The 134,343-nt window shown below is 50.0% G+C and overlaps 37 protein-coding genes across 37 annotated transcripts in view; 20 read left to right on the top strand and 17 right to left on the bottom strand.

The window, feature by feature from the left end:
* The window catches only part of FMAN_04438 (uncharacterized protein), a gene marked incomplete at both ends in the record, with an annotated part of 1,291 nt that extends 1,092 nt beyond the window's left edge, over positions 1-199 (top strand). The window contains one exon of the mRNA XM_041828854.1: positions 62-199. Within this exon, the coding sequence (XP_041679675.1) occupies positions 62-199 (138 nt within the window). The remainder of the gene's footprint in view (positions 1-61) is intronic.
* Positions 200-1,597: 1,398 nt separating this feature from the next.
* On the top strand, positions 1,598-2,945 carry FMAN_04439 (uncharacterized protein; the record flags this gene model as incomplete). Its single annotated transcript, XM_041828852.1, has 3 exons — positions 1,598-1,806; positions 1,866-2,659; positions 2,713-2,945. The coding sequence occupies 3 exons, from the start codon at positions 1,598-1,600 to the stop codon at positions 2,943-2,945; spliced, it is 1,236 nt and encodes a 411-aa protein (XP_041679674.1).
* A 920-nt stretch (positions 2,946-3,865) lies between these two features.
* On the bottom strand, positions 3,866-6,232 carry FMAN_04440 (uncharacterized protein; the record flags this gene model as incomplete). The annotated part of the gene is made up of 1 exon (XM_041828851.1): positions 3,866-6,232. The coding sequence occupies one exon, from the start codon at positions 6,230-6,232 to the stop codon at positions 3,866-3,868; it is 2,367 nt and encodes a 788-aa protein (XP_041679673.1).
* A 9,675-nt stretch (positions 6,233-15,907) lies between these two features.
* Positions 15,908-19,603, top strand: FMAN_04441 (uncharacterized protein; the record flags this gene model as incomplete). The annotated part of the gene is made up of 2 exons (XM_041828850.1): positions 15,908-17,512; positions 17,711-19,603. The coding sequence occupies 2 exons, from the start codon at positions 15,908-15,910 to the stop codon at positions 19,601-19,603; spliced, it is 3,498 nt and encodes a 1,165-aa protein (XP_041679672.1).
* Positions 19,604-20,621: 1,018 nt separating this feature from the next.
* Positions 20,622-21,553, top strand: FMAN_04442 (related to tRNA 2`-phosphotransferase; the record flags this gene model as incomplete). The annotated part of the gene is made up of 2 exons (XM_041828849.1): positions 20,622-20,828; positions 20,897-21,553. 2 exons carry the CDS (start codon positions 20,622-20,624, stop codon positions 21,551-21,553), a joined length of 864 nt encoding a protein of 287 aa, XP_041679671.1.
* Positions 21,554-21,911: 358 nt separating this feature from the next.
* Positions 21,912-22,878, bottom strand: FMAN_04443 (uncharacterized protein; the record flags this gene model as incomplete). Its single annotated transcript, XM_041828848.1, has 2 exons — positions 21,912-22,609; positions 22,677-22,878. 2 exons carry the CDS (start codon positions 22,876-22,878, stop codon positions 21,912-21,914), a joined length of 900 nt encoding a protein of 299 aa, XP_041679670.1.
* A 687-nt stretch (positions 22,879-23,565) lies between these two features.
* On the bottom strand, positions 23,566-24,538 carry FMAN_04444 (uncharacterized protein; the record flags this gene model as incomplete). The annotated part of the gene is made up of 2 exons (XM_041828847.1): positions 23,566-24,170; positions 24,232-24,538. 2 exons carry the CDS (start codon positions 24,536-24,538, stop codon positions 23,566-23,568), a joined length of 912 nt encoding a protein of 303 aa, XP_041679669.1.
* A 624-nt stretch (positions 24,539-25,162) lies between these two features.
* FMAN_04445 (uncharacterized protein) lies at positions 25,163-28,530 on the top strand (the record flags this gene model as incomplete). Its single annotated transcript, XM_041828846.1, has 5 exons — positions 25,163-25,742; positions 25,803-26,423; positions 26,473-27,042; positions 27,092-27,184; positions 27,236-28,530. The coding sequence occupies 5 exons, from the start codon at positions 25,163-25,165 to the stop codon at positions 28,528-28,530; spliced, it is 3,159 nt and encodes a 1,052-aa protein (XP_041679668.1).
* A 555-nt stretch (positions 28,531-29,085) lies between these two features.
* FMAN_04446 (uncharacterized protein) lies at positions 29,086-32,897 on the bottom strand (the record flags this gene model as incomplete). The annotated part of the gene is made up of 4 exons (XM_041828845.1): positions 29,086-29,360; positions 29,411-32,505; positions 32,594-32,789; positions 32,864-32,897. 4 exons carry the CDS (start codon positions 32,895-32,897, stop codon positions 29,086-29,088), a joined length of 3,600 nt encoding a protein of 1,199 aa, XP_041679667.1.
* A 4,572-nt stretch (positions 32,898-37,469) lies between these two features.
* Positions 37,470-39,563, top strand: FMAN_04447 (uncharacterized protein; the record flags this gene model as incomplete). Its single annotated transcript, XM_041828844.1, has 1 exon — positions 37,470-39,563. The coding sequence occupies one exon, from the start codon at positions 37,470-37,472 to the stop codon at positions 39,561-39,563; it is 2,094 nt and encodes a 697-aa protein (XP_041679666.1).
* A 359-nt stretch (positions 39,564-39,922) lies between these two features.
* Positions 39,923-41,079, bottom strand: FMAN_04448 (uncharacterized protein; the record flags this gene model as incomplete). The annotated part of the gene is made up of 2 exons (XM_041828843.1): positions 39,923-40,845; positions 40,932-41,079. The coding sequence occupies 2 exons, from the start codon at positions 41,077-41,079 to the stop codon at positions 39,923-39,925; spliced, it is 1,071 nt and encodes a 356-aa protein (XP_041679665.1).
* Positions 41,080-42,037: 958 nt separating this feature from the next.
* FMAN_04449 (uncharacterized protein) lies at positions 42,038-43,133 on the top strand (the record flags this gene model as incomplete). Its single annotated transcript, XM_041828840.1, has 4 exons — positions 42,038-42,073; positions 42,151-42,817; positions 42,890-42,992; positions 43,061-43,133. 4 exons carry the CDS (start codon positions 42,038-42,040, stop codon positions 43,131-43,133), a joined length of 879 nt encoding a protein of 292 aa, XP_041679664.1.
* Positions 43,134-48,240: 5,107 nt separating this feature from the next.
* FMAN_04450 (uncharacterized protein) lies at positions 48,241-49,401 on the top strand (the record flags this gene model as incomplete). The annotated part of the gene is made up of 3 exons (XM_041828839.1): positions 48,241-48,388; positions 48,453-49,271; positions 49,325-49,401. The coding sequence occupies 3 exons, from the start codon at positions 48,241-48,243 to the stop codon at positions 49,399-49,401; spliced, it is 1,044 nt and encodes a 347-aa protein (XP_041679663.1).
* A 1,383-nt stretch (positions 49,402-50,784) lies between these two features.
* On the bottom strand, positions 50,785-52,215 carry FMAN_04451 (uncharacterized protein; the record flags this gene model as incomplete). Its single annotated transcript, XM_041828838.1, has 3 exons — positions 50,785-51,014; positions 51,092-52,093; positions 52,146-52,215. The coding sequence occupies 3 exons, from the start codon at positions 52,213-52,215 to the stop codon at positions 50,785-50,787; spliced, it is 1,302 nt and encodes a 433-aa protein (XP_041679662.1).
* Positions 52,216-54,404: 2,189 nt separating this feature from the next.
* Positions 54,405-56,082, top strand: FMAN_04452 (uncharacterized protein; the record flags this gene model as incomplete). Its single annotated transcript, XM_041828837.1, has 3 exons — positions 54,405-54,642; positions 54,698-55,961; positions 56,016-56,082. The coding sequence occupies 3 exons, from the start codon at positions 54,405-54,407 to the stop codon at positions 56,080-56,082; spliced, it is 1,569 nt and encodes a 522-aa protein (XP_041679661.1).
* A 482-nt stretch (positions 56,083-56,564) lies between these two features.
* Positions 56,565-58,394, top strand: FMAN_04453 (putative RNA helicase, mitochondrial; the record flags this gene model as incomplete). Its single annotated transcript, XM_041828836.1, has 1 exon — positions 56,565-58,394. One exon carries the CDS (start codon positions 56,565-56,567, stop codon positions 58,392-58,394), a length of 1,830 nt encoding a protein of 609 aa, XP_041679660.1.
* A 641-nt stretch (positions 58,395-59,035) lies between these two features.
* FMAN_04454 (uncharacterized protein) lies at positions 59,036-60,814 on the top strand (the record flags this gene model as incomplete). Its single annotated transcript, XM_041828835.1, has 1 exon — positions 59,036-60,814. One exon carries the CDS (start codon positions 59,036-59,038, stop codon positions 60,812-60,814), a length of 1,779 nt encoding a protein of 592 aa, XP_041679659.1.
* A 422-nt stretch (positions 60,815-61,236) lies between these two features.
* FMAN_04455 (uncharacterized protein) lies at positions 61,237-62,146 on the bottom strand (the record flags this gene model as incomplete). The annotated part of the gene is made up of 2 exons (XM_041828834.1): positions 61,237-61,359; positions 61,430-62,146. The coding sequence occupies 2 exons, from the start codon at positions 62,144-62,146 to the stop codon at positions 61,237-61,239; spliced, it is 840 nt and encodes a 279-aa protein (XP_041679658.1).
* A 1,946-nt stretch (positions 62,147-64,092) lies between these two features.
* FMAN_04456 (uncharacterized protein) lies at positions 64,093-64,680 on the top strand (the record flags this gene model as incomplete). The annotated part of the gene is made up of 1 exon (XM_041828833.1): positions 64,093-64,680. One exon carries the CDS (start codon positions 64,093-64,095, stop codon positions 64,678-64,680), a length of 588 nt encoding a protein of 195 aa, XP_041679657.1.
* An 863-nt stretch (positions 64,681-65,543) lies between these two features.
* On the top strand, positions 65,544-66,169 carry FMAN_04457 (putative NIP7 protein, required for efficient 60S ribosome subunit biogenesis; the record flags this gene model as incomplete). The annotated part of the gene is made up of 2 exons (XM_041828832.1): positions 65,544-65,769; positions 65,829-66,169. 2 exons carry the CDS (start codon positions 65,544-65,546, stop codon positions 66,167-66,169), a joined length of 567 nt encoding a protein of 188 aa, XP_041679656.1.
* A 219-nt stretch (positions 66,170-66,388) lies between these two features.
* FMAN_04458 (uncharacterized protein) lies at positions 66,389-67,960 on the bottom strand (the record flags this gene model as incomplete). The annotated part of the gene is made up of 5 exons (XM_041828831.1): positions 66,389-67,101; positions 67,158-67,428; positions 67,487-67,597; positions 67,659-67,846; positions 67,915-67,960. The coding sequence occupies 5 exons, from the start codon at positions 67,958-67,960 to the stop codon at positions 66,389-66,391; spliced, it is 1,329 nt and encodes a 442-aa protein (XP_041679655.1).
* Positions 67,961-68,799: 839 nt separating this feature from the next.
* Positions 68,800-69,635, top strand: FMAN_04459 (uncharacterized protein; the record flags this gene model as incomplete). Its single annotated transcript, XM_041828829.1, has 2 exons — positions 68,800-69,348; positions 69,408-69,635. The coding sequence occupies 2 exons, from the start codon at positions 68,800-68,802 to the stop codon at positions 69,633-69,635; spliced, it is 777 nt and encodes a 258-aa protein (XP_041679654.1).
* A 309-nt stretch (positions 69,636-69,944) lies between these two features.
* Positions 69,945-71,243, bottom strand: FMAN_04460 (putative protein kinase Eg22; the record flags this gene model as incomplete). The annotated part of the gene is made up of 3 exons (XM_041828828.1): positions 69,945-70,061; positions 70,114-71,085; positions 71,145-71,243. The coding sequence occupies 3 exons, from the start codon at positions 71,241-71,243 to the stop codon at positions 69,945-69,947; spliced, it is 1,188 nt and encodes a 395-aa protein (XP_041679653.1).
* A 1,386-nt stretch (positions 71,244-72,629) lies between these two features.
* FMAN_04461 (putative glycine--tRNA ligase GRS1) lies at positions 72,630-74,893 on the top strand (the record flags this gene model as incomplete). Its single annotated transcript, XM_041828827.1, has 2 exons — positions 72,630-74,447; positions 74,498-74,893. 2 exons carry the CDS (start codon positions 72,630-72,632, stop codon positions 74,891-74,893), a joined length of 2,214 nt encoding a protein of 737 aa, XP_041679652.1.
* Positions 74,894-78,138: 3,245 nt separating this feature from the next.
* Positions 78,139-81,097, top strand: FMAN_04462 (putative protein kinase CHM1; the record flags this gene model as incomplete). Its single annotated transcript, XM_041828826.1, has 4 exons — positions 78,139-78,152; positions 78,437-80,489; positions 80,535-80,634; positions 80,688-81,097. 4 exons carry the CDS (start codon positions 78,139-78,141, stop codon positions 81,095-81,097), a joined length of 2,577 nt encoding a protein of 858 aa, XP_041679651.1.
* A 3,940-nt stretch (positions 81,098-85,037) lies between these two features.
* FMAN_04463 (putative RNA binding protein) lies at positions 85,038-88,660 on the top strand (the record flags this gene model as incomplete). The annotated part of the gene is made up of 2 exons (XM_041828825.1): positions 85,038-85,276; positions 85,408-88,660. The coding sequence occupies 2 exons, from the start codon at positions 85,038-85,040 to the stop codon at positions 88,658-88,660; spliced, it is 3,492 nt and encodes a 1,163-aa protein (XP_041679650.1).
* A 1,649-nt stretch (positions 88,661-90,309) lies between these two features.
* Positions 90,310-94,865, bottom strand: FMAN_04464 (uncharacterized protein; the record flags this gene model as incomplete). Its single annotated transcript, XM_041828824.1, has 7 exons — positions 90,310-90,642; positions 90,714-90,921; positions 90,973-91,419; positions 91,475-91,806; positions 92,240-92,327; positions 92,602-94,541; positions 94,599-94,865. The coding sequence occupies 7 exons, from the start codon at positions 94,863-94,865 to the stop codon at positions 90,310-90,312; spliced, it is 3,615 nt and encodes a 1,204-aa protein (XP_041679649.1).
* Positions 94,866-96,906: 2,041 nt separating this feature from the next.
* Positions 96,907-98,542, bottom strand: FMAN_04465 (related to 442K curved dna-binding protein; the record flags this gene model as incomplete). The annotated part of the gene is made up of 4 exons (XM_041828823.1): positions 96,907-97,097; positions 97,156-97,968; positions 98,037-98,225; positions 98,518-98,542. 4 exons carry the CDS (start codon positions 98,540-98,542, stop codon positions 96,907-96,909), a joined length of 1,218 nt encoding a protein of 405 aa, XP_041679648.1.
* Positions 98,543-100,572: 2,030 nt separating this feature from the next.
* On the top strand, positions 100,573-102,752 carry FMAN_04466 (uncharacterized protein; the record flags this gene model as incomplete). Its single annotated transcript, XM_041828822.1, has 2 exons — positions 100,573-102,378; positions 102,444-102,752. The coding sequence occupies 2 exons, from the start codon at positions 100,573-100,575 to the stop codon at positions 102,750-102,752; spliced, it is 2,115 nt and encodes a 704-aa protein (XP_041679647.1).
* A 752-nt stretch (positions 102,753-103,504) lies between these two features.
* Positions 103,505-108,041, bottom strand: FMAN_04467 (putative SPO76 protein; the record flags this gene model as incomplete). The annotated part of the gene is made up of 3 exons (XM_041828821.1): positions 103,505-104,080; positions 104,131-107,559; positions 107,613-108,041. The coding sequence occupies 3 exons, from the start codon at positions 108,039-108,041 to the stop codon at positions 103,505-103,507; spliced, it is 4,434 nt and encodes a 1,477-aa protein (XP_041679646.1).
* Positions 108,042-110,636: 2,595 nt separating this feature from the next.
* On the top strand, positions 110,637-112,023 carry FMAN_04468 (uncharacterized protein; the record flags this gene model as incomplete). Its single annotated transcript, XM_041828820.1, has 3 exons — positions 110,637-110,793; positions 110,850-110,961; positions 111,024-112,023. 3 exons carry the CDS (start codon positions 110,637-110,639, stop codon positions 112,021-112,023), a joined length of 1,269 nt encoding a protein of 422 aa, XP_041679645.1.
* A 485-nt stretch (positions 112,024-112,508) lies between these two features.
* FMAN_04469 (uncharacterized protein) lies at positions 112,509-113,740 on the bottom strand (the record flags this gene model as incomplete). The annotated part of the gene is made up of 2 exons (XM_041828818.1): positions 112,509-113,496; positions 113,559-113,740. The coding sequence occupies 2 exons, from the start codon at positions 113,738-113,740 to the stop codon at positions 112,509-112,511; spliced, it is 1,170 nt and encodes a 389-aa protein (XP_041679644.1).
* A 712-nt stretch (positions 113,741-114,452) lies between these two features.
* On the bottom strand, positions 114,453-116,569 carry FMAN_04470 (uncharacterized protein; the record flags this gene model as incomplete). Its single annotated transcript, XM_041828817.1, has 5 exons — positions 114,453-114,548; positions 114,594-115,727; positions 115,777-116,043; positions 116,099-116,349; positions 116,470-116,569. 5 exons carry the CDS (start codon positions 116,567-116,569, stop codon positions 114,453-114,455), a joined length of 1,848 nt encoding a protein of 615 aa, XP_041679643.1.
* Positions 116,570-117,446: 877 nt separating this feature from the next.
* On the bottom strand, positions 117,447-121,364 carry FMAN_04471 (putative alpha-aminoadipate reductase large subunit; the record flags this gene model as incomplete). Its single annotated transcript, XM_041828816.1, has 8 exons — positions 117,447-118,992; positions 119,052-119,554; positions 119,606-120,306; positions 120,360-120,484; positions 120,552-120,776; positions 120,837-120,900; positions 120,957-121,168; positions 121,237-121,364. The coding sequence occupies 8 exons, from the start codon at positions 121,362-121,364 to the stop codon at positions 117,447-117,449; spliced, it is 3,504 nt and encodes a 1,167-aa protein (XP_041679642.1).
* Positions 121,365-122,106: 742 nt separating this feature from the next.
* On the bottom strand, positions 122,107-123,527 carry FMAN_04472 (uncharacterized protein; the record flags this gene model as incomplete). The annotated part of the gene is made up of 3 exons (XM_041828815.1): positions 122,107-122,191; positions 122,247-122,366; positions 122,416-123,527. The coding sequence occupies 3 exons, from the start codon at positions 123,525-123,527 to the stop codon at positions 122,107-122,109; spliced, it is 1,317 nt and encodes a 438-aa protein (XP_041679641.1).
* Positions 123,528-124,714: 1,187 nt separating this feature from the next.
* FMAN_04473 (uncharacterized protein) lies at positions 124,715-128,414 on the top strand (the record flags this gene model as incomplete). The annotated part of the gene is made up of 2 exons (XM_041828814.1): positions 124,715-127,315; positions 127,377-128,414. The coding sequence occupies 2 exons, from the start codon at positions 124,715-124,717 to the stop codon at positions 128,412-128,414; spliced, it is 3,639 nt and encodes a 1,212-aa protein (XP_041679640.1).
* Positions 128,415-128,880: 466 nt separating this feature from the next.
* Positions 128,881-129,986, bottom strand: FMAN_04474 (putative cytochrome-b5 reductase; the record flags this gene model as incomplete). Its single annotated transcript, XM_041828813.1, has 4 exons — positions 128,881-129,030; positions 129,084-129,627; positions 129,676-129,757; positions 129,818-129,986. 4 exons carry the CDS (start codon positions 129,984-129,986, stop codon positions 128,881-128,883), a joined length of 945 nt encoding a protein of 314 aa, XP_041679639.1.
* Between the last annotated feature and the right edge of the window lie 4,357 nt (positions 129,987-134,343).

The raw sequence follows: 134,343 nt of genomic DNA, 5'->3' as shown, positions 1-134,343 counted from the left end.
CCCCCCCCTTTTTCCATTCATGTTGAGCACGAATGAACATAGCTGATCACCTGAATCATAGGCACCTCACGATGAGACTGGCGAGCGCATGTTCACCATCATGGGCACCGCCAAGGCCAACGAATCGGCGCTATTCCTTCTGTACGAGAATTTGGAGGCGGAGAAGATGCGCCGAAGTCAGCTCCAGGAGCCCGAGTAGGCGACTGATGTTTCTTTCTAAAAACCCTTTGAGTTTTGCTTTTCTCGTGTTCCTTGCGACTTGCAGAGGTCAGTTCTGGCAAGATGAGCTGGGACACGTCCAGATCTGACTTGCCGCGAGGCTTGTATTTTCATTTTCGGACGATACCAGACGACAGCGTCACGAGCGATCAATCCACTTGTCCAACCATTTGGCCCCTTCCATCCACCCAAAAACGAAACCTTCGTCATCAATCCTCGTCATCAAATTCGTTTTCCTTTCATGATTCTTCCCCCTCTCGTTACCATTGCTATGCTACAACACCACAGCCAGGGGTCAGCTTGGGTTGATCTTGGCTCATACCTTGGTTGCCACCTGGTTCCCTCCTCTGAATCAATCACCCTCTTTGTGGCGCGATACATCGCTATTCAACTCTGTAGCATATCTATCCATCTGTACCAGTTTTTCTCACCGACTTCTTGGCGAAAAGTAATCTGCCTTCTTGGGAGGAAACGGTTTCGTGGTGCGGTGCAGTGCGGTGCAGTGCAGCAACGCATGGCACAGTTTTCTTTTTACGACTGTTAAACCACGTCGGGACAGCCCGACGTGGCTATGGCTTAATGACACAAAACTAGCTCCGAAGAGCGGTTAACGATAGGGATAGCGCAAAATTCCAGGGACCGAGAAGGGCACATCACGGTTCCTCCAAACAATCTCTGCCCACGCTTCGCGTTACCTTCCCCCTCTCTTTCGCCTCGCACAAATGTTTCTATCTCTTACATCCTCGGATCCCGACATCGTCACGCGACCCGCTACTCCCATCTTATCGCTCACATAATTCCCATCACTCATCGCTCTCACAAACCCCCGTAACATCAACTATTATGGCTCACCCATTGTGTATTCTGCTCCTTGCTGGCCTGCTTCCACGACAAGGTGGCTCTTTATTCCATGTGGGATTTCAGAAAGGGCATTCTTAGGTGGAACGTACTTAGCTCGGATTCAAGAGCCATCAAATAAAATCGAAATTATGAGCAAGCCCGTTACTTGAAGTGAAGTCGTATGATTGTGGTGTTAGATGTTGCTCCGCAGAATGTATTTATTTATGGCTTTGCAGGTGTGGCTGAAGAAAGCTGCCGATACCTTGATCCTTAAAATAGTTCCGGTTGATGCAACTGTGGCTGGTTCCATTTGTAGTGGGGCGGGGCATCTTTGTCTCATGGTTAATTGATGAAGCCAACTTGTCAGTTTGGTCCATCATGGCAACTTGTGATTGATTTAATTAACCATTTTCCCGGTTCTCTCTTCGCTCTCTACACTTCTTAATCCTCTCCTTATAAGACTTTCTTTCTGGCTTATTCACAATCTTTTTATTTACTCACGCTTTTTCTATCTTTCCCCCCCTTAACAGTCCTGGGAATGGCACGCTCTAAGCAACCAGCTATCAAGCGCGAGGCATCCTCAGAGTTCTTCAATAAGACGACTGCAACATGGGAGGATACTGATCGATCGCAAAAGAGCCTCTCCAATGGAAACATTACGAACAAGGTCTTGCCTGTTCCCGCGTCTGCGCAAGAAGCTGGGCTCTTGCAGCTTGTCATCGCTGTCGCGGGAATCTATGCTTCATTGTAGGTTCAGCCCCAACAGCTCCTCTGGCCAAATTGCTCATACAGCCTTTCGCGGATAGCCTCACCTGGGCATATCTTCAAGAGAAGCTCACTACCAAGCCATATGGTCCCGCCGACGCCCCGGAAGTCTGGCACTTCCCCGTCTTCCTCAACACCATCCAATCCGTCTTCGCCGCCATCGTAGGCGCTGTCTATCTCTATGCCTCGACGCCCAGCAACGCCGCCGTCCCTCCAATTATCCCCTCACGCCGCATTCTTGGGCCTCTCGCGCTTGTTGCTGTCACGAGCAGCCTCGCGAGCCCCTTTGGCTACGCATCCCTTGCCCATATCGACTACATCACGTTCCTCCTTGCCAAGAGCTGCAAGTTGCTACCTGTCATGTTCCTTCATATCACTGTCTTTCGCCGCCGATATCCGCTGTACAAGTATCTCGTGGTCTCGGCCGTGACTCTCGGCGTGGCTGTCTTCACGCTGCACTCTGGAAAGAAGAAGGGCAGCAAGGTCCGACCTGACGACGCAAGCACAGCATGGGGCCTGCTGTTGCTGGGTATCAATCTCCTCTTTGATGGGTTGACAAACAGCACTCAGGACCATATCTTCCAGACATTCCGACCGTACTCGGGTCCTCAGATGATGTGCGCCAACAACGTCATGAGCACTATTGTCACGGGTGCCTACTTGATCGTCAGCCCTTGGTTGGTCGCTACAGGCCTCGGAGAGTGGTTTGGCATGGACGTCGCTGGCAACGCGGGCGAGCTCAAGGCTGCTTTGGATTTTATGGCTCGGTATCCCGCTATCTGGAAAGATGTTCTCGGTTTCGCTGCGTGCGGTGCCGTCGGCCAGGTCTTTATCTGTAAGTCTCAACCACCGTTCACCAGATCAGTATTCCAGGCTAATCATGGCCAGTCTACACGCTGTCTACGTTCTCGTCCGTTCTTCTCGTCACTGTCACTGTAACACGTAAAATGTTCACCATGATACTGTCTGTTCTCGCTTTCGGCCATCGGCTCACTCAGATGCAGTGGCTTGGTGTCGCGCTTGTGTTTGGCGGCATTGGTGTTGAGGCTGGCATCGCGCGACAAGAGAAGATGGCCAAGGAGGCTGCTAAGGCACAGCAAAATGGCAAAAAGGAGTTGTAAATGCATCTGGTTTATTCTCTTTGTTAGTGGGCGATACAATCCAATATGTGTAATGGCTCGAAGGGACAACCGAAGGGAATGAGGAGTATATCATGTGTGAGGGGCGTTTACGGGAGTTGTAAACCGATCTCAACCACTCCCTCATAGTAATTGCAGACAAAAATGCCCAAGTGCATCTGCTTTGGAAACTCAAACGTCATAATCTGTCACATAGAATAAGCGAGGGTCAATACGATGAATAATCCTTTTGATTAACATCTAGATAAGTACTATGTAAAGCCTTCTTCTTCACACGGTCTTGCTGTACCAAGAACCCTTTTGCTTCCTGGAAAAACGCCGTGGTGCTATAACCCAACACAGTAACTCGTCTTGTCCTTAGCAACACCTGTACATACACAACCCCTTTCCATGACCGGGTATTTGAGCCCTCCCAATGATTCCCTTTGGGTACCTGAAGCCATACGCCACATGCATTTTGTTGTCCAAAATGGACAAAGCGAGAACCAAAAATAAAACTGAAACAAGAGTGACAAGACGGAATGTCTTTGTCTATATTACACTAGGTCATCGTGAACCCATCCGACGCCAGGCGCTGTGTACTGCTGAAAAAGAACGAGAGAAAAGCGAGTGTTTGTTATGAGGATATAACGATTGGAGAAGATCGGTGACAAAGAAGATGTATTTGGTTATTTGCGTATCGTCGTGCGGAAGGTTGAGAGACCATCCGGGATCGAGGGTCGGGTGGAGTGCAGTTATAACTCTGCCCTGTTGCTTAAACGCCTCTGAAATGCTGTGGTTAATATTGTAGAATAGCGAGTAGGATTTATAAAATAAAAACAATAGCGATAGTAATTCGTCGTACTTCTTCCCTTGGAAGTTGATTCGTTCGACTTGACAGCGAAACCCAAGGTTAAGCTTCATCATAAGAGATCATCAATTGATCGAATAATAGGTGCTTCGCCTTTTGTAGGTGGACTCCTGGGATCTGCAACGACCGGTGGTCTTCCGAAGGTTGAGAAAGGGTCTCGAGGGAACATGCCCGCTCGGGGAGAAAACAAGCCTTGGCTTGGGGTTGGTGGGCTCTCGACGAATCGCATCCCAGCAACCTCATGAACATCATGAAGCGGATTGTTAGTCATCGTCTCGGCTCTCGGTGACAATAGAGCATTATCATCCGGGTATGAGCCAGGAAGAGTTATGGTTCTCTCCACTGGCGCATCACTAAATCTCATTTCCGACGGTGCCGGGTTAAATCGTGGAAAAGTCATGGTCTGGAAGCCAAGGCTTGCCTGAGAGGGGAACCCAGGCGAAGGTGGAGGCTTCATAATCGAGTCCATCATGGGAGACGGGGCTAGAGTTGGTGGTGCCTTGCCCTGGCTTGACACGGGCCTCTTGGGCAAGTCGCCAAGTTTGAAAGGATCCAGGTGTTCTGACGAGTGCTGCTCAACCTCGTCTTTCCAAGTGCAAGTTGGGGGCGCTGAAGCAGGGCCGGGTGAGACCGGTCGGGGTCCAGGTGTTGAATTACCGCGAAGTCGATTTTGGCTCGGATTCAAGTGCGAGTCCTTAGACTCGTCGTTCTGTGTTGGAAGGGGAGCAGTCTGTGGCTCCTTGGTTCCAATGTCGATAGCATCAACAGAGAGTGTGATTCTATGCTTTGAAGGGCTACGGCCAGGACGGGGACGGTGTGACGGTAGCGCCGTTCGCTTAGTTGACACCTCCTTTTGGAAATCCTGCAGCGAGTACATGAGTTTCATGTTCGGGCTGATCCATTGGCTCTTTGCTTGAGCTGCGTAGTAAGCATCATTCACAGTGAGATGCGGTTTCTGGAAAAGGCCGTAGGCAATGATCAGACTCGCAGATCGACTAGCGCCCTGCTGACAATGGACAAGCACACGTTTGCCAGCTTTTGTCCGTTTATCAATAACATCACACAACTCCATAAGATCCGGCGAAATGTCGGTATTGTGGTCCCAGGGAATATGGATGTATTCAGGCTCTTTAAACTGGAAGGCCTTTGGTGTGGTAGGTGTGTCAGCTGAATCCTCCTGGGGGTATTCCCAGGCTGTCATGAAGCTGGCTGTGGACACAGCAGTATCGGGGATGGGACTTTCAATTCCAGAAACAGGGCGTCCCATAGACTGGAACGGCGATTGCGATGATTCATAGGCCACTTTGCGAATTTCAAAGGGGTTGCTGACTTCGCGAGCGCAATTGATGACTACGTCAAACCGCGATGCTTCATCAGCCGTGGGTTCGGAGTAGAGGAAAACATTGTCTCCGTAGATCGCAATTGGCCCATCAGGGTAGCCTGGCGTCTTCATATCCTCGTTGTTCTCGTTATCGCGGTAGGGGTCATCATCTCGAATGGCCATCTGGGTACGAATTGGCGAATCTTCCTCAGTAATCGCAGAATGGAAGGCTGGTTTCATACTCGACTTTGTGGGTCGCAATACTTCTGAAAGTCCGGATTCGTTTCTTTCCAATACCTTGGGGAAAGTCATACCGCCAGGTGGACCGAAGGTCGCGGACTTAAGACCGGAAGACATGTGAGGTGAGGAGCAAGAATGCTTAAGAGCTCGACGCTGGAGCATCGGCATGGCTGGTGAGGGTGGGACCTCCAGGGTGGTCTTATGGATCAAGTCAGAAGTATTGGTCTTCAGGCTCAACTGGCTAGGCTTTCTTCTCATAGCAGGAATCGTAGGCTTGATAAATGATGGAGAAGAAGGCTCGGAGACCAGCGAAATGTTTGTCGTTGAAGTCGAGGCAGCGAATGGGGGTTGGATAGAAAGGCCCTTCATATTGCGGCCTCTTCGAGGTGAGGGTGATGTCATTGGTCGCTGCAGCCGAGGAGGCTCACTCAACAGAGTAGTGGTGGCTGTGCTGCTGAGATTGGTGGAGAGGTTGCCGAAGCTCGTGGCAGGATAATTGTTGAGGGGGATAAGATTCAAAGGAGAATCGGGAGAAGACGAGGGAGACGCATCTGAGAGGGGCGAAGAGTCGGTTGTAGACAAGGTCGTTGTAGGTGAAGAGTCTGCCGACTCGGAGGTCTGTGTCGATGTGCTATCGTGATGCTTGTGTGTCGGGTCGACAGGCATCATGCTAGGGCCAAGACCATGTTGAGGAGGAGCACCCATCATGCCAGGTCGCTTTGGTTCCATGTCGACGAATTTGGTGTCCATGAGTGTCACAGTGTCCTGATCTGCCATGGTCTCGGCATCCAGATCAAACACTGTCATAAAAGGCGGTATTTGATCTTCGTACACTCTTCTGTCCGTAACTGAAGGCATGTTTTGGTATCCGCTGGGCGATCTAGTGAGTCAAGTCTGCGCCAGGACGTGGAGTAAAGCGAAGCAGATGCTGAGGGACAATTATAGTCTCTAGTCCGCGTACCGGGTATGATTCGAGTGTTTGATCAGGGCGCTGAAACACCAGTTGGCTTCCACCTGGGACAAATATGGTTGAAATTATGTGAGTACGTGCAAAGGTTTGTAAATTGGCCGGTCAGAAGTAAATAGTCCGGCAAGAGAAACGAATGGCTTCGCAGGTCGCGGTGCGATCGAGAGCAGGTCAAGTCGGTCGTTCGATGTGTCAGCGCAGCTGATCTTGTCGCTGAGCGTACCAGCAGTGGGTAGTGTTCAGTAAACGCACGCAAGTTGCTCGACTTGGTAAATGAGGGAGACAAGCCTCGCAGTGGACAGTGGTCTCTAGAGAGAGAAAAGAAGTTCTTGCTCAAAAATAAATCACAATTTGGGCTTTAGAAACAATCGAGAAAGAAGCTACTGCTACTGTCGAGTCTAGCGGGTAGCAGGGAGAATAGTCCAAGGAACAAGCCCAGAGAACTTATGAGACAAAGAACAGGCGCTTCGGCGATAGGTAGTGGCAGGGCAGGGCAGCGAGTGGCGCTGTCAGAGTCGCGAGATCATTATTTCCCCTTGATGAGGGAGACCGAGCCGTCGTTCGAGAGAAGATGTTATATCAGGCCGGAGCGTAGTGGTCTGAGGTGAAGTAGAGGGTAAAGGGAAGGGCGAAGAGAAGAAGATTGAAATTGAAATTGAAGATCGAAGTGACAAGAGGAAGTGAGAGAAAGATGAGAGGAAGAGTAACGGGTTGGAGGGGGAGTGTGAGACTGAGCGAGAACGTCTTGGGATTGGATTGGATTGAGTTTAGCTCTGGGGGAGAACTGGTTGAGGGGTGTGAGTTGCAAGCAAGCGCTACCTAGTACCTGGGGGCAGTGTCTTTCAAGGATATTTCACACGGTACCGGTTATGGGTGCCTCTCAGGAGCCCAGGCCACCAGGGCAGTCAGCTGCCTGGTGGAGGCTCGGTGCCCTGTAAGAGAAGAAGAACCTGGGCGTGCTGCTGGCGACATAGCAACGGCGGTATCTCAAACAGTCATCGAGGTATCCAGTCCAATCCGATCTGGTAGCAACTAATTCAAGACCTCTAGTTCTTCTAACAGCGCATCGGCGGTAAAAGAAAAAGAAAAACAAGGGTGTTTTGTTTTCGTGCTATGAAACAAGTATCCGCCCGTAGCAAGCGGCAGCACCTACATATGCGCTGTGTCGCTTGTTGGCGGTTGCGGCCATATATGGCAAAAGGCATCTAATGTAATGCAATGTAATGTACTGTCATGTCACGTCAGGCATGCTGCTGGACAAGGCGAGAAGAGACCTGAATTGGAAGCCCCCAGGGAAACGTGACATGGCAAAGCCCAAGCAGTGTCAGCTACATGGACCCTGCAATGGTACAGCAAGCAAGAATGGTATACGAAACATGCACTAGGGTTGACGATGCTTGGAACCAGTTTCGGCAAAGGTCATTGATCATACCTGTGTGTTCAATTTGCCATGTTTGCTTAAAATCTTTCCGTGAGAGTAGTTATTGAGTTGCTCAATAGTGTCATCTTGACTGGCTGAATCCAAGCCCTGCTTCATATGTCACTCCCTTGCCAATATGGCTATGCCTACAATACCCAACCATGAACTACCTACTAAGGTAATGTGTCGAGCGGTGTCCAATGGGAAAGAAATATCCGAATCGCCATAGTCGCCCTAGGACATCGATTCTCAGGTCAAGGCTGCCCGCTGCAAGACCGAACTGAACTGGATTCAATGAGCAATCAATCAATATTACAGATCGATCTCCAACTCTCGCTTCTCATCCTACTACTCCGTAACGTACAGTAGGCTCCTCTCACTTTCACTCAGAAGATGAGCAAAAATGGGGCGAGCACCTCAAGGGCGCTACAATGAACCACTCAGAGCTCCTCTTTTCCGTCTTGAGTTAGCCACGGCCGTAGAGTCTGCTTTGTGAGTGGAGGGTTCGCTGCACGAAACGCGTTCAGGATCCTAAATATAGACCTCGTGCAGCACTCTGCAGCATGGAAGGCGCCTACAGCCAGCCAATAATATCCCCGTGGTCCCATTTGGGGACTAGAGAATTGCAGAGCAGGGGGGGGCGGGGTGCGAGGTTGAAACGCCAGGACAGGGCCGAGGGTTTAAATTTAACCCGCAGGTGGAGAGGTACCTCCTCTCCAGCAGTCGAAGCTACACTGTGCTGACGAGAGCGTTTGGGTTGCTTGTTCATGTGCAAATGCGGTACAGTCGAATGGGTTAGTAATTTGCTAAAGGGCAAATGGGGCTATCTGAGATCTTGACGGGATTAGGAAGCGATGGGCAAGTAAGAAGACAATCGAGCCAGTCGGCGATGCATCTAATATCAGTCAGTCCGTCAGGAGTTGAAGACAAGAACTGACTTTCAAGATTCCAACGTTGAGGTACGGTACACATGCACATCATAAGGTACTAGGTCTACCCTTTCGTCATCCAACCTCCTCAACTCAATTCCAAACAACTTTACCTTGATACCTTACTCCCTTATTAAGCTTCTATCCTCCAACCTCTTGTTATGTAGGGCTGCAGCTCTTCATATCGTCTCATAACTGGCTGGATTATAGTACCAATTAAACTTATTCAGATAAACCATACATATAATTCTTTGGCACTTATCGTCTCAACTCTGCTGCTGGTGCACGCCACTCCGTAACGCCGTCGCCAGTCCGAGCAAAGGCAAAAAAGCGTGGCCTGACCCCGGCCCCGTTGGCCGTGATTCGGCCATCTGTAGGCGGCGTCACAGGCGGGCATGGGGCCTTCTGTAACCTCCAACATCCAGTTAGCTTCTCTGCGACTGTTAGAGATAGGCGGCTCAGTGCAGAGACGGGGGCAAAGGGGTGTCCCCTGTTCCTCCACCGTCAACTAACGTTACTGCGCCTGTTGCCGTACGGGACCGGCCCAGCCTGGCTACCTGGGTTCTGGGTTCTGGGTCCTGGGAAGAAGTGCACTGGCTGCGGTCTGGCTATGGCTACGGTGTTCGCTGGCCGGGCAGCAGAGTGTCATACAAATTGGATACGATATCGATCGAAACGTGACAACCAAGTGCTCGGCTCGCGTGGCCTGTTGTTTATTAGGGTTAAGTGGCCGTCGGAGTTGAGCTGTGTGGTCTCGTGGCTTAGCCTCGGTTGGTTTGCGCCACTGCGGCGTCTCCAGTCTTGGGAGACATTTCTATTCTTGACCAAAACACGTCAAGTCATTGGAGGCCAACTTGAATGGAGAATAGGAATGGATTTTCAGAAGTGAAAGCTGACACATAGTACTAATCCAGGACTATTGGCGTTAAAGTGGTGGAGACTTTTAAAAAAGAGATTAACGACTGACGACTTGGACTCAAGATGTGTTATAATACGAAGGTTTATTTATATCAAGCTGAGAACCACATTACAATCCAATATTGCAATGAGTCAAGTTCCTTTTTGCCACTGTCCTGATCCATTGTCAAAGCACGTAGGTGCCTTAGGTCAAGTTAGGAGTTAGTTAATGAGAATTTGATAACTGTGTCGGAAATATTTCCCATCGGTATGTGAAAGAAGCAGATCCAAGCCAAGCTACCCAAGCTACCAAGCTCTTCGTCCGTCTCCGTCCATCTCCATTCATCCACAACAAATTCAGCCACCAATTAATTCAACCATGTTCAGAAACAGACCGGGCCGCACTTTTCCTCCTTAGCCTCCTCTGACGGCAGATCAAATGGCGCCAAGCCACAACAAGAGTGGCTCACAGTCCGAAACCCCTGGCCTAGGGAATGAAAAAGCGGGAAAATCTTGAGCCCCATCGAGTTTCAGCTTTTTTTCTAACGCTCGCTCACTCACCTACCAGATGCATGCATGCAGTCAAAGGAAGCTCAAGTGCCCAAGGGGAAGAAGGAAAATTCAGACCGCTAGACAGGATTGGCTGCATCGGCTACTGGCTACTGCACGTCAAATTGCCTGGACTATATGGAACCAAACCTCCAATGGCATCCAATATCGAGTTGGGTCCCTTCTTTTTTTAAGCTTGCGCTTGCAGGCTTCTTCTTCCAAAACTCGTGGCTTTCTGCGCTAGATGTTGATCAGCAATCTACTAAGTTAATATATCCCTTATTATTACCCCTGCAGGGTTTGTCAATACAGTCCCATCATCTCCTGCCGTTTAGGAAATCGCCTCTGGGAGACAAAAGAGGATTCCAACCGTTCTTTTGATGAGGCGAGGTGAGGTGTATGGTTCACCTGAATGTTGCAGCACAGGATAAGGAGTACTTTTACTGTGCCTTGGTTACTACACAGGGCTGTCTGGTACTGCTGGCAACCATACCTTAGTCTGCATCCTCGTCGCTAAAATTACACCTTTGCAAGACCCAAAAATAAGACGGGTCTTGATCTGAAACGAGACTCTCCATTACAGGGTCGCCTCGCCCTGGACCGCGCAACTCTCGATCACTATTTCTATCATCATTAATAACATCATCCTGCACATCTCTCTCCTATCCCCTGACTCCTGATATCCAGGCGCTTGGACTTGGACTTGGACTTGGAATGGGCGCTCAATGTTACATTTCATGAGTGTCCTCGAGGTTCAACAAAGTTGCAGAATAGATGTCTCTTTCTGTGTAGCAAGTCTGTGCAATTTCGTCCCAAAGTTGAGCTAACCTTCTCAGTAGTAACTACTTCTAGGATTCAACTCAAGTTTGTTATCAGTCAATTGCATGGTACAAAGTCGTTCTCATCTCATTATACTACCTTGCAGACTGCATAGCCGCAACTGCGCTTGTTTCAAGTCAATGACTGTGCTGTCTTGTGTTGCCGCCGGTTCAATATCTACCCAGTCACAGATTCTTGAAGCTGCAACTCGCTCGCCTGTGAGTCTCGGACACAGCAAATTTGAGACGAAAACCCCATACCTCCAGGGCAACCCTTGACTCTCGTCCTTGTATCACGTATGGCTAAGTAATGACTTGAAACTGAGGCTCCGGTAGCATCAGTAGGGATCTGTGATAGAACTGGCCTGTTTCTCTACTATGTACACCGTGCCTTCTCTTGAAAAGCATACCTCATATAAAAGCAGGTCTCAGTTCGATGCTATTGATGACCTCGGTCCTCCGTCCTCCGTCGTGTCTCGACCGTCTCGCACGTACATAATACTGAATGCCGGTCACTTAATACGTGGGGATCCGACTCTACGCACTGTAGCTGATATATTGAGGTGACTGATTATTTCTTCATAGTGAAACAAGGATATGGTCCCGCGTTTGTTGGGGCATGGAATGGCATCGAAACCTAATCGTCGTCCGCGTGTGAATGGATCACTTACGTGGTATCAAGGAGATATTCCCCAGGATCATATTGCACTGTCAAAAGAAATAAACGCTGATTCTTGGCCGGTCCGTTAGGGAAGTATATCAGGTGCAACGATATTTTTCCGTGCATGGGTATATCGTTGTTTGTTTCAGGTTCAACGTGAGCACGTTACCGAGGAACCCGATCACGTTTGGGACTCGGAGGTGTTCTACTTAATAAGCTTTACTAGGTCTTGTTTGATGAAAATTCTACTACCATGATTTCATGTGATTTGGTTACTTGCTCCTTGTGTGACTATTTTACTAGAGGGTTATTCTACTACTAAGTCAGTAAACAACTATATTAATGTACATAAGCAGATAGGGCCGTTATGTTTCCTTATTGGGTTTAGTCGATACCAATAACTCACACCAGTATAACAACTTCGTGTTAAATTTGGTCTACAGCATTAGTATCATACATGGTTATTGTGAGTTCTGCCATTGCCTTGGAGGTTATGAGTCTCTAAATGCACTTCTGTCTAAGTCTATAAATTCAACGGTCAAGGGGAGACGATGCTAATTGAACGGTACATGGAGCTGGAGTTGTGTTACAGAATTTATCATCTGTTTCTTGGTCACCATAATCATTTGTTTGTTGATTTACGACAGGCTAGGCAATCAAGGCAAATCATGGCAGACACATTATAACACTATATTTTCCCGAGGATGCGTTCGAAATTACCTTGCATAGAATTCTATATATACTATGATTGGTGTGATAGTTAAGACAGATATTTATTGACATTACTCAGTCCTTATATATCTATGATATTCCAATATCATCTGCGTTTAGGGTAAGCTACACAATTTTCTTTTCATTACCCTGTATTTGTTGCCTGGAACACTACAGCTATAACAGATATGCTTTGTCTCGGTATTGTTCTTGCTAAAGAGAGCTGTTTTCTAATTGAGAGGGGTTTTGGAGTTTGTTAATGCGTGCTGGTGCTGTTTAGATAGAAACATCACACCTGTGACAGAAATAACAATTAACCACAATCGGACATTTATACCACTACACAAACCATAAGTGAAGTTAACAGTTCAAGAAGAGCGATCAAGTGACAACCAAGACTGTCGTTAAGCTCTAATCGAGCCTAGTTACCCTATATAGTAGCATTGCATCAAAGAGCACAGCTGTCTGTATAGGTTAGTACTTTCGAAACAACACGGGAAATTGATACTTCGAGGGGTAGAAACTACCATTCTACCTCTATCTGTCTAACATTACGACAAGAGCACCGAAGGATCACTGACATGAATGGATGAAGTAGACCGCCAAATGTCCTTCGGCCATGTATCTCCATGCTATTCCCTGTTCGGGGCACTTGAAGTGCTTAGTCCGTCTTGTTGGATTTCTCCCTCATTGAGTTTATCAACAACACCACCAAACGGACCTAAAATGTAAAAGGAATATCATATGTAGCTAGATGGGCCGAGTATTAGATATAAATAGAGTGGAATGATGCATACTCTGGCCTATGGCATTAATGGAGATCCGTATCCTAGGTCTCTTTGTCTCAGCGTTAGACTTACACTGTAACATGAGGACGCCAGAGGCACCGTGACAAAGTAAAACGACCACAACAAGACGAGCAAGACCTCTTAATAGGTTCTTTACAAGTTAAGAAAGTTACGATAGAGGTGCTGTTGTCCTAATAGCAACTTTCGCTCCTGACACAGTCCTTTCCAATGCAATGGACGAGGGCCTCAATTCTGCGGACAGGAAGAAGCAAAAATACACAGATCTGCACCTTCAGCAAAACAGCTAGCCAGCCTTTATATTGCAGGAATAATAGGCGAGCCGTCGATTACGAGGAGGAAAGCGCTCGTTGAGGGTATTCAGAGGATTGGACAAGGGGACACCCTTGCTCGCCTCAACTACTACATATGGCGGCAACAGAGAGGGAGCAGAAATTGAGCGAGGCGAGAATGGTTCGCGTCAACAGGGACTTGTTCCTTGGCCGTTTGCTAACCATGTGGAACTCCGCGCTACGTGGTACTGAAACCGTTGATCATAGCAGTTCAGTACACACATGTCATGCCAAGAGACGCTTATGCGAAGCGAACGCGCCTTAGAAATTATGGCTCGAGATGAAAACATGACGGCTTATTTAATAATAACCAACCAGCTTATTACATGTTTGCTTTGTGCCCCTTGACACTGCGTCAAAAATGTCAGTATTGAGAGTGGCGCGATGCAACGCAACCCCAGAGAGCCTCTGTTTCAGCACCAGGATGGAGATAAGTTAAGGGCTGTAGTGTTTACGGCTATCCCTCGTTGAGCTGAACCAGCCTCCTCGAGCCACGGGCTGGCCCCTAGTGCATGGGTTTGCTACCATATCCGACATCCGTTTACCGTTAGGTCATCGGGTGGTTGATTTCAACGGTGGTCTATGCTCTACCACTAAATAAATGACGACAAGGGAGGTGAGTTGCATTCCCGAATGGACGATGAGGGAGCCGATATCCGCAAAGGGATTGGGTTTGAGACTCAGACTGAGGATTAGGAGGCATGCTTAGCCGTAATTCGAAATGGTCCAATGACCCAAGGACAAGACGAGACGAAGCTCAGGCCAGTCGCGGGAATGATACATCTGCGGCCCGTAAGGTTAGTAGTATAACCGTTATCTTTAACAGACACTGACACATCACGGACACCATGTCTGGAGAAGTAAAGTAATGTGATATGTATAAACGGAGAGCATATGCTGGGAAAAGGGGCATGAACATTGCTCATAAGGTAGACTCCCGACCTGAGGTACCTTAGTAGGCGACTATGCGTTCTGTACCTGTGCGCGTGGTAGGCTGTACTCCAGAAACTGCCGGGTGTGCCTCACAGCAGCAGATGGTTTGTCGGTTACTGCAACACAGCATCAGATGTCAATGTCAATGAACGACGGCGCCTAGGTTCGCTGCAGGCTCAGGGAGCATGCCCTCAAAGTCTCAATTGCAGATCCAACAAACGAACGTCCCCTTGTCCCCTGCCCCTTGTTCCTTGTCAGAAAAGACCAGGCTTGTTGATGTGCTTGCTGCAAGCCAGAAAGATGGTTCCGGTCTCGTTTGTGCGAGAACTGCATCCACCGATTCCACTCTGCTTGCCAGGGTTCGCAGATTCGAGCGAGTCAATGAAGCACGCACGCAAACGATGATATCGTCGTGTGCTGATATGGATGTTTCAGCAATTGGTGACCATGGCCGCATTTGAAGATGTGATTGAGGCCTTTCCTTCTTAATAGCCCATCATATAAACAAAGTTTCTACCACTCATCGGCAGTGTTTTATATCCATGACAAGGAGGCCAAGAGTTTAACCGTGTGCCTTCATCCTTTAAATCTCTGCTGTTGAGTAGGTCCCCTGTTTAGTTTGCTTGCCATCCATCCATCCATTGCTTGCTGTTGTTGGATCGAAAAAGGGACCGTCCCGTCCATCCTGGATCTTAAAGCCCTTGTCGACGTCTTGCTCCTCTCGTCCCCTTCTCGTCTGGCAAGGTCAAACTACTAACTTAGTAATTATTCAAACATTTTAGAAACTCCTCCTCTTCTTTGTCTCGCCTTTGCCTTGCTCGCTCTACCTACCTTTTCTCCTGGTCTCATTCTCATTCTCAGTCTTTTCCTCAATCCCATTGCTCTTGGACGGACACGTCGTCTGGGTTCCCATCGTCTTCCTCTTTATTGGGCAGCTTGGGCATACTCGTCCCCTCACCTACACCGACTTCATCTTCTTTCTTTCCTTGTGTCTGCCAACATCACTCTCGTACTTAATTCCCGCGGTTTCAGCTCACATCATAATATCGTACAAGCAACCCAAACCCTCGGCTCCTCTCTTTGTTTCAATCTCTGCAAACTTCACTTCCCCAGGTTTCCTCGACGACGTTTCTTTGATCCTTTTCGCTCGTTTCGGAGGAACCCGTTTCGCGCGCTCCAAGGACGCCGCTCTGACAACCAACCGCCAAAATCCAAGGCCTCTCGAGTCATAGGCATTCGAGTGTCTTAGCCCATTGTTCTTTTCTAGGAGACGACCCAAAACTGAGACGACCACTGCCGCATGCAATCATTGTAATAACTAATACGTGACGACTTGGGACATTTTCTCAGTTGAAAAGCCTTCTCAACTCATCAGGATATTCTGTGCGAAACCAGTCCTCCTCAACGAAATTCTCCCGCGGCGAACCTGCGAGACTTTTCGCAGTCCATTGACGTCGTATCTGTCTGCAAGCACTTGCTGGGATGCCCTAATGCTCCGGCGGCCGAGACCATGACTGTAAAAGGCGGTTTCACCAGTGCGGGCCAGCCTGGCCCTGACAGTCAGCATCAGCATCAGGAGCCTGCGTCTGGGAATATGCCTTTCCCTATGGCCACAGCTGATCTCCAATCCAACGCTTCCTCATGTACTGTCATTGCCCACGCAGACTCGCACCGGCAAAGCCACAGTTCTTCCAAGTTGCCCGCTTTCCGCTTCACTGACCGGCGAAGCAGCAGCTGTGGAAGCGTGCCCCTAGCTCATAAGGGTGACCCCCTGTCCCTTAGCAGCAGCAACCAGTACAACCATAACAGAAACCAAAATCTCGATTCGAGAAACAATAACAAGGACGGCCGCACCAGCGATTACCTTGACCACAAACCTACTACATTGGTGTCGGCAACGGCAACGGCAACGGCATCAGCCTCAACACCAACCTCACCACTCGCCAATACTTTGAATAGCGCATCAGCGGCGCTTCCTCTGCAGTCTTCAATTGTGCCGCCGATTGTCTCACCCAATTCAGACCCCAGCACTACTACTCCGACTGTCTCAGTCGCCCCGACCACAGTATCACCTGTATCAGCAGACCCAGGCCCAGTGCCGCCCCCCAGCGCTACTGTTAGTGGACCATTGACAGCGCCCGACCCTGGCACAGCACCAGCAACTCTCGCGACGACCCATTCTCACACTTCTCACCCGACAACGTATCACTGCGACGAAAAACACGCTGTCTCTGCATTAACATCTGCGCCTGCATCTACATCTGCGCCAACAGACCCATCAACGAACACGGCATCTTCATTCTCGAAGCCCAACGAATCCAAGTCATCCTACGAATCCGACACAACGCTGCTCTCACAAACGAATTCCAAGACGTCCTCGGTTCATCCATCGTCATCGGTGATCCAACTCTCGCCTGGGGTTAAGCGTCCCGCATCTTTTGAAGCACATGCACCTGACGCGATCTCCCCGCATCCTGCTCCTCCAACCTCCAAGTCTCGGACTCGGCGACCACTGGTGTCGCGAAGATCGACTGCTGGCACCTCTTCCACTGGCCCACCACCTTCTTTGAACTCTGAGCGCCTCCAAGCCATCGAAGCCGCCCAAGAAGGTCAATCCACTTGGCCCTCCTCAAGTGACAATTCACCTCAGCAATCGCCGCCTGGCCAACGCGAATTAATTTTGCCCAAGACGCTGTCCAGAACCAACTCAGATGAGAGGCGAGCATCTGCCTCCCATCGCCCTCCCGTTTCGTACCGACCGCCTCTCACCTCCAATAGTAGCACTGATTCATCGCCGTCAACTGCTGTTCGTGTTCCCCCAATTCGATCATTCCGATCTTCAGGCTCCCGCAAGAGCCTCACTCTCGATATGAATTCGAGGCCGCGCTTCCACGACTCTGGCGACGAAGTCGAAGACACTAACCATGACCGTACCCTGCGCGCCTTGGAGGGCAGGGGTAATGATGATGCACTTCGGTCAGCTCCTTTAGCCTCAAGCCGCCGTGGCGCCTTCGACAATGAAGATACTGGCGACGTTTTCCTTAAGATTGCCAGGGAAGAAACTTCCCAGCGTCAAACAGACGAGCAATCCCAAGAAGATACCCGCAGCGTAGTGGTAAGTTCACTCCTTCTATCGCATCTTACTGTCTCCCTCGCCATTTTTTATGATGCCGGCTATGCGCCGTGTATGGCGCATGGTCACTCGGGCTGCGCGGACCTGTTTGTGTACCCACCACGTACTCAATTGCTTGCTTCTGGAGATATAACTCGACTTCGACCCTGTCCTAGCTCTGAGGCTAACTTGCATACCTAGTCACGATCAACGCGATTTACGCATCGAAGACCGTTATCCTCCGTAGTCCCTATACATCAGCCTACTTCGCCTCCCAGGGTTCGGCGCCGGCTTTCTGATCAACAAGACACTGCGCGGTCACGATCAAGAGGCTACGAAGACGACCGGGCCACTGAAATTTCTCGCATGTCAACTTATCGCACACTGCCACGAGAAAAAGCAGCATCTGCGCATCCTGGAGAAGATACAGGACGTCTGCGAGGCTCGACCTCAACCATCCGCCCGTCCCCTGTCACACCTCGATCGATAGTTTTTCAGGAACCTAGTTCCGAAAACTCCATGTATTCTCGTCGAAGATCCTCTGTCACAGACAACAATGTAAGTGGGCAAAACCGAGGCTCTGCGTACAAATTCATGGGTCATGGTCACAACAAGACGTATAATTCCTCCCCTCTGGTCCGGTCATTCGATTTCCAACGTCAAGCAAATCAGGAGGCTGGCAACGGGCATGAGGGAACGGAATCGACGTTGTCGAATACAGCCCCCTCTACGGTATGGGACGAACTAGACGACCTCAAATCAAGAATACATCGACTGGAACTGACTGGTAAGCTGCCTTCGACTTCCGGCGCCGCAGTATCGAGATTATCAGACGACCGACCGCCGACGGCGACTACTACAGCTACAACTATGTCTTCTTCTCCCAAGCGAGTTGAGAATGGCCATCAGAACACGAATGCCGACGCCGTTAGCACCACGTCCTCCCACCACCGAGAGTCACATTCCATCCTTCAATCCGCCCTTGCTAAGTCCAAGGCTCTACTCGACACGGAAGTTTACCAGGCCCTAGAGTCTGCTGCTAACGATGCCATGGCACTCGCTTCCATGATGGGAACGCCCGGCCTTCCTGGGCCCATTTCGAGCGGCGCCAGCACGATAGGCTCTAACGCAACTGTTACTGATCGCCAACTGAGACGAAAGGCCGAGAGTGTGTGTCGCAGCTTAACGGAGCTTTGCCTCGCATTGGGTGAGGACGCTACCCAGATACGTATACCGCGGCAGTCAATCGAAGTCCCACCACCTGCTCAGAATGACGCGCCAACTACCCCGACGATCGGTAAAACCTTTAGTGGCTTTTCTCAACGGCGACAGAGTATTGGGAGAAACGATCAGGGTGCCGCCAAGGAACATCTTACCAGTCCCAGGACTCTGTCCAAATTTGAAGAGAGAAGACTCAACATTCTTAACGGTAGTTCTCTACCCACTACATCACGTGTGTCCAACTCGATACCATCGACACCGATCGAGCCGATCTCGAATCGGCGTTCTTCCCTTCTGGTTTCCCGATCTCGCCGTGCTGGTACCGAAGAACCTGATGAAGGCAGGAAGTCATCGCTTCTTCTAAGAACCAGAAGAGCTGGTACTGAGGAGCCTGATGAAGGCCGTAGAACATCTTTATTCGTCCGCAACCGTAGAAACACGGTTGGTGAAGAAGGCGAGGAAGAATCACGGTTTCGAGCGCCTTCTCGAGCACCTACTGAGCTTGGCAGTACGATTCGAGTTGTGACGCAGGATCAAACGCCACAGCAGCAGCAGCAGCAGCAATACTCACCATCAGCTGATACCACATCTGCCATCCCGCGCCGGCGTTTTGTTTCGTCGAATCTCGGTGTGTCTAGACTGGCGACGCCATCAGTTAACACAGCAACACCGCCTCGAAGATACATGGAGAGACCGGCACAGCAAGAACACGGTCATGGGGCTGTCGACAAACTTGCTGAAGAGCGTGCACAACGCTACACCTCTCTTGGGCAAACAACCATGGTCAATCGGACCAGCAGTATGATCAGAAGACCCAAACGGGACAGCATTGCGTCCGCCAATCCTTCTGCAGCTGCTGGCAGCTACAGATGATGCCAATGACCAATGACTTTGATTGATTTAACGACTGTACAACTACCTATACATTACGTTTCGAGCGCCGGACGTTGCTATTTATATACTTTTATGTTTGCACGGGAAACAGCTTGTTTTCCCTGTTCCCTCCATTGATTCTTATCCGGCTCGGCCGAATGATTCATGGTGATTGTTGGGGATGACAAATTACATTATCGTTCTTGTTTGACGTACATACACTGTCCGTAGACAAGCTCATTTTGCTTGAGAGGACAGCATCTTTGCAAGGAGGACAGTGTTATGGTGTCTGGGAGGAGGTTTGCTTTCTGAAAACGGCGCACGAGGAGCGACCACGCAAGAAACAAGACAGCCTGGGCTTTATATCTGTTTTGTATCGGGCTGGCAGTCAAAAAGACATCAGGATATAAGCATGTGGATACCGATTTATTTTAATGTATGATGTGGCTTTGTCGCGTATGACGGCTCTTTGCTACCCTCTCTTTGACTTTGACCTTGGTGATGTCGTTGTAAGGGGTTTGTGAGGTGAAACAAACGGACGCATGCCATTTATTTGGTGGCAGCTCCAAAGTTTAAGCAACAACTTTGTGCTAGAGTGCCTGATGGATCTGAGTCTGTTAAAAGACTCAATTTGTATGTTATTTCTCGCTGCGACTGGTCTGCTTGGCACATGGACACGGATGAAGTCGAGGCAGACTTAGCATCCCCCTACCTACTAAGTTGGTAGGTAACTAGGTACCTTAACATAGAGGCTGAGTCAGGCCGAAACGGGAGATGCAGGTGAGGCATGCCGTCTATAAGATCGGCCCCACTGGATTCTCTCAAGAATTCATATCTTTTGAGTGAGTGAATGGGACTTCGACTCATGTCTTCTATCACAACACCTAAAATATTAAAAAGGAGCATTTTCCCTCTCATCTTTTCGACTTCCACCAAGCCACGCTTTCTACCTCAGAACTGTTTCACTGCACATCAACCACCTCATCACACCTTATTTTCACAACGCAAACACGGCATCATGGCTGACCAGACTCATTTCGATGTTGAGGACAAGATGCAGATCGGGCACCCAAGATCAAGAGGAGATAGGGGACGAGGGAAAGGTGGCGGCGGCCATGGAAGAGAGGTGCAGGTGTCGAAGGCCTTGTCCAAGCTCTTGAGACATCAAGCAGCTAATGCTGGCATTCAACTTGACGATGAAGGTTACGCGCCCTTGGATGCTGTGGTAAGGGGGACCTAAATCCGCCTCGAATATTCATCCTTCGAACAACACTTGCTAATTCTCTCATGCAGCTCGCCTGGGGCCCTTTGCGATCTTTAAAGGTCACGTTCGACGACATCCAGTCCATTGTCACTTCCAACGATAAGCAACGGTTTACACTCAAGCCCAACCCGGTCAAGAACCCTTCCCTAGATACCAAATCTACCACACCAGCCGATTATCTCATCCGTGCCAACCAAGGTCACTCCATTAAGCTTGAGTCAGCAGCTCTTCTGGCGCCCATCACACTAGAGGACGGTAACGTCCCTGAGCGTGTCCTTCACGGATCCTTCTTTTACTTTTGGCCACGAATCGTCGAGTCCGGCGGCCTCAAGCCCATGAGTCGTAATCATGTCCACTGTTCAACTGGAACACCCGAGGAAGGCGTCGTTAGCGGGATGCGTAAGGATGCAGAGCTGATTATCGAGATAGACGTTGAAGCAAGCTTGAACGATGGCGTGAAGTGGTGGCTGAGTGACAATGGAGTGTTGTTGACGGAGGGCGACGAGCAGGGGGTTTTGAGCACCAAGTATTTCAAGTTGGTGACGGGCCGCAAGGTCGATGTTGGGGTATTGTGGCAAGACGGTCAGTGGATTTCTGATCTACCAGCTGGCTTGAAGATAAGTCCTCCGCTTGGAAAGGGGCCTCGACAGGGTGGAGGAAGAGGAGGAAGGGGTGGTAGACGCTGAGGTTCGTAGATATCAGAAATCATCCCAAAAGCGTCTGGTTTATAGAGACAATTTGATGAGGCGGCATACTAGGACTATCTTGATGCACGTAACCGTCACTGGAGACAGAATTATTACAATTACTCAACGACAATCACCTGGTCGAATCTTCATTTTAGTCAACTCGATTCACACTATCGCCAACCTAGGAGCAAAACAACCCATAACAAATCGGCTATCAATATTAGAGTTAGACCAGCCTCGGTGCAGCAAGCCTAATAAACTTGGCTTTTTGAATTCATATCCATTGCGGGTTTCAAGTCTCTTTGAACCCCGAGCCTAAGTGGCGAGATCGTGAAAGTGAGGCATAAAGCACCACTCAGGAGGTCGGATCCATGAGGCTCGAATATTGGTCGCCTCTGTTCTTCTCTTCCTTCTCCAGCCACTCAAGCACCTTCTCCGCGACCAAGATCTCGGCTTTCTGTCTTCCCACGATCCCTTCTACAACACCCATGTCCTCCGGAATCCGCCCATCATGCCTGAAGATAGGACGCCCTTTCCAAGTATCTTCTTTCTCGTTGTCTTGCTCTATATAGTACTGGGGAATACCGAAGCCCATGCGCTCGCCGAGACCAGCGACACGCTCACGAACGGTAGGGCCCTGGGTGGTGGCAGAAGCCAGAAGGGTACTAGTTGGGACGCTGTGATCGCCTGAACGAAGAGGTGTAGCCATGAAGACACCGCCATCCGAGTTGTCTTCCTCTGTCTTGATCCTAGCATGCGCAGGAGACTCTTGTGAACTTGGAGGGGCTCTCTTGCTGCCTCGAGGTGCCGGGTCTTCCATGCGGAGGTATCTGAGTGCATGCATGGCAGCAAAGTTTTTAGCTTTTTGAACCCTTTTGAAAGTCGGAACCTGTTGACCAGTCTCGTAGCCACGGCCTTCCTGGGGAAACTTGGTGTTTTCAGAAGGAAGATTGCAGAAGACACGAGATCGAGGAAAAGGCATCCCGTAGACTTGCTGACTGAAGGTCTCTTGAGTGAACTGAGGAGTTGGGATTTTGTTCTGCTGACAGTACTCTGGCAAATGATCATGGTTAGGAGCTTGATATGAAAGATGACGTTCACGTTTGACGGGGAAACTCACGATTCAAGTCGGCGACCCAGAAGTCTTCCACTTCAATCTCATGAACAAGCTCGATGAGTTGTGAGATGGCGGCGATCTGCTGCTTGTTAAGCTGCGCAGGATGGCCCGTCTTTGCTTCTTCGGCCTTTTTCTCCTCAGCGAACTTTATGAGCTCATCCCAAGGGATACCACCACTGACAGTTAAAGGGCCGTGAAACGCCATTGTGCTTTGGGGGTGTTTTTGTTCGATGCAGTGTTTGGGTGTTGAAGGTGTAGTTAGGCGGAGTGGGATGAAATGAGAAGATGGGGGGAGGTGAGGAGATCGAATTACATGAAGCAAAGGAAGAAAGGTGGAGAGCTGGGCCTGCAATTTATAGCTGTGATTCATGACCTGGCGAAGCCTTGAGGTAGTGAAGAATGGATGCCTTTTGGAATATCGCAAAAGCGAAGTACATACAGTAGGCTCCCAACAAGACAACCAGGCCTCATTGGCAGTACAGCTTAGATTGGCCGGCTTTAACTGCTATTTCCGAATTGATTGGGCTGCTATGCATGTCAAATGCGCATTCAATCCGCATCATTTCAAGAGGGATACGCTCACAATGTGATCATGGAGTTGGTGAGGTGGTGAACGTGGTGACAAGTGGCTGTGAGGGGTCTATTTTTCTGGCCAACTACAGTGGAGGTGCGTCGATCGAAACACACAGAGGGAGGACCTGACCTGACCTGAGACAGAACCAGGCTCTGTAAACCCGAACTTGACAATGCTTGATTGATTGTGTCGGTTATGCTATAGATAGGTCCAACGATGGTCGACCCATCAGCGTCGCAGGGTATCTACCAACACCTGATGCAATATGTAAAAACTCTCTCCAACCAACACCCTTCTAACCTCCTCCCCATGGCGTACTTAATCCTCTTCAAAGAAACCACCCTCGTCGCTATCATCGTCGTCACTCTTGACGACTGGCTGTGCAGCCTGACGCTCTTGTAATCTGCGTTCTCTGCGGTTCTTTGGAGCAGAAGCAGCTTTCCCCTTGACCTTGATGAAAGGTGCAGGTTTTTCCTTCGCGGCCTGTGGTTTTGGCTGCGCCTTGGGAGCACCATCTGTGATCGTTGCATGGGGCTTTTTCTGGCGGCGCTCTGACTGTGCTTCTTGTGTGAGCTCAGTTGGCCGTCTCTCTCTTAAATTTCGCAACGCGTGGGGGCCATCCTTCATCGCCTGTTCAATTTCCGACCAAATTGGGGGTCGCTCTGTATGTAGTAGACCCCTATGCTTGAGTGGTGTGTAGTCAAGCTTGTCGTCATCTCTATCCTCATCTTCCTTCTCTGACTTGGCGCTGGTGTACAGGCTGATGTAGGGCTCAGCATGGGGAAAGTGTTGTGTGTACGCCTCATCTACTTCGGCAACATGCAAGTCACGCTCCAATGCCTCGATCTCGCCCGTTTCTGTAGATTCGGTCTCTTCAATCTTTTTGCGCAGCTGTTTTGCTAATCGCGATGCTTTCTTTCGTTCTGAGTCGCGCCTTGTTAGCATTCTTTACGAGCGGAAAATGACGCCAAGAGAAGGTCTTACCAAAGAACCGGACCATGTGATATTTCGATATCATAGCACTTCGTAGCTTCTGGAAGCTCTTGTCCGAGACTGTCGCCCTGAGAGCGCCCAGCTCTCGCTCGAGATCATTGCGCACGTTGGCAGGAAGTTCTTGGTTCCGGTTCAGAAGTCGCTCGATAGTGCGCGTTCGCTTTTTGGCCCATGTTGAAGTTCCCTCGTTCGGACGATGCTTTGACTTGCTCGACTTGTGCTTCTTCGCAACATTGAATGCTGGACGGTTGTGAGGCTCAGGAGACCCAATCTCCGAGTATTCTCTCTTTTGCCCCATGGCGACTATATAGAGCTCGTACGAGGATTATGAAGCGAAAAGGAGGTGGGATTGCGAAGAGAATGTTCAAAAGATATTCCAGGCAAAGGTTGAATCATAGGCACTAAAGAAGTCCATTCAAGATGGTCAACTTTTTTTTACTCCTACCTTACTTTTCCTAAGCGGGGACTTGCGGCTGTATCTTATCAGGCACGTCTTAATTCGGGGTAGCGTCGGACGCTCGGGCTTGTGGGGGAGGGAAGGTGCTCTGTGTTCCTGAGAGGCGCCTGCCTGGCAGAGAGAGGCTCATCTTCTAAGCTCGACGCCATCGAATCCAATACCAATCACCATCTTCTTTACATATCAAGAACGTTTTCCTTTGATGTCTATAGCATCTAAATATCTAAAGGGAAAGCTCTGATATCAACAAAGTTCTTTGCAAAATTTATTATCAAGCCGTTGCCAAGAGTCTGGCACGGAACTTTGTCTTTCGACTCATCCATCGCCAGAAATCATCTCTGAGCTAGAGTCACCGCCTACCTCTTTTCTTGGAGATTCATTCAAGATAAAATCAATCACCAGGAGACCGAACCACGGATTGATGCCTATGTAAAAAGCCCGCCACTGGGCTAATTCTCCTTCATCATGGATCGCCCTGAACCTGGGCTCGTCAAATGGTCGTCCAACCCTTCATATGATAACTTCATTCATATCAACCTTCAGCACCGCGTTGTTCAGGTCTACGAACCAACTGGTCACGCAAGAGCTGGGAAGTTCGACTATCAGAAACTCGCCCGCCACGATGACTTTCCTCCCCTCACAACCTACGATTGGTCGCCAACCAATCCCGGTCTTCTTGCCGTTGGTACCGGTAGTGGCATCGTGAATTTGCTCAGGATCGACGATGGATCTAATGCGTACGTGGAGCTGGGCCTCAAGATGTCTCGTACTTGTCAAGCTGTCGCTTTCAACACAACCGGATTGTTAGCAGTTGGCCTGGACAGAGTGCGAATGGATCAATGTCTCCATATCTGGGATGTCAGTCGACTGTCTTCAATAGACAAGAACACAACAGGGTTTCCCTCGGATGCAACAAATATTGCTGAACCAAAAACCCGTCTTGAACCTAGTGTCTCTGTGTCAAGCATCAAATTCTTCGAAGACAGCCCTCAAACTCTTGTTGTGGGCATTAAGGCTCAGGGTCTTCGAATACATGACCTTCGAGGTAGGTTTCGGAGATGAAAAGGATTTCTTGCGCAAACTGACACATATTTCTTCTCATCAGACCCTTCAAGCATTGTCACATTTCAAACAAAGTGCAACAACAATCTTACAATCGACTATGCTGATCAGAACTACTTTGCTTCGTCTGCCCTGGACCACCCTGGAGTAATGATCTGGGATCGTCGAGCGACATCTCGACCTGTGGCTTCCCATGCATACATGCAAGCAATTGAGGAGGATGAACTCCCGTGGGGTGGAGCATTGCGCCTTGACCGAGTCATAGAGACCGATTCTGACCCTTTCTTGGCCGAGGGAAAGTATTCCCTTGTTCGATCACTTCGATATTGTCGTGATCACCGTGGTTTGCTTGCTGTGCTATCTCGTACAGGACAACTCAAGGTCTTAAACACCAATAAAGAGGCTCCATCTTCTGGGTCTAGCAACCCGGAACTTCTCCAAGTCCAAAAGTCTTATGAGATGGACGTTTCATATGTCGAAACATCAAGGAAGAATGATCGAATTGTTGCTTTTGACTGGGTAACATTGAGCTCGCCCGTCCTTCGTCCACGGCTCCTCGTTCTACGAGCCAATGGAAACTTTGAAATCCTCGAACAACCATCGCAAACATCAGATCATGTTTACAAACTTGTACCATGGAAAGCACCGCATCGCGGTCTCGAAGGTAATTCAAGCTGATCCCCAATGGTTTGGACATGTCTAACCCCATGCAGAGGGCGCCCCATACCACAGCATGATGCAGTTTGAACCATCCCAAGCTCCTGACATGTTAGGACCTCTTCTTATCGAAGAAGCTTTGTCAGAAGTGCCATTATTCGGACCAGAGAGTGCAAATGTCCGGGCAGATACGGAGACCTTACTGAAGACAAATAACATGACTTCAGTGGTTATAGAGGACATTGGGGCAACCACGAGGCCACTGCCTGAGGCCTTTCACAAAGCTTCTACCGTCGCAGCTAAGATAAGAGTCCTGCGCGCCTTCGTAAGAGACGAGTTCCAAGCTCCAAAGGGCATAAAGCCACGTGCTGGTGACACAAAGATCGTCGAAAGCGAGACCAGTGAGATGTCCCTAGCTTCCGATAGCTTGGGCTCATGCCGGGAAATCCACGATGCATTGTTGGCTTCATTAGCTGAGGCTGAAGGTCTCCCCCGAGAAGCACAGAACGTACTTGATCACAATATGTTGTTACGTGCCAAAGAGAAATACCTATTCGACGCAGTAGCAAACAGAGACATTGTGGCAGACGATCCGTGGGTAAAATATATATGGGACTGGGTGGCGAGTAAGTATCAGGACATTACTCTCTCTCACGGCATACTAACATCTTTAAGCTGCCGAGGATAATGCTGATGACGGAGGCATGGTACTCTCAAATATTGACCTCAGCTACGTTGGCGTTCACTCAATATGGACAAATAATCTTGGTGAATAGCTGGAAGCGGAAATAGCGCAGACCCCAGCTGACCTTGCCATAGGCCGTGACCCTTCTACTCGACTACCTCCTGGCGCAACGCCTCCTGATCGCGCAACATGGGAACGTACCATTGCAAGTTTCTGCAAAAAGAATCATCTTCCCAAGTTCAACGGAGCAGCTACCAAGTGGCCAGCGCATCGTCAGCTATGCCTCGAAATCTGCGGCTGGGGTGATTCTGAAAAGCATGACCCAAAAGGTCGCAATCGAAAGGCAGATCCTGAGTACCCCACCACCATTCATACCATGGCCGCTGCTCGTGCTTTATTTACAGGCGATCATAAGGAAGCCATACAGATCCTTAAGAAAGCCAGCACTGCACACCCTGAACTCTTGTTTGTGTCTTTGGCCCTACAGCTTATGGGTAGCGGCGACAGCACGCCCGCCAAGAACAAGGAACAGCTTGATTTTGATGAAGCTGTAGCTTCCAAAACCGACCCTTACCTCCGAGCCATATCGTCACTGATTGCTACAGGTGACTGGACGGCTATAGCCAGCCAGCTATCCCTTCCCCTTTCTGACCGAGTTTACGTTGCAATCCGGAATTTTGACGATGACCAGCTCACACAGTGGCTCAACGAGCAGATCACCTTGGCAATAGCAGACGGAGATATAGAAGGCATCGTCCTCACAGGTATCACGGAACCCATGGTTGATATTTTTTCCCGCTACATACAAAAGTTTCATGACGTTCAGACAGCGACCCTAGTGCTGTCCATTTGTGCACCGAGATACATAGACGACATTCGCTGTCGAGCCTGGCGCAACACTTACCGGGCCCATCTTCAGCGCCATAAACTCTTCTTCCAGCGCACAAAGTTTGATGTCGAGTCGACGAAGCGATCGAAACGGGACGGCATCCCCAAATTGAAACCACCATCCCGCCAAGTTGCCCTCCGCTGTGTTTTCTGCGACGCTGAGACATCACTCGCGAACAATGCCAACCAGACACCGCATATCGGAGGCGCCTCTTCTGCGCCAGCAGCATCGGCTCTCGAGTCTCGAAATCCACTTCTCGCGACGAGCATCAATGCGGGTGTGAGTTGTCCCAACTGCGGTCGACACCTCCCGCGTTGTGTAGTCTGTCTCGAGATTGTGGGCGTCCCTCGTTCTGACAAGCCAGAAGAGAAGAGCGAGTCTAAGATGGCTGGTCAGTTTCCTACATTTTGTCTCCGGTGCGAACACGTCTTGCATCTGGACCACGCCCGCCAGTGGTTTGCCAGACACGTCGAGTGCCCTGTACCCGAATGCCGATGTCGCTGCAACTTCAGAGCGAACCCCGAGTTGAGTTATCGTTAGGATGCTCATGATCTAGACATTTAGAGTCAAAGGAGGTTTGCCAGTTGGTCGGGCCAACTGAACTAGGAATTATCACCAAACAACTCATTTCCTGGATGATATCTGCGACATATATACAGTTGGATATGAAGAGTGTGTCTAACTTGGATTGCTTATGGAGTTGAGGACAAAATATATCCTTTATCTTTCGCTTCTATCCGCAGGTTTCGCAAAATCAACAGCCAAAGAACAACTCCGTGTCCTATTTACTCCGCTCTTCAAGGATCCGGCCATTATATCCTTCACGCCGGAGGTTCCAAAAAAGAATTCGCCTGTCCTTCCCAGCATTGCACCTAGTATCCAACTAGGTATCGTGTGTTTCTTCTATCTTCGTTGAGTCGCTCCGTGTCAATCATCTCTAACGCATAAAACAAGGGGAAATGAGAAGGCTCTGACTTTCCAAAAGGGGTATTGTAACCAAATGAGGCACCAGGCGACGGGTGAAAGGTTTCCTTTCCCGTTGACCAGGCTTGATAACGATGTATTGTTTGTATGGGGCCCGAATGATATCAGGTTTCATTCTTCAACAGCAGCCTGGCACCAAGGATGCTCCAGCACCTGGTTGATATCGTATCGTTTAGCGACATCTCGATCCAGCATGCATCGAATGAGGTCGATACTCTCCTCGCTCAGAATATAAGGTATTCGCAGGTCACGATCCATGATCTCGTCAATACTGTAGAATGGATTCTCCTTGTAGATAATGGTGTAGAGGAGAATACCCAGTGCCCAAACGTCTTGCTCTGTGCCCCGATAAGGCTTGCCAGCGAGAACTTCAGGAGCGGCGTAATCTGGTAGCAAGTTAGCAAATGATGACATGTCTCTAGGCGGAGTTACTAACCGATTGTTCCTACGAAGACATCGAATGGACCGCTCTTGATGTATGCAGCACTCCCAAAGTCGATAAGTTTGATGTTGCCTTCTCCATCAAGGATTACATTTTCATCCTTGATGTCGCGATGTACCACACGAGCCTTGGTGTGGAGGTGGTGAATCGCATTGGCTACTTGCACGAAAATGCTGCGGCATTCAGACTCGTCCATGTTGGTTCGGAGTTCGATGTAGTCAAAGAGATCCATGCCTGGCAGACCATGAGGAATCATCTCGATATAGTAGTTCACGTCATCCTCAAAGAATCCTTGCATCTCGACGATGTTGGGATGAAGTAGCTCAGGTTTGCGAAGGTACTCCAAGACATGAACTTCCAGGGGCACAGTGCCCAGCTTTCGGTCTCTAGTCCACGTATCGACAAGAATACGTCGCTTGGTAACGTACTTGAGCACAATCTTCTTGCCGGTTTGTTTGTGCCTGGCTAGCTTCACTTGGCCATACGCACCCTGGCCCATTTCCTCCAATATCACATAGTCGTTGATCGTTTTCTTATGGGGAGGCTCGACGACCTTGGGAACTGGGGTGGCCTCTTCAGGCTTGGGCTTTGGTTGCTGCCCCGTGATCTTAGCAGCAGCATTCATGGCAGCATCCTTTAAATGCTTGGACAGTGAACTTGCAGCAATCAGCACATTCTTTCGAGGCCCCTCGTCATCTGAAGCAATCTCAAGAGGCGTATGTGCAGGGGTCTGTCCAGGTGATGGCTGGTGGAGAGGAGTTAAAGCTCCAGCCCGGGTAGGGGTTTCGAGCCCGAGATGAGGCTGAGTGCCGTGGAGATGGCGAGAGTAAGTAATCCACAAAGCATACACTATCTCTGAATGTGTCACTTCGAAGGCTTCGTCTCCGGTTGCGTTGTCCTCATCGCTGCCTTCGAAAACAGTCTCGTTCATCACAACGGTCTTCTTTTCACTCTTGACTACGCGCATCTGGACGTCAACCTTCAGATCGGATCCGTCACGATGTTTGGCGCTTAATCCAGCGGGATGGAGGAAAGCAGATGCAGCGTCAGGCCTGTGCTCTTTCAAGGCCAGGAAAGCCGAAGCTTTCCTGAAACGATGTTCAGGAACAACCATACCGTCGAGGAGTTGAATACCATCCTCTTCTATCAGTGACCTCAGGATGTTGTCGAATTCTGGAATTAGTGCATTTATCGACATGCCATCAGCCTTTTCGAATCCGAAGAGTGCACCGCAAAAGGCTGCGTTTGAGCTTCGAATCTTAAGGGTTTCTGGCTCTACCACGACAATTCCAGCCATGTGAGGGAACGTCGAGACACGAAGCTCTAGCTTGCCACGGGTTTGCTCAACTGTGCAAGGCACGTTGACTTGGGGAGAATGAGGACAGGTGAAGTATCTCCGCCTCGAAACCTGAGCAAAGTCGATTTCTCCTGTGTTGGGGTCAATCCCTTGACGGGGAATCCGTGGAACGAGTCTCGCTATATCAAATCCAGTAGGGACTGACTCGAACCCCCAGATGGGAGCAGTAGATCCAGTGACCTGTTGAACGATGCCATCCTCGTCCAATGTAATGTAGGCGACGTCCTCATGAATCTCTTCCAAAACCCAGATCAACCCGACCTTCTTCTCTTTGACCCACAGACTAGCAGAACCGGTCGCACCGTTGCGTTTCTGAATGGGGACCACGTCTCCGCATAACAGCACTCCTCTAGAGGAATTCGTCTGATTATGCCCGCCGCCCCGGGTTTTGGGGGGACTTGGGTCGCCGCTGTGAACTGTCTGCGCACGTCTTTGTGTGTAACTTCGTGGCTGAGTCCTCGAATTTGGCTTGCTTAGGAGCTGGGCTGTTATTCCAGATCTCCCATTGAGCAGCGCCGAAGCTGCTGAAGCGGCAGGTGTTGTTTGGCCCGAGGGCGTTTGGCTTTCATTAAGCTCATCATCTGCTTGTTTCAAGAGTTTTCGTTCCAGCCATGACCTTCTCTCCTCCTGTACAACTTCCAAGATGCCCATCTTGCGCACCTCAGCTTTTGTAACGCCAAACACCAGGCAGGCGAGATCGTTTGCTGCAATAATGGTCCATGGAGGCTTAACTTCTGTTGTAAAGATCGCCTGAGCAGCGGGTACCCAGCGGTTCGTGTGTCCATGTACAGAAGGGCCTAACTGGGTGGGAAAACTGCTCGCTGTGGCGCTGGGGAGTTGAGTCAAGGATGGGGAGTTTAATGGTTCTTGATATATGGGCTGGCCAGTTAAGAAAGGCTGCGAAACTGTATCTATAAGCTTATCTTGAGCCGACACGGCCGTTATATCTGTCATTGTTCGCTTTAGGCTCAGCGTCGGACGGACTGGGGCAGGTTTCGAGCCCGAAGTGCCACCTCCACTAGCAGAAGCTGTAGTAGATTGATCCTGAACGTGGGTAGTCTCATGGGCTCCTGGCTCGAGTGGAATGGATCTTCTTGTAGTCCCAACTCTTGACCGTCGAGGTGGTGGCGATGTCTGGCGAGGACTGATAAGATCTGTACTGGATGCTCGAGGATCAAAATTCTTGTCGAAGACATTTTCCTGGACCTCAGCGGGGCCGGTCAGAGGAGCCGGGGCGTAAGAATCGTCGGGGTTTGGCAAGTTTGGAGCTCTAATTAGCTGTGCCTGCGCGAGTAGGTCAAGCATGTTCTGTGTCTCGACATCACCACTCACTCTTGCCTGGGCACTTGCAAGAGCAGCCTGCGACGAGTTCATAGGAAGACCCATGTGGTCCTTCATGAACTCAACGGACCGTTTGAGGGCATTTTGTCGGTTGTGCAAAAAGTCCTCGGACTGATTGGCGAACGAGAAAGAATGCAAAGACTCGGAGGGGAAGCGAGAAAGGTCGTCGGAGAAGCTGGGATTTGATGGACCACCTGTGAGCGACAAGTTGCCGGTGCTGGCGGCCATCGCACTCATCGAAGTGGAACGAGACAGGGCGGCAACGGATGGGCTTCGCGAAGATGCTCGGGATCCTGGTAGAGTAGGGTTCCTGGATGGTGGGCGTGTTTGTCTAATTCGTCGGAGGCCGGACAGGCCTAGGCCATGCTCGTGATCGGTCATGATGGGAGACCTGGAGTTGATATGGTGGTCAGCAAGGAAGCAGGCCGAGGGTGGGCGCCACAGCTGGGCTCCGTGGCGCATGATTTCACTCGACATACCTGGCGATAGCTTCAAGGTCAGCGGCAGCCGCCGCGGCCGCGGACGCATCCAGGGACATGCGTGCTCTGCTTCGATCTTGCGTTGACGAGTTCCTTGCGGCAGCCAAATTTCCCGTACTACGGTTCTTTGGCAACGAGAGGGGCATTGGCAGCTTCTCTCGTCCACGTTCATCATCCCCAGTGTGATTTTCGGCTCCTGTGTCAAGAAACCCTGGTTAGCTGACAGGAGGCCACAGACCAAGAGTAGTGGCAGGTTGCAGGTGGTGGTACCATGATCATTTTGTCCCCCATGCATCTGTAGCATAGTTGGAGTCGGCCAAGGAGAGGCCGAAACCACAGGTCAAGTCGTGATGGAAGGGTTACGAGGTCTGCTCTCAGGATGGCGGGGTTGAGGAGGAAATCTCGGTTGGCTCGATTGCCTGGAAATCGAATGAAAACTTGAAACCAGCCGTCAGATAGGAGAGGGATTCGTTTATCCAAAAGAAGAAGAAAAGAATGGATAAATGATAGACCAAGATGCGTATGGGTATAATTTGAATTATCGATATTCCAAGATTGGGCCTTGAAGGGTGACGACGGACGAGACCGGGGATGGGGCCGTATTGTCAGGGCTATGTCTTGGCTTGTGACCCAAAACACAAAGAAAGGAGCCCGGTCAGCGTGAGTCGAAGGAAATGCCGAGAGGGCGAATTGAGCGTGTACCGCAGGGGATAGAAAATTATAGGTAAGGAAATAGGTTAACGTTGGTGGTGCACGTTTAAAAACTTGTTACCACTAAGAGAAAGTTTTGACTGTCGAGATAGGAGCTTTCAGACGAGCCTGAGAGATTGATGTTGAGGAGCATGAAGGGGACGGGATTTGCGTCGTTATCATAGGCTGCTCCCAAGACAAGACTTGTGAAGTCATCAGACAATCTGATTGGCAGCCCAGCGGTTGCTGGTAGACACTTAGTGCTTGCTTGACCCTGGAAGACCCCCAGGATACAGGCAGCATCCATTGGATGGAGGAATGGATGGCAGTCATATATAGGCAGTACATAACAAGCTCAAGCTTTCTAACCGTTGTGACATTGGCTGTACAGTATTGAGCTACATTTACTACCAGGCAAATGACGCCAGCATCCTTTATCCTATTTCTTTGGCTTCAACACAATCTGAATGTCAGATGAGATCGTATTTCTAGATGCACGAACGCGTTGAGTGTTGGACTGTAAACAAACCAGACTATGGACTTGTAATTGGAGTTGTTTTCATATGAGACAATCAGTTCGTTCGCCACAATCTTGCTTGCAGGTTTATTCCCATCGGGGATCCAATACAGCAGATCTTCAATCTCTCACTGAAGCCATCAACCATACCTTGGAGCTTAGTTACTCCTAGCAACGAAGAAGGAATCGAGACGCGGGGAAAATAGAGATGAAATTTGGCTCTGCTGCGCACCAAGGGCCAAGTCAATGCAAGAGGCATTTGAATCAAGGGACCAGCACCTTATAACCAAGAATACCACCCCTTGTTACCCAGGGTGACTGAGAACCAAGATTCCATGCTTTCACAAACCTTAATTCACATTGGATCCATGCCGATTGACAGATAGATGTTGTTCGTAGGTCTGCCACCTTCAAGACAGCGAAGATGCCACTTGATTTACGCATCAACCAAGCAGCTCTCTCCAAGCCACACCACAGTAAAGCGGCAGAGGCGAAAAAGCAAATAAATAATCCCAGAACCTTATGGTTTCCTTTGTTTTTGAGGTCCCCGTGGAGAGGAGCTCTTATATAGAGAGATGAGATATTCCCCGCCAATGGACGTGTCCAAATATCATGCCAAGCATCCGTGAGCCTCTTGAACGGAATCATGTTCACGACGGCAGCTCCCCCTAGACAAATGTGCGATGGGGGGAAAAAACAGTTATATTTTTTTTTTGCACAGAGTTCACAATGGCTACTAAGGGTGCCAAACTTAAGCTAATTGCCTATCTGATGTTTTTGCTTGGATTGGTTGCGATGTAAAACGGGTGAAACTGTTTCAGCGGTACTGGGTATTATATGGCTTCGATAATCCGAGGTAATCTGGCTCACCAGAAAAAGGGTTGTTTCTGTGTCTCGCTGCAAATGTTGGCCGTCGTTAGAACAACTTGCTTGACTTCCATACCTACACCATCGGCATTTTTCATGTATGACCGAGTCAGGCGATCAGCTCAAGAGGTCAGGCCAACAACAGTCATGTCTTATATGGCACGGCGCACACAATACCGGGGTCTGCAACCACGCGACACTGACTGGCAAGACGCCGCGCATGACGAATACTGCATCGATTGCCATGTCTTTGATAGACGACCTCGAGATCCTATCACGACAACAGATGATCACCGTAGTGTTATCTCTCCACCTGAGACGGACGGGCAGAAATGACACCCGGTGACCTCAATGGTGCATTGCCAGCCCTACCAAGAGGCACATGGGCGATCTAAGATACTGCGCATTTTGACACAACCGCAGTAAACCCTCGTTTAGAACAAGGTCCCAAAGTGCATCGTGACGAGACACCCACCCTATAAGGTAGAGTAAATTCTGAACCTGATGCCTCCAAATCGTACCGATAAGAAATCGGGCGATAACAGCCCGAACAGCGCGGGGTCAGCTGTAAGAAGTCTTGGAAGATGAGGGGCAGAGCATTCTTCCTGGGGTCTTCCCTAGGCTTCCAGACGAAGCTGAAAGAGGAAGGAAACAAGACAGAGACGTTGAATCCATCAGTACATAAAGTACCTAGGTAGTTACCTAGGTACTTAGTATGCGTACCTAGGTTAGTAGAGGTAGTCTAGATGAGAAAGATGTATAACTATTGGGAAAATGTACAGGCTAATCTATGTAAGTATGTATTTTGTTGAGACTGCCTTTAGTAACTCGTGTACCTGCAAATATTCCCTCAGTTGCCATCCATTTGTTCTGACCGCCTTCCAGAACCAACCTAGGGACATGCGGAGAAAGTTGACTCCTCATGGTTGGGTCCGGGGCAAGCAGTCAGCTCAAAGAGGCTGGACCCTTGAGTCAGGGACGTTTTGGCATCGTGGGCTCGACGTGCAGTAGTCAGAGGCAAGGTACATACATACATACATACATACATACATAAATGTGGTGAGAAACGGCGGGTAACCCTTCGGAGTAATGATGGGTCTTTTGTGCCTCTGCTCTACTCTATGTACTGCTAAAAGTTGATCAAGTTCACACCTGGTACATAGAACAGCTCGCCCCAGGGTTATGACTGATACGAAAGTCAATCGATCAAATCATATCAGAGCCACACTCAAAGTCTTATCATGAGAAGTCAACGGGCCTCAGTGTCATTGAAAAATAAACGTCTCAATGAGAGATAAAATGTGCCACGCGGACACACGAGAGAAACTGACTTGTTTCTCGTCCCCGGGTTTGGTTTGGCTCGGGTGAGATGCCTAGGATGCATAAAGGATGGGCGAGAGGGTGGGGAGAGCTGCACGCCAACAAGACCCTCAAAAAGCCCCTGAAGACAGCGACAGGGAAGAGAATAGTGTGTATATAGGTAGTGATAGTGATTGGCTTGTGTTCCGGATCACCGTCCCGTTGGGTCTCTGGCACTCAGAATCCGGGCTTGTCTAACTGGGTACCTCAGTACGTACTGCTCAAGAGGACTTGGCTCCTTTTGCCTTTGCTTATGTTTGTGCTTTTGCTCTGAGTAAGGTAGCTTTGTGTTTGCCCGCGACGTAGGTCTCAGGGTCTCATTCCAACCAGGATTCGCCGAAAGGCTACAACGCTGACTACCACATCGATACAAGATATGGCGCCCAGAATTCCGCCATCCGAGCCACCCCACCAGAAAGAGTCGCGTAAAGCCGATCGCCTCGCCGCAGCCCGCACGATAAGAAGAGAATAGTGGGGGGGTTTAGCGTGGCATAGCATGGCCCAGAGCCCGGGAACGAAGGGTCCTCAACCGACCAACTGCACCTATATACATAGGTGGTAGGTGGGTACCTAGTGTGTCGTGGTACTATACTGTAAGGTACTGAGTGTATGGACTGTAGAGGTTGGGTCGAGTTGGTACTCCAAAACTCTATGGGATCTAGACAGTATGTGGATGTAACTATTGAACTGACGGGTAATGTTCTAGAGCATCCATCTCTGGACAAAAGCCTCAACTGCCTACGACGTGCCTGGTTGCTTTCTTTTCTTATTTTGTGCTCTCATCCCTCTCCTCTCCTCTCCTCTCCCTTCTTTCTTTGTCTCTCTCTCTCAACCCTCTCTCCTCTGGTGATCACCTCATACCCACGGTCATGTTCATCTCCTCACGGGCATGTGCCCTGTTCTCCAACTTCAACTAGAAAACAAGACTCGATTCTATTGGAAAACTTCCTCGCTTCAAGTAGAAGCCCAGTACGACGAAACGGCCCCGCTGACCACCCCCCACCACCCTCTCCGAATCCCCCGTTCGTCTGCTGATCCCCTCGGTTTCCCAGCAGAACATTGGACCCTGCTTATTTCTTCTGCCGTCCTTCTTCGCGACATTTTTTTCCCCCTCTTACTTTGAAACCTATTTCTTTTCTTATTTCACAATTTCTCCTACTCTCGTCCATCAGTTTTACTCCCGGCTCCTATCGATATACATCCTTCCTCCGCCAGCGATGAAATAAAGGACCCTGCATTAGCTGTAAGCGACCAGCGAGCAAGGCTCCAAGCCGCCCCCACTATCGACCGACCGACTTGAATCAGACAATTATCTTCAATTGTTCGCAGCAGGTGTTATTCCGTCTGTCTCTTTCATACCACCTCTGTGATAGTAGACGTCTCGCGCTCTATACAGTACAAGAACATACAAGCACGTCTCCAACACAATTGGAATTTCTTGTCATGGAGGTCCACGAGATAACACCGTCCGGCGCTCCGAGCCCGAGCCCGAGCCCGAGCCCGGGCCCAGAAGGCGTATCCACTGCGCCAGCGCCGGACATGCCGGTCAAGGGCAAGAGCCGACACCGTCTGATCCAGCGAATCCAGCGAATATCTTCAACGCCTTCATTGAGTGGTCTGCGTCGCTCCAGGTCGGTTGGAAGCCGTGGGAGTCCTTACAGCACTCGAAGCACTCTCTCGTGTGTCAGTCTTGCGGCTACTGGTCCACCTCAGACCCCCTACAGCGCCCGCTCATCGACCCCACAGCCCTCGCCTCTTGGTCTACCCAGCGCTTTGAGCTCAACCCCCCAATCTTCAGGGGAGTTTCCATTCGACACTCCTGATGGTTATTTGGCCATTCGTAGGGTCGAAAATGCGACTCCAACCACCACTCCTGGGACCGCCCCTCTCCCATCCGAGTTTCGGTCTAAGCAGGACGTACAGATTCGAACCCGACCTGGTGTAAAGCCTATTCAGAAGCAACCATTCCGTTTTTGGGACAAGATGCCCAATGAGCTTCAGATTCACATCTTCTCTTTCTTCCAGCCAAGAGAACTCGTCCAGGCATCTCGAGTATCCAAGGCCTTCTACAAGGCCTGCTTTGACGGTCAGCTGTGGACGTCCCTTGATGCTTCGGAATTTTATCGCGAGATTCCAGCCGAATCTCTCGCCAGGATTATTGTTGCGGCTGGTCCCTTCATCAAGGATCTCAACCTACGAGGCTGCGTGCAGGTCGAACACTATAAACGCACCGAGGTCATTGTAAAGGCATGCAAGAACCTCATGAACGCAACCCTGGAAGGTTGCCAAAATTTCCAAAAGAGCACGCTCCATAGCTTGCTACGAAACAACGAGAAGCTTGTTAGCCTCAATCTCACGGGGCTGACTGCGGTCTCAAACACATCCTGCAAGATCATTGCCGAGTCCTGCCCTCAGCTTGAGACCTTCAATATTTCCTGGTGCGGCAGGGTAGATGCTCGAGGTGTCAAGGCAGTTGTAGAGGCTTGCCCGAGATTGAGAGATCTTCGGGCCGGTGAAGTTGGAGGATTCGACAATGTGGCGACTGCCGAGGCTATTTTCAACACAAACAACCTGGAGAGGTTGGTTCTGAGCGGGTGCGCCGAACTCAATGACGACGCCCTCCAGATCATGATGCACGGTGTCGAGCCTGAAATCGATATCCTGTCTGAACGGCCCATTGTGCCAGCCCGCAAACTTCGTCACCTCGACTTGAGCCGCTGTGTCCGACTCACAGATGCAGGCGTGAAGGCGATCGGTCATCTTGTGCCTGACCTTGAGGGTCTGCAGCTCTCAGGCTGCAAGCTGTTGAATGACGACGCTCTCGAGTCCATTCTCGCTTCCACACCTCGGTTGACACACCTCGAACTCGAGGACCTCGAAAACCTCACCAATTCTATCCTGTCAGAGCATCTTGCCAAAGCTCCTTGTGCATCTTCGATAGAGCATCTCTCTCTTAGCTACTGCGAAAACTTGGGCGACACCGGGATGATTCCGGTTATGCAAACCTGCACGAACCTTCAGAACGTCGACCTTGACAACACTCGAGTCAGCGACCTTGTCCTCGCCGAAGCAGCCGCAATGGTCATGAAACGCTCTGAACGATCTATCGAAACGGGAAAACGACCGAGACTGTCCCTCCAAATGGTCGTTTACGATTGTCAAAACGTGACCTGGACAGGTGTCCGTGAGGTCCTCTTCCGCAACACACAAGTCAAAGCTGTATCAGGCCAACCTGGCCGAGTGAGCTACCCAACCGAGATGATAGGGCTTAAGTGCTTCTATGGCTTCCAGATGACCGTTGATGAGCATCAGAAGCGAGTCCTGCGTGGTGATCTTGCGTCCGCTGGTCGCCTGGAGAGGAAATGGGCAGACTACATGCAGGCCACAGAAGAAGCAGGCATGACAGGTGCAGGCTACCGAAGACGCAGGCGTCGAGCCAGAGAAGCCCAGGCCCTCCATTTAGACGAAGAGGATGGTGGTTTTGGTCCTACCGGCCGTCGGAGGGCACGCACCCTGGGCTCATGCACTGTCATGTAGGCCCTGAATACGGTATATTAAGTGAATGCGCGACAATATACAGCAGAATGTTTTACGAATATGTTGGGACTTTTTTTATATTGTTCTTTTCCTCAAGGCGTCTTGGGGTTTGGCTAAACGGATAGGTGTTTATTTTGAGGGGGCTGCTCACCTTCTTGTTCTTAATGGCGTCATGGTAGATCACGGCGTTCTCTTCACCGTGGCGGTCCTTTTGCCACGATGGTAGCATGCATTTCAGCGCATCAAGCATATTGAACGACGTTGTGCATATATGTCTAGACAGTCAAATACAATGAGCGTAGATTCGAAACCAACATCTGCAGACACCTTGATACGCTTCTCGAAATCTCGCGTCGAGGTTAGAACATTTCGGTCACTATCCGTTCACCACGATGTGATCTCCACCACCGTGAGTTCCTCGCCAATTCGCCTTCGTCACCCCCTACGATGTCCGACCACTTGAGTATGAACTCTTCCGTTGCCTCCCAACTCCTTGAGTCCCAGGGGGTTCCAGTATGTGCGCCTGCAATGCCTCCCCAACAAGTCAAGTGATTAAGTGAATCATGGAAGAACTCATCCTCGTCCATGTCGTTCATCTTCTCGATGATGTTGTCCCTGATATCCTTGAAGGGAATCACATCGATGAATGGATGGTGGTTAACAACAACCTGCTTTCGTGTAGGGCGGAGATCGAAATGCAGGGTACGGGATCCACGCTGGACAGATGTGATGATGGCTTCAGGATCAGGATCCGAATCCACCTGGGCCCTGTAGAATGGTGAGATGGCATCGTCAGAACAGTACATCGATCTCGTTATCCCAAGTGAGAGACAGTTCTCTAGCATAGCGCTGATAATACATATGATGTCGATCTGAAGATTGTTTTTGTATGGATCTGGGATAACAGGAAGAAGGACTTCTCTGGAATGGTTGGGAATGTGAAGTGTAGGACAACCACAGTTGAAGAACAGCACCGGTGTTGTGTACTCATCGTATATGGGGTTTTCGGAAATCCATTGGTCGAAGTCTTCAAATATGAGGCTGGCACACCACGTGCCTACGTCCGTCGTCGACTGTGATAGCGAGTTTCCGGGATCAGGATGGAGTGTTGAAGGATTGATGGTTTCAGCGTCTGCGAGTATTTCACTGACAGGTGCTGAAGTAAGTCCTGCTACGGGATTCTCCACGTGAACGAGGGACCTGTCATTGGTTTCTTGTAATGCAGCTCCCTGCTCAGCTGCACGGCGTTCTAGCTCCTGTATGCGCTTCCGCTGCTTTTCCCCTGAAATGGATCATGTCAGCCACAAGCAGCAAAGTACCCAGGCGGCTTATTTAAGAGAAATTGTTTCCCATCCTGGTTCAACTCACGGTATGCCTGCTGAGCTAAGCGGTTCTGTAGTCGCCTCTTCTCGGGATCGCGGCGGGTGACCTTCTTCTTGATGGCTGAGGGCCCCTTTTGAGTAGATAGGCTGGGATTCGTTGAGCACTGAGAGGCTCCGGAACGTTCTTGTCCCATTATTTTCCGATTGAAAATTATATATCACAAGACTTTTGATTGCGAAAAACTGTTGAAAGAGTTGATCACTTCGAGTGAAGTGAAGGCATCGCGAGGATTCATGTAAGCCACTGGTATGCCTGATGGCTGACGTGAGCCACTTGGGCCATATCAATGTAATCTTAATGTCACAAGCTGACTTACCCTATACCTTTTTCTGATCCAATTGCTTCTTCAAGGCGGTTTCTGACCGTCAACTGTGGATTGTATGGTAATTGCATACTACTGCCAATCCCCAACACAGACCTATGGGTGTGTTGATATCCGATTTGACTGGGATAAAACTCTTTCGCTACATTTCGCGAATAATGTCGTCAGAGTCCAGTCACGACAGACCTTTGCCTAACCTCTTCTTCTTTGCTAACTAGTCCGTCAATAATTTGACGGAGCTAGCCCACCAGTCGTGTCCTTCTTCTGGCTAATAAAGGCGCCAAAAGAAAGGTTCGACCGGCAAGAATATCGGAAATTCTTCAACAAATAGACAGTATCATGCATCTATGCATCATTCGAAGCTAGCAATAATCAATAGCTTGCTCCGGGATTGGGCCGGACGAAATGCAGCGGTATTAGCCTGACGCTAAATTGCTCGTCCCCTCTAAGTCGCTGAAGAATCGGATTCAAACTCTCCGACATGTGGACTTTTGGACGGCTTATTATAAATTTTCCCGTCCCTACCATCACAGGCTCTCATCCCACCGAGAACTGGTTGTTCCGTGGTGTCAACGGCTCCGACATCTCGGCCGGCCGGTCTTGGATGGCTGAACGGGAATGTGGGGCCGGGCATGTGGCCTACCGAGCGCCGAGGTCCCGAGGTCATCATCTATAGCTCGAACTTCACAACTTCGTGACGGAGGACTCACAACGACGCCTAACACCACCCGATACCTCAAATAACATAGGAAAGGTATTAACAAGGAAAATGCCACTCGAGGTCATATACGTCACTCGTCACGGAGTAAGTTCTGATCAGCCTCGACTGTCCCGGCCATAGATTTCTCCGTTCTGGTATTGATGAACTGGCCCCGAGTATAGTTCCGTTCTGGATGGAGTGTCGATCCTCTCACTGGCGTGTACACTGGGTTCATACGATCGCCAACAGGCATCCCCGCGGACCCGGCCTTGACGTCTCACGGGGTCTCACAATCAAAAGAGATGGGTAAACATCTCATGACCCTGGATCCTCCCATCGATGCTGTATACTCAAGCCCGTATTATCGATGCCTGCAGACGATAACACCATTCATTGAGCTCAAGCAGCAGCAACTCAACGACCAACCAGGTATCCGAGGCTCTGCGGCCGCCAGAATACGCCCAGAACATGGAATAGGCGAGTTCTTTGGGGCAGCACCTTTCGACCATCCAATCCCCGCCCCTTCCAAGCGTCTCAAGGAGCTATTTCCAGCATTCGACGGGGACTATTCGTCTGCAATAACGCCCTCTAGAAAAGGCGAAACGATCAATGACCTATATGGGCGAGTTGCAGCAGCTGTACGGGCCATCATCGAGCGCTGCGACGCAGAGGGACACCGTGCTGTGGTGTTATGCACACATGCTGCAGTCGTCATTACCCTGGGCCGCATCCTTACAGGACGTATCCCCAAGGCTGTCGAGGAAGAGGATTTCCACGCCTTTACATGTGGATTGAGCACGTACCGCCGGCGAGGCCCAGGCCCGAAGAGAATTACGACGTTGGGCCCCAGTAAGTTTGCCCGGTAGTGGATATCAAGTGACCAAGATTGGCGGCGGGATATTGACAAACACATAAACATAGACGAATCTCGCCCACCCATAAGCGACCTCAGCCCAGTAGGGGAGTGGCAGTGCGAAATCGATAGCGATTGTGGTTTCTTGACGTCTGGAGAGGAGCGAGGCTGGTGAGTAAACAATACCCTCCATTCTCGCGACAAATACCGAATTAGTTATAGGCTGACCCAGAACGCAGGAAATTCTCTGGCGATGAATCGTTCCCAGGAACCGGCACGATGTCACAAGGTGGCATTGGGACCAAATTATAGTGTCGCTCATACGAGGAGCGTATCACGATATTGTCGAGTAATGAGAGCTCTATGACCTCGGGTCGTGAACTGGTAGATAGCAGCTATGTTCCCCAGTCTACAGTTCCAATAATGTACTCCGTACCAGCTGCAGAACTCCGGAACAAAAGAAAAATTATAAAAGAATTGTGACACTATTTGAATCGTTTCAATTGCTCATAACGTACAAAGTCAGGGCCCCAGTGCTAAACCCAAATAGTTGATTTCTACCGAATACACCCTCGGAAACAAGCAATGACCAGAGCATGTCCGATGCAACAGCACGTGTTCAATTTGAATTGTGTTGGTTGTGTTCCCGTTGAGGAGGCATATGAACGAGCCTACAAGGCTTCTTTATGCCTGGACCCCTGGTACTAAGTTCAACGTGCCTGCATCGCATCTGCGTGCAGTAGCCAGCTGGGCTTGGATTGTGTGACAGCACAACGGGGAGGGCGGTTCATCCTGTGGCTAGATACTTTGGGTCTCGTTGCAGTGACACACGGGACTGTTAAGTGCTTTGTGACTCGGTGACGACAAGTCGGCAACTAGGAAGAAACAACGAGTCAATCAAAATTGAGTCAATCGTAAAACTCCCTTACATTAAGGACAAGAAAAATCTGAACATGGTATCAAGATGCGGGCCAGACCCAAAATAAGAGGTGATAGCACACCCATAACGGATCATCCGACCCTTGCTCTGCTGAGCCCTTAGGTCAATCATCTTCGGAGACGAACATGCTAGGTAATAATGAGTTGCGTCACTGGAGAATACCTCGGCACTGTCGTAGCAGCAGTACAAGGATCATCATCTGAGCGATTGTTCCTTTCAAGAATGGAGCTAGGAACACTGATCCTCAGCTCACATCGTCTCGATTAGCGTTTTGACTATAAACAACTGACAAGATCACTTCGGCAAATAAGAAGCTGGTGTTGACGAATTGTACTGTAAACATTCAATGGCCCGTGTCATCCGTGTATCGCTCACATGCGAACTTGTGGAGAAGAGCAAGGATAGACTGGAGGCAGACTGACAAGGGCTCCAGTCCGGAAACACGAAGTAGCGATATACGTGATGCATGTTTTATTAGGAGGTTCACAGCAATAACATGCCTTGCATGTTGTGAGATTTTCTCCATCTTACACAGGGCAAGCAAGGAGGGTGGTGAGAAGCTCGCGTATAAGATCCGTGAGACGACGTTGCAAATGTACCCAATAATAAGTGCAGATATCCTTCCCATAACAGTTCAACATAGCGAGGGAGTCAGGTGGTTAGGAGTCAAGAGCCAGGAGACAGACCCGGAACATGAATCAAATGAATGAGCAAAATAACACTAAAAATTTAATAATACAATCTCCCAGTATGGTCGACTAAACCCACACAGATTCCATACCCAAACCTCCTTTCATTACCTGCTACCACCAATTGGCAGACAATATGTAGGCACCTAATAAGGATATAAAGGTGGAGAGAGTGGAGGTGGGGCTTAAGGAGAAAAGAGGGAAGATGATACATAATTCAACTGATCGGTTCAATTATGGAATAAGGATATTTTCACAATAGATTTCGAGGCGTCCGATCGCCTCCAGCCTGTGGGTCTTATAGGAGATGAGACGCTTAATAAGTTGGTTAAGGACCTCGTTAATCTGACAGCCGAGAGGCAGATACTACTAAGCTACCTTAGGTAGGTAGGTAGGTATAGGTACCTGCTAAGTAGTAGGCACTTGACGTTAGGTACTAGGTAGTACCTAGTAGTATGTTGGTAGCGCGGCAAACGCTAGACGCTTGGGTCATGTGCTTGATCTTTAGACTCAACACACCTCAAGGCAAAGTGCTTTCCATGTGGTACCTTTAAGGTACCTACCTAATGAATGAGGCTCAAGTCAACTTCACCTGACTGATATAGAATGGAAGGAATGGAAGTCACGACTGCCCACGAAGGCGATGCCTCAGGTTTCAGCTGAAACAGAGTCCATCTTGTCTTGGCAAGTTGACCGATATTTCTCGTCAACCTCATACCCTCATCATCCTTGTTTCTCATCTGTCAGCTCTCACTTTCTTCAGCTCGCGACTGCAACAAAGTCTCGACACCGCCCCAAAGCAACGAGAATCTTTCTGCAGCGTTTGCCGTATCGGGTTTGGACAGGTGTGGCTGGCCACCCAGTGCGCAACCCCCATTCGATGTGTTGGCCATGACATTAGCAGCAAAAAAGCAAATCCGTCATCTGTTGGTTACACAGCACATCCCCTTAAGCATCTCGTCTTAATGAGGAGCCGATGACGAACGCTTGCATGGTATTACAGACTTGCTGGGGACTATCACAGTAGCATAACGGGTACCTCAGACGCTATTGCGCGCCTATACTGAGTTCAGCCCGACCTTATGGGAAGAAGCTGTCGATCTGAAAATGCTGCCAGCTGCAAGGATCCAATTCGGATACTGAAGAAACGATAATTGATACAACAGATAGATCATCTGTCAACTTTCGAAAAGCGAGAAAACGGTACATGTCTACGTGATCCAAACAGCGATCAACAATACATATTCTATCGCCACGATCAAGATCAACAATGACGACCAGCAACAACTAACAGTGCTACAAAGAGTAACCAAGATTCATCTACAGCACCATGGGTCCTCTGTTCCAGGCTTGCTTCCTCAACGCGACGGTCGCTCCCACGTGCCGCCAGCCCGCGAGATGATCCTGTATCGTCATCGCCAATACAAGACACAACAAACAGTCGTCGCATACCTTGAGATTGGACCTGCGTTGGCTGCGTAGTCTGCTGGTAATGAGTCCACTGCACCCAGGCGGAGCATGAGCTCCCACACACAAGATACTCGTCAAATATGACAGAATACCCTGCAGACTTTGTGGCGTTCTAACCTTTGCTTCTCTCTTCTCATTAGAAAATGTACTCAATTGGATGTACACCGCTGCCTGTAATGTAATCAGACTCGGACGCCTCTCCTGCACCCTTTCACCCTTTCATCTTGCCCGCAGCATGTAAGTTTCTGGATAGCTAACGGTGCAGAATGCACCTTATTCTTCCCGTACGAATAAAAACGGGAACTTTTTCTTATTGGCCCTGTTTCTCACAGAAGCTCCCGCTGGCCCCAGGACACATCAATTGATTTCCCCGCTACGGCCAGATACTCGTTCTTGCCTCCACCAAGTCGCTGAGCCTGTTGCGATTAGCGGCAGTCAATGGACACATTCGGTTTTCATCTGAGTCAGAAGACTATCACTGACTTCCACGTGCAAGAGAGTGCATGCTGGTAACCGACACTCAATCCTGGTCAGAAGGGTGTTGCTTTCATCATAGTTGTCAACAAGGGAACTATTGGCGTCAAGTTTTATTAACGACACCCTCAGCTCGACCAGAAAACAGTTGACCCACGGCTACGGTCCCAGCAGAACGGTTGAGGCGTACGCTACTGGCTTTAACATCCAACCAGCACTTTACATATTAAGTTATTGAGCAAACATTTTTTTCTCAGTAAGTTGGTCTTGAATAGCCTGGCGCCGGGTACAGTCAAAGTGGCAGCAGATTGGCCTAGATCGGAAGCACCAACATAATGGCGACCCCCTGGCCAATGTCATTCGCACATCTCGAGTGAGATCTTGCTAGGATCTGGACGACAGGGTTTGCCCCGGACAGTGCAAATTCGGCTTAACGCGATCTCAGAGGCTGCGTTAAATAGACCACTCCCCAGTCTAGCGAGCCAGATGGGCTAGGGTACCTTGACCATGGCCTAGCCTATTATCCACAATACGGCCAATGTTCACCTGGGAAAATAAAAACCCACCCAGAACATATGGTTTGATTATCGGAAGCGAAAAGTTTCGCGTTGGATTATTAAGATAGATTCTGGCTAGCACGTCTCTTCTTGGATATCCCGCATCAGCTATGGAGTAGTACTCCGTGCTCGAACTCGATCAGAGTGTGTGCCTCTTTTTAGGGATAGGTCACTCCGCTCAACTATCCGCCCCTTGCTTCTACGCGATGCGGGTCTCCCCGGATAGGATGAGCTATCTAGGTACTGCTCTTTCTCCCTCTTTACTGTAATCTTCCGTCAAAAGGCCCATGAGCTATTCTTGTGAATTCAACTTGTAGTTGGGGAATGTATTGGTGACTGCACACCCTAAGGAGGGAGTTGTTTGCCAAGCCGATTAGCCCTACGGAACCGTGGTGGGTTGGATGCATCATACATACGATACGCAGGCTTTGTTGCTCCACCAAGGATGGCAGTAGAAGCAACTGTAGTAAAAGGCATGGTAAAGCAGGACGATCATCCTAGTCGGCGGCGAGTTCTGCACGTGCTGACAGGCTGCTCTGATGAAGCGACGCCCTCGCTCATAGCAACGTAGCCGCACGAAACTATCCTTATAACCCTGCGGTAGGTACGGATAGGGTCCCGGTTGATGCTTTTGCTTCTTCGCTCCACCTTATCTCCTCTTAGGCGGGGAGGGTCTTGGAGAGGGTGTCCCCCAGAAAAGAAAAGCGTTGTGTCTGACGCCAAGTCCAACTGTTGGTAGCGTCTATCGCCTCGGACAGGGGTGGCACACAGACCCCTTCATAAGTCGAGACAATCACTTAATAACGTCTCGTCCTTTGATGTTGGGTTATTACCGGTGCCCAGGTACCAGACAAAAGAACGCGAGAGTTTGCATCGGCTGAAATCAAGCGTGCCTTGGCCCTACAGACAATAAGACCTTCAACACATCGCGAATCGAATACAAGAGAGTCGACCCCCCTCCCATTACGCTGTCTACATTCGAAAAGATATCGGCATTTTCAGTAGCTATTCCCGGCTCCAACTCTCCCTTCTTTCTTATAGTCCCTTTACTCTCCCTTCGCCCCTTGCTTAGGTCTTGCAAACCAAGACGTATCTAGTTTCCACTTGCCTTTGCCCTCAGCCAGCCGCGAAGTTTTCAACTACCGTCAGACGCCTCCCTGATAATTCTTCAAGAGGGGACCCATTTCCACCTGAATCATAACAAACAACTCTGGATCAAAACAAAAAACCAGAACCATTTACATCGGCTCGTCTGCTTGCTGTGTGACAGTTGCCAGACGCCCATCAAAATGAGTATTCATCCATTCCTCAAGATGGAGGGGGCCTCGAGGAGGCATTCGGCAGAAGACCCGAGCCAGACACACACCTATCAATGTTCGGCTCAACCCCAAACCCCACCATGTTCAACCTCAGGAAGCCCTAGGGTCAAATTTGAGGGTAAGTTCTGGTTTATCAGAGATTCAGCTCCTCAGCGTGGAAACTCGAGACTAACAACACTAAGAGTTCACAAGCCTCCCCAGATTACATGACGCCGTATCACCTCAAGGGAGCAATACTGTGAAGCTCCCTAGTTTAGGAGAATTTGACGAAGGGGTTGAGGCCCTCATTCGAACACATGGACCAGTGAAGACCTGGACTCCATTATCTCCGCTCCCTGGACTCTCTCGCAACCCCATGGTCCTTCAGCCTATGAGATACATTACACAATCACAACCGCCTTGGTCTTTCCAAACAGATGACCTTCTTAACGACTACCGGATCTCGAGAAGAGAGACCATCAGCGGCCATAATCGAGACTCGCTTGCAGTTGATCATCCACAACAATCTTTGCAGGAAAACCACCGAAACCCAGACACTTACTATGGCTATGGTGCTGGCCGCCCATCTATTCAAATACCATTGAACACGCATTGCTATCCAAGTCCACCACCAGACGGCGAGGGTCGGCACATTAACCAAAAGTACACAACAGAGGAAGGTGACTACATCATCTACGCCTGGCATGACAAGAAGATGAAGTGGCAGCGTATCAAGCAAGAATTCGCAGCTCGGTTCGGAACTACTCCCGAGCGCACGATTCAAGGTCTGCAAGCGTGGTATTACCGTATGAACCAACGCATACCTGTTTGGGATCAGGAGGGCTGGCTCTGCTTCGATAACGAAGATGACCTTGAACCTCAGCATGTCAGCATTAAGGTTCGTGAACGGGATAGCCAGGACAAACCCACGGAGCCACTGGGTATAGCTCAGCGATACCCCGAACGTGCTATTCACTATTCGTGGGTCGACGCTGAGACTAAGTTCAAGGCCCAAGACTGGGGTACGTATTTATTACTCATTGAGACATGGTAATGAAACTAACACTGCTTATAGCTGCCAAAAGAGCTTTGCAATACCGCGACAGGCGAGAGAGACGTAGAAGAAAGGAGCAGCGACGATTGAAGCTATGAGGAATGAAGCATGCTGTCCCCTGCGACCAAGCTTGCAGCCTGAATCAACAATCGGCGGAGATACTGACGAAGGCAAAGTGATTTCGACCACCATTGCCACTGATGAAGCGAATTGTTTCCTTTTCCTACTTGGTTTGGACTCGAAGAGTTCAATATCACGCTATTCAACGACCGAATTTCTGACGACACGATGATCATGTTCCTACCATACCCCGAAGCATGTCTCTAAATCTCCTTTGTCACATACGCACATTTTGTTTCGTGTTCGCTTTTCCAACCCTCGAGTTTCTTACAGACCACTCTTGGACATGAAGTAACAGCACCATGAAAAGTACCGCCGGGGAAGGATAACACTGGGGGCGGGCAAAAGAGATAGCTGGTTGACATGTTGAGTTGGTGTGTTTTTCATATGTTTGTACGATTAGACGAATCACGATTGATTCCCCCAAAATAATGAGACCAATGGATATAGCAGAGGCATTACTATGGTACAATCGGCCTGCAAAACACTTCAGTTGCCAACACCACGCCAAGTGTATTGTATTTTTCATGTCTTGGCACAAAGCTTCTGTATCTGAAATCTGTTTTGATTCACTTGGCATTTGACTATAATAAGCTTAAGCTCAGATGTAGATGCCATGCTCTGCAAGCTTATAATCCTAAAGCCACTGCCTCCGCCCCTTTCCCCGACAAGCGATTGCCAAGAATCTAAGTAAATTCATTCGGCATTTCGCGTCTGCTTTGATAAAGCGAAGGCAAACATGTAGATCCCCACGGGGTAACAAAGTTCAGGCCGCTAGTCCAGGGCTGAAAGTTCCTGGATACCATCTCGGACATGGCACGTATCTCGAGGACGGTGTATCTAGACGATGTGCAGATGCCAGATCCCTTCTCTAAGCAAGATTAGATGCCAGATCCTTCGTCGCCAACATGGGCTTCAACACGAACTCAGGCGTACAAACCAGTTATTGTCTCGATACCGGTGCATTTCATAATCAAACACCCTCCTCCCCCTCAGCGCGGGCAAAGAATGGACAACTTCCACCGTGTGACGGATTCTCCGAGCCCATTCGGTGGACAAAAGAGGATTGGCCATGCCAGATCGGGATCTTTGCATCTATTGTTGAATGCTGAAGGTGTCACGCCTCAGGGGTACAACGTTGTGGCTTACACAATCAAGGGTCCTCAGGATAAGAATGCGAGGTAGAGAAGTCGGGGGTGGGGGACGACTATCCTACACTGCCCGTTGGTTGTTGACGGCGAGGGCGTGTAAGATATGCTTGTGGTGGTTGACATGTTGGGACATGTCGATTTGTTGCTGCTAGGCTGAAAGTCTAACGCCTCAAAATCTTTAGACTAGTTTGTTGCTCTATCTATGTGCTTCTATTGAAAGGCTTTGCTGTGCCTCATATAGGTCCTGATACGAGCCATGGTGGCATCGTCGTCACCGTCGCCGTCGAGGACCATGTCATTGTCGCTTTCGTCATAGTACATGTTGTCAAACTCTTCGTCGTCGGATGCATTTCCATTCCGATAGCCATAAGGATGGCGTCCGTATTCATCATCTGACTCTACCTCGTCTTCTGGATAGTCAGCCGTGTAGTAGTTCTCGGCTAACAAGTTTGCTTTGTTAGTCTTTGTTCTCAGTTCTCCACGCCGGGTGTTGCCCGAGACTAGCCGGTAGACTCACCATTCTCATCCTCGTCATCTTCGTCCAGGTCCTCGTCTTCATCACGCTCAGGGCCGTAGAATAGGTTGCTCTCCTCTTTTCCATCAAGAACCAACACGCCAACGTCGGTCGGTGCCACATCGACAGTCATGGCGTGTGCAGGGATGCGGACGTATTCCTCAATGATCCAATCGTCGTCGTCCTCTGCCTCGCTCTCACCCATATTCATGCTGACATCGTTTGGCTCGGATGTGCTTGTAGCCACTTCTGGGTGACGCTCCTGATATCTCTTAGCTGGAGCTTTGGGCTTGAATCTGGCGACTCTTTGCTTTTCCTGTTCCATATCCTCGAGATTAGCCCCAATCTCTTTCATAACCCAGTCGTTCATGTCAGCAGTTATCTTTGATAAATATTGGTTGTGAGGACTCATAACGGAAGTTGGAAGAGGAGACCGCGTATTGGGGCCAGGAAGAGGAGAGTTCTGTCTGCTCCTCGCTGCTGGCTTTTTAAGTCGTCGCTCCTGGTGTGGTGGCTCCTCTGACGGCCGCAATTCGGACGAGGCATCTGAAGACATCGTTATGTCTTGACTTTGTTGCACTTTTGGTACTGCTATAGATGCCTGGATGGTCTTCATAACCTGAGAGGCTCGTTGACTGGCTTTTACACGGCTTCGTTCGACGAAGACAGCAGGTCCGTAGCGCGCTCGCTTATTTAGGCCAGCACCTGATGGTTGCGCCGCATTGGAGGCCATCATCATCTTCCTCGATATGTGAAAGCGTCGTGGCTCGGTGCCCTTGGAGGGTTCGGCTGATTTGGTGTCCAGTATAGAGGCGACATCATCAGGGTCGACTCTCTTCTTTATTGGTGGTGTTTCATCGATCGGTCCCGAGACATGAATGACTGGCTTGGCATCACGAAGAGACGGTGATGGGCGCTCTATCGTCGGGGACTGAGGGCCGGGGTGCCTCCTTTGATAGACCCATTTGCTGTCACTTCGATGACGTTTTGCGCCTTCGTCAAACTCTGGGTCGAGTTAGATTCTGCTATAGTAAGCGCGCAGTAGAATAAGGCGTACGTAGAAAGGTCACAGGAGACTCATCGTCACGCTTGCGCTTTACGCGGATGAGTTGAGGTGGAATCGACATATTGCTAGGTATCTGTTTCGAGCGATTCGACGAGATGAAGTGCGAAGCAAGGAAAAAAGCAAGTCCGCCGCTGATGATGCAGTCTAGATGTACGACCGATGGAGCAGAAAAGATAAGCTTGAGTGGTTCTTAGGTACGCGACTGAAACTACGATGGTTTAAGAGAAGGGTTCTTTGAATTGCGACGGTTGCGTGAGTAGGTACGCATGCGAGGTTGTGTTTTCGCCGTGAACGATGAGGTCAGAAGCTGGCAACGGTATTTTCTTCCCTTCTCAATTTTTCATCCACTTGCTGTAAGGTAGGTAGGTCAAAGGTGGGGCCACTCAGTGGGAAGAGCCGCCGAAAGAGCCTCCTGAGAAGTGGGGCCACCCTGATTTTAGTGTCAGCGTTAGCGGACAGAGTTATCCTGGCATCCAATCGGTGGGGGTCGGCGGTCAGTGGTTGAGCTTCATCCATTAACTGAAGTGAAGTGAACCGACTTGAGCTGTGAAATGCATAAAGATATTGAAACCAGGAACGAATATATCAGTGCCCAAGTAATACAATTGGTGATGAGTTAGGTAGAGACGACATCATATCACATTCCCCGTCTTGTCTCTAAAATGAAATTGGCTGGTGCTCTTGAATTGGCTTTCGACGGTGCAAGGTTGAGCTGGGTAGTGGGGTTAGCGGACTAAGGATCTCCTGATACTCTCTCTACTCGGGCAGGCAGGCAAGCAACACACGAATATCTTCCGAGCTGGAGGTCCAGACCAGCTTGATGGTTTCAAGTCCTGAACGCCAATAACTTAGGTTGCTTACAGCAGGGAAAGACAGCTGGAGCATGCCCAATATTTGATCCAAACCAAGCGAGAGGACGCAGAGATATGCTCATAACTCGCTTCGACACCTTGAAAACGGTTGGAATGCGGGGGCGCACGGTTCACCGTAGTTCCACCCACAAGTTGCCCCTAGTCTCACAAGTGCTGGGCCATCGTATTCATAACCCACGGGTAGTTGCTGATTTCTTCCCTGCTCCCGTAGATTGACGTGCATGAACTCAAATGGATCTTGTTGCTGAGGATATAGCGGGAACGGGTCAAAATGGATCAAGAGGTCAACTGCGAGATTAACAATTGCCAAGGAGCGCATAGATCGCCGGCTATAAAACAAGGCACCAAAGCTAATTGGTAAACTCCAAGGCCAGTCAAGACCCGTCCGCCGTCACTGCAGATCGTGATCAACCCCGGATTACGGCGTAGTAGCCTTCAACACTAAGATTGGTACTGAGTTGGGCCTAGGATTGTCCATGGATTGCTGAACGCCTTTTAGGTATGGTAGGTCATACAAGAGTTCCTTATATACATGTACATGGATGTGATCTAGTCACTTCTCCGATCACGAATTACAGTTCTCTGCCCCCTCTCTCTAGTCCATTGAGCTCAATGACGTCTATCCAACACTTCCATGTTCTAGGGGGTATGTACCTAATAAGAATCCTTGGCGTAGGTACCTTACCTAGGTACTGCTGAAATACCTTAACTAAAAGTGACTTGAGAAAGTCAATGCAAACTCACGTGTTTAGGCCCCAACGGCAGACTCCAACGTCTTATTCCGTTATTCTCCCTTGTCTTCTTGTCCTTGAGATTCGTCCTCGACTGTCAATTGTGAGGTGCCTTGCTCCTCACAAAGACCAAAGGCATCGATCGGCTGCAAGATTCAAGCTCCAGCTCCAGCTCCAGCTCCAGGTTGGTGTTGCATTGACCTTCAGCTGTCGTCATCCCGCCTCCTCCCTCCGTTCTCCTCCTCACCCATATCTTCACCCAACTTCCATCATTAGCCTTTCTCACTTTCTTTCTTTCGTCATTCTACACCTCCCCTTTACCTAGTTTTCCCTCAATTTCTTTACGTGTCGCGCTTTTTCGACCTGTTGTCAATGCGTTGTGGTCCTGTTATATTGATCTCTCGATCATCACCCTGTGTCGATAGAGGTACGAACATCCATCCCTGTCTGTCTGTCGTTCGATTCTCGCGCGCTCCGAAATCAGAGCATCGATGCCAACTCAGTAACCTTTTTTTATTTATTTACAGAAACCTGCGATCTCCTGTAATCACGCCTTTGCCTCATCGTTTAACTGTTCATTCGCGTATGCATTTTGACCACGCTTCTGTCTCGGCTCCGAGTTATATTTTCGGCTCAATCCACCCACCATGTCCTCCAAAATGCCATGTACAATTGCCTACAAGAAGCCTGGTGCCTCACCTCCTGTCTTTCTTGCAGGCTCCTTCACTGATCCACAATGGCAACTTCAAGAGATGGAATACACTACTGACCAAAACGGAGACCACGTTTTTCAGTCCGAGGTTATGCTGGAACCTGATCAGGATTACCAGTTCAAGCTCCGCATAGGTCATGACAATTGGACTCTAGCTGAGAACTATCCTACTGGTGAGTTCAGAGCCGTTCCCTATCTCGAGCTGCTTCCTGATGTTTTGTCACAAAGCAACCGATGATTCCGGAAATCAGAACAATGTTATACGTGCACCTGAAAAGCCAGCTGAAGAGCAGATCGCACCAGCGGGCGTCGATACGCCAGCGATCAGTTTGAACCCTGCCAGTCAGCTCCCGTCGACATCTACAGAAGCAGAATCCGTCGGCGAGAATGCGGAAGATTTCAAGGTTCCATTATTTGCCCACGAGTCGCCAGGTAAAGACGATGAAAAAGAAACCCATGACAACGAGATACCATTGTTGGCGCATGAGACCTTGGGCGATGAGTCCAGGGAGGAAGCCGAAGTAGAGGCCTTCAAGGCACCTCTTCTGGCGCACGAAACGCTCGCAAACGATGCGAAGGAGGACTCCGAGGAAATGAAAATGCCACTGTTTGCACACGAGTGCCTTGGTGCTTATGATTTTGGAGAAGAGCCAGACTCAGCTCCGATCGCAGTCAATAGTCCAGGTCAAAGTTCAAGAGCCAAATCGAAGCACAGCGAATCTTCCGACATCGACGTCAACGACCCTACACTCGAGACCTTCCCTTCCGATCGCGGCTCGATCCTTGATGCCATTCGGACCATTCAGACTCACCTTGGAGAAGACCAGACCCATCTCGAGGACATTCCTCTGTCACCTCGTGTAATCTCATCTAGAAGGACTAGTCTGGACTCTAACGATGACTTGTGTCTGTCACCCGCGTCTTTGAGTCCTACCGTCACTAGGAGACGAGACAGCAGACCTTCTTATAGTTTCGGGCGAACTCGTTCCTTAGTATCTCTAGGCTCGATCGAAGAGGAGCCCAAGCCTGCTTCAAGCAAGCAATCAGCAGGCCCTGCCGTTGTATCTCTACCGAATCCCAACTCCAAGAGCAAGCCGGTCGGGCAAAAGTCACCCCCCAGTGAGGAAGACGAAGCCGTCGTAATGAAGACCCCAGAGGTAAACCCCAGTACAAAGACCAATGGCGAGTCAGCATCTCAAATTGAAAGTTATGAGGCCCAGAATACCCAACACGATAAGGCCTCCAGCGCCACCACGGCTGCAGACACCCCAGCGGTTGCAATCTCCCAAGCGGTCGACAGCCCATCCAGCGATACGCCATCGATCGGTAAATCTGTGCAGAATGAATCGTCCAGAATCCCCGAGTCCGAAGCAGTTCAATCCTCAAAAGAGTCACAACCAACAGCAGATCCAATTATTGGCAAAGACATCAAGAAAACGGCGGCTTCAGGGGATCCTTCTCGAGCACCACCGCATGGCAGTGTTGTGCCTTTGTGAGTACCTACTTGACATGTCGAAGAGAATGCTTCTTAACAAGGATGCTTCAGAATCGTTACAACGGGAGCCCTCGCTGTCGCCATTGGGATAGGGTGGTGGCAGGCGGCCGACCACTAAGAGCAGTAACCTTCTAACGTTGATACAGGCTTTGGGCTGGATTGGGTAGTTTTCATAATAACGGATAGGAAGGACATCGACGATGCAGGGATAAACGGCGACTGTACGTGTACGAACGGAGGAGGATAGATAACAAAACAGGGCCGTGAGCAATGGAAAGTAGAAACCTATACGAGTCCTAGGAGCCACTAGGAAGCATGTTTATTTTGTTGATGCGAATACTAAACCGATGAGCACGATTTATCACGTACTTTTATTAAACCTTTGGTCTTCTTATTGTGTCCGTAACATGAGGTGAGATAACTACATCATATCTGGACCTTTCAGGGAGCATGTGGGGTAGATATGGTGTCTGCGTCGGCGAAAAAGACTCCGAGGCCCGACTTCAGCTTAAAAAAAAACTCCACCATTGATCAGTATCATATTATCACCAAGAATATTTCTGCAACACAGTTGTTTTCATCGCATGAAGCCCGACAATTATGCAGCGCATAGCAACGAGATCCGTTTGCTCGGTTTGTATTCGTTCATCTCGGCCGACCACAGTTGCACGTTCATCCCTACAAACATGCATTAGCCAACGCCTGGTTTCACAACATTTCAAACCTCGCCCCTCGCGTATGGTTCTCTCAGATCGAGTTGATCGACCACCTCCGTCTCGCGATGACCGGCGCCAACGGCGTGAAACCCCAGGTCCTTTTGGAGGAATGAACAAGAAATATGCCAATATTGATTCTACCCGGAGAGTCGGTCCGCATCGTGCGATCGGGGGGAAAGATGGCAACGGAGGAAATACAAGAGAGAGGGAAAACAGGAGAGGAGGGCCAAGAGACGGAGACGATCGAAAGGCGCTCAAGATGCAGAGAGCCCTGGCTACAGTCTCGTACGGAAAGCGAACAGTGATGAAAGAAAGCATGACCGACTACGAAACGTTCGACAACTTTGATCTCATCCCCGCCCTTCAAGTGGCCGTCAACGAAGAGCTTTTTAAGGGCATGACAGATATCAAGCCAACCCCTGTGCAGCGACTAGCAATACCAGCTTTGCTGGGACAAAGAAGTCCAGACGACTTGAAAAGACCAACAGAAGAGATGAGGTCATTCTTATTAGCGGCAGAGACTGGCTCCGGGAAGACTTTGGCCTATCTGTTGCCGGCTATCGATGCTCTCAAGACTGCCGAAGCAGAGGACCTTGAGCTAAAGGCCTACCGTGAACGATGGGAACTCGAGAAGCAACGACAACTGGAGGGCCATTCCAAGGGCAAGCCATTCGACGAGCCGCATCCTACCATGGCTCGCCCCAAGGTTGTCGTCCTTGTGCCCACAGCGGAGCTTGCGCACCAGGTCACAAAAGTATCCAAAGCTCTGTCACACGTGGCCAAGTTCAAGACAGAACTCCTCTCTTCGGATTTGAAACCCCAGCAGATCCAGCGTAACCTCTACGGACCTAGGGGAGTTGATGTCATCGTTTCAACCCCTCATCTTCTCGCATCGATTGCCGATTCGGATCCCAATATCCTCTCCCGCGTATCTCATCTAATCGTCGACGAGGCGGACTCTCTTTTCGACCGAAGTTTTGCTCCAGTCACCACCAGTATTGTCGAACGAGCGCTACCCTCCATGAAACAGTTTGTCTGCTGTTCAGCCACGATTCCCCGAAAGCTCAACAACTTCCTCGCCACCAACTACCCCAAGATGGTCCGAATCACCACACCCAACCTCCACGCCATCCCTCGACGTGTCCAGTTAGGCGTCGTTGACGTTTCCAGAGAGCCGTACCGCAACAGGAAGGATCTCGCCTGTGCCGATGCTATCTACTCCATCGGCCGCGAGTCTGCCAGTCACGAAGGACCAGTAAAGGGCGAAGTTGATGTTCGCCGCATAATGGTTTTCGTCAACGAGCGGGAAAAGACCGAGGAACTGGCGAACTACCTCAGAGAGAAGGGAATCAATGCCGAGGCTCTCCACAGAGATACACCTGAGAAGCGCCACGGCGAAGTTCTGGAGACTTTTACTTCTCCGGCGCCTCTTAGAATCCCAACCCCGTCGATTGCCTCCAAGGCTCGATCACTGGCCAACGTGAGAGTCCTGGTCGTTACAGATTTGGCCTCAAGGGGTATTGACACCCTTGCAGTCCGCCATGTGATTCTATATGATGTCCCCCACACGACCATTGACTTTATCCACCGACTTGGTCGTGCCGGACGAATGGGTCGACGTGGTCGTGGCATTGTGCTTGTTGGTAACGACGATAGAAAGGACGTTGTCGCAGAGGTCAAGAACAGTATGTTCAGAGGACAGGCCCTGATTTAAAAATCGCTATACTGTTTTCATTTTATGCATCATGTACAGTGAATGGAGTAATTGGATGAATATGTAAGAATACGACATTACTGGGCTGGACTGAGTGTATGTGCATAGATGGGTAAAGATTCTTATGAATATCTCCATAGAGGAAATGTACAATATCTAAGCATTTTATGATTTACATGCATACCTATCTAATAAGATTCACCAAAACCTCAAATTTGTCGTATATGATCTGAATAATGGTGTTCAAATTAAGAAGTAAGCGGCTCTGACTGCTAACCTAACTACCCGTATGCTGATCGTCAAGCTTCTGTGGGTCAAAGCGCTTGGTGTTTGGTGGGGCCATCGAACCTCGATGAGGCCGCAAGGTAAGGTACCTAGGTAAGTAGGTACTAACTCAATCCCGCTAGGTAGTTTAGTGGGTACGTACCTTCAATGTCGCGTCGCGTTTCTTTGGCGTGTTTCTCTCCCACATTCGCACAATATCATCATCATCATAGGTTAATCGCATATTCTCATCCCACCCAAAACCCACCCCCCGGACTTTGTCTCGAGAAGCTCTTCTCCAAAGTCGCAAAGAGTATCTCGATTACCGCTTCTATAAACTACTTCCTTGCGACACATATTCCAGATCTGTTACCTCAATGCCTCGAGCTAAACGTGCGCGTCGTGCAGCCGCACAATCTGCCAAGTCTCATGCACGATCACCTTCGCCCGATGCAAGTGACAACCAAGTTCCCCGACCGACTCAGTCTCCCGAGAGAGGCCGTAGGCGGACGACACGATCTTCAGGTGCTTATTCAAGTGCCGTCAACGAGCAAGATGTTCTCGCGGCGAATCGGCGTCGCGACGCAGCGCTAGACAAACTAGCCAACGAGGATCCTACTTCCACAGCCAGTAAGAATGTTGAGGATGGAGATTCTGGAAGCTCAATTGAAGGTGGACGACGAGCGACAGCTACACCGACCCGAAGAAGGGACACGACTGGACTAGATTTAGCGGATAGCGTGTTTGGCGATCTCGACGATAGTTTTGGGCTCGAGGACGACGATACCCGACCAGGATTGCGCTCAGCTGATGCATCCTCTCTCAACTTGAGCAACTTCAGGCGCAGGCCACGCCAATCCAGCATTATTGGACGCAACGACCCTCCCATTAGGCCCAGTAGCCGCGGCGGCAATACACCCAGTATCAGCTCGACACTTCACTTTGGTGCCTTCAAGCGGCGCGCCCGAGAGCCGAGCATTTTGGGAACTGCGCGAAAGCCTCGACCGGAAGAAAATGCCGCAGGGCAGGAACCGGATTCAGCGAGCGAGGACGAGGACGATTTTGTGCCTGAAGCTGAGTCGACACCTCTCAACAACCGACGGCGGACAAAGCCCGAGACCGAGCTGGAGATCGAGGTGCCTGCCTCCCCGGAAGTCTCTGCAGGACCACAGCACAGGAAAAGAAAGAGTGAAGATGCTTTACCAAGTAGTGGTAGGCCTGATAAGATATCGCGAATTGAGAGGGACGCGGGTGAGGAATCAGAGGAAGAAGCTGGACCTACACCCCAGGTAATTTCTGATGATGCAAGCGATTCTTCACTGTCAGATCTCGATTCTCCCCTAGGACCATCTCCGGTACTTCTGGACAGGCCTGTTACTCCCATCAATAACGAGGAGCTCATGGCCCTACCTGCAAGTAGTGATTCAGAGGACGTGAACTGGCCTGATATTCATACCTTGGCTAAGCGGCGCCGAAGGCCTTCTGCCACAACACCTATTGGCGCCGATAACTTTTCAGATGTCTCTTCACCTCCTTCTCTGACACACTCTCCCAATTATGCAGAGGCATCGAAGTCTCGGGGTCGGGGTCGGGCTACAACTCGACGTCAGCAACCATCGCCAAAGATAACAACTGCCGACTTGACGAGTCTACTTCCGAAGCGCCATTACAAGAAGCAGCGGGATCCACTAGGACTGGAAAGCGACGAGGAGCATGACACATCCGGTATCGGGGAGGACGAGGATGAGCTATCGTATCTTGACGGTCGGGCTGCGCGCCGAAGACGAGGCGGACGATCGACCAGCCGCGGAGGCGCAAGGCGACCAGGATCACGAGGCGGGCGCCCAACGCAGGCTCTTAGGCCCAGACAGCCAACCTCTGACAGGCAAACGGGTCGCAATGCACAGACTTACTCGCGTCGGTCATCGGACAAGGAGAATGAAAATGATGCTGGCAGCGATGAAGACGAGGATGAGCACGAAGCCAGCCGTTTCCAGCCACTCCCAGACGATACTTTTGAGAACGGAAGTGGTGAGAATGCAAGCACTCCATCAGCTGATGAGCTTAAGCAAGCAGCAAGAAAGTTCAAAGAGGTTGACCGGTGGGAACTTGACTTTGAGGAGGTTACGCAGAGTTCGTCTCCACTTGCACGATGAAGCACAAACGGAGCAAAGCAAAGCACAAAGAATGAGATGAGAGCGCTAAGTAATATGCAAGGAAAAGGGCCAGGGCGTTTAGCGGGTTGGAGCAACTGTTTTCGAGAAAAACCTCGGGAGTTACATGAAGGGAGTATGCCAGGCCAGGGTATTTTATGAAGGTTTCTGAATGATGTCTGTTTCGGGCTCATACTTGCATTGAACATTGGGGAGGGCAAGAATGGATCCCGTCTTATAGTTGGGTCAAAACGTGAAGTCTACGGCGCGTGTCCAAAGAGGACTCTGATGGCTTATTGTAATCAGACAACTAAATCATTGATTTGCGAGTTTCATCCCGCCTTACACATTGAGCAATGTGTGATATGCCTCAACTCCAGAAACGCCGTTACTTGGTGTTCATCTTTTCCTGTCCTGATTTCTTCTCATGCACTTGGGTTGAGAGCTTCTGCCCGATGCTCTACAAGCGGCAGTAGTGGAGCTAGGACGTTGGGATCTCTCAGTGCGATTGTAATGTCGTCTGGCAGTCTCCCAGACATGAGAAGTTTCTGCAGCGCCAAAGTCAGCATTGCATCATGGAAGACTGGGTCAAAAACATTTTCACAAATCCACACTCACCCTCTTGACGTTCTCGTAGGTCTCTTCTTGCGCCGAGTATTCGCGAATAACCTTATCAGTCTCAAAATCGACATAGACCCTGGTGTCACGTATCCGCAGGACAACATTATCCAGGCGCATAAACAACCGACACAGCAAAAGCATGCGCTTCTCGTGCACACGGACTTTGACGCTAAAGATGGATATGCCGTTGTCGTCCAGCTCACTCTCGTAGAGCATAACTTCGTCAAAGAACAGGATGGGGTCTCGACGCTTCAGGAGCTCAATGGGTATCACCTTGTCGGTAGGCGCAAACTGCAAAGCCGAGGCTTCGATGCTACCAGTATATGTCGTCGAGTAGCTCCAGTCATAGGGCTTCACAACCTCCTTTATACCCTGTGTGGTGCCTTCTCGGGTGCTCTCCCAGTCTCGGGCATATGCAACCTTGAGCATATGGCGATCTGTCTTGTCCACGGCGTCAAGCGCATCTGGAGCGTTGAAATACAGGGACCAGCCTGAAGGCACATGTTCAATCCCGACGACATTTTCACCAAAAATCATCTCCGGCATCGGAATGCCAATCTTTTCGGTGAGTGCATCGATGGTACCGGCTTTGGAGATGGGTAGCTTGCGGGTCGAGATGCGGAATCTGCTTTGCGAGTGTGTCGTTGTGGCGGAGGCGAGAGCCTGTGGCTTAGGGAACGGTTCATTCGGATCTGAGATATGGTTACGCTGCATTTTCTTTTGGGTGTGAGTCTTGATGTTTTCAATATGGAGAAGACGAAAGTGAAGATGTCGGAATCAAGAGCTGGAGCAGCTGAGTTACGGATTGGAAGCTATTATGTGTTATTCAAGGCCGAGTGGGTGGGGTAGTTAGGAGCTAGGACAAGCTACATTGGGCCTCACCTATTTAGGTACTAGAGGTAGGTACTACCTACAAGGTAGGTGGTACTAGGTTAGTACTTACTACCATCGCGGGAGAGGGGTGTTTTTGGACATCGGTTAGTGGACAGAAAAAGCTGTCCCGGTTATTTTCGGCTGATAATATCATGTCAGCCTTATCCAGCAGAGTGTTGAGGGTGATAAAATAACTTAGACACTCTTTCCTCCCTCTGACAGATGTCCAAAAACGCCCCCCTCCCGCGATGGTAGATAAGGTAGATTAGTAGTAGGTATCTCTACTACCTATGGATGCACCAGGTCCCTGAAGCTTGGTACTCGAGGTTCAGATAAAGAGTAGAGTCCAATTGATCAAAGCAATAGGATCTTGGTAATTCTTCCAGCTCCGGGCATACTTGTTTGTTTCGTTCATCTCGAAGGTTTGTACCCTAAGCATCTATTTTCTTTCTGTTTATGTTGTCAACACTTTTACAGGCGCCTTGACAAGTCATAGTATATAGTAAGTACATGTTAACTAAGTTAGTAGCTAAATTAGAGTCTCCTCCACTCTGAGCTGCACTTCGCTTTATCAATCAGATATCCATAGATCCAATACCAATACCATCGGAGTTTGGTTACTAGCTGACCAATCACGTTAGCAGCCATGACTCCCAATCCCTCCCTACAGAGTAATATGTTCAGTGAAACCACTCTTTGGAGACATTTAGACAGTTCTCTACGTTGAACAGCTGGAGTCTTGTCAGCATATTCAAGTCTCGAATAGACACATAATTTCCCATAATCGAGTCTTCCGTGATACGCTGGGTGGCAGGTATGAGAGGTTCTCATGATACCTTGTCATTTTAACTCAGACCGATAAAGGATATTCAAATCCTACTGCCACCACTGCCTTGGTTATGATTTACAATGGGAAGAATTGATTTATCAAGTAGCACACGTAAACATCTGAATTGCCTCGAAGTTGGCGAAGAACACCCAGTAACGTACATCATGACACGCACATCAAATTCTGTAATTCTTCTTAACACAAGCAGTCTGTTGTCCTTTGCAACCAGTGATCTTCTGCAAGCAACACTCATCAGACAACTATCGAGAATTGCCTCCTTCACATTCAACTGATGACAACCACAGATTTACAGAACCCGAGCCAAGGACAAGCCGGCCACTGATAGACTTACACGCCACGAAACCAGTTCACAAACCCCCTCCTCACTATATCCTTCGCCGGACGTTTACCTGTGCACCCTTTCATCAAAGTTCTATTCATTTACCAAATACCTTCTCCGATCATATATACAACACAAAATTGAAGCACTGGTGACAAGATGGTATTCACCACCATTTACTGGAACCTTGCTTCTTCAGATCACTCTTCCTCGTCGACCTCTTCCATCCGTTGGCCCGTCACTACAATCACAGGAGTCCCGTGTTCGACTTTCTCTCCCAGCGCTTCCGAGCTCCTCCGGGCTAGATCCCACTCCCAGTGGCTGTCGTTTATCAGAGATGTCGGCTTCAACGAGGATAGAAACAATCTAGTCCAGAGCTTGAAAGACAACAAAGCTCGCATGCAATAATTTGAAGTTCATGCTATCGATGCTCGCCTGCGATCTTGGGCTTCCGAAGTCCATAACCAGTGTCTAAATACCAACGAGTGCTACAGCGTCAGTTGCAAATCTTGCATGCTAAGGTATCTGGATGAGCACGCGTCTCAGGCGGGCATAGATGATCTAACGGACCCAACGACAAAAGTTAAAGATGTGGCTAAAAGACCAGACAACACTGATATGGGCACATCTACCAGCCTGCCACACAATGCAATTACTGAAGACCGAATACAACATGTAAAGCATCAATGCCCACGAAACTTTATGAAGGTATTCTCAACCTATCCACCCTACCTCATCGTGGGTCTAGTGTTTGAGCATCCCTCGAAACATGGATACGATGAGCTTCAGAAGGGTTACCTCGCTTGGCGCATGACCTGGCACACATTCAAAGTCAATGCAAACCCTAGGCCTCTTGAAGGCACAAAGCCTATCTTGAGAAATATTGCTTTCGGGAGCTCACCACAGCTGAAGATGTGGGGAGACATTACAAACGATTATATCCTCTCATGTCGTGGACATTTGACCAAAGAGGATCTCATGAACCTCTATAACCTTGAGGACCAGGCCATTAAGTACTTGATATCTCACCGTCTCGATTGGAGCAAGGAGATCGATGTTATACAAGATTTTGCTGGTCCGAAACTGTCTGTCCTTGGTCAAGAATCCATCTCGGAATTGAGGGACATCATTCATACTGTCAACGCCGACCTCATGGCTTGGTCACGGCTGAACTCGAGCCTAAAGAAGCTCCCAAGATTTGGATAGAGATGAATCGAAGAACACTGTATTACTGTGCTAAACAGGATTTCAAGACGCTTAGGCAAGTCCTTTGCGACAAGTATCGGCTAGACACTAAACAACATTTAGCCGGAGGACTATGAGACATATTGGTTGGTGAGTATCTGTTTGGGTGCTAAGTTGTATGGAAACAGCAAATCTTCTTTTTTTTTCCCTTCTTCTTCTTCTCTTTTTTTGCTTCTTCTTTGATTCGAACCGCTAAATGGGTACCTAACCAGGCGTCATAAATCTCTTTTTACAATGATAAATCGTTCCGGGGACTCGGCTGACGTTAGGTCTGAGAAACGCCGTCCGAAGAGTAAACACATTTATAGGGCTATAATTAGATCTGTGGGCTTCACTGTCAGTCTTGATACTACCATTCTGGTGTATATGTTTTACCTGTTTATGATATAAATCGTCCCAGACCTGGTTTATCAGAGCGAGTAATTGAACGTTATAAGTTGCTTTTTGTGAATGTCCTAGGACCACCTGAATTTCTCTACATCCATCTTAAGAGAAACTAACACAATACTAACTACTAGGCTGCTACTCAAGATACGGACTCTCTATATATCCTAATGCATTATTTTCTATTGCTATTTGAATGACGCTGCAATGAAATTTAGGTATCTTCATTAGCCATTTTCTAAGGTATCCTACCTTGGTAGGTAAGTAGGTAGACGAGGGTCCCCACCTACCCATTTAAACCTCCGCTCCACCTTCAGCCGCCGACTGATAAGAATCCTTATCTGTTCGGCTCCATCAACTTTTTTTCCTCTGCGAAGCCAAGTCATCCCGCCATTGAACAACATCACCAACACCATCAATCACCATTTCCTAACGATACAATGCGCCCTCTCACAGAAAAGGAGACCCAGACTCTGTTCGAGAAACTGGCAAATTACACCGGTGGCTCCCTCAAGAACCTGATCGCACCCCTCGACGACTCCCCCAACCCTGATCGCTATGTCTTCCGCCTAGTTCGCGATCGTGTCTTTTACGTTCGTCTCTCGATCGCCAACCTGGCGACCTCTATTGCTCGTGATAAGCTTCTCTCTCTAGGAACCTGTCTTGGTATGTCTCTCCCTTGATAAATGCCACAATGTTCTCTAGCTAACCTTCAAATTTCACAGGCAAGTTCACAAAGTCTGGCAAGTTTCGCCTGCACATCACAGCCCTTCCCATCATTGCCGAGCACGCCCGCTACAAGATTTGGGTCAAGGAGAACGGAACTATGCCCTTCCTATACGGCAGCAACATCGTCAAGGCGCATGTCGGTCGCTGGTCAGAGGACTGCCCCGAACACCAGGGAGTTGTTGTCTACAGCATGAACGATACACCGCTCGGATTTGGCGTCACTGCCCGCAGCACTGCCGAGGCCCGAAGATTGGATCCTACCGGTGTCACTTGTTTCAGACAGGCCGACTGTGGAGAGTACCTCCGTGACGAAGACAACTTGTTTGCGACGGGGTAGAGGGCAGTGTGGTTTGCTTCGTCAGGCGTTGGGGCTATTTTAATCATTCATTCATTGGCGTTGAGAGTGAGGGGGGAAAAGAAACTTGTGGCCAAGTCAATCATGCTTGGGTTATTTGGTAGATTGGTAGATATCATCGTCGTCATCAAAGCGCTGTATATGTTGAAATGTATTCGCTTGCCCCATTTTGCCCATTTTCGAAGCCCTTTCTTTGCCTGCCTATTCCATTACCGCACCGTTTATCTCTCGAGCTGGACTCACTGGCCTGCTGTCCCTCTTAAAGAAACCGACATGCTGTCGGTGAGCGACATACTCACTATCAGCATAGCCAAGAATCTTCTCAATCTCGACGCTCTGCTTGCCCTTGATTCGCGCGATCTCGGCGGCGGCATAGTTGACCAGAGCTCGGCCGACTTCTTCAGGAGTGCCCTCCCACATTTTGCCATCAGGCCCAGGGGTTGATCGCCGCTTGACTGCTACGAGACGCACCACCTCCTGTTGGGCAAAATTACCCTCGACATCAATGACGCCAACCGGAAGCAGACCCGCCTTGCCAACAAGAGCCTTATAAGCGCCTGAGTCGATGTAGAGGGTGCCGTGAGGGTGAGGAGTGTGAAGCAGCCAAAAGTGACGGTCCCTGATGGGATCGTTGGCGGGAATGAAGCGAGTGTGTAAGGGGGGCCAAGGGGCGCCATTTAAGTTGGAGAGCGTCAGAGCCGATGCCGATCGTGACAAGCCTTCAGCACGCTCGTCTGGACTGGGGGGAGTGTTCCCTTTTTGTATTGACTGTAGATACTGCACAATGTTGAGCACGTTTCCCGGGTTAGAAGACCTAGTAATGACAGTCGTGACTCCAGCGGAAGTGCCCAGCCTAGCAGCAATGATCTTGGTGCTCATGCCTCCCGTTCCAAGGGACGAACCAGCACTGGATACTGCCTTGAGAGTTAGTTTTCGGGGAGACACGCCCGCGATTGAATATAGACTTTACCGTCAGCCTGTAGTGCAGCGATGTCTTCGACCACCTCGATAGGCTTAGCATCTGGGTTGGTCCTGGGATTCTTGTCATAGAGACAATCAACATCCGTCATCAAGAACAGCATATCAGCGTGTATCATAGCGGCAGTGATGGCAGAGAGAGTATCATTGTCGCCAAACTTGATTTCGGAAACGGCAAGAGTATCGTTTTCGTTAACAATGGGAATTACACCTTGTTCCAAAAGGGCATGGAAGGTGTTTTGAGCGTTGAAGTATCTCGTTCGCTGCAACATGTATTTTTAGTTCACTGTTGAAGATTCAAGACGGAAGAGTTGTACACACGTCTGCAATGTCGTTTCGTGTAAGGAGGATCTGAGCAATTGGCTGCCTGAGGTGGGTGAACAGGCTATCCCAGAGACTCATGAGGCGGCATTGGCCGATCGCTGCAAGAGCCTGTAGATGCTAACGTTAGTCACTTGATTATAGATGACCAACAGAGACATTCGGTTCCAACCTGTAGCTGCGCGAGATGCTTAGGTCGCTTCTCCACGTCCATACGCCGGAGACCGACACCGATGGCGCCGGACGAAACAATGACCACCCTGTGACCATCTTTGCGAAGCTTCACGGCCGTATCAACAATGAGAGTCAGAATCGGAAGAAGTGGTTCGTGAGTCTTCTCATCGACAATGGAGCTTGTTCCTGTGATGAAGGCCGAGTGTTAGTGGGGGATGAGTCAAGCATGGTGTTGAGCCGTAAAGTAAACTCACCAAGCTTGATGACGATGGTCAGAGACTTTGTCCCGTTGCCTCTCATGACTGCGAGGTTGAAGAAAAAGGGAAACAAGTCAGTTTAATGCCGCTTTTGGGGTATGATGCAACGCCTGAAGGAAAGACTGGCACTTTCACATGGGTGTCTCCATACACTACACATGTGAAGAGGCGCATATATACAAGGTAAGGTAGGGAGGTGATATATATATATATATATAGGAACAAGTTCAACGACACAGACAGACTTGCTTGACTCTTCTGCCACAACACAAAATCAAAGAAAGACGGGTCGAGAGAAATGCTTACATTGAAACATGCTTTCACTCGTCATTTTTCTCATGCGCCCTTGTCGCTCTCTCTGAGTGTGGAACCGAGGGTTGAACAGGATAGGTAGGACAGGATGGTATAAGATGGGATGTGAGTGGGAGTGTCAGGATGTTTGGAGCTGGAGCTGGGCAAACGTTGGGCGATAGTCGAATTGATTGGACTGTGCTCCTGCGCCCTTGCTGAAGAGTTCCCCAGACCCCGATGTCGCCCGGGAAAACAGCACGAATAGGGTCCCTTATTCGGAAAACTGGTCCAATCAGCCTCTTCACCGCCTGGCCGAATCGGGCTATCGGGTGCGTGGCAGAATACCTAGACACTTGCGGTACAGGCCCCTCCAGGGGGGGGAGAGGCTACCTACTAATTGAGTGAGGTAAGCTAAGAAAGCCAACTAAATTAAAGCCTCCACTGCCTTGGGAGAAGAAGCCCAGGTCAAGGGAGATCAATCACCTTGAGATTCTGAGTCTTACGCCGAATACCGAATTCACTCGCCGAAGCCACAACACCCTAATTTGGACTCAATTGGCATTTGGAATTACATACACGCGCCTTTGCAGAATGTCATCTGACTCTACACCTCCTCCAGGTGTCCCCGCTAGAACGCCAAGTGCTTCAAGTGCAGAAATCAAGAACGACCCTGCAAAAACAGGGTTTTCTCCAGAGATCTCATGGTGGATGAACTACTTCAAAATGCTCTCGGGCCAAATGACACCCGAGGGCAAATTCTTCTTCCGAGAGTACACAACCGAAATCGAGGAAGAAAAAGACTGCAAAGCTTGTGAGAGAGACCGCGACTGGCTCTTTACCTATTCGCCCGTCGTTCGCTTCATGTCCGACAAGATTCAGGCTCTCAATGGACGAATAGACCCTTCCAATGTTCACTGCCGTCGCTGTCCCTCCTCTCTGAGGGCTGACGGCACTGTCAACTGGCAATCTGGTGGTTTCAGCCCCAATCATGGCATCCTCATATGTGCCAACCACATCAAGAACCGAAAGCATCTCGAGGATACGCTGGCGCATGAGATGGTGCATGCCTGGGACTATGTTCGGTGGAAGAATGTCGACTTCATGGGTCAAAAGGACTTGAAGCACGCCGCATGCACAGAGGTCGGTTAAGGAAGCAAGCCAATGAATTTCCTTACAAACAGGGATGCTAACTTATCAAGATCCGAGCTTCAATGCTCAGTGGCGAGTGCAGGTGGACAAAAGAGGCCTTTGTTAGAGGGAATTGGAGACTGACCCAGCAATTCCAAGATTGCGTCCGCAGACGAGCCATCGATTCCGTCACGGCCAGATCCACGTGCAAGGACGATGTGCAAGCAACAAAGGTTGTCAACCAGGTTTGGGATTCTTGCTTTGCAGACACGCGGCCATTCGATGAGGTTTATCGATAATTGCTAGCAGTCTGTCCTCCATATACGAAAATGTGTACGATATCCAAGACAGGCGAGAAGCGCCTTTAATGAAATGTATGATGCCTTTTCTGCTGTGTACCACAATACTATCAATGATACCCTTCAACACGCTGAAGCAATTCTTGTATTCGTTTTAATGATTGTTGGAATGATGCCACAAAAGAAAATCCCGTACTCCAACTGATGCAAACGGCCAGATTCCGTCCTTGATTATTAGAAAATCAGTCAATCAACTGCCGATGAACGCCTTTCAACCGTTATCCATTCATGTTACTTGTCGTTATATCATTATTGCCCCTTCTCTCGGTTAGAAGCACGCTCACCCTTGACGCAGTGCTTGATGATCCAGGGATGCTGCTGAATCTGCTCAAGAGGAATTCGCTTCTCTGGGTCCAACACCAGGAGCTTCATCAATGTCAGTATGGCGATACAGAAATCTTTGGGGCTGGCTGCATACCTTCTTGATGAGGTCAGTAGCCTCAGGACTGACCCATGAAGGAATCGACATGTCAGCACGAGCAATCCTTCGTTGAGTCATCACTGGCGTATCCTCGAAGGGCGCTTCACCCACGAGGAACTCATACGTCAGGACGCCCAAACTCCACAGGTCGACCTTCTCGTTGTAAAAGTTGTCAGAGGTACCGGGCTTGATCATCTCTGGAGGGAGGTAGTCAAGAGTACCACACATGGTCTTCCTTCGGTTGTTGGGAGCGTGCACACTCCATCCGAAATCCGAGATTTTGATCTCACCATGGATGCCAACCAATATATTCTCAGGCTTGATATCTCGATGGATGACATGCTTCCGATGCAGGTAGCGCAATGCCGATGCCATCTGGGCGATATACTGGGCTGCCTTCCACTCGGGGAACCGGCTCTCTTTTCGGAGGTGTTTGTACAGTTCACCCTTGCCAGCGAATTCGAGAATCAAGAATACTCGCTTACTATCGTGGAAGTGGCCGTAGAGCTGAAGAATGTTGGGGTGTCGCAGGTTGCTTTGAATCTCGATCTCTCGGCGAACCTGCTTCTCAACACGGCCTGCTTGCAATTCATTCTTGTGGAGGACCTTGAGGGCGCAGATGAAGCCTGTTGTTCTCTCTCGAGCAAGGTACACTCGTCCAAACTTGCCCTTGCCCAGAGGCCGACCGATCTCGAACATGCCGAGGTGAAACTGCTTAGGGACGCTGATTTGCTCTGGCAGTGTAACTGATTTTCGTTCATCTTGAGCTTCATCCGACGTCCTGGAGGAAGATGGAAGTGCTTTTCTTGTAGGGGATGGAGGCGCGTTATTGACTTTTCGTTGAGCGGCCTGGGATGGCAACATCACAGCGGCGTTGGTATTGCTGCTTTGCGACTGGAGAGCGACTTTGAAGAGGTTGGGTCGAGATGCTCCATGTATACTTTGTGATGTGGCAGATGAGACCATAGTCTACCCATGTCAGTGATCAAGCTATGATGGAGCGGTCGCAGCAAAACACACACACACACCTTTGTCTTGCCGTAGAGCTTAGAGCCGTCGCCAAGGGGATCATTCTCATCGTTGACGGACATGCGCTCGAAGCGCGCCTCAATTGTACGGGTAGCCATTATTGGGGGCAAGGCGGGATGGGCTGTTAATGTTAGTGAAAGACGAACGAAGAGATGAAGAAAGACGAACGAAGTTTGCCTTTTTGAACGGTTCCGATGCGGTCAGTCAGGTCGCTGGCTGGGGTCAGAAACCAGCTAGTATAAACATATGGTTGCCGAGCAACTACGCCGGGGGCGGCTTGAGATCTGGGGCGAGCTTGAGATCGGACCACCACAGACGTTGAAGGTTGTTGCACAACTGCCTATCTTACCTTATGAATTATTCAGATCGTGCAGTTACTGAGATGTATTGAGATAAGACGTTGACGGGGCTGGTCATTGCTGGTCATTGCTGGTCATTGGTTTTAAGGACCGACTTCAACAGCCCGACAGTGGCATCTCTCTTGTCCCCCTCCAGATTCCAGAACGATTATTGCCATTTCGATCACTTTTACGGAGTAGTTCTTGCATACGTGCAAGAATTACCCTACGTGAGTCACGAGGTAGGCACCTAGGTAATAGGTATAGTAGTCAAGGTTTCTTCAGACATTGTCTCGCTCGTCGTCAATGCAACCTAGGTAGTAGATACCTATGGCTGAGCTCACAAGTCTGAAGTGAAGATAGAGTCAGTGCTATCTTTGTCTTCCATTTACGCAAACATTTAACGAAAATTTAAATAGACAGACGCTTTCTTCTTCTTCGTTCATACATAGATAATAAATGTAAAAAAATCGGCCTACAAGGAGATACCCGCGAGTCCGTCTTGGGAGATTGAGACGACCTGTAAGGGGTATATCACCAGATACTCAACAAGCAGCACAACTCGTTGGCATGATTGGTTTCTGTTATCAGAGCCAATCGCTTCATCAAGTACCAAGGCGGTTGATTATTTCAATTAATTTCATTAAAAAGATACTTCAATGCAAAATTCAGCCAACGTCATGATTATCATGATCAAGCCGTGTCCCGGCACGACAAACCGTAGGTACCTTATGGGAGGGGAGGTACTTATACTCCGTGAATGGTAGAAACCTAATGGTACGCGGATGTGGTGGGGTCAAAGAAAACGATGTCTGCCAGACTTGTTACTTATCCTCCCAAACCTGCTGCTTTAGTTAGTAGATACACCCACGATAGCAAAACTCCCTCTTTAGGGTCTTTAACCGCCAAATTGTCGAATCAGCGCCCAGCAGATGCCAGAGAAACTCACAAATTCCCCCACCACCCACAGCCAGGTACTAATCTAAGTTATCCATAGGTAGATACCACACACCGAGACCCAGTTCCAAGTCTCGAGTCTCTCTGGTCTGACCTAATAGCAGCCATTTTAGGCCACCTACGGAGTTGCCTTTTGTGACTCACGCCCTCCTCTGTCTCTTTACCTGACGACTTTTATAATCAGGGTGGATGAAGCCAATTCGTCCCGTATCACTATCTCCAGCCTCACTGCCAACAACAGTAAAGAAAAGCTTTTCCCCAGCTTTCCCTTTGTCAAGGCAACTTTGTCTGTCACGTCCTGGTTCCAGGTTCCGGTTTGCGGCCTGTGCAAAACCACCCCGCACTTTTGCGACTTCACGACCCCTCAACGCTTTTCAACTGCAAACGTCGCAAAAGCGCAGAAAGGACAAGATGACTTCCGCCGCGACGACTCTTAAGGGTCAGCCCCTTGACAAAGCTGTCCTCGAATCCATCCTCCGGCGTCGCATGTTCTACACCCCGTCCTTCGAAATCTACGGCGGTGTTGGTGGTTTGTTCGACTATGGCCCCCCTGGCTGCGCACTGCAGGCCGGTGTCATTGATATCTGGCGCAAGCATTTCATCCTCGAGGAGGATATGCTCGAGGTTGACTGCACTGTCTTGACCCCGCACGAGGTCCTCAAGACCAGTGGCCATGTCGACAAGTTCGCCGACTGGATGTGCAAGGACCCCAAGAATGGCGAGATTCTTCGAGCCGATCACTTTGTCGAGGCCATCCTTGAGGCCCGGCTCAACGGCGACAAGGAGGCCCGTGGCCAGAAGGTGGAGGACAAGGAGGAGGATCCCAAGAAGAAGAAGAAAAAGACAAAGACTGAAGCTGTGAAACTCGATGACGCCGTCGTCAAGGAGTATGAGGAGGTTCTCGCCAGAATCGACAACTACGGTGGTCCAGAGCTTGGCGAGCTCATTAAGAAGTATGATCTCAGAAACCCTGCCACTGGTGTCCAGCCCGCGGAGCCTGTCTCCTTCAACCTCATGTTCCAAACCTCCATTGGTCCCAGCAGCAACTATCCTGGCTACCTCCGCCCCGAGACTGCCCAGGGCCAGTTCCTGAACTTTGCCAAGCTCCTCGAGTTCAACCAATCTCAGATGCCTTTCGCCTCTGCCTCTATTGGAAAGTCATACCGTAACGAGATCTCTCCTCGTGCCGGCCTTCTACGAGTACGTGAGTTCCTTATGGCCGAGATTGAGCATTTCGTCGATCCCGAGGGTGGAAAGAAGCATCACCGATTCCATGAGGTTGAAGATGTCGAGCTTGTTCTCCTTGACCGTGATACACAGCTGAGTGGCAAGACTACGACCAGAACTCTCAAGATCGGCCAGGCTGTCAAGGATGGTCTTGTCGACAACGAGACTCTGGGCTACTTCCTTGCCCGAATTCACTTGTTCTTGGAAAAGATTGGCGTGGATCTGACCAAGCTGCGATTCCGCCAGCACATGGCCAACGAGATGGCTCATTATGCCACCGACTGCTGGGATGCTGAACTCTTCACCAGCTCTGGCTGGATCGAGTGTGTCGGCTGTGCTGACCGAAGTGCCTACGACCTGAGTGTCCATGCCAAAAAGACTGGTGCCCCTCTGGTTGTCCGCGAGCAGCGCGAGACTCCTCTTGTCATTGAGGAGTGGCAAATCGACATCGAAAGGAAGAAGTTTGGTCCCCAGTTCAAGAAGGATGCCAAGACTGTAGAGACTGCTCTCTTGGCTACAACGCAAGAACAGCGAGAAAAGCTGGCCAAGGAGTTGAGCGACAACGGCAGCATCACTCTTGAAGTCGCTGGTGTTGGCGACGGCAAGGTCCAGGTTAACAAGGACTCCATTGCCATCGAGTTCCGCAAGAGGGTCGAGAACACGCGCGAGTTTGTGCCCAATGTTATCGAGCCCTCGTTCGGTATTGGTCGCATTCTCTACTCCTTGATGGAGCACAGCTTCTGGACTCGTGGCACCGAAGGTGGCGACGAAGCCCGTGGTGTAAGAACAAACCCCTTAAACGTGCATGATGAAATATTAATACTTAAAAGGTTCTATCTTTCCCTCCAACTGTGGCCCCTACCAAGGTTTTGCTTGTTCCCCTCTCCTCCAACACCCAGTTCAAGCCTCTCCTGAAGCGGCTGTCCCAACGTCTCCGCAGTGCCGGTATCTCCAGCCGTGTGGACGACTCTTCTGCCAGCATCGGTAAGCGATACAGCCGAAACGATGAGCTCGGCACTCCTCTCGGCATTACCATCGATTTCCAGACAGTACAAGACGGTACTGTTACCTTGCGAGATCGTGACAGCACCAACCAAGTCCGAGCGGAGCAGGAGAAGATCATCGATGCTATCAAGTCGCTTGTGAACGGCAGTAAGACTTGGTCTCAGATTGAGAGTGAGCTCCCCAAGTTTGAGGGCCAGGAGGTTGAGGTTGCTCAACGATAGAGTAGAAAGGGTCAGAAGAAATGTAATATAGATGCCGCAGTGACCAAAAACTTATCAAAATGGTGAATTTAAGGGCAGGGGTTGGAATTCGTCAAGTTCGAGTCTAGGAATCACGAGACAAAACACTGTAATCGGGTTTCAAGAGTAAAAGCAAAGTTGTATTTTATGGGCCTTTTAAATTTCAGCTGATTCCTGGATCATCCCCTCACCAATGGTTCTGTGGTTCTCGATGGTCAACAGCAGGCCAAAGGAGTTCCGAGGTCTCCTGGATGTACATGATGCCAGTTACCAGGTATCCAGGGTTCGGATTGGAAGTCAGGCTCCCAGTGATCGGTAAGCGACGTGCAAAGGCGAGCAGCTGTTACTCATCTACTTGGAATTCAGTCATCTTACTTCAATTGAATTGACACTAAGTCGAAGTGCTCAGACATGAGTGTCTTGAGGCTGTGAAACAACTGGTATTTGACGAGACCGCTGTTGGCTGAGTATACGAGTTCTCCCTTGGCTTGTTTTAAAGAAGTGAAAGTTGAAGAAGAAAAAAGTGCTAACTACAGCATTTGATTTTGATCCTGAATTTAAAACTGGAGAAGCCGAGATTGGGTTGCAATGGCAGACTTTGGTTGCTGAGGAAAAGGATGATAATCTCCAATTTTTAATTGTGAAGTTGGACAGGGTTCAATCATGAGAAGGGGTTTACCGGGTTTTACTGGAGACATGATATGATGTTAACATTGTAATCAAGTTAAGCACCGCGACTACTACGACTTGATAATTGACAGGGTTTACTGGGTAGGTAGCAAAGACCTGAACAGTTGGATGAGGGTTTCAAAAGGAGTGTCATTTGATATCTCTAGGCTCTGAGCAAGCATCGCGGCTATTTCGCGCCACGCATAGCGGAAACTTTATATCGATAGTCTGAGGACATGTTCTTGGCATCCATCATCATCATCATCATCATCATACAGTAAGCTTGTGCGACTGGGAGCTTCGGAGATTGGTATATGACACATGATATAGGCCAAGCAGACCGAGTGTTTTGGTCTCATCTTCTAGGTGCGATCTACCTAGGAAAGCCACAACTGATTATTGCGTTCCTTCTGCATTGCCTAGACAGGACCATTTTATGGGACTTTAGAAGAGTTTCTCAAGGGATCTGACAACATCAAAGATCCAGATGCCGATGGCCGCTAGATGAGGAATGGTGGTGCGTGGCAAATGGGCGCTTACAACGCAACAGGCGACCTTGACACCAATAACCATGAGACAAGCAAGCCAACAGTGTTCAGAACGCTAACAAAGCTTGATAAAGACTGGGATGAGGGGCAATCGTTGTGTATCATGGATTGGTCAGGAGTTTTGATTTTTATGAACAATGTGATAAATCTTCCAAGCTGATAGCTATCTACTAGGTAGTTGCTGAGATTATTCATTGCCTAGGTACCCTCACCTAGATAGAGAGCAAGAAAACACCAGACCTTTATATCGGGTGTTAAAATAAACTTAGCAAAAGATATCATAAACTGATACTAAGTTACCTAAGTCTTTTTGTCATTTAGGATCAAGGCCCTGAGTTTTCTTTCCTCCTCTAGCCTACCTACCCAGACGATACTGCTAGATGGGGCAGCTGGAGACTTCACTTTGGCCAACAGCGGCCCGTGCCATGACCGCCGCTGGTACTTATGTATGTACTGTACCGTACCTACTCCGTATTGACTCAACCTATAAAGATTCCATGGGTTAGACTTAAAATCAGCACAAAGAAAGGTGGGGCCTTATGGGAGCTTTTCAATTCTTGAGTTTAGGTACTAATCTTGTTGTCTTAGGTAGTACGTCACTATGTAGTTAAGGTAGTACTTAAGGCAGTCGTCCCCCGTACCTACCTAGGTAGGCGTTCCATATTACGTACTACAGGTATGGAGAGACTCTCGATCAGAACCTCACCACATGCACGTTGAAAAGTCCCCCAGGTTCACCATCTTATCCAATGCAAGTAATTGGACCCTTTCAACTTCAAGAAGCAACGGGCATGCATTGGCAACCCGGAATCCAGGGGTCAAGTTCCACTAGACGGAAGTCTTAGGTGCCTTACCTGAGGAAGAATTGGAGCCCAGAGCCCAGCCTAGGGGAGGAAAGAAAGCTCAGGACTTTGATCATGAATGATAAAAAAACTTAGGCAATTTAGTCTAAATTTAGTATGAACTTGGTATACCGTTTGCTGAGTTTATTCTTACACCTTATATCAGGGTCTGATGTTTTCTTGCTTCTCTAGACTAAGGTACCTTACCTTATCCATTCCATTGATCCTAGGTCAGTATTTATCGACAGTACCAGAGGCACTGACCACACTGCCCGCCACCATCAATTATAGGTACCTACCTAAAGTACAACGAGGAGCTGGCTGTGGGCATGTGCAACTGGAACGCCACTGGAAGTTCCCCGTCCCTCTTCATCTGACACTTCTGCGGCGGGAGAATATCTCAGCGCTGGGGAACTAGGGGTCATTTAATCCTCCTTCCCCACCTTTCTTCGTTTCCTCCTTCTCCTGTTCATTCTCTGCAGGTGGTCTAAACTTGGAAGGCCGCTCCCTCCCCCAAACCCACCTGGCTTTTCGTTCTTACTTACCTACTAACTTACCTACCTGCCTACCTACCTTTGTAGGTACCTTATTCATCCAGTATTTCTTGTTCTCCCTCATAACGTCAGACTCGCCTGTGCTTTTTACGGCTTCTGGTACTTCACCACCAGCTGCCAACAAAGTTAAACTTGCTTCTCGTCGCCGTCTTCCTCTCCGTTTTGCGGCTACGTGCGATATCTTATCCCAGCACAGTCCCGCTCGCCCACCTCCACTCCAATCTACCTAACCCCCGTGCTTGTCACTGACGAGCTTCCTTGTCTACCTACCTTTACTCTCAGTCTAACCCTGACCGCTGCTCCGACTCGATTTTCGAATACATGACCTCTCCATCCTGTCGCTGAGAAGGCCTTTTTTTCTGTGCCCAAGATCAATCTTTGTTTGATCTCTGTTTGGGTACCCTCCAACATTGCCGAAACCAGACCGCCCAGAACCACCCCTGTGAGCGCTCCTGAGTTGGTTCCCTCCCGTCCACCGCTCGCTATTACATCTGGGAGCCAGCAAGCGTACGACCCGCCATATAACCTACTTATATATCGATTTCAGACGGTCTTATTCTTTTTAGTCACCATCAGATAAATCTTACTGCGCTTCGCAGTTCAAGTAATTCAAGATGGCTCAAAACAGGTACGTTACTTCTCCTTGGGTCTGTGACATGAGGGCGCGCCTCATGGCAAAGAGGCGGGGTGAAAGTTCTCCCTTCTTTGAGCGACAAACACATACTCCTCCGTAAGCCATTATGTCAGCCTGATAGATTGATGCCGTGCCAATCTTTCTATCATATTTCTTGACGCTGCTGGGATCTACTTTTGAAATCTGTGGTGGCGTTCTGGAAGACGGGGTTCCTCACTGTCAGCAACCAACAATACGAATAAGATTGCTTCTCAAGTTCAGCAACTAACGATTCGTAGTATGTACTCGTCCGGCCAGTTCATGAACCCGGGCCCTGCGCCTCGGCCTCCCACCGATCGACCGCGTTTGAACCTAACGCCCAATGCCAACCTTCCAGGAAGCATGGCCAACATGGCTATTTCCCCCATCCGAAGTACTGCAACCTCGACGTACACCGGCTCAACCATCTCGCTTCCGATCGCCCGCCAACAGTCCAACAATACCGATGGTCTGGGCGGGGTCGCTGTCAAGAAGGAGGGTTGGGCGTCGGTCAAGGAGAGCAAGAATTTTATCCAACCCTGGAAGCAGAAGTACCTAATTCTCCGTAAAGAGTCGCTCGATTTTCACAAGACCGAGGGTGGTAAGGTTTCGTACACACTTTACCTCAGGGATGTAGTCAACGTCGGACGAGTCGAAGCCGCCGGTACTATCTTCGAGATCAAGCGCAAACCAGATGGTTCGTCTAACAGCCCCGGCGACGACGACGGTCAAACCAAAACCCTACAAATCAAGGTAAAGAGTGATGATGACTTATATGAGTGGATCGACTTTATCTACGGCGCTTGCCCAGGCATGGGCGGAGTCAGCAACCCTACTAACTTTTCTCACGCCGTGCATGTTGGTTTTGATCCAAAGACTGGTGAATTCGTCGGTTTGCCACCAGAGTGGTCGAAGCTCCTCAACTCATCAGCCATCACTAAAGAAGATTATGAGCGCAACCCTCAAGCCGTCTTCGAGGTTTTGGACTTTTATACCGATCTTGCCAAAAGGGCTGAAAATCCCAATCAATATCCCAGCTTGACGCCAACTCCTCCTGCCCAGGGCCAGGCCAACAAACAGCTGGGATATGGCAGTGGTGCTTCTGTGGCGCCTCCTCGACCTGCGCCGCCAGCCGCTTCTCAGCGCCCAGGTTACAACCCTTCTCCTGTTCAACCCAACCCCAATGCTCCGCGTCGCCCTGCCCGCCCTGATGAGCGCCCTGCTCAGCAGGACCAGCAGCAACAGTACCAGCAGCGCCAGCAGATGCAACAGATGTCCCCTAATTACGTCTCTCAGGATGCCTTGAGAGAGGAGCAGCGTAAGAAGCAATTGGAGGCTCAGAGACAGCGGGAGCGCGAAATTGAGGAGCAGAACAGACGCGACCTTGAAGCCTACAACGCTTCTCTTCCCAAAACCAAGGTTCCGCTTGCCCAGCAGGAAATTGGTGGTGGTTACAGCTCATCACCTTCTCCCCAGCCCAACCGCTACAATCCAACACGAGCAGCTCCACCTGCACCAAAGGCCTCGCAACAGCAGAGCAACCTCCAGGCTCAGCGGCCTGCTCCTTCACCTCCTACGACCTCTCAGCGACCACCATTAGCCTCTCAGCCTAGCTCCAGTACTCTAAGGGATCCTAGCCAGGCTCAGCGAACTCCTCGCGCCGATAACGCCGCACCTCGTTATGCCAATGGAAACCAAGCTTCACAACCTCGACAGCCGCAGCAACAGACTCAAGCATCGCGCTTACCAGCTCCCGTCAAGCCCCTAAATGTTGCACCCAAGCCCAGTCCACCACAGCAGCAGGCTGATGGCGTTAAGGCCGCCGAAGCTGCTCTAACTGCCAAGCCATCGCCTTCGGAGCGTAAGCAGGATGTCAGAATGTCTACTATGTCCGAGAGTGAGGTTATGGCCAAGCTTAAGGAAGCCGTTTCGAAGGACGACCCAAACATTTCCTATTCCAAGCAGAAGAAGATCGGACAGGGTGCATCAGGGTCTGTCTACGTTGCTAAGATTAAGGAGACAGCTGTGGGCATTGCCCGCGATATTCTGCGTGCCCAGGGCCCTCGGGCCCAGGTTGCCATCAAACAAATGGACCTCGCTCACCAACCTAGGAAGGAGCTCATCGTGAACGAAATCATGGTTATGAAAGACAGCCGGCACCGCAACATTGTTAACTTCTTGGATGCTTTTCTGCGTAATAACAACGCAGAGCTCTGGGTCGTTATGGAATTCATGGAGGGAGGTGCCCTCACTGACGTGATTGACAACAACCCGTCCATCTCCGAGGAGCAAATCTCTACTATTTGCCACGAGGTATGCGCATTGGCTCTTTCACATTGTAACTGCTGACACCCATAGACTTGCCGCGGACTGCAGCACTTGCATTCACAGAATATCATTCACCGTGATATCAAGAGTGATAATGTTCTACTCGACGCTCGTGGTAACGTGAAAATCAGTAAGCCGATCGCCAGTAACATGAACAAGTCCACGATGCTGACATATGTCCAGCCGATTTTGGTTTCTGCGCCAAGCTCACGGAGACAAAGTCCAAGCGAGCCACCATGGTGGGAACCCCCTATTGGATGGCCCCCGAGGTTGTCAAGCAGAAGGAATACGGTCCCAAGGTCGATATCTGGTCTTTGGGTATTATGGCGATTGAGATGATAGAGTCCGAGCCGCCATATCTTAACGAGGAACCTCTCAAAGCTCTCTACCTCATCGCAACAAATGGAACTCCTCGGCTCAAGAAGCCTGAGAAACTGAGCAAAGAACTGAAGGCATTCTTGTCTGTCTGCCTGTGTGTGGACGTCAAGAGCCGTGCCTCTGCTGATGAGCTCCTGGCTCATGACTTTTTGCGTCATGGCTGCCCATTGGCTAGCTTGGCAGATCTTCTTGCCTTCAAGAAGCACGCCAAATAAGAGGACGCACACGAGACATACGTGAGGAGCGGGCGCTCATGTTGCAGCCCGACATTTTGAATGAGGTACAGAAGCAAGGTGATGCATATATTCCCCCACAGATGGTGTTTTTCTCTCTTGGCGTTTACGGGCGAAAGTTCTTTGGCACCTCGCACTTGGCAAAAACATTGCGTATGTCTCTACACCTACTTGGCGGCATTTAGCCACATTGTTCAAGAAGTCTCCCTCTGCGGTATCAATGATGATGATATGCGATGAAAGCTAGGACAAATACCCAATGTACTATGAGTCGGGTGACATGAGGGACTGGATGAAACCCTTTCTTTTTTCCCTTGAAGAAAAGAATGGACATGGGAAGACTGTCTGCCCCAGCGCTGACACAACAGTGACATTTTGAGCGCAATTGGGAACTATCAGGCGCGGAAGAGTCACTTTGAAAGAGCATAATCAAAGGGCCACGTATATAGAGAAAACATGAAATCGGGTGACAGCAATACATATCCTGGATGTCTCTGAACGAGTTTCCATCTGATGTAGTTGTTGAATCTGTTCTTTGTACAGAAATCTGGATATTTTCCCGGAGGGATGATCCTTACAACATATGGATATTTCTAACGCATCCAGATCAACTGCTCCCTTTCACCTGAAATCGTGACTCCTGACGGCGCCGTGTATCAAATCTTGAGTCGAAGAAGACAGGACTACACCGAGGCTGGACAGCTTCTAAAATAGTGTCCGGGGATTGCGGGCCGCTATCTGAGACATGGCCCAGAATCAGCAACGAAATTTGAACAGGGAGTGTTGGTGAGAGCTCTGGAAACACCACTGATATGTAAAAGGGGGAGGGATGGTAAGAGCTATGTTTCGAGATACTCATGATGACCCCTAAGCTCCCACTTTGTGGGTGTTATGTACGGGTAAGGAGTCGAAAAGACAGGGGGCTATAGTAAGGCTTGTTTCATCAAGAAGCTAATAGATCCCCCGACGACAAGGTGCAGAGTCACGATTGGCTCTGCTGCTAACAGGGGGCTGAACGGGAGATGGAGAGGTGTCATCAGTGCAACCAATCGGAGTGTGCTTCTGTAAGAGCATGAAAATGGAGAATAAGAAAAACTGTCGAATGACAAGAATGCCGAGTAGTGACTCTAGAGTTGAGATAGAGGGCGGCTGGCAGATCACATTAGGAAGGCAATATTCGAGTCGGTGCTGAATGCTACGAACGAGCTGAGAGCACAAAGTCTTGGAATCCGAGTGAAAGTAGCAGAGTAACAACCCTTCAAGTATTGAAGAAGCATTTGTTTGCTGGTCGTAAAAGGTTGTAAGGCGGAATAGGGGATACCTTATTTGATACCACATACCATGTATGACCCATGTGGTACCCTTGTAGGTATTGTCAAGTATACCTAGTACAAGTTAACGGGAGTGACAGGATTGACCTACAAACTACTCAGATAACCTTACCTAGCTAGGTATCTACAGTATAGAGAGAGCGCGCAAGAGAGAAATGGCTTGCTTGGTAGCCAACCCCTTATGCCCCTCGCTATACTTCATTGACTTCCAAGACGACACTGGAGGAAGCCCATTTCAGCTCTTCAGCGGTATAACTTCGACCAGAGGATGTATTTGGCAGAGTTCCCGATGCACAATGCCGTAAATGCTCGGATGCTTGCCGACTTCTGGATATGGATATCCATGGAGTATGGATGTGGAGAAACAAAGCGAGTCTTGTCTGTGCACAAACTGAACAGAACGTATTTCATAAACAGAACAAAGTAGAGCTGGGGACAGCAGTTGAGAGGCGGATACGGATACAAATTTGAAGATATCCTGGAAAGCTTAGGTAGCTTCAACCTGAAGGCTTACAGGTCACGTATTGGTATAGGAGTCTCAAACTGAGTCCCGACGAAACATCCATTGATAGATGTTCTAAAAATGATCGTTGCGGGGGCCGTGTTAGAATTTACCGCCAACTACGGAGGTAATATGGTCCTCACCTGGAGGAGACAAAAGCTTAAGGCTTCAGTCCTAGGTAAGTGATAAAAAAGACTTGGGCAAGTTTAGCATGCCTTACACATGGGTAGCTCAATAGATCTTTGGACCACCTAGTAGCAGTTATTTCTGGCACCTTGGCAGAAAGCCGGACGTTTTTGCTGCCCCGTGTGACCGTGTCTGCGACGAGTATCTGGAAAAGAGATTAGGAATAGTTGCAGCTCATGCCTCGGATTGTTTATTATAGCTCAGAGTCAATGGGTAGGTGATCAACCAACCCGTCAGAAACAAATAGGAGATGGCATTGGGTTTCATACCTGGACCCGTTTATGCGGGTAGCCCTCCGGCATCTCGAACTATCATATCTTTGCTGAATCGATGGGCATGCTCATCAACCAACAGACACCGCTGGGTATCGAATGCAAGGGCCTTGGACAGTGGGCGAGTGTGTATTCATAGGTGGCAATTGAGTGAACGAACAGCCCCGGAATTGACCCAAAATCATTGCAATGCCTAGGGTAGGTACTAACATATGACGAAGCTGGACGCGTATACAGTCCTCAGGCTGACAATAATGCCACAGCCTGACTGTAAGAAACTTTGTTTCTGTAACTCCCTAGGGAGGTACCTAGGTAATAATGATCGGAACACATCGTTTTCCGTTTCTTTGGGGGCGCCTCGCTTGAGCTTCCAGCCCATTATAAAAAGTGTCTTCTAAAGCAAAATCTGACGGAACGTTGGCTTCTCCCGCCCCCTCCCCTAACGTTCCTGCCTGACTAACTACTAGGAGGTGAAGGACGATATAAGTACCTAAGGTAGATACTAATTGCAGGTGACAGAAATCCTTGGCCAGTTACGGCGCGATAGAGGTAGGCTTCGGATTGTCTATTTTTGTATCCTCATTCCAGGCCTCAAGTCGTTTACAACCCAGCTAGTAGTTGGCAGGGCAGGGCAAGAAGTAGCCTTGTTGGTCAGGTAGTACCTACCTACCTACCTTAGTAGTTTACCCAGGTACCTTAGGTAGTGGAGGTAGGTAGGTACGGACAGGTACCGGTACAGTGGAGTGCTCTGTACTCCCGTCCCGTCCGCAGGTACCTTAGTACCTATGGAGGGATAGCATCTTCCAAGGCCTTTCCAGGTTCCTTCCGCTCACCTCCTCGCACATCGCACATCACATATCACACATCCGTCCTTCCTTGACTCCTCCTCCTTCTTCCTTCCTCACCCCCCGTTTGTGCCCCATTCCCCATAATCGCGCGCTCGTCTCGTCTGCTTCTCCAGGCCCAGTCAAAAAAATCTTCCTTTTTTTGTACTTCTTCAATGAGGCCTGTATATTGATCATATCTTTGTTTGTGCACTCCTGCCCTCCGCCCGAAGTAGTCTCCTTATTACATTCCCTTGTCTTTTTTTTTGCGCCCTCTCTCAAGCCGCGGGCTCGGACGACGCTGGACGACCTTTGTCCAAATCCACATCCACACCTAAATCCACCTCAATTGCATCTTCGTCCGAGCAGCAGTTTGCTTTGCTTGCCCTAGTCCCCTCGGTCTCTTCAGCTATAGAATAACGACCCTGCTCTCGGCTCAGACAGGCCTCTTCCAATTCGCACGAGCATCCTTTGTAATATCGGCGGTTCCTGGATTTTCTCTTGTTCGCATCGCGCTCCTTAAATCCAGCCCCCCGTTTCTGTCGAATACGCTCGAACATCCTCCGACGCTTCCACGTTGTCGTCTCCCTCGTCCATCGTTCCGAGGTCGTCGAAAACACAGCTGATAGACTGTTCTCGCCCGGTGACTTTCTACTTTAGGGATTGTCCTTTTTTTGCCGTTAGAAACGTCTAAACGTTGATTCCTTCGGCGATTTCTCAATTATCGCCGCTGAGAAATAATAATCAACTATCCGGCCCGACACTTGCTTGTGTCACCGTCTCATGAGGTCGGCTAGATAATCGATAATGTCAACTTCTAGATCCGAACACTTGGCTCTCGGCTACGCCTCTCAGTCTGGCAGTCAACCTCGTTCTGGTTCCCCATCCGCCAGCAATTCCCCTATCGATCCTCTTCCGCCTTCTCGTTCCCCATTCGGCTTGTCTGGTGGTCTCAACCCTTCAAGTAAGATGGCGGGCATCTCGCGATCTGGGGCTGGCTCTCCGTCGCACGAACTCCCTGGTTCAAGCCGTCTATTCTCCAAGAGGTTCGTCTGTCCCCAAACCGTGTTTCCTTACTCTTCCCCACCCTGGGATACCGACCTTCCCTAGGTTTCAACCCAATGCTCTTCCTACTCATTTGTTGATGGCGCCGACACTGACTGGTCCCACCCTGTAGAGCTCGCGAGATCCAGGCCCAAGAAGGAGTACCTGGTATGCCGGGAAGCCTTTGGGGCGGCCCCCCTACGAGCGGCAATTCCACGCCACTACGTGAGAACATTCCCGAGTCCCCAACCGATGGCTTCCCGGACTTTGCCCAGCTTCCTACGCCGGATTCAATGCCTCAGACAAGGCGCGCTCGAGCCGGAACGGTGCCGTCTCGATTCTCTCCTGGGGGTGCAGGTAATGGCATGATCGGTATTCCTGGCCTAGCTGCCAAGACAAACAGGCCCACGCCAACCCAGAGCCCTTTCAAGTCGCCCTCTCCCAATCCTGATGCACCGGAGAATAGTTCCAGTAGCTCAACCTTGCTCTCCCGGCTTCGTGCCGGTTCCATGCCTCAGAGGAGTCAGTTTGCACCAATTCCTGGAACCAGCTCGCCATTCGGTCCCTCTATCTTCAGCAGCTGGAATCCTACAGGTGTGGGACGCGAGCGAGCGTCCACTTTGGCTAGCATTGCCAGTGTCGGCTCTAACGGCCCTAGCTCGCCAGCTCAATCTCAATTCTCAAAAGAAGGAGGTGGGGAGTCCGATGTTCATATGAGAACCTTGGACTATCTTGGCCTTGCAGAGACCCCACAGCCTCCCCGAGCACAGCTTGCTACTCCTTACCTTGCCAATCTAGACTTCACGAAGCAAGCAAGCCGTTTCCGATCTTACTCAGTCAACAACAAGGACAAGTATGCCGATGACGAAGATGATTACGATACTGAAATGCCCCTCGACCCCCAGTATGTTGCAGCTCTGCAAGATCAGCTGGCTGCTACCAACGCTGCGATTCATAGCCACAATCTCGCGGTACAGGCTTTTGCCAACCAGGCCAATCGCCCTCGTGCGCGTACCGCCGGCGTGTTGGACACTCCTGGAAGTCGACTTATGAGAACATACATGTCTGGCAACTCCAACCTGTCTAACCCTGTTGCCTCTGCTGAGATTCGACTGCAAGACGAGAAGGATTACGAGGATCTTCCTCAGGCCGTTGCTGGAATTAACCTCGGCAGATCCAGCAGCCGTAACGCTGGCCTCCTCAGTGCTGACGAGCAAGGTCTTGAGGGTCCTACCAGCGCACTCTGGCTCGGTAGCATTCCCACTTCCACGACCACTTCCACATTGATTGAGATGTTCAAGTCTCATGGCCCCATCTTGTCAGCTCGTGTCCTCACTCACAAGAATTGCGGATTCGTCAATTTTGAGAGGGTGGAAAGCGCCATCTCTGCCAAGGCAAGCATGAACAGCAAGGAAATCTTTCCCGGTGCTGGTCCCATACGCATCAACTTCGCTAAGCCTCCATCTGCTTCCAACACTCCCGGTCACGACGGAGTCTTCCCCTCCCCTAGCCCTGACCCATTTGCCAAGGGACAAGATAACGTCCAGGGAACGAACGCCAGTACACCTGCGGGCGATACTACCCCTGCCATTCCCACCACAAACGCAACCCCTAAGGCTCCTGCCCTCCGTGATATGACCGCTGACATTCTCGATATTGTCAAACAATTTGGTGCGTCTGAAGAGGATAGATTCAGAATCTCTCGTAACCTGCAGTCGGCCATTCAGTTCAACTCATTTGTTGAAGAAATCCCTCCTATCCGCGAGCCTGCTCACACTCGTGTTCACGATGCACCCAAGCTTCGGGATATCCGCAAGCGGATCGATAACCAAAGCTTGTCTCAAGCTGAAATTGAGAATATCGCTGTGGACATGCTTCCGGAGATTGCCGAGCTCTCGTCCGACTATCTTGGTAACACCGTGGTACAGAAGCTTTTTGAGCACTGTTCCGATCAACTCCGTGATGCCATGCTGTCCGAGATTGCGCCTCACATGGCCGAGATCGGGGTGCACAAAAACGGTACCTGGGCGGCCCAGAAGATCATTGATGTTTGCAAGACCCCTGCGCAGATGTCATTGATTGTTGAACACATCCGCCCCTACACTATCCCTCTTTTCCTGGACCAATATGGCAACTATGTTCTCCAAGGCTGTCTCAAGTTTGGTGCTCCCTACAATGATTTCATCTTTGAGACTATGCTTGCCCGCATGTGGGAGATTTCACAGGGCCGGTACGGTGCTCGTGCCATGAGAGCTTGCCTCGAGAGCCATCACTCCACCAAGGACCAACAGCGAATGCTCGCTGCTACCATTGCCCTGAACAGCGTGCAGTTGGCAACCAACGCTAATGGTGCACTACTCTTGACTTGGTTCCTTGACACTTGCACTTTTCCCCAACGGCGCACAGTTCTCTCGCCCCAGCTAGTGCCTTACCTGGTTCATCTCTGCACCCACAAGGTTGCCTATCTCACAGTGCTCAAGGTCATCAACCAGAAGGCAGAGGCGGATGCACGCGATGCCATCCTTCAAGCTTTGTTCTTCACGCCTAATGACCAAGTACTTGAAGCCATTCTTAAGGACCACCAATGCGGTGCCACACTGATCTTCAAGGTTCTTACTACGCCCTTTTTCGACGAGTCTATCCGCAACCAGGTGGTTGAAAATGTTAAGAATGTTCTTCTGCGAATCAAGGCCCAGCCCAACCAAGGTTACAAGCGCCTGATGGACGAGGTCGGCCTGTCGACTCGCAGCACCGGTAACAACCGTGATGCTAGTACACATGCTGAGCAACGTCAACGTCCATCCTCGCGACAGGCAAACTCGAATGGCCATCATGCCAACTCTGCGCACTCCAATAAGCCTTTCTATAACCCCATGAACCAGTCAACTAACCCTCCTGGATTTGATATGCCCTATGGCGGCCAGAGAAACGAGCCTGCTGATGGCGGCGTTTCCGCATTCCCTCAGTTCAACCAGAGCATGATGTATAACTCACCCGGAGGTCCAATGCCTGCCAACTTGCAACAAATGCAGTACCAGCAGATGATGAATCGAGGGCCGCCACCCATGAATTTCAACTATCCTCCTATGCAGGCTGGTTATGGTGGCTTCAATGGTCCCAACCCATCTGTCGACCAGTATCGTCAACAGAACATTCCGAATGGAAGTCCTATCCAACCGCCTGTTTCACAGATGCCCCAGATGCCCGCTGGCCAGACTCCATTCGCACCCCCAGGATTTGGTATGGGAATGAGTAACTATGGTTATGGTAACATGGGAGGCATGCCCAACATGGGATACATGCAGCAACAGGAGCAGGGTAACCCTCGACGAGGCCGCGTAAGACAACCTCAGTCACGCAATGGGCAACAAAGAAGAGGGGGCTAATCCACTATTTTCAGAGATGATCAAGTCAATCGCGGTTCGCGCGCCGCCCCGGGTGGCCGACACCATTTTCGATGGATTTTTGGGTTTTGTTCTCGTTTTTCAAATCATTTCTAGCATGCAGCCATTGGGGAGCTGGAGCGGCGTTTGAGGAATGGTTACGGATGCACATTTCAAAGACGACCGTGTTTGTCATAGTGACTTGGCCAAGGCTGATGTTTTTCGCCCGTCACTTGGATGTCTTGTCCTCTTGTTTCGATGCCTACCTACCTACCTTCTACTTCTTGCGGAGCTCGTCTCAGGCCGGTCTTGGAAGTTTTGCAAGAGATAGAGAAGAGGCATGGTTACTTCTAACGACTGAACGAATCTGGAAAACCTGAAAAACGCCAAACAGACTAAAACACTACGATTCTTGTTCAAAACGGCATTTGGGCCTAGGTCTGTGATGAGTCCTTTTTATAGGTCTGGCCCAGCCCAACGTCAGCGTTTGATGATAGACACGATGGCAGGCTTGGAGAGGGGGATTGTTTGAGGCATTAAGGACGATGCCAGGATTTCATCTTGCAACCCTTGGGTGGGAGTGGCTAACCTTGCAAGACATACCTCCTAGAGGTTTGTTGTATATTAAAACTAAAAGATTTGCGAGAGCCTCCTGACGTATCTACGTCTTTGAGCTTTTTACGACTTAGCAATTGATGTTTTATGGAGTTTCTGTGGTGCACAACTGGGGTCAAAGTGTCTAGATTTGCAGCACACAATGATATTGGCATCGGGTGTACCCCGAAAATATAAGCAGACTTGAGGGACAGACTTTTCTGACATTCTGTACCATATCACCTTTCGTCGGGGATGTTGGCCAGTCTTGAGATGATGAAGAATCAAATATCTTGTCTTCAGTTTCATGTTTCTCTCATATTGACAAATACTTCTATCGCACCAGCCTCTGAATCATCCCGGGTGGCTGAACCGATCAATATCGCTTTCTCTCCTCGTCAACTCTCAACTATGATACAAACAAAGAGTAGTTAGCGCAGCACTAGTTCACCTCGATCTCGAAACACCCTGTGTCTACTAGCTGCAACTAATGTCATGTCCACCATCAACTGGGTAATCAAGGGTGGTTTCGTGCATAATATAGAAATCGGAAAGAAAGAAACAAAGGTGGGGGTGAGGTAATGAAGTGATGGCACCGCTCAGACGATGGATGCCTGGGCTTTTTGTGCTGCTCAGAGGTGGGGTGGTTGTGTGTATTTTGGTTGCCTTTGGGTTACGGTCTCCTTCAGACGAGACGGAGATAACAAACGCGAAATTGATGGAGACAAAGAGCATCTAGATCGTCTCTGTAACCATGGTTCGTGATTCAAATAGCGAAACCCTCCAAAGTCCGGCGATCCATAATCAAGAAGGTCGCGGGAAAAGAAAGCGCTTCAGATAGTGGTTGCGTAATGCTACGCTGGGCGCTTGCATAGATAAATGCAGAGGTTGAAGAGATCCGTACAAAGGTCCTGTTTGATTCCTCCAATAATGAATTAGGATAAGGGAAAAGACTATGGTAAATTCGAGCAGAGAACCGATATTATCGCAATTACTCTTTGTGAATGTTGGGTGGAAACTCAAGAGTGAGAGAGTGAGAGAGTGAGAGCTGTGATTGTTCAGTCGAGATCCATAGAGCCTTCAGCGTGGTCAATGGTAGAAGGGGGCGTGGGCTCCGTGACAGGATGTGTCATAACCTTGTCGAGTGGCTCAGCAATGGCTGAGTCTTGAGGGGAAAGGATGCTCCGTATGACATCCTGGTCGTGCATGGTGGCGGAAATATTCACAGGCTCTGGCTCGCCAAGCATATGTCTAATGCGAGCCCCCATGGAATCCATCTGATTTAGAAGGACACGCAGACTAAGCTTGTCGCTCTCTGTCAAATGACCAGTAGATAAATTACTGGCATCTGCCTTAGCCATGAGTGACAAAACACCGGCATCAGCTGTCTCCTGTTGATTGATTGATCGTCAGTAAGGTGACACGTGTGGTGAGGTGAGGGAATATCGTTGCGACGACTTACTACCAGAGCCGTGATCAGTTGGTCAACGCCGTCCGACTTGCGCTCTTTGAGACTGGTCAGGGTCAATGCTAACTGCATTTCATTGACAGTCCGCTGTAACTCAGAGCCCGCAAGAGGTCGACTTCGGCCGTTTCCAGTTGTTGGAATGTACGACACACATCTGGATTCTTCATGACGAGGGCCATAGCCAGCGTGTTGACGACGTAGCCTGGACGGACATTAGAAAGTTGATTATGCAAAAGACAAGCAATGGACTTACTGCTCGATAAAATCAAGGACGATCCCCTTTGCTGGTAGTTTGTAAGCTCGACCGAACGAGTCAGGATCCGGCCAGCCAGAGTTGTTGGCGGGCTCGGGCTCATCTTCCCAGTCGATTTCAATGTACCCATTGTTCTTGGTACCTCGTGTGAGAGATGGTACGATGGTCTGCGATCCTTTGATCTTGCGAAAACGGTGAGCAGGTGCCAATGAGCGGACCTCTGCCATTATTTCCTCTGGATGTAGAGGGCATCGCCAGGTCTTGAGGACAGGCGGGACAGCGAGGGGAGGGTCTAGGCAGTCAATGTGCCAGTAGAAGGGACAAATGCTACAAGGAATGATGGCTCGAACATCTGTGGCAGGCTTCTGACAGCCGTGGCAGATCACAGCCTGTCCTTCATCGCGCTGCTTAAAAAAGTCGGGCAACTCTTCGTAGCCATTCTTCCTCCTGAGCCATTGTCAGCATGTCTAGAATTAAAGTTGCTATTGGGAATACCACTCACTTGGTCGTTTTGGCGGTGGTGACTTCTTCGTACTCGCCATAGGCACCGGCCTTGACGCCTTCAAAGCGGGTCTGCAATTTCTTGGGGAGGCTGAATGCGCGAGGAATGCTCTTCTCCAGGTTGACGAGGGCAGCAGCAAACACACCCTTGTACGGGGGCATCCGCGATGGGTATCGCTTGTATAGGCACTCATTGCAAAACCACTCGTCGGGAAGATGGTCCGAGGGTATCATGCCCACACATTCAAAGTGAAATGACCGTGGGCATCCATCGCAGCAGACAACGTCACCAGCGGCGCCGCAGGCAGAGCAATCTTCGTCGTTGTCCGACACCTGGAGAAAGGGGGTAGAGTTAGCCAAACGCGAGCCATGCTAAGTATACTCAATTCAGCCTGTGCAATTCGATACGACATGCTACGCTGCGCTACGCGTTTCAACACGTCCCTGGCTCTCTCTCTGGTCACCGGCTCCTAGTTGCTGATTCAACTGCTGGGGCTGGCTCGAAAAAGCGGACCTTCGGGGGCCACCAGAAATTACCCCGTACAGTAGTGAGTGGTAGGCCATCTTGGCCTTGGCCCGGCAAGACAAGGCACAAGGTCTGTACAGAGTCGCAAAATTGGCCACCATCTGGTGAATTTCCCAGCAAAACCCATGATGTTGACAACCCAATCTTGGTGGTCAAGTATAGGGCGGATGTCGCGAATTTGCACAGCATGAATGAATGAGCGCAAGAGAAAATAAAACAAAAACAAAAAAAAGTACACACCTGATCTTTGGCTACGCCGTTGGTTGCTAGGGCTTCTCCTTGTGGCCGGGGCACGCCAGCAGCTGTTCCTCCTCTCTTCTTGACAGGGCTAGAAATCATACATAGTTAGCATGATCCGACCAGAGCAGAATGATGATGAAATGAACGAGTCACGGCGCAGTCATCCCAGGCAAAAGCCTTGAGGCTGATAATAAGACAAGCCAAGAGTCAAAGATATGGCATGAATGATCTCACATGCACATCCATGAGTCTCTTCCAAAGGTGGAAGCAGATAAAGCGATATGCATATGACAATAGTCGTGAATTTTGTGATGCACGCCAAATCGCTGGTGATGAAGATGATGATTGAGATATAAACTTACGATGACTTGATACGAAGACCAGTTCTCGGCTTCTTTGGGGGGCGTAGCGTGGGCGTCGCAGCCCGTGATCCTCCGACTGAGCTGTCCTCGCGCTGGAAAGACCACGCAACAGGGGACACGGCAGAGTCAATCTCGTCGTGAGGTCTCTTGCTCGCCGAGCGTGTGGATCTCGTCGTTCCCGCTGAAGCAGAGCCTGCGGCGGCGATGGATTGACGCGTCTTCCTCGACGATTTTGCGGGGGTTGTGAAGGGGTCCTCGTCCTCGTCTCCCCCTCGGATAGAACTCTCAGTCGCCGTGACACTGTTGGCAAACTTTTGCGCATCGCGTCTCCGATCCCAGAAGGAGTCGTCGTTACCATGGCCAGCGTCATCAGCCGTGAATGGAGCTGGGGTCAGGGCAGATGATGATCCCTTGTTCTTTGCTGTCTTTGATTTTGTAGGCAGGTTTGGGAAGATTTGGCCGGCAGAAACCCTTCCTGGCATACTGGCGTCGGCGCTCACGCTGATGGTCGCACTTGCGGGTGCATCAGTGGGTTTGAGTTTGATGCCCTTGGTGATGTCTGGGGTGGACAGTGTGAGAGCTGAGGGTGATGGCTGCTTAGTAGCAGCAGGCTTGGTGGTCTTGGGCTTGGCCTTGCTGCTGGCACCTCCCTTGGAGGCGAGTGATTTGCGGCGGGKGGTGATTGGCCGAGATTTTGGCGCATCACTGGAGTCGGGCCCAGCTGGCCCAGGGCGACTGGTGCCCGTGCCTGTTCTACGGACAGGGCTTGGGCTTCCCATTATGGCCTCAGGCGACGAGAGACTGAGGGCCGATGAGAGAGAGGAATCACTCGATGCTGAGTCTCGTCTGTTTCGCTTGCGCGAGGGTGTTTGGGGTAGGTTACTTGAAGACATTTTCCGTGGCGTGTTGCGGGTCGAGTGAGAGTGGGCGTGGGCGTGAGTCTGAGTATGGGGATGGGTGTTGCTATGATGGGAAGAAGAGTGAGCGCGAGAGTGAGATGTCTTTGCCCTCTTGGTAGCTCGAGCTGGATGTCGATGAGCGTTTTTCACTTGCTCTGCTTCCTCCGAGTCGAGAATATGCACCTCTGACTCGTCTTCAGTCTCGACCTCTACAACCTCGACCACCTCTTCCACCTGATTGTGATGCAGGAGTTTGCCGTACGGCGCGGCCTTGGGTTTGTGAGGAGTGAATCGGCTGTTGGTTGTTGGAGGGATGAAATAGTAGCAGCCTTGGTTGTCCTTCTTGCCCTCTCGCTTCTTCTTCTGCATCTCTCTGGAAAACCTTTGCATCGTAGCCTCATCTGCCGTTTGCGTGAAAACCTCCTCGATCATGGCAACGAACCGCGGGTCGCTTGATTTTTCGTCGTAGAGGGTCCGCAGAGCCCACGCAGTCGGATATCGATAGTGCTTTAGGGCCTCGTCCACTGCAGCCTCGACGACCTTGTCCGTGAATTCTTTGTCTTCAGGTTCTACAGGTTCAGCTGCGTGAATCGTCGCCTCTGTTGTGATTGCCCCTGCTGCCTCCGGCTCCTCATCCTCCTCGAGCTCCTTGAATGACTTGGCTCGTTCCGCTGACTTCGCAGTCTTCTTCGGCTCCCTCTCCGGCTCTCTGCGCTCCTTTGCCTCCTTTGCTGTGGGCTTAGTCACGATGGAGCTTCTGCGACCGGCAGAGGACCGTCGCGACCGTCTTCCTAGAGATGTGCGCCCCGATTGTCGTCTCTTTGGTCGACTCGGGTCGTAGTCTTCGTCGTTCTCATCGTCGGCAGCAGCTGCTGCGTCCTTGAGAACGATAGATACTCTCCGTGGCGGTGTAGGGGGTAGAGCCACAGGTGGAGGGGAAGAGCCTGCCGCTCTCGCCGTAATCGCAACATCCGCCTCCGCATCTGCATCCGCATCCCCGTCCACATCCACGACATCCACCACTGGGTCGCTGGAGCCCATCTGCGCTACATTTTTGGCAGCACTCCCCCCTGAGGGCCGCAATATAATCCTCTTTACTCCTGAATTGGTCTCCGGTCCCGTCTTCTTGGGTTTGGGCAGACTTCCCAGGGGCGCCATATTCTCAACAACCCCGTATCGAACCAACCCATCGTCCTCGAAGCTCGCTTTGCTCTGCACGGTCGGCTCTAGCCAGCGCTGCATGAAAGCTCTTGAACCCTCTGTTGCCCCTTTAGACGCGTCGAGTACTCCGTTCCATTTGGTATTCTGTGACTGCGCGGGACTAGAGTAACGAGATCGCGTAGTTCTGGTATTTGACGAGATCATTGTGCCGGCCTTTGGCATGCCTGACCTGGTGATGGTGGTGGTGGTGTGTTGCGTGTGTGCCTCTCTGCGTGTGCCAGTTGCCGCGGGACGGGGCAGCGCACCTCTCTAGGCCAGCTAAAAGGTTGCTCAGTTAGCAGTGTTCTTGAAATAAAATGCACAAAAGGGGCGGGGTCCAGGTTTTTAATACTTTTATCTTGGGAAGCAGCATGAATTACTGCAACTCTATCGCGTTTTTCCAAGGTCGTGAACGCGGAATGATGATGTTGAAGAGAGAGTGGGTGGGTAGCAGGTTGAGACTCGGCTTTTGCTGTGCTATGGTCAACGCCCTGCCTGCCTCTTCGCCTCGACAGGTCAGTCCTTGAAAAAAAAGACCCCAGACCCAGTGTCAGTCAGTGTCAGTGCATGCATGCACCGGAGCTGACGGCGCGGGTCGGACAGACAAGGGACCAGGGGGGGAAGGTGGCTCAGGGATAACGGGGAGAAAGAGAGTCGATTTTTTCTTATCTGTTTCCCTTGTCACTTTCACCCTCTTATTCACTAACTTATAAGCGACAGCTAAAGTAAAAACCGCGGAATAGGTGCTAATAAGTTTGCTCCCTTGGGTACATACTTTCGTGAACCAGGAAGGGACTGTATGGGATGGAAGTGGCTCTGCATGCTTCATGTATCTAGGTACTAACCTAGGTCCTCCACTACCTAAGATAGGATAGTTTTCAGTGGCTCCTGAAGCACTGAAGCTTCTAAAACACCCTCCCTGGCTTTAGGTACTCAGTTACATTGGATGTGCTCACCTTTCCGAGTTCGCCTCCTTTCCTACTTCTACATAGTATGTACTTTGTTTTGTTTTGTTTTGATTTGCTTTGCTTTACTTCTTTTCTTTTTTTTCTTCCCTTTCATCCTTTCCATTGGACTGATGTTCATTTCTCTACGCAGTTCCACAAAGAGCTCTGTGTCTTAGCCGTGGTAAAATAGCTTGAGCTTCCAGGTAATAAAGCCCAGGTTAATAGAGCTCTCCTCCCTCACCCCCAGCAACCAGCCACCCACACTCACCCCCCAACCCATCCACAAAGGTAGCTCAAGCTTAATATGCTACAGAGTGCAGCTGGAGCCTGATGGCTCATACATACATTGGATTTCATTTCATGCCCAACTCTTGTTTTGGTATGTGTAATGATACTCGAGAGTAGCGTCTCATCATGTCGTTTGTATGAATGGATAAATAGGGGCTGGCTTGGCTCACCTCGATATCTGCAGCTAACAGTGCGACGGGCATATGATGCCCTACGCCGACAGCAATAGACATCAAACTGGCATGGCACTGTTGGTACTGTACTGTGTTTCAACAACGACTCAACATGGTCATCCTTTATCTGCAAGTCCCGGCACTCAAGGCAGCCACATCACCAATAACTGGACGACTGTCTGGCCTCTGCTCTCCGCACTTTGCTACCATGTATCGTCATAAACCATATGCTGCCAGGGGGTCTGCTCCATCAATGGGCATGGCAAAGAGTGGCTCACGCTCACTCGGTACTTTGGTATTCAGCACCTGTGCAAAAACTCGCAGTATCGTGTGTTCTCCCTAAGGTAATTTGCGTTCTCGGTCATATTGCCTCTCGCTCGCTAACCATCTTTGTCAGTCTCATCGCTACTGTGCCCAGCCTGCCTTGGTATGCCTCAACGACTCAGTCAGTTCGGTTGAACTCTTGCAAGCATGCATCACATAAGACAGAATTCCATGGTTGATCAGTATCAGGTTGTGTTAGGCTTATATATATCTTTGTGGTCATGCCAGACCATCTGGCAAACACGGTGGGTTTCGCTTTTCGAGATTCCAATCATGCATATTGACCATCCAGCTGCCCACTCTGTTCGATGGAAGTATTTTTATCCACACAACTCGTCCAACGGTAGAGATGCTTGTGAGCCTGAATGTTGGGTTTGCATCCTGTTTGACTTGATTCTTGTTTGCATATCCTCGGGTTCTTTCATCAATTGTTCAGCAACTCTCCAGCTTGTCCGCTTATCTTGTCGTTTTCTTTTACTCTTCATCGTCCTCCTTCTTGGCGGTCTTCTTCTTAGGCTTGCTCTTCTTCTTGCCGGTGTTTCTGGCTAGGGGCTGCTCCAGGATCTTGAGAACCTCCTCATCCTCAATCTTCTTGTCGGACTCATACTTCTCGAGGTCCAGAGGAGGTGGGCCACCAAGCTTGGTGATACCGTTCTTGGTAATGGCTGCATGTCGTGTCAGTATCAACTATCGAACTGGTCAACCTCTCGATGTGCGACTTACCAAGGGTTGTGAGATATCGAGCAACAGGGGAGTTGTCCTTGTCACCAACTAGCTCATATTGGCGGAATACGTTGCCTCGGACACACTCGACGACACCAGACTTGGCATCACGCTCGTCCTCGAGCTGTCGCAAGCTGAAGGGGAAGATGCCGAACTTCTTCTGGACCTCGTTGAGGATCTTTCGCGAGGTGGGTCGCTTAAGACCGTAGGTCTGGTTGGTGCGGCGGTGGAGGGTAGCACGCTGGTCAAGACCCTTCACCTTGCCCGAGCCCAGGCTGACACCGGTCTCGACACCCCATACCTCACCAACCTCAGGAACGCCCTCGCCCTTGGTGCCCTCGGCGGGGGCAAGGACAATCTTCTTGCTACCCTCAATCTCGTTGTGGTCGAACAACCAAGAGGTGGTGCTCTCGACGAGGTTAACTTCGTAGGCCTTGGTGACCTTTTCCAGGAGGCTGGTGATCTTGGCCTGTGTAGGGGCCTTCTGAGAGGCAGCCTTGGCCTTCTCCTCCTCGCTCCCCTGGCTGAGGAGACCGGGGGGGATCATCAGTCGCAGGAGAAGCTCGTTGACATAGTAGTTGGCGAGAACCAGGTCAGCGGTGCGACCAGTGATCTTGTCGCCTGCCTTGTCCTCTGGGGTGGCAATCACGGTGTCACAGACAATGGAACCGAAGCCATCGATCTGGGCACCTAGTTGGATCTTGATAGCCTCACCATCCTTGATCTCGGTGTTGGCCTCAGCCTCGTCGGAGGTGAGAGGAGTATAGGGAGTGACGTAGGACGAGGGGGAGACGGTAGTGGGGTGGGAGAAACCTTTCAGGTGGTGTCAGCTTCAGCGATGTCCACAGACCAAGTCTTGCGTGTGTGTGACGAAGACGAACCCTTGTTGATCTTCTTTCCTCGGTAAACCTTGGCAACCTCTTCTTCGATCAGCTTGTCACCCTGCTGGCAGATGTCGACGATCTTGGCGCCAGGGACGACGAGCTTTGAGACCTCAGCAAGGACCTTCTCGGAGATCTGAGCGGCGGTCTTGTACTTGGTAAGGGTATCTGGGTTAGCCAGAGAGTAGTCTGCGTGGTTATGTCAGCACAGTAGAGCTCAATGCGACAAAATTGGTGTGCCTGTGTGAGGCCATCGCGGGGTACTGATGACGAGGGCATTCGCAGTAAATGCTGTTGTGTGGTGGCGGGGCAGTGAGGAGCAACGAGGGGCAGCAACAGTCAGTCGTGTGCCTCCGACGGGACAGCCGCCCACGCCCAGTGCACGGCAGAGCTACAGAGGAGCTTTGAGATCCTACATGGCATGGAAGGGAAGGGATTGGATGGGAGAGCTAATTGGGGCTTTTTCCGGGGGGGAACTCACCGATTTCCTTGGTCTCGGACGACATGATGGGCAATACTTGTTGACTCGTTGGGTTTAAAAAGGTGAAAGAAGAACTGCAAATGCAAATGCCGGGGAAGAGTGGATGAAGGCTTGAGCAAGTCAAGTCAGGTCGGGTCAGTCGCACGCGCGCACACAAGAATCAGAATCCAATCCAATCCAATACGAATAGCGCCCAGTGTGGAATGGGGACTTGGAAGTGGGGTTTGATGAGCAGCGAGGGTTTCGACAACAGGGTTTGGTTTGTTCTACTTTACCCAAGGTATTTGGTGGAGGATGGAGCGTGAAGCAGCAGTATTTATTTATTCATTTTTATTCATTTTTATTCATTTTTATTTACTAGGGACCTACTACACCTACTATCCACCAGATTCGGCATCAGGTATTTATTTGCCTACTAACCTACCTGTATATTGTCGTGGTTTGTTGTGACTCTCCCCAGCGAGTCGTTGTATACATAGGTCTTTTGACCTGTTGTTGGCCCAGCTCATGCCATTCCTCGATGACTCGACTGTTAGGTAGACAAATAAATATCCGTGCAGTGTGGGCGTGTTTGTGTGCGCAAGCAGCCGCCACATGCATGCATGCATGCTTGCAGCCAGACAGACATGGACGTCCGTGAGGAGTCCTTGATGGTCCAAGCCGACGATATTCACTCGGCAAACGGTTTCTCTGATATCCATGGGAGCCTGGCTGCCTGGGCATGCTGTATTTCTCCACTTGTTCACTTTCTCACGTTATTCTCTTAGGGGGGTAGCCACCTTTTTTGGCAACACAGTTCATTTATTTAACAACCCAGGCAGTTTTGGTAATGAGGGGCAGTGTACACATCCATCCATGCCACAAATCATCCATGACTTCATCTAGCCCTGGACTATTTCCATATTAGGTACCTTAGGCTGCGGCTACACCCATCCATCATCGTCAGCCTCTGTTGGCTGCATACCCTACAGTTCCCAGGTCCCGCGCCCAGCATGTAACAATTCTGTAATTTGGTTTGCTGCTCCAGGGCGATTTATTAGGAGCATCTGGGCAGCATAACTTATTGACTTATTAGATTCGATGTAATTGCGTTTTACTTGCAAGCTGTTTGGCCTCGGCCGTTGCAAGGCGTACATCATCAGCATCAACATCACAACCTTGAGGTTACAAGCTTGTCGGCGACTTTATGTGACGAGGTTCACATTCAGCCAAGAAAATAAAGATCATCGGTAATTATAAGCCTTCCCAGTCTACTAAAATCCAAGCTTATTCACATAGCTCAGTAGTTACCGTAATATGCTGCAGGTAATTTAGTACGGTCATTCAGTAGAATATTCAGGACTACCTAGGTACCTATTAAGTCATTCTTTGAAGCTCCAGACTGCGAACTCTATAGTAACACAAGGTATCCCAAGACATATCAAATATAAAGAAAAACAAGGCAGACTATGCATAGTAGGAATAAAGAGTAAGGTAATAAGTACTATGTACCTAGGTTAGCACACAGAAGACATCATCTCAATGACGAGCAACTCCATGTCAGGTACCCTCAACTTACCGAATTACAAGCCACATCTAAATGCTCCGTACCTAGGTAGATACTAAGGTACCTAGTGCATATGTACCTGTACAGACACAGGTGGCGCAGCCGAGTCGAGATACATCAGTCGGCACGGGAAATATACGTCGATGTAACGTACAGCTACATCCAGCCACAGGACGCCCTGGCTGATCAAACTCACGTCCCGGTCGCAGCGTGGCCCGGCAGAAATCCTCACGTCCCCCAGCCTGCACCAGCATTGGCAGGCAACCTTAGTAACTTAACTGAACTTAATAAATCGTCGAGCCTTGCCGCCTCGCGGTTTTTAACCTTTAGCCTTTCATCCAACAACGCCGATTCCACCGGCCAAGATCAACGTTCAGATAAGACATCCAACTATCCGCCGCGTGCTGAACACAAAAAGTTGTAAACTCTCGCTTGCTTCCTTTCTAACGCGGCAGTTCCGCTGCGCCGCGACCCGCGACCGCGATCCACGCCCCCGTTACCGTCTGAACATGACCGCCCAGCCCTCCGCGTCAACGTCTTCGGCGCTGGCCACGGGCTCGGCTGCCACAGGCGCAGATAAGGATGTGTCCTCCTCGAAATCCCCCAGTAACATGCCGGTGCGCACGAAGGAGTCCTTCGATAAACTCATGGTCGAGCGGTACATCACCCGCGATGCCATCGCCGCCGCGGCGCTCGGCGGTCAGCTCGACCAGACACGCAGGATAATGAGCGACACGCGCGAAAAGATCCAAGAATACCGCCAGGTCCGCACCGAGTATCGTCAATGGTTCCCCCCGTCGAGGCTCTACGGTGAGGGCTACAATGGCTTCGCCAATGGATACACAGAGAACCAAGGACCATCACGAATCATCTATCCCTCCCAGAAGCCCCGACCTGGCCAACGAACGACGCCACCCCTCAAGTACAAGCGCAAGGATATGCTGAAGCAGGCCGAGCAGCACGAGGAGTTGGTCCCGTTGCGTTTAGAGGTCGAATGGGACAAGATCAAGCTGCGTGATACCTTTACCTGGAATTTGCACGAGAGGCTTCTCCAGGTTGAATTGTTCGCCGCCCAGCTCGTTGAAGACATGGGCCTAAAGCCCCCCGCGTCTCAACCGGTATACGAGCAGGTTGTTCATCAAATGCGAGAGCAGCTCAATGATTTTTACCCGCTGGTATACTCGGAAGATGATGCGCTTGACCCCGAGCTCCCCTATTCAGCATACAAAAACGACGAGATGCGAATCCTCGTCAAGCTGAATATTACGATTGGCCAGCATACCCTTGTTGACCAGTTCGAATGGGAAATCAACAACCCGTCAAACTCGCCAGAGGACTTTGCTGCCAACATGGCTCGGGATCTGTCCCTATCTGGGGAGTTTACAACCGCCATCGCACACTGTATTCGAGAGCAGACACAACTCTTTACCAGGAGTCTATACAGCGTTGGCCACCCGTTCGATGGTCGGCCAGTCGAAGACCCTGATCTCGTCGGCGCATTCCTTCAGACACCTCTCCCTACTGTCTTCAGACCGCAGCAGCAGGCCAAGGAATACGCACCATATCTCTACGAACTCAGCGAAGCAGATCTGGAGCGGAACGAGACGATATTCTCTCGTGAGCAGCGTCGCCAGAAGCGATCGATCAACAGAAGAGGAGGTCCCCAGCTGCCCGATCTCAGAGAACGGCAAAGAACCATTCGAACATTGGTCGTCTCTTCTGTTTTGCCTGGGGCTGCGGCTACCATCGACGAGAGTAGACTCTACAAACGGGCTGCTGGCCCTAGGGCGAAGCGCGTTGTACGTGATGGAGAGATCTCAGATTCAGATGATAGCGACGATTCAGCCCCTGACTCACCCGCCCCGTCACAAATCACGGGCGGTACTGCTCGAACACGAGGTATGCGCGGTGCTGCATCTGCAGCTCAACAAAGAATGGCGAACATCGGCCGGTCTGAAACCCCTGAATCGAGTGCCATTACACATCACCACGAGACTAGGACCTCCCGCCGGTTCAGAGAGGAAACAGAGGAGCCGTTGCAGTTGATCGTGACGCTCAAGCTGTCCTGCGACAAGCTGAGGCGGTTGATGAACCGCGACTACTCAGACTTGAGGCCGCCATCTCAGACACCAGTGTCCTTCCCACGAGCACCCAGCGCGTCCACTCCATCACGATCCATGCCACCGCCACCTTCGACCCCGTCCAGCGCTATGCCTCACGCTTCAGCAACTCCATCCTCGTCCCTTCCGCCAGGTCAACTTGGCCGGCTACCGGCACCCCCAACGGTTCCTGGACAGTCTTCTCACATGCCATCAGTAGGTCACCAAGCCTTTGAATAACACGCACATCGACAGTGGTACTGACTGCAATTCTCCTCCAGCCCCCGGCCCCGGAATGGCTTGTCAATGCCCTCAAGGATTTAGAGAAGACCTATAACCGTGGCGACAGGTTCGAGGCCACGATGAAGTACTCCTTTCTGCACCCCGTGACAGAGCTGCCTATCCAAGGCCAGCCTCTGCCCGAAGGTGTTAAATATGCCTGGCTGCCGCGTATCCGCTGCCTGGACTGTACAACCAAGCTCTATACACCTGGCCCAGATATGACGGTCAAGAAGTTTGAGACCCATCTCGATTTTTCAGGGCACAAGAATGCTGTTGCGAAGCGCGTGGCGAGGGAGGCCAATCCCTGAATTTCCGATTTATTATGTGGGCGCTTCTCAAGCAGCATGTGAAACAGAGGTTTCGCCACTGTAACATATACCTTACTGCCTGGCCTTGTTGTCTTGGGCTGCATCTTGCTTGATGACCGAATGGGCGTTCTTGGTTCTTTGCAAATATACTTGGCCTCGGGATTTTCAGTTTCAAAGACAGAGTTTGTGACTGGTGGATTTTCATCATCGTTTTGTACATAAAGCCTCGAGTTATGTGAGCACAGAAGGGAATGACGGGGTCACGAGGAACCGACGAAACGAACAGCACGAACAGCTGTCTCCCCTTCTTCAGGTTGGTCTATTATTCATTTTGGAGTCTACGGGAGAACTGGGTGCTGTACAACCGAGCTAGGACATGAAGTTAAATATCAATATTAGAGCGTTTGCTTGCATGTTTCTCATGCTTGATATGTATAGCCATGACTGGCCTTTTGGGTACATACAACATGAAAGGTCACTCATGACTTGTAAATCGAGAATGAGATGTCATGAAATCGAAATGCTATTGCTTGAGTCCCGTATGAGAGGGTATACGACAAGACAATTACCCACAAACCAAAGACTGCCTTCGCTGTATGACAGAAGTCGAACCGACTCCCCGAATCTCATCAGCTTTGTCGCCACTCTTGTATCTATATAAGAGAGAAGATCAGACCCAACAATAATAGAAGAGGCATGATTTCAAAATATTGGCATCCTGTAATCCCAACCATGATACTTGGGCCCCTTGGTTACTCGTCAGCATCAACTTCCATATCGTCTGTGCCCTTGCCTCGTCGTGGCCTCGTCGACCTTGTTGGTCGTTTTACCTCTGCAAGAACACTGGCCTTGACAGCTGGCTTAGATGCAACCCTGCCCTTCAGTGATGGAGCGGCGTTTCTTCCGTTGAATCGGGCTTCTTCGGCCTTATCCGCTTTCGGTTCTGGAGGCTCGTCGTTATCCGATGCCTTGTTACTATCGTCATTTTCGTCTTCCTCTGGGGGAGCGTCCGAAAGCTCTGATTCATCGTCTTCTGAACTGGCCTCGCCACCTTCACTATCATTTTCTGGGTATTCCCAGTCGGCCACGCCCTCCAGCATCTCCTCCTCGTCCTCATCGTCTTCTCGCTCTGTATAGACAGACACCTTATGAGCTCTACCACTGCGACGACGTTCCGAAGGCGGTGGTGTGTCTTTGACTGGCCTGGATTTCCTAGGTTTCGAGACCTTTTTGGGCCTGCTATCACGCTTCTCTCGGATGACTGTCTTGATTTGAGTTCTCGCCCTCTTTGCTGGAGGATCCTGCTTTTCTCCTGTTGATTTTCGTTTCTATGATCAATCATTAGAAGTGGTCTTCGTAGTGACTAAGGAGCACAAACCTTCTTGCGATCGGCAGCTTTGAGCAGTTCGTCCAACTTCTCGTCTAGCTCTTCTGGCATATATTGCTTCTGCGCAATCTCATGGGCAACGCTACTCGACGGCAAGCTTTGCACAAGACCGCTTGGCAGGCCGACATTGCCGGAATAAGCCTGGAAAACCCAGTTCTTCCTCTCTTGCCACTTGCGTGTGACGGCCATTGCGATATCAGCCAGCACGTATATCCGCTCGCTAGCCTCGGGGTTCAGTGCATCGCGCGTTTGCTTGACACGCTCAGCGTACTTGTAGATCAATGAAATGTTCTCTTCTGTCGCACAGGTATTTAGATAAAAAACGAAATAGTTGGCAAAATCAGCCAGGTCATCAACGTCAGAGCTGTAGTCAGGATGGTGAGCCAGGAGAGGAATGAAACGGCTAATCATGGCCTCGAGTACGTGAGTCTTGTTTTGAGCAAAGAGTCGGGCTCTGGACCTCAGCCACGTTTCTACCCGGCTTTTGAGTTCTACTGCTGGCTCGAAAGCAGCCAAAAAGAGCATTGTGTAAAATCTTGCCCGCAATCTTCCCTGAGTGATGTAACTTTGTAATTTCTCCATGAAATGACGACGAACCTCAAGTTCTGTGTCTTGCACGAGCTCTGCAAGTTTGTTGAAGCTTGCGGGATCAAACTCGTTGTCGTACTTTTTGACAGTACATAATTTCAGGATTAGAAGTCCAGCAAGAAGTCTCAGTCGTTTTTTGTGAGCCAATGGAGTATCCTTAACTTTGCAAAACTCTCCTTCTTGTACCACAAATTCTTTCAGGAGTTTAAAGACCAGTTTCACTCGAGTCAGAGAGTCATCGTCGTCCTGGTTGGCGAGCGCTTGATTGACCAGCGTCTTCATAGAGAGACATTTCGCTTGTAGTTCCTCATTCATGTCCTCATCCTCGACCCAGGAAACCTCAGAGTTCTTGTCATCGGTACGTACTTGACGCAGAATCTGCTTGATCGTTAGGTCGTTGATTGTCCCATCAAAGTCTAGAGTGACTGTTGGTGCTAGGCGTTCAAGCTGGCTGACGGCAGCTAATCTCGTCAAGAAATGCGGCGAGCCATACTTGAAGTCCTTCATGATTCTTTGCAGAAGAGCAGTGGCAGTAACTTTGCTCTTGTCATCGTTCTTAGCAAGCAGAATATTGACTGCATACTTGGCACTCCTGGCAGGAACACCACATAAGGCGTAATCCATAAGAACCTGGATGAACTTCTTGTCGTAGGTAATTTCCTGGGGGTATCTTTTAGAATAGGACGAGTATGCCTTGAGAATATCTACCACCGCGGGCTCGTTAGGCTGACTGCCCGACGGTGCTTGGCTGATGATCTCCTTTCTGAGATTGTCCGAATGAGCCTTGAAAAGCGCAGGATTCCGCTGTGATATATCATTTAAGATCTCATGGGCGACTGTAGAGAATCCAGCTTTGTCATTCTTGGAGTAGTCCATAATCGTAGCCAAGTGACTCCGATTGTACATCAAAGAGCCGGCCCGGTAAATTAGAGGAATGAGGGTATCCAAACAGCTCGCTGACCCCGGGTTACTTTGGACCTTGGCAATCAACTCCTTAATGGCTCTTCGAACATGGAGATATTCGGTATCGGATGCAATAATGAACTTGAGAAGCTGGTAACAACGGCGGTCGTTGAGTTTGGCAAACTTCTGGAGATCGCTACGGACCTTGAGCGGATCCGGGAAAAACGCACCGAACCACTGGAAGGTCTTGCTCAAGGCGGCTTTGACCTTTTCCTCGTTCGCATTGATCACCCCCCCGTTATAGGCTTCACATTGTTGAATGAACACTTCAACTCCCTTGGCAACCTGGGGCTGACGGGCCTGCATGATGAAAAAAGCCCTCTTGGCTGACGCATCCAGTGACTTAAGCAACAGTAGGATCCTCTCTGCGCGAGTCTTGTCCTGATCCGCCTGGCTATTGGCCGTCTGCAACTGAGAGGCCACCTTTGATTTTGCGCCCTTTATGAAGGGATACTTCAAAGGGACCAAACACTCGAACATGACCCTTTCAAGAAGAATGATGAGATCCTCATCGCCGATATACCACACACTGAGGATACGCGAAGGCACACCACCTAAGCAGGATATGACAGCCTCTTGCCCATCAGCAATCTCCCCAGCACCAACTGACCACAACTTTGCCAGTAGAACCATGGCTTCAACACGCACGGCAGGCTTCTTATCACGAGATCGATCCGCCAAACTGGCAAATATTGAGCCAGTCTTCTCTACACCCCCGAGTGCTCCAAGTTTCAGAACGATGTCGCGGAAATCGAACAGCTCGACTGCCTGCACCGCAGCCAGCCGAACTTTCTCTTCGCTGTCATTGAGCTTTTCGTAGAGTGCCTTGATGAGCTCATTCTCCTCCTCACGGCTAAGACCAATGCCCCCTGCAGACGTGGCCAATATATAACCGGCAGCAGAGATCCAGGCCGCCCGAATGATGGCGGCCTTGTCGTTCTTTCTCCCGACGAAGTTGCGATAGGCGGCATGATGTGTTTGAGCAAAAGACTGAGGAGAGTAAGGTTTTGTCAAGACGTTCTCGACTGCTGGAGTTGGAGTATCGTCCAGTAATTTTATGGGAGGATAAGCCGCTGGTTCCAACGAAGGAGGAGGAGGTGGCCCCGCTGCACCAATGCCTGAAACCATATCGCCAATCGTCTCTGTGGCGATTTGACGAAGATGCACATTGTCTGCTGAAAGCTCCGCATCGAGCTGCGGTACCACGTTCGAAAGAACTGTCGGGGCGGCTCGCCATAATTCGCGAATGAGGAGATGGGCTTGACGGAGACTCCTCAGATCTGCCTCTGATGGGCCAAGAGTCCCGTCTTCATCATCAGAATCATCCGGATGTCGCTGCACATTGGATTTCGTAGCGAAGCCGGAAGCGTTGAGAATAACGTCACTGAAGTATTGACTGACGTAACGTGCCATTTTGTCAGAGCATCCATTGCATATATTTTTCGCCATGACATATGCTGGTGGTTCTTCTTTGAGAAGAAGAGTGGATTGATTCCCGTTCTGTCCTCTATGTCGATTTCCACCGGGAGGAGCAGCTCTCAGAAACTGACTGATAATCGCGTCGACAACAGAAGCTGACACACTCTCGGCCTCGTCAATCAACTGCATTAGCATTTCTGTCAGGTGAATCTCAACATCTTTAGCGACCTGTTCCTCAGACGCTGATTTAGAACCAGATGCCGACACTCCGTCAAATGTGCTGTTGAAGAGTCTCAACAATAGATCGTCAGCATTTGAGATTTGGTGGAGGAGCAAAATACTCTTGACTTCCGTAAGAGATGCCAAAACGTATTTGTGCTGGCTGTCATATGGATTTGTGGGATCGTGCAGAGCTGGCAGGATATCCTTGATGAACAAGGTGAATATCATCTGGAGCATGTTAGCATGGTACAGATACAGAAGGAGAATCGTGCCGAACACACTTTGATCTGGTCGTCGGTAAAAGGAGCATCGGGAACGAAGAGCCGAAGAATGTCGACTAGGCAGCATGCTGTGTATGCCTTGACACCGCCATCCTTGTGCTGAAGTAGGTTACGGTGTCCTAATTGTTTGGCCACATGCCTGATGGAGTCCAGGTCGGCGGCGCCTTGATCGAGATCGGAGAGCTCCTTGGATAATTTATCCAGTCGTTTTATCAGAGTGCTCGTAGGAATTGGCTTGGCGGGTTTCCAGGAAATTTCTTCGTCAAAAGTCAAGCTGCGCTGCTCGCCCTCCTCCTCATTCTCCGAGTCATGGTCGGGCTCTTCGTGCTGTTGTTCTTCTTGGTCTTGTTCGTCTTCCCGCTCAACGACTTCCTCCTCCTCCTCCTCCTCCACTTGAGCAGGCTTCTCGACGCGCCGACGACGCGCCATCATGCGCTATACAAAAACCGCCGATTGAATGCTTCTCTTGAAGGAGCTGGAGGGTCTAGGAGAGAACCCTACAATAATGCTTCGGCAGACGGTGTGTTGTGACTATTTGGGCTGGGATACGAAATTTGGGGGGCGTAGTGGTCCTAACACCGAATCGCATGCGCTTGCTATAGCAAAGACCTGAACGCTGCAATACCAGCACCGTTAGAGGTAGCGCCAGTATGGTAATCAGAGCGATGGGGTTAGTTAACGTAAAGACAGCAAGGTTTCAAGGGCGACGATAAATTAAAGGTCAGACACGTAGTAGGAGAGATGTTCTTGTGATAAGCGGAGGCGTGTTCCGTGCGCGCGACGCGACCTTACTTTTGGTTTTGGACGTTAGCCACTCCACTTCCACTTCCACTTCCACTTCCACTTCGACAGGGGATGGATGCTGGGTGGGTGGGTAGGTCAGTAGCCAAGCAGCATGAACAGGAGCTTCCTTGACCAAGCTACCACCGTGAGTAGGAAAGCTACTACGTAAGATAGCACCCGACCAGAAAGCCAACCTAGCTACTAGGTACCTATACCTAATTGAGTCACGGCCTGAGCAGCCCGGGAAGTTGCCCCACTAATAGGATATGCCCTTGATGTTTATGCTTCTACTGAGTTCATCATGCTTACTTACCGGGCAGGTACACAAAACTCCAACCTCAAATCTCTCTCTCTCTCTCTCTTTTGAACACAATTGCACGACTATTGAACCCCCTTTCGATAATATGGCACGACATTGTTGGTTTGTGTATTGACTGAATAGGGGAATTTGGCTCCGATCTGGAACTTTACACTGAGACACTAATTTGTTCCTCTCATGATCGCCCTATTCATGTCCTTTGCTAGAAGGCTCTGTCTTGGAGATAGATATAGGTCAAAGTAACCAACCAAAACCTCCGTTGTCAGCTACCACGGTTTCGTCATCTGGTCGTGGCTCTTCATCGGGGATTGTGTGGCCCACGGCGTCTGACAGTCAAGCGTCGTTCGGGAATCGTGAGGGATGCCATATTCTTCTAGATATATGTACCTTTAACTGCCTCCCTACCCATCACAGGTAGGTAGTCGAACTCTACCTTGGTAATTGAAGTCAATGCGGATGTTCCATGGACACAGAGATGCCAAGGTTCCAAGTGAATGGCTCCCAAGTGAGAGTTGACAGAAAGCAACATCACGAGCACTACCTTTTCTGTATTACCTTGTCATCACATATTTATCTCATATCTAGAAGCTCATCGATTAACCGATAATTGAACTCGGCTGGCTCTGCTGGTACGTACATGCACGGCATTGGATACAAGTGTTGCGAATACGGTGATACCTCGAATCGTTGCAACAGAGCCGTTTATGTACGACCATTGTATGTTTGCTTCATTTCACCGTGAGGCGAATCTGACACACAGAGCCTCCATTGTGAGGTTTCATGCTAGAAAGTTCCCTTGCGGTTTCGGCCTGGAGCAATTGGGGATAGATGTCTGTTGCACAAGTTTGACCGCATCGTTTGCCGTATGTCGAATCATTTTGCTGCACTGTAAGTGGCAGCCCACGGGATAATTAACTTGTACTCGCCTATGAAAGGGGACCTTCCGTGGATGAGAATGGAAGATAGTGTTGCGTGGGTTATCTCCACTGCCTGTGGTGCTATGGTGGCAAGTTGTTGAGTACAAGTTGAGCTGTTGCCCCTTTAGAAGAAAACGCGATGTCCTTTTCTTTCCTCTTATTTCATGCCTCTTCTCTCTTTAAAACAGGCTGGTCTTTTTAGTCACCTTTCCATTGGAAGATCTATTCAACTCCCATCTGACACTCGACTAACGAGGCAACTGAAATCGCCGTAGTTCAATGTAAGCCAATATTCTCCGTTCTTCGAGATTCATGATCGCTGCTTCACTTTGGAACTCCATTGTCCCAAATTAGGTGCTAGTAGACAGGGTCGGGTGTTGAGAGCTGTTGCAAGCGTTAAGTCTGCCACTGGCTGCCAGCTGCCAGCTACCAGCTACCAGCCAGTCAACAGAGCAATATGCGGCCCTGCTCTTGCTTGGTGCCATGATGAATCACTCTGCCTCTCCTGCTCTGTTTATTGAATTTGCCTTCTCTCGCCGCTAAGGAACCTCCTTCCACCTCTACTTCTTTCCTTGAATCATTCAACAGGCCGTCCGCTCCTTTCCCTATCCCACCCTTACTACATCTTCCTCTTCCCGTCCCTCTTTTCTACTCTCCTCTTCCATCTTCCAAACTTCGTTACTCCAACGTCGTCTAACATAATTTGTCTTTCCAACCAGAAAAGCCTTATTCTATCCATTCGATCGGTATGTATCTGTTGTTTCATTTTCTATATTTTTACTGCTTATAGCACTGTCCTTCATTTGGTCTCGGGTGTCTGGTACTGCATCGCCCTCATCACGAACTGCGCTCGTGTCCTCTTGTTTACCTGGCGAACAGCTTGTTAATCTCACTAGTAGTCTCTTTGATTATCCAGTATTAATCACTATCAATTTTGATCCAAGTACGTCCACATCTGCTTTCCATCACTTCCCAAGGCTGATTCCATCTCTAGTGGCGGACTTGATGGATTCCGAGAAGGGCTCTGCCAAAACTCCTCAAATGTCCCGGGTTGGCAAGCAGAAGAGATCCCGATTCTTTGTAATGATGTGTGTTGGTTTTCTGGCTATCACATGTGCAATTCCCGTCATGTTTGGCATGGGTGTTGTTGGCGCAGTCTATGGTATGTTTTTGCAACTTGCTGTTTCCACGGCTTGCGACAAACTGACCAAGTAATAGCCAACCTCCATTTCCTGCATCGGCTCAACGAGACTGCCGGTTTTCGTTCAAGTGATCAGGTGCACAACATTGCTCGCCATCTCGAGAGCACCGGTGGTTCATACCCAATCTCGTATGTCCCCAACTCCTAGGTACTTTTATGATGCCCGAGAAGCCACTGACCCCTGGAAATAGGACTAAGACGGCTCTATCTACAATTTACGGTGTCGGCTACACCTCGAATGCTGATGTGGTCACCGAGGTTGCAACCGTTACTGGAACCCGCTATGTCACTGTGCCTGGTGAAGCCCCGTCTGTTTCTGTCACCACACGGGAGAGCACTATCGAGTACTGCGAGGTTCAGGTCGTTACCATGACCGAGAGCTACACGGTCACTGTACCTAACGACAAGGTCTTCCAGGGCTCCTCGGGTGATGCTGTTGGAGCCACCGTGACCGGCAACCCAGAGACTGTGACTGAGAACAAGACTGATTTCTCTCTCACCAGTGGTCCATCCGATGCAGTCGTTACCGGTAACCCAGAGACTGTGACCGAGAATGAAACTGATTTCTCTCTCACCAGTGGTCCATCCGATGCAATCATCACCGGTAACCCACAGACCGTGACTGAGAGCAAAACCGACTTTTCTCTCACTGTTGGTTCATCCGATGTCCTCACCAGCTCCAGCCCTGATACCACCACGAATACTTTCGAGGTCTCCTCACCCGTCCCCAAACCGCACACAACTATTACCATTCAAAGTCTCTATCCACCTCGGGAAGGTCTGAGCACTGTCACCCAGTACACCACTGTTGAGAAGACAATCACAGCTCCCGACTCATTCATCACTGTCACTTTGACTAGCAAATGCCCAGAATGTTCACCCACCGTGTCCGTTTCTCCTACCAGTAGTACCACAACGACTGTTTACGAAACTGCTGGTGTGCCCCCAACCTCTACAACAACTATCATGGTTCCGCCTCCTGCTTACCCACCCTACCCAACCGCCAACAATACCTTACTGCCAGGTCCATCCGGTAGCGTTACTGTTGTGCCTACTGTGCCTACTCCAACTCCTGTTGTCGTCTCAGGAGGCACCAAGAAGCCCGAGCCTCGTGGGTGGGGAGGTACCAGCGGCACCACCAATCTTAGCTGCACCGTTATGTTGGTGGCCATTATCATGTTTGCATTCTGAGCTTTGACGGGGTAATCGGAAAGGAACAGTAAGAAAGCACTTGCAAGACGAGCAAGGGCCACTTTAGGAGAATTGGAGTTTCTGCGGTCAGAACTGGCATTGGACTTGGTATCCAAACTGGAAATGGAATTGAGATGATCTGCAAATCTGCTCTTGGCTTGCGCTATGCTGCGTACCTAGGTAATGAATAAGGGGACGCCGGGGACTAGGTATAGATAAAAAAGTTCAATATCGCAGCATGGGTACTTGTAATTTCGGCTCCGAATTCTTGATGTTGATGTTGCTTGAGGTTTGCTAAATCTCCTAATTTCATGTAGGCTATGGCTGTATTTAAGAAGATGTGTCTGTTCAAATCAAACTTGCGAGATGGTATGCGGTGCAGTGGTGAAATATGAGAATCTCCTATCCATAAATACTTTCCCAACGCCTTGCCCCATCGATACAGAACCAATATCCCCGGACGCCGTTTTTGCCTGTCGTTTAATCTATCTTGCAGGGCCCCTGCTCGCCCGAGCCTTCCAGGCATTCTTGATTTCCCCAGCTGCTCTGTACAGGTCCTTTTCCGAAACCCGGTCCTCGATGCTTTGAAGCACACTCTTAGTCGTGCTGATGTGGTTGGCCTCGTTCTTATCGTCACGGAAGCGCACAATACGCCACCGACCCTGCTCATCGATGTTACATTCAACGACTCGCCAGTTGAGCGGATCGTTGAGCGACTTGAGAGTCTCCCACTCCTCCTCGGAGATGAACACGCTGTTGAAATACTCGTACTTTTCGGGGCCGCTACCCCCTGCGTAGACGTACAGATCAGCCTTGGGGACGCTGTCATAATCAATGAATGGCTCAGTGATGCCTTCGCGGCGCTCCTCGTCGCTGGGCTCGACTTCCACAAAATCCAGGGACAGGCGGCAATCTACGGTGTTCTCTTCTGGCGGTTTCCATTTCAAGATGTGGTTGTCAGTGCCGTGTTTGTAAGCAGTGGTGCGACAGGTGAAGATGAGGCCGTCGTTGCCGTGCTTTAGCTTGGGAAGGATATCTCTGAACATCATATCAATGGCGTAGGCAAACTGGGGCTTCTTCATCTCCACGTAGAAGGGCTGGAACTCTAGTTCCTGAGGGTATTCCTGATAAAGCTTCTTGTAGGGGCGATAGAATCGTTGGTCAAAATATGCGAGCCGCTTGTCGAGCGTTCGTTCCATGAGCAGGGCACCATCCAGTACCAGACAGTCAAAGACCAGAAACATGGGGACGCGCTTCCCGTCGGAGCCTGTGTCCCAAACCAGTTCGCCGTCGATCAACGTGTTCGTGTGGAATGCTTCCGGGGAGTTCTCGAGAGGAAAGTGTAGGCTCCTGTTCGTGATGAACCAAAAGTCGTTTTTGCGATCGATTAGGTAGTGGGCCTCGTTTCCATTCTCGTCTGTTGTCGAGTAGAGGAGATATCTGATACCGTCGGACTTTTCGACTACGTAGTAACTACAAGGTCACCGTCAGCTATTGGTTCTAGGTCGCGAAATAGCGTCCCATGTCAATCTTACTCGTGCTGAGCGAGCTCCTCGAGATGCTGACGGGCGAAGCTCACGGGCTGCGCACCGGGAAAGCCAGTAGCAGACCTGTTGAGAAGGTTTGCGACCTCCTTGCGCATTTCGTGGAGTAGTTGTCCTTGAGCCTTGATGCCTGGCTCCGCAATAGAGGCGATGGGCCCATCTTGTTGGGCCATCGCGATGACTGTGGTGAGGATGCACCAGCAAAGGTTTGATTGTTGTTGCGACAATGAAGCTACTGTCCTTTATAATAAATGCTTATCGATAAGGACCACTTACAGGATCGCATACTATGGAGCATAGGTATTGTTTGGGAGATATGAACTCTTTGAGGGTATTTGAGAATTTTCATTTTTATTCTCATCATCACTTTTTATTATCTTTATTGTTATTGTTTATTTATTTATTTATTTATTTATTTATTTATTATTGCTAAAAAAAAAGGATTTTTGCTCTTTTCCGTTATGTAGCATCCCTGTAAGAGGGAGGATAACAAATCGAAGCAGGCAGCCATTCGGGCTGGACGGGCCTAAACATACTCCATATATACATTAGATTTCATTAAAGCTCATTTTCTTCTTCTTCAGAGCCAGCTTACAACGTCTGTTTGTAAGGTCTACATTCGTGTGACACCTGTACGGCCTTTAGTGCCAGACTTCTGGCTCTCCTGGCGAGACCAATAATTCATGGGAAAAAGAGAAAAAGACCACACGAAATTCGCAGAGAAGCACAACTTCACGATATGTTATAAGGAATACAAGCATCGGTGCAGAGACCGAAGCAGAGAAGTAGCCATCGAATTATATGGGAATATCATTCCTCTCTTCTTATCATCTACGGCTTTCAAACCATCCCATCAGGCACGCAAAACAACAGGATACAACATGTTTAGGACTCGTCAATCTTCTCTACCTCTGCTCGAGCTTCCTCCCATTGTTGCTTACTTTTCTTGGCCCACTCGATCTGGCTCTGGGCATAGGCGAGCTAGTGGATGTTAGCGATTAGTCAAGACTGAGCTTATAAACTTACCATGTAGCGTCGCAAGTCGTCCTCTTTGTCCTTTTGGAATCGCTTCATATCCTTTAGGACACTCGCGCTGGCTTCTTTGACATCGCGCTCCGAGACAACCTGAGCTTGTTCTAACTGACCGATGCTCTCTCTCGTCTTTCCAATCAAATCGCGGCGTGTTCTCTCTGGATCGACGTCAACGACCCCTTGTACTGCATGCCGGATGGGTCCAAAGATCTTGTTCGTTATCGAGTTCCCACTGGGCATCTTCTTATGCGACGGCGCACTGGTACTCCTTTCGGGTAGCCCCTGACTGGCCGAAGGTGTGTGCGAGGAAAAGTCTCCGTGGGCCCCAGGAAAGTCAGAGTCGATGGACTCGGTGTCGTCCTGGCCACCATCACGCCGTTGATGAGAGGGCGGCTCCTTAAGGCTCGCGGATCGCTTCGGCGGTGGTGATATTTGCTGACTGCCCGAGAGGTAATTCTCGATCCTTCGAGCTTCGGCTTCACTCTGTTCTAGTTGGTCGAGCAGCGCTCGCTTCTTGTTCAGCTCTTCGCTAGTCAAGTCTTGCTGCACACGCTTGAGCACACGATACTTTAGTACACTTCGAACAACACCCGCAAATTGCGCATGCTCACGCATGGGTTCGGCAAAGCTAGCACCCAAAGAACCTGAGAGCTCCTCTGTGGCGATATATGAGAGATCAGCTGCCTGGCCTATTCGCTCAATGGCCGGTCCGAGCGACGGTGCCTGCTCTGAAACCGCAAAGGCGTTGTAGACGGACCCTAGCTCACAGAGATCGGCCGCCAATGAGGAGAGATGACTGAGTGTTCGTCTGTTCACCTTTTCCATTGGGCCAGTAAGAAGCTGTTCGAGTTCCTTGATCGAGGACTCGTATGAGATGAAATAAGGGTCCAGCTCCTGTTCGCCCAAATTGTGACCCTCAGGTGGAAACCGGCCAAAGGCGTGAGGTCCTGCCTGTATATGGCCCGAGCTATTATCGTGATTGGTACCGGCCACCGTCTTGAGCTTTGCCGATGCTGCCGGGATTGGCAAGTAGCTGTGCGCGGGAGTTGGGTTTGCGGGGTCGAGCGGAGGCGCCTTCAAGATCGACTTGGGAATTGACGACACGGGATGAGAGTGCAAGACCTCGCTCTATTATGCAGTTAGTAGTGACATCTGCGCGTTCAGAGACACGACATACCCAGCTAGCATTAGGGTCCAGAAACCGCCACCAAACTCCATCAGTTCGGATTTCGTCCATTCGGCGGCAGCGATTTAAAAAGACTGCCAGCATGCGCTTTCGAAGATCAATGATTTGCTGGTCCTGCTTCGCATTCGTGGGGTTCGCAGCATAATCAGCCATCGTGTGCTTCTCGGGGATGGGAGGAACAATTAAGGTAGGGTGAAGGCGAGTAAGGGCATCGCGCAGAGAAGCAAACTCTGAATATCGGCGGCGCACTTCAAGATCCTGTCACGTAGCCGTCAGTGAAATACCTCGGAGGACTAGCAGTAGATGGACGTACGCCAGTCTTAATAGTGTACACGATATATCTGCCGCCGCTCTCTAGACTCTTGCCAGCATCCGTGATGACGATAGATAATTTGGGGTTCTCATATAGGATCTGCTCGATGCGACTGTCGTAACCTCCCGGCTTGCGCTTGGGGCCGGGATCTTGCGCTGAGTCCCCATCGTCGTCATCACCGCCGTGGCCAAACTGCCCATGCTCATCATCGCTACCGGAGGTGGGTGTTTGAGGTGGCTCGAACGATTGGTCTGAGAGAAAATCGTAAGTATTATTGATCTCTTCCTCGTCCTCTGACAGAATTGAATCAACCATCTCAGCGACGGTTTGGGAATGATGTCTAGTGAAATGGTATTGGGTAATCGACATACAATTACGAGTTGACGGGGACGTCGGGTTGACAGACGACGACTGCGAGTCCCGCCTATCAAAGCTGGTGCCGTACGGGTTATTGTCCTCGTCATTCCACATTCTGACGACTTGCTGAGGGCAATCGCGACAGGTGTTGCGGAAAGAGGTACTCAATACAACTCAAGGTGGTCTATTTCGCGCGTTTAAGCCGGGAGCCTGGACAGAAAGAAGCTGGTAGGCTGCGGGTGAAGGACGAGAGCTTCGAGCGCAAGGTAGATCGTGGCTAGCGGGGGAGGGGCAAGCATGGGTCGAATGAAGCGATACGATACGATGGTTCATGCGCTGAAGCTGACTACCTTGGGTGCATTCAGGCCTATTGTTCCCGGTCGTGGAGTCGAAATAAGCAGAGCAGGTATGAGAAGAAGTCCACCTAGGTGAAGATAGAAGTCACGGTCGTCGGTCGGCGGTGGAAGTAAGGTTAGTGCCTACTATACCTAGGCAAGGTAATGAAGGGAAGGGGATGACGTTGAATGGGGCTGGGCCAAGTTGGCTATGGCTGAAGTTGGTCTAAGTTATCAATTCCTCTGTGCCGCAAGTGTCTTAGTTAGTACCTAGGGTAGGTAGGTTACCCACTGTTCGCTGTCGAGATGGACAACAGGTGACAAGGGGGTCTCGAGCTTTGTTCTACCTGTTGTGGAACCTTTCTAGGTAATGGCCACCCGAGTCAAAAGGGTACCTATTGACATGAGCCCCATCAGTCAACCTCGAGTACCTAAATACCTACATAGGTGCTTTATATAGGTAACCAAATATCAATTTTCTACTCTGATCTTCTACTAGACAAGTCACGCTCAAAGGTGACAAAACGTTGTCTCATGCTCGCGTCTTTGGCGTGAGCGCACCCTTGATTTTCTTACTCCCAAGTCACTCCGCGTTGAGTGTCTACCTATCTACGGTAAGTATCCTTCCTTGTCTTCATGCCTCCAACAGAGCCTTCTTATGAGGTACCTCCGCGACCACCGACTCCCCACTGTGCTTGCGCCTCGGCGATCGAGGTGTCAATCTCGGGCAGCTTACGTCCTCTACCCGTGGGTGCGGCCATGAACTTGATCTCAACAAGGTAACGAAGGTACCTGCCGATGTCCTCACGAGAAATGCCGTCTCCTGCGCTATCGTCAATGTCTGTCCAGCGGTCTGCATCGGCCCTGAGAACAGCCACAGCGTTCCTATCATCTAGCTCAGGAGCACGAGTGGTGCTTGGGAGATTTGCAGTAGCCATATGGAATAGCGGCATCAATGCGTTTTGTTCCTGGTCCTTCTCCACGGCTCCGGCCGACACAAACTCCTCCAGCTGCGACTTCCAGATGTCATAGTCAACCTCGGGTACTTCGTAACCGTAGTAACTTAGTGCAGAGAGGAGCTCGTTCATCCGCAGACGGGGGTGAGCAGTAACGTGCACCACATTCATGCCAGGGAGAGGGTTCAGCGTCGAAGCGACAACAACACGTGCGACGTGATCGACAGGGACAGCATTGACCGAGTTGATGATGCGAGGACGAGCACCAAGCTGGCAACAGCCCTTCAAGAGGCGTACGATCCAATCGTCGGTGTTCGAGACACCGCTGCTGCGGCTGCCAAGGATGTAGCCTGGTCGGACAATTGCGCCGCGGAGACCACGGCGGCCGGCCTCGCGGACGAGTTGCTCAGACACCCACTTGGTTTGCCCGTAGCCGGTTCCTAGACCGGTGCGGTTGGGGAGCAAGTCATCGGACTCGAGGACGGCGCCCCGGCCTGTGGCTGTCTGGGCGTCGGACAGGTTGATATAGTAGTCGGTGTCGAGGGTCGAAGTAGAGGAAACGAATGAGAAGAGCTTGGGCTTGCCCTCATTACAGAGCTTCATAGCGTCGATAGTAGAGAGAACATTCGGCCCCATCATCTGTTCGTAACGAGCGATCCAGTGAACGTACGCAGCGTTGTGGATAAATGCATCAGCTGTATCAGCGACATGCTTCCAGCTAGCATCATCAAGGCCAAGGCGAGGCTTAGAGAGATCACCAATAACGCAGGAGATCCTATCAGTCCAAGAGTCTTGCCAGAGACCGTAGCCCTTGAGAGATCTTACAAGACGCTCCTTTGCAAACCTAAGGTCCTTGGCTCCCCGGATACAAGCGATCAGCTTGGTGTTCTTTCTGTCGAGGATATCCTTGGCTAGGTATGCGCCGAGAAAGCCAGTAGCCCCGGTAAGAAAGAAAGTGGCGCCGTTAGAAGGGCCCAGAGCATCGGGGTTCGCGCTTTGGTACTTCGCGTCTAGAGTATTGGTGAGCTCATCGAGGGAGTCAGAGTAAACATTATCGTTGGAATGGTCGACTGTGACAGCCTGGCCGCTGCGAAGACTGTCGACTGCGCTGCCCAGGCCGCGAATAGTGGGATTTGCATAGAGAACACCGATGGTGACATCAACACGCAGTTCCTTGCGAATGTTGAGTAACAGTTGCTGTGCAAGAAGACTGTGGCCACCGCAGTCGAAGAAACTTGAGTCCGGCCTGGAAACCGAGTGTCAGTATTTAAATGGTAGATGTGTGAACTATCAGTGGAATCATACCTGACCATCTTGGCGTTCAAACCCGGGATTAGGGTTGACCATTGTGTCGCAATAGTCTTTTCAGTCTCAGATAGGCTCTCCCAGCTCTTCAGATCCTCTTCCGAAGCATCCTCTGTCATGAGAGAGGCATCGGGGAAAGGAAGATTTGGAGAGTCAACCTTTCCGTTCGGGTTCAGAGGCAGCTTCTGCAACACAATGTAGATCGAAGGAACGGAGTGCGCCGGTAAGCGAGACTTGAGATGGTCTCGCACCTCGGCTTGGATACGGCGAAACCTCTTGAGGTAGACAGTACAGGGTCCCATTTCTACACCCTCCTCGTCGATATCGTGGAGGCTCTGAGTCTCAAGCCAACGCTTCCATTCCGCGATCTCAGGGACGATGTAGCTGACAAGTGTCGGCTCCTCATTACGATCTCTTCGAACCAGTGTTTTGCAGTCTCTGATCAGAGGACTGCCACCAAGGTTCGCATCAATCTCGTTGAGTTCAATGCGGAATCCACGGATCTGTCAGAGTTAGCTGTGTGAAAACGTACGATGGAATCAATCGTTGGCCACCTTAACTTGTGAGTCCATACGGCCCAGGACACGCACAGCCCCATCTGGTCGATATTCTCCAAGGTCACCTGTGACGTAAAGTCTGTCTCGCGGCCCCTTGTAGTACTTGCGCCAAGGTTCGCCCTTATCGTTGGCCTCGTCCGCCTCCATCCACTTTTTGTTATCAACAAACCAGTTATCGATGAACTTCTCCTTGTTCTTCTCGGAATCATTAAGGTATCCTTCGGCAAGACCAGCAGCGCGGATATAGATCTCTCCAACCACACCGATCGGACAGATCTTGGTGTGGTCTTCTCGATCCACAACCAATACCTGAACGCCCTTCATGCCCCAGCCAGCGGGGATAGAGTCGCCGAGTGAGTCCAGGGCTGCAGGGTCCTGCTGGGCGGAAGGGACCTCAAAATAGGATACAGCGCGAGAAGTTTCTGTGGTTCCGTACATGTTGATGATGGTGCAGGCGGGACCTAGCTGACGAAGACTCCTACAGTCGCGAGTAGTGAGGACGTCACCAACAAAGAAGACCTGGCGCAGGCTAGGAAACTGCGCTGTGGCGCCACCAACCAGAATCTGTCCCATGGCAGGTGTAAGGTGAGTTGTTGTTGGTGACCACTTTCTCATCCATTCGCTCAGCCTTACGTGCTGGATATCCTCCTTGGCGGGCAGGATTAGGCTTGCGCCCAAGGCTAGAGGCGTCATGATATCTGAGGCCAGAGTTAGTCACAGCTGTTCAACGCATAGTGAATGAATCCCGCACCTCGCTGAATTGGGTCATGGGCTATTCCGGAAAGGCAGGCGAATACGCTTTCTGATGAGAGACCGAACCTCTCAGCCATCCACGGGAAATACTTTGCTAGACTGTAATGACGGCCAAGCACGCCCCTATTAAACGTTAATAAAGGTTCAAGCTCTTAGCAAGCTGGAGCGACGAAAAAAGAAAAACTCGTACTTGGGCAATCCTTGCGTTCCGCTCGTGAACGACAGCGTACAGTTAGAGTCAGGTCCAATGAGCACGTCGGGAGGTGTTGAGGCCCTCTCCTTTACGTTGGCGAAGATATCAGCACTGTCTTCGCCGGCAATTAACTCGCCATCGTCGGTGAAGCGGAGGTCTGGGATCTTGATCCTAATGGCAAGTTCATCATCAATGCACTTTTGGACGAGAGGAGCAAGAGGACTGTGTCAAGACGTTAATCGGGGGAGCTCGCGGGTCATCAGGAGTTGGGGCTGGCCTTACCCGCTCTCCTCCGTAGCCTTGCGAATGGAAATGAGCGCCTTGGGCTTGGAAACTTGAAGATAGACTGGTATGGTACGTTAGCTGAAGTTGAGTTCCGTCCTCGTCCGGTGTATGCCATACTTTGTTGTCTTTGCGGAGGGTACTGAGGATCAAGGACAGTGACGATAGCACCAGCCGCCAGGGTCCCCATGTATGCACAGACCAATTCAACTGAGCGGTGCGCAAAGATCATGACTACGTCTCCATTCTGGATGCCGGAGTCGCGTAAGTAATTTGCGATGTTGTTACTTGCTTCGTCAATTTGGCGATAGGTATAGGTTCTTGTTGGCGCCCTACATGCGTTGTTAGCGACTGATGCAATTACGACATGTTTCAATGCAAGGGGACATCATCAACCCACTTCGAGGTCACAGTCTCTGTCACACAAAGCCTGTCAGGATGAGCCAGGGCATTCTTGTGGAATATCTCATGAATGCCTCCAATGTAGCCTCCCCAGTCGAGATCTTCAGTAGGGTCAGGTAGCGACATTATGCCGGCTCAACTTGTACACAGTGCAGGGGAAATTCCTGGCAGTTACAGCGAGTGAAGGAATGATGCGAAAGGATTGAGCGGCCAAGGGCGTTGGTAAATTCAAACTCTCGATATGTCGTCCCCAGATGTACCAGAGCGACGGTCTGAGGCCATTTAAGAATGAATGAATATGGCTTGTGGCTTTCAATGCGTCACACAGGAAATTTCTATGGAGCTCCGAGAGCGGAGGACCAGTATAGGGTAGTTGATCTGCAGGTGGGCACGTGATGATATTCCGCATCTTGGCGTCGCTTTTCATATAAATAAGTACCTAGGGACGTAGTGATTTTTACCCTGGTGACAAAAAGACTGGGGTAATTTTACTCCAAGTCTACTCAACCTCGAGACTAGTTTCCTTTGGCTCTTTGTTTTACCAGAGACCTGGCCAACAGCATAGGAAATGGAAAGTGGAAAGTTAGTTGCTTGTGACCTCCGCGGAGCCCTGCTGGACCAAGCCGAGTTCGGGTGTAGCTGTCATGGGAAATCCAATGGTTGTTGACCGTTACATTGACTCAAATATACACCAGCCATCTTGTTACTGATGACCTAGTAACTGTGCATTGGTTGCCAACACATCCCTGCACGAAGATCTAGCATCTCCTTACTAGATCATGGAGTTCAATACCTTGCAACTCTACTCTTCTAAGCCAACCGAAACCAAATGTTATAGACTCACAAGCCGCATGTCTCAAGCACATGGCTAGTAGATGCCGCCCCCTTGATGAGTGGGCTGAGGTGTTGAAGGGCCAATCATGCCTTCAGTCATGTAGTTTGCATTGGGTTGTCTAAGTCAACAGATCAGTGCCAATCAAAGCAAAGAATGCGAATCCATAAACTGACGTGCTGTCACAATTTCTTCTGTGCATCTCACGACCTCGGTGGTGCTGCTCACACTCGGGATGGTATGTCCTAATGGGTGACTGACGGGGCAATGTTGGCGTACAAGCACGAGGTTTTCGCCTGATGGTATGTTAGTACTCTATGAATCCGATATACGAGCGTACCCTACCTAGGCATCACAACTTCGAGTTGGTCAATATGCTGTCGAGTGTCCAACATTTCAGACTTGGGAATCGGTTGCCTTTCCATGGGCTTGAAAGGGGGTCTGAGAGGCAGCATGGCCAAAGGGTTGTGATAATCTGACAGGTTGCTATCATTGGCGTCTGACAGATTTGTGTGTGAGCGAGATTTTTGCCCGTCGGATGCGGTCTGATGAGTATGCGGTAGTTGCACATTGGAGATTAGATCGTAATCGTCACTATGAACTGTCGCTGCAGCAGAGCCTGGTGGCCGGATTCCATCACTGCCCGCTCTGTCGCTCCTGTCACTTCCCCCAGAGTGATCCGAGGGACTGCTATGATGCCCAAGGTTTTGATTGGGGCGAGGTGCTTCATGAGCCTCTGTTTGTTTATCCGTAGATCTGTATACGTTTGATTCCGGATGAGAGCCTTCAGGCTGAGGCTGTGGTATAGTAGGGGTTCCGAGAACTGATTCGCTGCCCACGGTCGAAGCTCTTCCCAGAGGAAGCCCAAATGCTCGACGGAGACGCTGACGCCACGAAGGATGACGAGGGGGTAAACCGCTCGAAGACATAGAAGCTGGGCATGACCTGGAACGCTGCATTGGTCGGACTGGCCCATTCTGGCGAGTCGTAGGTTGAAAGACTGGCTGTGCTTGAACGTATGTAGTTGGCTGAACAGGTAGAAATACTGGGATCTGCTGCTGAGGCATCACTCCTAAAGGACCCTGAAGATGCGGGAGGGCAACTGGAGCGAGAGGGGAGTGATAGAGCACAGGCTGATATGATACCCGTTGGCTTGGGAATCTCGGAACAGGAGGTAGTTGTACTAGTGAAACAGTCGGGGCGAGGGAAAACGAGCGTCTTCTACGCCTCCGTTGGCGGCGGAGCACAATTTCCTGGTGAGCTGTCGTTATTCTCCCAAGATAGTACATATAGGCAAAGAGAAGAACGATCAAGATGACTGTAGCACTGGTGATGATACCTGCTTGTTCAGAGGGAGTCAGGCAGTCCCACCCCAAACACTTGTGACCCCGAATATAAAGGCTCAATGTGTTGGGCCAGGCGATGCCCAACTTGTTGACAGCAGCAACAGGGGCCATAGCACCGAAGCTCAGATTGTCTTTTCTGTACCCAAGAGAAAGCACTGATTGAACCTCGCAAACTTGAGTGGATGACGAAGTTGGGAAGAGCCCTCCTGGGGGGATGGGCAAGGACAAAGAAGATGATATCCTTCCTATGACTTATTGAAGGCATGGAGAAAGAGAATAAACGAGGATAGATGCCTCGAATGAAAAATATATCTGAACCTCTAGGAGGGACATGGACATCTGAGCTTGAGAACTCATCATTGTCAAAGTTGGCTGACACTGTCAGCCAGCTGCCCAGTGTTCACCAGGCCAGCGCCCAGGGCCTGTGAACGTTGGAAGTAATAGAAACATTAGTATTTGACACCTGAAATAGAGAGGCTGGAGCGGTTATAGGGATTGTGATGCCGTACATGACGATATGGTGATGTTCAAGAAGCATGAACAGAGGGAAATGCTATTGCATAGGAATATACTCTTTTCTGGCTCACGAAGTCTATGAACCAAGTACATAGGACATTTATTGAAGCCATGAAATACAAGACAGAATAATCAGTAATATAGAAACTTATAGGGAAAAAAAGATACTGCCTTTATTTATTTAATCATAGTAGATATAGTAAATCATTATTATAATAGTAGTCTATAAAGGCACAAACAGGCCTATTTGCAGTAAAAAAAGTAGCAATACATATATAAAGTAATATAATACAACTATTAGCTCATGTTTCTTAAATTTAAATTAGTATTTAAGAGCCTGACTATCTCGTAGGTTGTGGTCACCTCAACGGAAGCTGGAGATTTCGCCGTGTAAGTCATTGGCCAATCAGCGAGTGACCCTCGTCCCACTAATATGCACCGAAGTACGTACCGCATTTCAAGACCTGGGACGCCTGGGTGCAGCTTCTCAGATTCTCTTTCAATCCTGCGAATGCAACAAGACCAGGTTGATACGCCCAAAACTTCATACGCCATCATCACAACCCGCCCTCCTCTCACCCGCGTAGATAATCCCACAAAGGCTCGCTCAGATTCTGCGATTGATTATGTCACTTGGTCTTTGAACCACTCGATGAGCTGATCCTCCTTTAACTCGAGGCGCATTGCTACCAGCTCCGAGCGACGCGTTCCTCGAACCAACTTTTTTCTTTCCCGAACAAACAACACCACTCTTTTTATCCTCACGCCACTCATTAACCACAATGTCCTCTTCGCAAACAGCCGCCGCGAATGGTGTCAATGGCGGAACACGGTCGGCGCCGGTTAGTATCCGATTTACTGACATCCCCTCCGCCATCGACATTCCCGTGCAAGGTGACCAGGAAGATGAGGCTGTCGAAATCGACCTCGAGGACCTCGTCGACGACCCCACCGAACTCTGTACTCTCTTCGAGAACGAACGCGCCGCCAAAACCTACTGGATGACCGTCGCTCTAGCTTATGCCAAACAACACAAGATCGATCATGCCATCGAGATGCTCCAGCGAGGTGGCAGCGCCATCCAAAGCAACAGTTCCAACCCGCGCGATAAAGTCAGCATGATCTGTTGTCTATGTTGGATGTATCTGTGGAAGAGCAGAGAGGCTCCCCGTGTCGCACCCGAGGGCGCCTCTGTGTCTGATGCCAAGACAAAGGAGCATTATCTTCAGCTCGCGACGTCCTCCCTGAACGATGCCGCTCGACTCAACCCATCGTTCCCCCCCATCTTTCTCGCCCGCGGCGTTCTCCTCCTTCTACGAGCCTCTTTGCAGGCACCGTCCAAAACTACTGGAGGCATCGGTTCCGAGAAGCACGAGCTCCTTAAGACTGCCGTGAAGTCCTTCGACGATGCCCTGCGAGTCTCCCAGGGAAAAAACATGCTTGCACTGATGGGAAAAGCTCGTGCTCTATTTTCAATGCACAAGTACCCCGAGTCGCTCACAATTTACCAGGATGTTCTGCAAAAGATGCCTGGCTTGGTTGACCCGGATCCCCGAATTGGAATTGGCTGCTGTTTCTGGCAGCTTGGCTTCAAGGATGACGCTAAGATGGCTTGGGAGAGGTGCATTGAGATCAACCCTGATTCAAAGGTTGCCAACATTCTCCTCGGTCTCTACTACCTGGATGCGAGCGGTCATGTACCAGTAAACAGCGACGAATTCCTGAAGCTCTACAAGAAGGCCATGACGGAATATACGCAGAAGTCTTTCAAGCTTGACAAAAACCTCCCCCTTACCTGCTCGACTTTTGCCGGCTACTTCTTATCTCGAAAGTCGTGGGACAATGCCGACAAGCTGGCGCACAAAGCTATTCAATACACAGACGTCAATGCCATTGCCAGTGATGGTTGGTATATGCTTGCGAGAAAAGAGCATTATGACGGCGATACGGAGCGTGCGACGGATTACTATCGCCGTGCCGATGAAGCTCGCGGAGGTACTGAGACGGGCTATCTTCCTGCTAAATTTGGTGTTGCTCAGCTCTCAGTTTTGAAAAATGACTTGGGAGAAGCCAAGCTTCGTTTGGAAAAGATGATTCAACAGTCCAAGAACCATGAGGCTATGATTCTCCTTGGCACGCTTTACGCCGAGGAGGTCTTCGCCAACCAGGTCAGCGACAGCAAGGAGGACAAGTCTGCTGAACTCAAGAAAGCAACCGCTCTTCTTGAGGGCGTACGGAATGCTTGGAAGGACCCGAAGAAGGCATTATCGCCAGATGCCTCAGTTCTTCTCAACTTGGCACGCCTGTATGAGACGGATCACCCTGACAAGGCTCTGCAATGCTTGCAACAAGTCGAGCAACTAGAATTGGACCAGGTACCGGCCTCTGAACGACCTGAAGATGTTACTGATGAGGCTGAAATCAAGGCTGCGCTTCGCAAGTCGCTGCCCCCTCAATTACTTAACAACATCGGCTGTTTCCACTCACAAGCTGAGAAACATGAGCTAGCGAGTGACCTGTTTGAGGCAGCGCTAGGTGCTTGCATGAAGATTGGCGAGAAGGACCCTGAGATGGACACAGATGCCTTGGTATCCACAATCAGCTTCAACCTGGCTCGAAGCTACGAAGCTAGAGGTCTCACAGACAAGGCTGTCGAGGTGTACGAAAGTCTCTTGGCTCGCCACGACGATTACACGGATGCTCGCGCCAGACTTGCCTACATCAAACTCAGGAAGAACCCAAACAAGGAGGGTCCCGACGCCGTCGCCAAGTTGTACCAGGAGAACAATACCGACTTGGAGGTCCGGGCCTTGTACGGCTGGTATCTAGGCCGAGTTGGCTCAAGGAAACGCCCAGCCAACCTGGGCGAGGACAATGAGTTCCGCCATTTCAAGCATACGCTCCAAAACTATGACAAACATGATAGACATGCTCTCGTGGGCATGGGTAACCTGTATCTCATGCAGGCACGAGAGATGCGCCGTGAATCGGACTCGGAAAAACAAAAACGAAGTGCAACCTACGGTAAGGCTGTTGAGTTTTTTGACAAGGCGCTGTCGCTGGATCCAAAGAACGCCTATGCTGCGCAGGGTGTGGCCATTGCTCTTGTCGAGGACAAGAAGGATTACAAGGCGGCACTGGCTATCTTCAACAAGGCCCGAGAAACTATCAGGGACTCTCACCTCTATGTTAACCTGGGACACATATATGCTGAGCTCAGACAATACTCAAAGGCCATTGAGCACTATGAGATTGCGCTTTCCAAAGATGGAAAGGCCAACGATGCAACAATCCTCGCTTGTTTGGGTCGAACATGGTTGAACCGTGGGCGGGCCGAACGTGATGTGGATGCACACATTAAGGCGCTTGAGTGTGCGCAGAAGGTCAGTGGCCTCCTCTCATACTTCGTCGTACTTTGTACATATGCTTACTTCTAATCGACAGGCTCTCGAGGTTGCTCCTGAACAGATGCATTACAAGTTCAACGTGGCTTTTGTGCAAATCCAGCTTGTTACAATGGTCCAAGGATTACCAGAGAACAAGCGTTCGACAGAGCAGCTTGAAAAGGCCGCTGAGGGCCTCGAGGCTGCTATCGCGTCACTGGATGAGATCGCGACGCATCCGCAAACCCCTTACCCTAAGCACGATGTCGAGCAGCGTGCAAACATGGCCCGTAACACCTTGCGTAAACAGCTTGAACGAGCCATCGGTAAGCAGAAAGAGTGGGAGGAGAAGAATAAGGAGAAAATACAGGCAGCCAAAGAGCTACGAGAGGCCGAGCTCCGTCGCCGTGAAGAAACCCATCAAAAGGCTTTGGAAGCAGAACGGGAGCGACAAGAAAAGATTCGGAAAGAACGTGAAGAGATTGCTGCGCAAGATAAGGCCCTGGCTGAAAAACGCGCTGAGGAGGAACGGGCTCGCGCCGAGGCAGAAATGACGACTGATAGCGAGACGGGGGAGAAGATAAAACGAAAGCGGAAGACCGCTCCAAGGGCTTCAGGAGAATCAAAACCCAAGAGATCAGGAGGAAAGAAGAAGAAGAAGAGTGACCGTCAAGACGATGAGTCTGAGGAAGAAGAGGAACGTACAAAGAAGCGCCGTCGTCTGATAAAGAAAGAATCATCCAAGTTCAAGTCGGCCGAGATTGTTGTTGACAGCGACGAAGAGAACGAGAACGAAGATGATGAACTCGAGCGTGCTGAGAGAAACATCGACCGCGAAGATACTCCTCTATCTGAGGCTGAGGAGAAGGTTGCCGATGATGACAAGATGGAGGTCGACGACGGCGCCAACCAGGAAGGCGAAGACGATGACGAGGAAGAAATCGCTCCGCGCCAACAGCACAAGCGAGCTCGTCGTGGACGTGTCGTTGACAGTGACGAAGAGGACAATGAGGATGGGGATGCACCTGCGCAAGCATCTGGTGATGAGTCTCGTCCTGCTGCAGATACCAGCATGGCCGACGCAGACGAAGACGAGTAAAAGGAACCACAAGTCCATAATTAAAGAATGTAACTTTGCTAATATAAGCTGAAAAAAGGATCCCCTCCGGTTGGGATTATTTGTATCATAAGTTAGATGGGTTTTCCATCATGGCGTAGGGATGAATGGAAAGCGAGTTTATTACAATTAGTCATTTAGACTGGTGTACCCCGACAGAGATGATACTTGAGATTAAGCGAATAAATTGTGGTATACAACTAACGTGAATTGACATGTCTTCACGTGTCGTGGTTCTTCATTTATTCCCAGGATGTGCGCCTCCTCAGCGGCCGTGTCCCGTAATTTCAGACTCTATGTATCATTCCGTCTCTTGTACGCTCATCTTCTGTATATATATATATATGAGCTGGCTGGTTTTACATTGCTATTGATGGGCCCTGTATGATTCCTTGTCGAGAGGAGTAAGGAACTGGCACAGGTTATGAGGCTGGAGAAATTGGCATGCTTAGAAGGCAAAGACCTGGTCAACAAGCTTGCTGACAGGACGGGCCTTCTTGAAGCCAAGGCTCTCTGTTGCCTTCTTGAGACCGCTAATCATGGGAGGAGGACCGCACAGAAGAATCTTGACATCATCGGCAGGCTTGGGAAGATATTTCTAGAACATGGTCAGTCGCTGAAAATAGTGAAGTTGATGGCGCGAGAATTTACGTCGATCATGTCGGCAGTGACATAGCCAACGCCACCAGTCCAACCCTCCTCGGGCTTGTCGAGGACGTAGTGAACGCGGATACCAGAGTCCTGCTTAGCGAGAGCGTCGAGGTCCTCCTTGAGAAGGATATCCTGGGCAGTAACGTTGGCAAAAATGAGGTCGACCTCGGTCTTGTCTCCGGCAACTCGGCCACGAACGATGGCGCGGATGACTTGGAGCATGGGAGTGATTCCAGTACCGCCGGCAATCATACCAAAGTGTCGAACCATGTTGGGAGTGTAGACAAAGGCGCCCTTGGGGCCACGGACCTTGATGGTCTGACCCACGGTGAGAGAGGCCATATGCTTGGAGATGTTGCCCTGAGGATAAGACTTGATTAAGAGGTCGACGTGGCCGGGCTGGTGGTCACCAGAGATGGGAGTGTAGGAACGAACAATCTCCTTGGTAGTGCCATCGGGCTGGGGGCAGGGAGCGCCAATTGAGATGTGCTGGCCGATGGGAAGACCGAGGATATGCTTGGGGCTGGGGAGCTTGAAGCGGTAGCTATCGTGAGATCAGTATACTGAACAGAACTAGGACGGGGCGGCATACATGGCGACATTGTGAGAGACAATGGTCTTCTCCTCGAGCTCGAACTCCTGAAAGACATCGGGCTTAAGAGTTGTCTTGACCTCTGCGATTCCAAGTTAGTCGACATTGACTTGGGGGAGATTTCCATCTGGCGGCAACTTACGGAAGGCCATGAAGTTGTAAATGCCGAATACTACGGCGACAAGAAGAGCCCAAGGAGCCCATTCCTTCTTAACGATAAGAGTACCAACGACGAGGAGCAGGCCAGGAGCGTAGACATAATCGATGTAGTGCCTCGCGAAGAGCGAGTGGTTGTCGCCATTAGAAGACATGGTGGAGCTTTGCTTTGGGGATCCCCGCCTTGGAAACCAACTGGGAGGTGAAGCTCTGTTTATTTGTTGTATTGCTCTCGGCTGAGCAATTGTACCTTGCAAATGAGCTCGTGTGAGATTGTACGACAGCGTGTATCCACGCGCGAAAGGCAGTATTTTGCTTCTTCTTTTGCCTTTGCGGGGTGCAAAAGAAAGCTGAGGCGTTTGACGGTTTAAAGGAAGAGGATGAGGGGGGGGAGCTCTCGTATGAAAAAATGGAAACCGAAGGCCGATTTCCGAAATCGCTGATGGCTGATGGAAGATTTTGCTTGTTTGGGAAGGCGGTCAGACGGCGGGGACGGTGAAGCGGTAGAAAATACCGATTGATCGTGAGAACAATTATCGATGAGCGTTGATAGATCTGATTGGCCAGACAATGACTGTTGATGCCAACTGCAGAGTATCACGAGGAGATAAAACCCTCGCAGCTAAATCAGTGCGAAGTTGTCAAGTTAAAATACAAGATGGCAGATTCATATACGGTAAAAGGTAGGTAGGTAGGTAGGTAGGTAATGTGCCTTGTGTTGTATTACTCCTTGACGTAGATCATGTCCCCTCCTATCAACTTATAGACGTCACGGCAAAGCTCACCTAATACAAGCTAGCGTGGACCATACAGCTGTGTCTCAGTGTCTGGGCAGTTTACTTGCCTGCGGTAGTTTGGTCGTGCTCCTCTACTTACCGAGATCTAAGTACCTTAGTAGTTGAAGGAGGGATATCTTCCTCGGACCTCAAGTGGCCGTCAGAACTACCGTACCTCGGAATTTGTGTAAATTGAGAGATTTATTTATCATCTCACTACTTAAACTCTTAACCGGGTATGGACAATTGTCTCTTTACCTTGAAACACAGGAACTATAGAGGGCCTCATATCGCCAATTTCTAGTATCACGTAATGCCATACATTATTAACCTCATCAAATCAGAGCCTCAACTTTGTTACTTCTTGTGATGGAATTTCCTACATCACACTGCAATCTGCTTCGAATTTATCCAGATTCATCATGCCAGACTAAGCCAAACAACAAGGACAAGCTCTTGGTACGGTCTTGAGCATGGCATGATGATTGCCGAGATACTATGGGTTGAGAATAACCACTGTCACAACGACACTTATCATTACTGAATCAACTTACATCGAGAGGAATTCGAAGGTGCAGAGGATGCTCTCATCAGAACTTTAGCAAATCCACGAGGCTGTATCCAGGACTAAAGTAAGGGATATCAACGCATAGACAGCCTACATGTTGAAAACACACGCAGCAAAGCATCAAGAGCCTCAAATTAGAATACCATGACGCATCATCGTTAGTGGAAATCCACATCACTAAACAGCTCTTTTTCGTCAGATAACATCTTGTGGGACAGGTATCCTATGTTTGAACATATCTGATGCCAGCCGTCGTTCGGACATACCTCGTTGTCTGGAATTGGCAGTAAGCAAGCCTTTTTTCTGTTGTCTCACGCGATAGTTACTCGAGAGACTAGGTATACAGAGTGCTGCAAGATTTACCACAAGTTCAATTGAACTCCTGATTACCAGTACCACCTCGGGCATGAAAGCCTTCAAGGGTAAGTTCTTGTAGACGGTGCGCGAAATCGAACAGGTGGAAATAACACACTTGCAGAATATCGGTCGACTGTGTGTAGGTTTCCAGTAACTTTCAATATAGTTCAGTAAGGCTCCAAGGTTCTAACTAAAATTGTCCAAATATTTGTAAGCGGTCTATGTCGAATCTCAACTCCCCTTGTCGAGGTCAGTATACACTGGACCTCAGCCTCAAACAACCTCCTTATCCACGTGTCTCTAAGGTATGCAATTGAGCGGTCAGCGGGGGATGGTGACTGAGTTATCCACAAACAGGGGAACTGCCATGAAATAGAGTATTACTACTCGGATAGATGACGGAGGACGGCAACTTTTATTATAGTCTGGTCCCTGAGTTTATGTAGCGCAGTAATCGCCCATCAAGCATGGATATCAGTGGGGGCGTTGGTTTTTTTATAGAGTTCCTAAGGCTCAGAGAGCAAGACAGTATCAGACCTTGATATAAGGTGTAAAAAATATACTTGACCAAAGATATTATAAACCTATGCTAAATCACCTAAGTCTTTTTGTCATTAATCATCAAGGTCCTGAGTTTTCTTTCCTCCCCCAGCTAACATTGGAGCCGGTGTTGTTCGTTCGTGTCGAGCATCAAAACCCACATGACATGATCCATGAGGTGCTGCGGACTGCAGTGCAGGCCGTCAAGGGTCTCTCGACAGGGGCCTCTGTGGATGGAACACTGTCTAACTTAGCTCCTGCAAGTGTAGATTCAATACGACCGTTGCAGTGCCGTCCTAAAGCCTCACGGACTCGCCGGCCATTGGCCTGAGAACAGCATAACTTTTGCTGACAATCTTCCAGATATTGATGGATGATCACGGTTTCACCACGAGATGCCACGCCGCCTAACGCCAGATTGAAGTGGCTCATTAACCGCGAATGGCGAGCTGTATTAGACTGGACGGTCAAGCACATTGCCTGGAGCACTAAGATATCCAAGCTTCAGTCTCACCTTCTCCTGTGCCAGTACGCAAGTTCGTCAAAGACTATTATAGATGGAAGTACGGAGTACCAGAACGGCCCATCCCTCGAGATACAAGCGGATCGGAGTTCTTCATGCTGGAGCTTATCCTGAACGGGGAGGCTGCATCGTCTAGCGGGTGGCTTGGATGCACCCCAATCGCAAGCTCCATGATGCCCTATCAAGCAAGCCTTGTTTGCCTAGCTTAGCTATGTAGGTCCTTATTACCTAGTTAGGCTTGTGAACTGCGACTACGCGGGTTGCAAAAGCTCGTAAGTTGATGCGGCGTCCGGCAATACGGCAGATAATGATTATGCAGAACAGAGGTTTTGCTCAGCACGAGATCCTGTCAGAGTGCACGACAGTCGGGGGAAAAGAAGCAGAGTTACAGGTGACACGAGATCAATGAATACGATGTTGATCTGTCAAAAGGATCAAAGGACTGGCCTGCTTGGTGAGCTGGAGCCAGGGAATTGGGCGGCAGCTCCACCAACGTACGAATACAAGCGCACAAGCCGCAATTCTTGTACAGAATCTCGGGGCCATGATGACCTAGGAATTTACTGAGTGAAGCTGGGCTTGAAGCGAAATGGACGGTTTTGATGGAAGATGGATTAGTACCTAAGGGAAGGGCCGCAAAGCTCAAAGTCCCATCAACTACAGAGTACAGTATCGTCATATTGGATGATTGATGATGGGGCTATCCGTACAATCAAACCATGGCAGCTGAAAGTCTGAAACGAGCACTATGAATCTGGCCGCGAACACTGACCGTCAATTGGCATTGTCACACACATCTGCATGCATTGCCAGGGCATGGCAGGGTACCCCGCGCATTTGATAATTGGCCTCGTCGTGAACAAACCCAACATCAAGAGCCGAAATAATGATGGGTTTCAGCATCATCATAACCACTCACCACGCCACGCCCATTGCCTGTCATGGATGGCAACTATCATCCTCGGAAGAGCATTCTGGGGGCCATCAGCGACCAAACGTTTAGTTGCGGTTTACTGCTTACACGTAGTAGAAAGTGAGATATGCATAACAGCGTCTTGGTTTGAGCAGCCATTTCCTGTTTATCTACTCGGTACAGCACACACTCTCAGTCTCAAATCTTGGACCACGCCATCCATGCCCACGTCTAGACACGCACGCGCCTTGATTCTTCTCATCCCCGAAATGCCAGGCCCAGGGGGCGGGGACGCCCTCACCCCTTGACATTTTCTTGCGGCCATACATATTCAGCCGAGGACCAGTGAATCGCAGGGTGACGAGGGCGCATCCTTGGGTTGGTTCATTCAATTGGCTTTGCCTATCGAGATCTAATCTACTACGCGTTAGTCTTTGTTTGTGCTGGGTGAAAGCGGCCGGTTGTATGTACAGGGATTTCCTCTTAGAGATGAGGGAGGCTTTTTAGTTTGTTTCTTTTCCATTAGGTGGCTGCCCGCCCGTTGGAGATTTGCCAACTACCTACCTCCCTATAAGTTCAGTGGGCCTTTGGCCGTTTGACCCAACTGCAAGTCCGTATGCACAGACAGATCCAATGTGTTCATGGGTGGTCCTACACTAAAAAAAAAAAACCCGGCCGCAGCGTCCTTATGACGACGACAATTGATTGATGGGATCCATGGATGTGAGATCCAACCCGACCTCAGACCATACCTTACTACGGAGTATGATTGTATGGACTATCTTACCTTATTTTCTTTGGTCTTCCATTTTCCTTCCTTTCCTTTCCTTTCGAC

This window comes from Fusarium mangiferae (assembly GCF_900044065.1).
Source record: "Fusarium mangiferae strain MRC7560 genome assembly, contig: FMAN_scaffold003, whole genome shotgun sequence".
Taxonomy (NCBI): Eukaryota; Fungi; Ascomycota; class Sordariomycetes; order Hypocreales; family Nectriaceae; genus Fusarium; species Fusarium mangiferae.
This window is presented reverse-complemented; position numbering and strand designations above follow the sequence as displayed.